Source organism: Vulpes vulpes, chromosome 5, assembly GCF_048418805.1.
Source record: "Vulpes vulpes isolate BD-2025 chromosome 5, VulVul3, whole genome shotgun sequence".
NCBI classification, from domain to species: domain Eukaryota; kingdom Metazoa; phylum Chordata; class Mammalia; order Carnivora; family Canidae; genus Vulpes; species Vulpes vulpes.
The window spans coordinates 24,653,819-24,797,997 of record NC_132784.1 but is presented as its reverse complement, the minus strand read 5'-3'; the positions used below and the strand labels follow the sequence as shown (position 1 = coordinate 24,797,997).

At 34.0% G+C, this 144,179-nt stretch overlaps 1 protein-coding gene and 1 non-coding gene across 2 annotated transcripts; one reads left to right on the top strand and one right to left on the bottom strand.

Annotated features, from left to right (window-relative positions):
• The first annotated feature begins 69,535 nt into the window (after positions 1–69,535).
• On the top strand, positions 69,536–121,271 carry LOC140598955 (ribosome production factor 2 homolog). Its single transcript, XM_072757411.1, has 4 exons — positions 69,536–69,595; positions 73,876–73,959; positions 116,953–116,976; positions 120,454–121,271. Exons 1-4 carry the CDS (start codon positions 69,536–69,538, stop codon positions 121,261–121,263), a joined length of 978 nt encoding a protein of 325 aa, XP_072613512.1. The 3' UTR covers positions 121,264–121,271.
• On the bottom strand, positions 79,425–79,528 carry LOC112926908 (U6 spliceosomal RNA). Its single transcript, XR_003236431.2, has one exon. It is a non-coding gene; the product is annotated as a U6 spliceosomal RNA (small nuclear RNA).
• Positions 121,272–144,179: the final 22,908 nt, after the last annotated feature.

Below are 144,179 nucleotides of genomic sequence, written 5' to 3'. Positions count from 1 at the left end.
ACTCCCGGCATGGAGCATGCTTCTCCCTCCTCCTGTGTCTCTGCCTTTTTCTTTCTTTCTTTCTTTCTTTCTTCCTTCCTTCCTTCCTTCTTTTCTTTCTTTCTTTCTTTCTTTCTTTCTTTCTTTCTTTCTTTCTTTCTTTCTCTCTCTCTCTATCATTCATAAATCAATCAATCAATCTTAAAATATCAGAAAAAAATATCTGAATAGACATTTCTCCAAAGCAGATATGCAAAAAACTCCAGGTTACACATGAAAAGATGTTCATCAGTAGCCACTACAGAAATGTATATCCTAACCACAGTGAGACATCCCTTCACACCTGAGAATGGTTATCATAAAAAATATATATATAACAAATGAGGGTAAAGATGTGAAGAAACTGGAATCCTCATAAATTGCTAGTAGGCATGTGAAATGCTGCAGCAATTTTGGAGAAAAGTTTGACATTTCTTCAAACATTAAGTATAGAATTACCATATGACCCAGCGACTCCAGTCCTAGGTATATATCCAACAGAAATGACAACATATATCCATATAAACTTTTGTACACAAATGTTCGTAGCAGCATCAGTCATGATTACCAAAAAGTATAATAAACAACCAAATTGTTTACCAACTGATTAATATATAAGCACAATGTGATATATCTATATAAGTGAATACCATTTCTAAAAGGAAGAAGAAATACTGATATGTACCATAACATGTATAACATTGAAAACATGTTACATGAAGGAAGTGAGTCAAAAAATGAAAGACTGTTTCATGGTTTCATTTATATGGATTGTCCAGAACAGAAAAATCTATAGAAGCAAAGAAGATTAGTGGTTGCCCAGGAGAAGGAAGGTTGAGACAAGAGTGGGAAATGAATGCAAAAGGATATCATTTTTTGTTGGAGTAATGAAATGTTCTAAAATTGTGATTTTAGTGATTTATACTTTATTTCTTTTAAAGATTTTATTTATTTATTCATTCAGAGAGAGCAAGAGAGAGGCAGAGACACAGGCAGAGGGAGAAGCAGGCTCCACACAGGACACCTGATGTGGGACCCGATCCCGGGTCTCCAGGATCACACCCCAGGCAGCAGGCAGCTCTAAACCGCTGCGCCACCAGGGCTGCCCGTGATTTATACTTTAAATGGATGAATTGGGTGATAATTGAATTATATCTCAATACAGTTGTTTTAAAAACAATGAGTGGATTTGAATAATAATATTTCAGAGGTAAAATTGGTAGAATTTAGTAATTCATGAACTTAGAATGTTGATGAATAAGATGGTCAATAAAATGCCATCCTCTGATTGATCTTCTGTGTGACTGTGCTGTGTGTGGCATTGCCACTATTTATAATTTTAAAAATCAGATGTAATAATGTGTTTGGGGAGAAAAAAGTCAATTTCATTTCAGGCATGTTGAACTGAGGTATTTTCTTAAGTTTTTCTTTGTGTTTCATGACATTGATAATTTTGTAGAGGACAGGATAGTTATTTTGTAGAATATTACTATTCTGTTATGCATGTTTTTCAGGAATAGTATAGAAGCAATACTTTGTTCTTGGTGCATCACCTCAAGATGCACACTGTGTGGATTTGTCATATTACTGATAAAGTTAATTTTAATCAATCACTTGGTTAAAATGGTTTGTTGGGCTACTCTACTGTAAAGTTTTTATTTCTTCCTTTGTAGTCAGTATATAATGGAAAGATGCTTCCACTGAATTGATATGATTTCTTCCTTATATGTTTGGTTGAACTCTTTAGTAAAGCCATTTGACGTGGAGTTGTTATTGTTTTGGGGAGAGAAGTCAGAAATCAGAAATGATTAATGATAAGTGCATTTCTTCTTGTGTAATCTTTGGTAGTTTGTGACTTTCTAAAAATGTCTATTTCATCTGAGACATCACATTTTTTTTGACATGAAATTTTTTATAACATTTCTCTATTGTCTTCTAAGTGTCTGTCTGATCTATAATGACATTCTCTTTCTATCTGACATTGATAATATTGGTATTCTCTCTCTCTCTCTCTCTCTTTCCTTTTTGGTCTAATCAGAGGCTTATCAAATTTGTTAGTTTTTTGTTGTTTTGTTTTGTTTTCAAATAATCTGTCTTTTGTTTCCTGAATTTCTCTATTGGTTTCCTGTTAATCTCATTGATTTTTGTTCCTATCTTACTTGTTTTATTCCCTCTGCTTGCTTTAGGTTTAGTTTGCACTTGTTTTTGTACTTTTTTAATGAAAATGCTTAGATTATTGATTTAAGATCTTTTTATTTTCTACCATAAGCATTTAGTACTACAAATTTCCCCTCAAAATTTAGCTTAGTCCTCAAATATTAATGTTTATATCATTTTCATTTGAATTATTTTCTAATTTTCCTTGTGATATATTATTTGATGCATGCATTAGGTAGAACTGGTTTTTATTTTTTACTTGAATTCCCTCAGTTGATTTTATGATTTATATATTTTTTATCTGTTTATTTTCTAATGCTCTAGAATTTGTGTATCATGGTGAACATTCCACATGCAGTTGAAAAGAATACATATCCAGTTCTTGGTGGGAAGAATTCTATAAATATCAGTTAGATGACAATGGTTGATAGTATTCAGGTTTTCTACATTTTTACTAAATTTCCATATGCTTTTGCTATTAACAAGGGTACTGATTTAGCCAACTGTAATTGTTGATTTGTCTATTTCTTATTTTACTCTATCAGTTTTGTTCCCCATATTCTGAAACTTTGTCTGTCTGATATGCATTTAGGATCCTAGGTCTTCTATATTGGATTAAATTCTATATCATATAATGCTCCTCTTTATACTTGATAATATTCCTTGTTGTAATTCTACTTTGAATATTATTATTATAAGCAGTCCACTCTGTTTTTAATTAATGCTTACATGGAACATATTTCACATTAAAAAAATTAACCAATCTGAGATGCCTTGGTGGCTCAGTGGTTGAGCCTCTCCTTTAGCTCAGGGTCGATCCCTGAGCTCAGGATTGAGTCCCACATCGGGCTCCCCGCATGAAGCCTGCTTCTCTTTCTGCCTAAGTCTCTGCCTCTCTCCTTCTGTGTCTCTCATGAATAAATAAAATATTTTTAAAATGTACCCAATTTGTATTGACATTTAAATTGAGTTTCATATAGCATATATTTGGGTCTTGCTCTTTTTTGCAATCTGAAAATCTCTGCCTTTAAGTAAAGGATGTTTAGAGCATTCGTATTTAATGTCAACTAATTGTATCTTGATGTAATTATTGTTGGATTTGAATCTACCATTTTATGAGATGTTTTCTATTTTTTTCCATCCATTCTCTATTCCTCTTGTTCTCTTTTCATGACTTCATTTTGGATTAATTGGGTATAACTTTTCATATTCTATTTTAGCACCATTATTGGTTTTCTTTTTTTTAAGATTTTATTTATTTATTTGACAGAGAGAGGGAGGGAGGAAGGGAGGGAGAGAGAAAGCACAGAAAAGGGAGGAGCAGCAGAAGAAGAGGGAGAAGTAGGTTCCCCTTGATCCCAGGACCCTGGGATCATGACCTGAGCCGAAGGCAGATGCTTAACCTACTGACCCACCCAGATACCCTGCCACTATTGGTTTTCTATATTTGTTACTTGAAAAAAAAATTTTGGATGATAATTCTTCAATAGCATTTTTCTCCTCACCACCAGAACATTTTTGAGTCAGACAATTCTCACTTTGTTGTAGGGGTCCATCGTCTGCACTCTAAGATGTATAACACATCTCTGGACTAAATCCAGTAGACACTGTAGCACATCTCAATTTCAATGACCAAAAACATCTTCAGATATTACTGAATGTACCCTATGTAAGCATGTGTGAGTATCTGTGTGTGTTAGGAGGTGGAGGGGTAATCATATTCATTTGAGAAAATCTTTTCTGGGGTTATCATAATGCAATTTTGAATAATATATTATTTCCACACAGTATTAGAATTTTAGAGTCATCCATTCCTGGTAGTTGTTAGTATGTGTTTTATTTTAACATGTGTATAAATCCCATAAAGATATTTATAGTATTTGTGTAGTTTATCAATTATTTATAGTATAAAGTAAAGAATACATTGATTATAATTGTTTATGTATTTCGCTTTTTCTAGCCCTTCTCATTTCTTTGCATATGTCTAATTAGCTTCCTTGATAATACTTCTGATTAACCTCTCTTATTAATTTCTTTATTTTTTTTTTTTAGTTTTTAAAATCTTTATTACTTTTAGAGCAGTTATAGGCTCACAGCATAATTGAAGTTTCAAAGATTCCGTATATGTTACCTGCATTCACAAATGCATAACCTCCCTTATTATCAACATCTCCTACTAGAGTGTTACATTAATTAGAGCTGATGAACCTATTTTGACATAGTCACCTAAAGTCAATAATCTGTATTATTTTCCCTCTTGGTGAATACATATTATGGATTTAGACAAATTTATAGTGACATGTATTCATCATTATGACATCATAGAGTGTTGACACTGCACTAAAAACCTTCTGTCCTCTGCCTATGCATCCCTCCCTCCACCTTTGACAAAACCCTTGGAAACTACTGATCTTTTTACTATCTCCATAGTTTTGCTTTTTCCAGAAAGTCATTTATTAGAATCATACAATATATATAATTTTCATATTGGTTTCCTTCATTTTGTAATATGCATTTAAGGTTTATCCATGTCTTTTCATGGTCTGATTACTTATTTCTTTTCAGTGCTGAATAACATTCCATTATCTGGATGTACCACAGTTCATTCATTCATTTACTGAAGGATATCTTGGCTGCTACCAAGTTTTGATGATTATGAAAACAAGATGCCATAAACATCTGTGTTCAAAGAAGGGCTTTTCTATTCTGTTGGTTCATTCTCCGTCTTAGACTGATCTTGTGTTCCTGGATCTTGGGGGTGGGGTTTTGTCTTTCTGCTTCTGTGAGTCTTTCTTTTAATGACACCCAACCCCCAACTTGTATCTGTTTTGAGTATTGAGCAAGAGATAGTTTCTTGACCTACTTCAAACACTGATAAACATCTAAGATTTCCTGAAGTTGAGAAGCAGGAGCCTTATTAGAGAGGACCTGAATTATTCAATTTATCACAGCTCCTTCCACTTACTTAACATCTACTCAGACACCAAATACTGGACATAGATTCGTTCACTTTATGTGTCCTACCCTTCATGGGCATTTCACTATGGAAACTCAAATATAAATAAATCTGTAACACTATAAAATTCCATTAGATGAAAATTTCCGTATCCAATACATTGCCATAATTAAAGAAGTTTATGTTGAGAGAGGAAGTCTGGCATAATAATACTGCTATTGTCTAGGATTAAAAAATAAACTCTAAAGCCTAGCTATATGTAAGTCTCTATTAGTCACTGGATAAATTATTTAACTCATTGGCACATACTTTCCTTATTTTCAATGAGATTAAAAAATCAGATACACTTGTGCAAATTACTTTATTAAGCTGAAGATGAAGAAAATGCAGTATTTATCCCAAATGAGTTTGCGCTCCAACCCACGTATTGTTTGATCGTCTCTCTATACTCAACAATTATGTCTCTAGATTCTTATGTACAAGAAAAAATGAACTTAGATAAAAATAAATAAAATCATTTAACCACACAAGAAAATATTTGAAGTTAATAATACAATATTGCTTAATTCACTCTGACAGAATCCTATTGATTTTAGTTTATATGAGGAATTTGATTTATGCTCCCTTTGTCTCTTTTGATTAATACAGTATCTCAGCTTATCCAAGGATTCAGTCATCCAAAATCCTCCTGTGTATTCCATTTCAAATAAATTGAAAGTTTTGTTCCAATGAAACTTGGTTTAATAAATAAAAGAACCTTTAAAAGTTAGTTGGAGCACAGAAACTCCGGATCGTAGATAGTAAGTACTTTTTCATATTATTAGATGTCTTTCACAGAAATTTTCATTATCTCAGGTCTCATTGTAGTTGGAAAGAAAATAAAAAGTGCTACGGATAGTCATGATCTACTACTATATATATATATATATATATATATAGTTGTTGTTGTTGTTCATGAGAGAGAGAGGCAGAGACACAGGCAGAGGGAGAAGTAGGCTCCATGCAGGGAAACCGTCGTGGGACTCGATCCTGGGACTCCAGGATCACGCCCTGGGCAGCGCTGAACCGCTGAGCCACCCAGGGATCCCAGATCTACTACTTTTTGCGACAACTTTTAGTGAGATATTTTCTTAGTATAGTTTGTTCAAGATATTATACTTATAAGACACTAAAATGACTCTTCATGTTATCTTGAAACATAATAATTGATGTTAATTATGTATATTAATAACATGACATCCTATTCCATTAAAGAAAGCTATGCATTGACAATGAAAAAAATTTGTTTTGCAACGATCTCAAAGTATTTGTGTGTGTAAATGTGTTTAAAGAAAGAGTAGATGTATATGTGTGTATCCCTCTATATATAAAATATCTTAACTATCTGGGGAGTGAGAGAGGTTATGATTACATTTTCTTATTTTTCGACTCTCTAAGAGCTTTCTTTTTCTTCCTGACACTAACACTGATTCTAATGACAACCGAGTGTCCTACACTTTAATTCAATTCTGACACTAACTACCTGGAATTAGAGTCAGACTTCATAGGTTTAAGGGCTCCATCCCACAAAACTGACCCCTGCCTCAGATACCAGAAGTATAAACCATCATAATTCCAACTGGCTATAATTTGGAGGTTCTCACAACTACCTCCTCCAGTTTGATGACAAAAAGTACTTTGCTTACATTTACCGGTTATTGTAAAGGGTACAAATGAACAGTGAAATGAGGAGGTATATAGGGCAAAGTCTGAAAGGATTCCAAGCATAGGGATTTTTATTTCTCTGAAGTTGCATGGTCCTAACATGCGAATGTATTTGACAAACTCTCTGTATCCAATCACTAAAGGTTTTAATTAAGGTTTCATTATATAACAATGATTGATTAAATTATTGGCAATTGGTGACCAACCCAACCTCCAGCTTCTCTTTCCTTCCTGAAGATTGAGTCTAAAAGTTCCAAAATTCTAATCAAGACTTGGTCTTTATGGCATCATCCACCATCCTGAAGCTATAGGAGTTAATCAAGGGAACCGCGTCAGAGCAAAAGATCGTATCGGCCTTATCACTCAGGAAACTCCAGAGGTTTTAGGAGCTCTGTGCTAAGAATGAAGGACAAAGACCAAGTATTTTTCTATGATATCATACTCTATATAGTTTTTTTTAACGTAGTGTATATATATATATATATATATATATATATATATATATACATTTATATGTAACTTTTATAAAAAAATAATCGAACATATAAAATTTACTCTTTAGCAAAATATAGTCTTCATATGAAACATTTGTATAATAAATGTAGAGTTTACAAATATTTGGTTCACGCAATGAATATCTCTGAACTAAATCATTTCTAGAGAGATGTTTAAGTATCTCAGAAGGCTTTTAGGGTGAGTTAAACCAGGTTTACATAGTCACTTATGTGGTATGATTTGAGGGTCACAAAACCATCCCTTCCTCATTTCTACCATTGCCACTGGCCTTGCTACAGAAGTTATCACGTAATAAACATTTTATTTAGGTTTCCTGCATGAGACAGCACACAAAAGGAACACCAACAATGAAAATAAATTTAAGAACTTAACTCATCTTCTAGTCACAAGTTTCTACCCTTTAATAACATCTCCTCAGTAGCCCCCTCCTTCACTCCTATTCTGTTTTTCAGGTTTCACATTTTAGTGACATTGTATGGTATTTATCCTTCTGTATAACTTATCTCACATAATGCCCTCAAGTTCTATCCATGTTATTCCAATATGTTTAAATAACAATAACACACATTCATAAAACTTTTGAAATAGAAGTAATTTGATACATTTTAAGGTACCTAGTACACTTTCTGAGTGTTTGATTTCCTCTAGACTGTAAGTTGGCACCTGATTGTCCTTGGGTCAAATCTGGTTCACCTTCTCTTTTTATAAATAAAGTTTTATTGAAACACACACACACACACACACACAACCTTGAAAGGAATGTAATTCTTGACTTAAATCTCACAAAACTGAAGGATTCCACTCTGGTTTGTTGTTGTTGTTATTGCTTTTAATCTTCTAAACTCCACATAACATCTCTTCAAAAATCAGAATTTTCTGGCTTTCATATAGTAAGCCTATACTCCAGATCCCATAATTAACTCTTATCTATTTGATAGCTTCAGATCTTGCCAGTGAAAATGTAGCCCATTCCAGGTCTTTGCAGTTATGGCTCTAATCAATCTAGTCAACGGAAAAACAAAATAAAATTTGGAGTCCTAAGCAACAAAACATTTTTCGCTCTTAGAAGGCAGAGAAGGGGGCAGCCCTGGTGGCGCAGCGGTTTGGCACCGCCTGCAGCCCAGGGCGCGATCCTGGAGACCCTGGATCGAGTCCCACGTCAGGCTCTCTGTGTGATGCCTGCTATTCCCTCTGCCTGCTTCTCTCCCTGCCTGCGTCTCTGCCTCTCTCTCTATCTCTCTGTGTCTCTCATGAATGAATAAACAAAATCTTTAAAAAAAATAAAAAAAATAAAAAAATAGAAGGCAGAGAAGGGGCTAAAGTTGTTACTATTCATAATTATTTTTTTAAAATTTCTTTTTTATTGTTATTTTAATGCTAAAGTTTGATTCAGGAGAGCACAAGCCCTAGTGAACTTCAGATTTCAATTCACGTTAGAATTTACATTTACCAAGCATATAATTGCTTAATTTTGCTGACAGAAATATATAGATAAGACATAATTTTGCCCTCAAGAAACTCACAATCTGGTAAATGGCAAAAGAGCACATACATAATTTTAATACAGAGAGAATAAATGTCATTAACTATCATGCATCAATTTCATAGTTTATGAGGTAAATTTATAGGTTTATTTGGCCTTGTACTAAATAAACCATTTATGGGATAAAACAAAAGACATTATATTTTGCCTTCTAGGAGAGGCTGGGCAAAGATTCAAAGCAGATGTTTTCCGAGAGGACAAAAACAGGTTAGAAATTTAAAAAAATACACCAGACTCTTTGGATTCTTTGTGTAGAAACTCAGTGAAGGAAAGGGATAAAGGAAGAAGTGTCAGTGAGATCTTAGATTCCAGGATGATGTGCCCAAGATTGAAGTTGATGTTTACATTCTCTTGGCTACTGTCAAAGTTACTTAGAGGCAGTTGAGGGCTGGAATAGAGTTACTTAAAAATGCTCAGATGTTCAGCTTCACTTGGTCACTGGAAATGTTAGACCAGTTAGCTTCACATTCTCAAACTTTTTTAAAAATAGCTTTATCAAAGTATAATTGATATTTAATGTATGCAATTTGATGATTTTGGACATATACTCATGAAATCATCACCTCAATCAAGATAATAAATATATCAATCATTTCCAAAAGTTTCCTCATGCCTCACTGTGTGTGTGCATGTTTGTGTGGTAAGAATAATTAATATAATACTCTTAACAAAATTTTAAGTGAACTACAGAGTATTGTTGATCATAGGTACTGATCCCTACAACTATTCATAATTGCATAACTGATACTTTATGCTTGTTTTAAAACAATTCTTCATTGCCTCCTCCCCTCAGCTCTTGGCAACCACCATTTTACTCTCTTGATAATTTTAGAAATGTCATAAAAGTGGAATCATGCAGTATTTGTCTTTCCATGACTGGCATATTTTACTTAGCATGAGATCTTCCAGTTCATCCATGTCATTGCTTATGAGCATTTCCTTTTTTGAAGCTGAATAATATCCTACATTATATGTATACACCACGTTTTCTTTATCCATTCAATCTATCAAGTTTGATTGTTTCCACATCTTGGCTATTGTGAATAATGCCACAATGAACTGAGAGTACAAATATATTTTTGAAATCCTGATTTCAATTCTTTTGCATATCCCCAGAAATGGGATTATTAGATCATATGGTCATTCTATTTTTAATTTTTTTAAACTCCATATTGTGTTCATAGGTACCTGTACCATCTTACATTTCCACCACCAGTGTACTAGGGTTCCAGTTTCTCCACTTCCTCACCAATTGTTATATATATATATATTTAAAGTAATTATCATCTTAACAGATGTGAGGTGCTATTTCATTGTAGTTTGATTCACATTTTCCTAACAATTAAGTGGTGGTGAACTCCTTTTCATATATTGACCTTTCTTTAAGAAGTTGGTGAGTTGGTTTAAATATTTCCACAACACTAAATAAAACACAGCCAATAAAAAAAAAAAAAACAGACAAAAAAATAACAAAATTGCCTTGTAATTTTCACAAAAACTGCCTGTCAGTGGATTATGACAATATTCACCTGAAATCTGGGACAACATCACCAAGACTTCTGAGAGGAAAATTCCAACTCCAAAATCTGGAACAGCCAGCACAGCTGTGAAGCCAAGTTTATGGGGCTTACTAGGGCAGCAGCTGGGCATGGTCTGAACAAAGAGGATAATTCCAGTGCTTTGGAGTAGAGTGCAATGAAAAGCACAGCTTAATCTCCTCTTGGTGAAGCAAGAAAATCATAATTTAAAAAAAAAATCACTAAGTGATCAGCACTTTAAATAACAATGTCATTTTTAAGGCACTCTGAAAAGTTCATGTTCTTCTTCTCCCCCACACTCATTACTGTCATTCACAAATCATTGCCAAGTCAAATTTTCATCTCCCTTTGATTTTAAACTGGGCATTGGAGTAACTTAAATAATATTTCAATTTGTTGAGAAAATTCAATTTAAAATGGGAAAAGCAAATGAGGCTCAAGTTAAGGGCATAACCTTTGGGGAAGAGGGATTAGAGGATATATCATTTCCTGTGTGTCCCTAACACTGGATGTTAGGCCAAAATGCTGAAAATAGACTCTGCAAGGAGGAAGTAGAACATCTGATAAAGATGTGTTAAGGTTTACCTTGGTTAAATTATCTCTTCAATTGTTCTTTTACAAGATATTTCAGCCTGATGCGAATTATCAGAAGAGTCTTAAAAAAAATTAAAGTATTGCCACGTGATATTAAAAATAAATCAGATTGGGATCCCTGGGTGGCGCAGTGGTTTGGTGCCTGCCTTTGGCCCAGGGCGCGATCCTGGAGACCCGGGATCGAATCCCACATCAGGCTCCCGGTGCATGGAGCCTGCTTCTCCCTCCGCCTGTGTCTCTGCCTCTCTCTCTCTCTCTGTGACTATCATAAATAAAAAAAAAAAAATATATATATATATATATATATAAATAAATAAATAAATCAGATTATGAATGAATAAAACCAGGGAATATATGGTTTAAGAGCAGGAGTGGTCTATTTAATCCTGTAGAGCAAACAAAGTTGCATAATTGTCTCACACCTCTTTTTTTTTAAATCCTGACTATAGGTCTCCTATGATACTATCTCCTCACCTGTAATTATCAGGATCCTTATGCTAACTTAAAAGATAATCAATTAAAATTTAATTTAATTTTTTAAAAAGAAGTAATATAATTCAAAATAGATTTGTATTGTGGAAATAGATTCATCCATTTTTGTTGAGATGTGTAAACAGTCTCATTATTTTTATAAGAATCTAATGTTTGTGTGTATGTGGAATGATGATTGCATGCCTCATCTGAGCATGACAAAACTTCTGAATATTAGCTGATAGACAATGGTAAAAACCCACCCTGACTAGAGTAATAGAAGAGGAGACTCATCCAGGACCTAGGATGTTCTCCTGTCCTAAATGTCAGATATGTAGAAGCTACTAGGCAAACTATTTCCACAAGTATTACTGAATGCCGGGAAATTATATTTATATATTACAAGATATATTGATCAATGTTTATATCCATGATAGAGGAGATGTCTCTAGGGATTGAATTTGTGGAATGTCAATACAATATTGTCCAACATTTGGAATTGGACAAAAGAGAACGATGGACATCTTTTAAGTGAAGTTAGTCTTGTCTGCTGGAGAAATATCTCATTTAATAGGGGTATACATTTTTTATTGACTTTCTCTGGGTAGACTATTCTACAACTCTGTTGAACTAAAAGTTAACTTATGGAAAAATAACAGTAATGCAAATGTTCATTGCCCATATTAGGGCTTATATGTATTAGTAAATGTAACACTTGCTAAGTCTGCCATAACAAAGGAGACTGAGTTGCTTAAACAGATTTATTTTTCCTGGTTCTGGAGGCTAGAATTCTGAGATCAAAGTGTTGCCAGGGTTGGTTTCTTCTGAATCCTCTCTTCTTGGCTTAAGGATGGCCATCTTCTCCCTATGTATTCACATGGTGTTTCCTATATGTGTGGCTGTGCACTATTCTCTTATGAGGAAAGATTGGATTAGGTCAGATTGGACTAGGGCCTAGCCTAATGATCTCATTTCAATTTAAATTACCTCTTTTAAAATGCTCTCTCCAAATATAGTCACATTCTGCGGTGCTGGGCATTATTAGGACTTCAACATATGAATTTTTAGGTTGGGGAGTACAATTCAGCCCATAATATCATATTACTTAACGAATTGAAGAAAATTTCTAAAAGGGACTCATTTACAGTTGCATGATATCATTAAAGTTTTTCTTTTTTGAAAATGTTGATTTGTCAGGAGAGAGATGAGGGATATGCTGGAGCTTGTTAAATCAGATCCTATCTTTTGATAATAGAAAAACAAGGTCCTACCTTAGTAGAAAAGTCATGTGATTTGAAAATGTTTTGCTTATTGCTTATGTTTGTGTCTAACATCTATCGTTAATATTAATTTTCTTCATCACACTGGTCAGGTTTGGATGGAATCTCAGAGCAACCAAAAATCTTCATAAAGATTATGAAATTGTTGTTTCAACAACTATATGGAAAACAAATCCTCATGATGAAAAGAAAATCCTGACCCAGAAATTACAAATCACCTTCAGTTCTTTCTCTTCTTAACTATGAGAGGAAAAGGAAAGCATTATAAGGGCAGGGGGAATTGATGTGTGTTTTGATAACAGACTAGCTCTCTGTAGAATTCTATAGTTGTCACTTTATGTTATCTTCTTTTATTAAAGCTTGCTTTATTAAGGCCTGCTGGGACCAATATTGGTTGGACTGGCTGATAACCTTCTCCAGGAAATGAAGCTGATTCTAGAGGGATAATGGTATAGTAGAGAGAGAAGTGAGAACAGTAAGTATAGATATTGAGTGTACCAGGCTCAGGTCCTTGCCTGGAAGATAAAGTGAGCTTCAATTCTAATGACTCATAACTTGACAGAAATCTATACTCCTTATTATATAGAGATTATCTTCAAGTTAAGAAAATGAGATATAGTTCTACTCATCTTAAAAATCAGTCATTTGAAATTGTTATGCTTAATTATTTATTGAGTAAATGTATCATAAAAGGCAAAATTTCGGAAATGTCCTATGAGTATGTAGATCAAAAATTTTAATGTCAATAAAAAAAGCACAAAATAAAACACTGTGGTAAACCACCATAAAGAATCTTTTCTAGTTTTAATTAGAAATTGTTACAATTTTCTAATGTCTTAAAGTTCCCAATGACAGCATAAGAAGTTGCTGTCAAGATGATCTACACCAAAGAACCTAAAACAGTTTAGAGTCTTAAAGAGGACCCATTTTATCTATAAATTTGAGCAGGATGTTCTTCCAAAAAATAATCTTGATGTGATCTGCAATCTATCAATCAAGTGGTTCCTAAGAGTGCCTTTACTCTGCAACAGACCACATAAGTCACTTTCAGTATTATTTACTTTCCCCAAGCCTCCATTTCTTCATATGTAAAGCAAGAACAGTGACCAAACCCAATATACAAGGTTATTATCAATAGCTGATATACTATCTTTGCCCACGAGAAGTGCTCAATAAATGGCATTTGTTATATAAATAAATATATGCAATTAATTGTGGATATCCAATGATGATATAAGTAGAGGAGTATCATATTAAATGTTTGTTTTATTAAGATGTCTAAGGCATCAGTTTGCATGATCAGGGTTGATTAATGATTGATAGCAGCCACAGAAATGTGTTAAGACTATTGTAATGATCCAGATAAAAATTATGAAGCCCTAATTTTAGGAAGTAAAGATTGAGAAAAACAAGAAATTATACCTATGAGAGATATTAAGAATCTAAAATTGCCAAAGCTTGATCAGAGACAGTAGAACAAGTGAAGGGAATAGAGAAGTCAAACATACTCAGATTTCTGAAGTGGAAAATGGAAAATGTTAAGAGGGAAAATCTAAATACTTTACAGGTTCTTAATGATCTGCTTCTTCCCTGCCTCTCTGACCTCCTTTAACAGCATAAATAGTAGAACAAAGAGAATTTTTAAAAATATAAACCAAAGCACATCACTAATCTACTTAAATCACTCCAATGAGTTACACTGCTTTTAAGATAAAGTCCAAAATTTCCGTATGGTCTAACATTGCCATTACTGAGTTCCTGTGCTTATATCTCTGAGATTATTTTATGTCTCATCCCTCTTTAATTTCTATGTGTCTCCATTTGGAGAACACAGCAACTCAGATTTTTCCACTTGCTGTCCATCTGCCCTGAAGCCACTCTTCACATGCCTGGACAATTCTCCATCTGGCTTCAACCTAAATATAAAAAAAAAAAAAAAAAAAAAAACCTCTCCTTAGCTACCCAGGTTTTTTTTTCTTTTTTAATTGAAAGTTAATTTTTTTATTATAGCATTGTATTTATTTTTCTGAAAGGTATTGCTTACAATATGTTAAATATATTTATTTATTTGTTTAATTGTTTATTATCTAGCATTTCCAAAGATTTTCAACTGCATGAATGCAAGGACCATGTCACTTTACATTAGCTATGTGTACCTGTCACTTATCATGGCACCTGGCATGTATTAGCCAGATAATATATATATATCTCCATGAAAGGATAAATCTCCAGTAGGGAATATAGATATTTGTGGCTTGAAAAAGGTTTCTAAATGGAAATATGGAACATAATCATTGCCGTACAGAGAGTAATTAAAAATCTCTGGATAAAATGTAATGACTAGAGGAAAACAAATAGAAGATGTGAACTAGGATTAATCCTGGGGCAGGCCAATACTTTCATTAAAAGCTTTTTTTTTTTTTAGATGTCTGGTGACTGCCTTCAGCTCAGGGTGTGATCCTAGAGTTCTGGGATCGAGTTCCACATTGGACTCCCCATGGGGAGCCTGCTTCTCCCTCTGCCTATGTCCCTGGCTCTCACTCTCTCTGTGTCTCTCATGAATAATAAAATATTAAAAAAAAAAACTTTTTTTGATTCCTAAGTGATACATGTTTGTTGGAAAAATAAAGTTTCCACTATTCACTACCTCAACTAGTCTTAGGGTAACCACTGTTAATCATTTTGTAAATATCTCTGAATATATATTTTAAGAATATACAAACCTGTAGTTGAAAGAAGAAAGAAGAAAGAAAGAAAGAAAGAAAGAAAGAAAGAAAGAAAGAAAGAAAGAAAGAAAGAAAACAGCACTCACCAGAGTTTCAGGTGATTATGGTATTTGGTCTGGAAAATATCTTTCACTAGACACTTACTATGGGAGGTAAGACTCTCTAGCAGACTGAAAGAACTAAAGTATGGGCAAAATGAAGGACTTTCAGTAAAGAAGAGGAATAATTTGTGTTTATGTCTGACGAGATAAGAAATGTGTTAAAAATTGAGGTGAAAACAAAAGTGATAGCCAAAATTTCTGGGACCCTGGCATTTCTCTTCCATCTCCTTTCAAACTTTAATAGTTTAAAAAAAAAAAAAAAAGAGAGACTTCAGGGTGTGTGGGTGTAAGTTTGTGCTCCAAATCTATCTTCATGCTTGGGCAGAGATAAGAAAGCATGAGTAATAGAAAATGTGGAGAGAACACTTGTGTCCCAGATAATGGAATTAGCTCATGGCTGAATTTTATAAAATTTCCTAGTAATAACTGGATAATTTACATAGACTTTTTTTTGTTTACTTTCATAAAAGGATACTCTAACTGTTCAACAACAACAACAAAAACCAATAGCTAAGCCTTATCCCATACAAATTAAATCAGAATCTCTGGAGTAGGGCTCCAAAATTCATATATTTTGGAAGCTTGCCAAGAAATTTTAGTGTGTAGCCAAAATTGAGATCCACAGGCAAAAAGATAAAAATTATTGAATGCCTTCGGAAAACTTTGGCTTTTGGGGCATGGGGGTGGCTGTCAGTTATGCATCTGACTGTTGGTTTCAGCTGGGGTTGTGGTCTTAGGGTTGTGAGATAGAGCCCAGCATCAGGCTCTGTGCTTAGCACCAAATCTGCTTAGAGTTTCTCTCTCCTTCTTCCTTTACCACTGCCTCTGTTCGCTCTCATTCTCTCAAGTTAATAAATAAAAATTTTAAAAAGAAAACTGGCTTTTACCTTCAGAAAGATAGGAAATCACTGAAGGGTTCTGAGGAAAGGAGAGATGTGATCTGACTTTTATTTTGAGATGATCTCTCTGTCTCCTGTGTTTAGAATAGAGTGTGCTAGAAGGTGGATAAGAAGAGACAAAGCAAGAAAACCAGTTAAGAGACAATTGGCACCAACATGCCCAAGATGATAGTGAAAATGAAAAGTGAAAGAGATAGAAGTAGTGAGCTTCTAAGTGTATTTTAAAGGCAGAATTGACCTAATTTGCTGCTGAGCTGTCTGTGAAACATCAGAGAGAGGACTCAAGAGTATCTATCTGCAAGGCTTTTGATCAAGGCAAATAGGAAAACAGAACTCCTAAAATTCCTGAAATGAGGAGCACTAGAAGAGCTGCAAATTTGAGGATAGAGTGGGATTTTATGTTCAATTTAATGCCCATTTTAGGCTTCTTAACTTACTTCTTTATTGAAACATCCATTTAAGTTTGAGGTGCCGCTTAGACTTCAAGTGAAGATTTCTAATAGGCAATTTTTAAAAAAGATTGTATTTATTTATTCATGAGAGATACAGAGAGAGGGAGAAGCAGAGACACAGGCAGAGGGAGAAGCAGGCTCTATGCAGGGAACCCGATGTGGGACTCCATCCTGGGACTCCAGGATCACGCCCTGGGCCGAAGGTAGGTGCTAAACATTTGAGCCACCCAGGGATCCCCTCTAACAGGCAATTTTATGTGCAAATGTGAAATTGAGAATTGTTGACCACAGACGTAACTCATGAAGTCTTCAGAATACAAGTAATATGCAATTACCTGAGCTATGATGGAAAAATCTAGGAAGTGGAGGTCCACAAGTAAGCAGAGATACCTGAGGACTGAGCTCTAGGATTCACCAAAGGTGAGAAATCCTAGAGTTAAAGACAAGCCGGGAAAGAGAATGTGTATGTGTGGGGGATGGGGGTGAGGGGGTGTCACATGGGAAGAGGAGAACCTGCAGAAAGTGCTATCCTAGGAGAAAAATGAAGACTCTTTAAAGAAAGAAGAGTGAATAACTATGTCAAAGGCTGTCTTTAAGTTACAAACAATGAGGACCTCAAAGCCTCATTAGATTTAGCAAGATAGAAGGCATTGACCACCTTGATGGGAGCTCAGTGGTCTAGTGCTATGGGCAAAAGAAATGGCAGAAAAAGAATTGGAGACTGCAAAATAGGCAACTATACATTTACTGTAAAGGCAAGAAGAGAAATGCCCTGACAATGGTACAAGAGCTATGAGGTCATGGAAAGGAGATATATATATATATGTATATATATATATATATATATATATATACATATATATATATATTTTTTTTTTTACATGACAGATGTTGCAGCATGACTGACAGAAAAGATAGATTTAAAGACTTACTCATTTGACATCAATTCTGCAAATATTATTCTTGGTGTTTGTCTTTTGATATTGTTGCTGAGAGTACTGATTATTTAAAGGGTAGGATAAGAAGATGAATTAAACAAAATCTGAGAATTCATCAGCCACTACATAAAATAAGACAGGAAACTGCTGAAATCAAGCATCAGGAATGTATATTTTTGTTTTATAAAAGAAAAAAGAATGTAGACTAGTTTAGGAAGTCAAGTCAAGGCATGGCCGAAGGATAGAAGCTACAAGAAATTTATACTAATTCTAGAGGGATTTCAGGAGGCTAGTAGAATTCTTACTTAAATCTCTTCTCCCAGGCTATTTGGATCTTCAGGGTAGGGTGTGTGTGTGTGTGTGTGTGTTTGTGTGTGTGTGTGAGAGAGAGAGAGAGAGTATGTGATGTATATAAACTGAAGAGGAAACAGAAAAAGAACCTTTCTGCTTGAAACTGGTAATGTTTAATCTTTCTCTCTACAAGTGACCTTTAATGCTCTTGGACCAGTTGAAGAAGACATCAACATGTGTATCTCTTTGAAGACCGATGTATATATTTTGAAGACCTGATATATAAAATTGGTAAATCTTTAAAACCATTCTGCAATGTCAGCATACAGATAACATGTATATTTCTAAAAATAAAACAAAACCTAGGTTATAGAAGTCCTTAGCCAGAAGTTTGAAGGCATTTACATATGCATTTTAATATAAAAAACGTAGTCACTTAAATGCATACTGTACCCATCACAACTCAGAACCCTCTTAAACTACATAATTGCAACAACTCTTGTATTGCCATCTGCCACAAAGACGGTATTCACTGAAAAAGAACCAGATGTGGTAAACAAATTAACACGTGCACCATTGTCAAATGCTGCTGTTCTAAAGTATATAAGTGACATGGCAATTAATGCCTGTGAACAGCTGGTTTTAAAGAGTATGAAAAGTGATTACTTTGCCCCATAAATGGACAAATCCACAGATGTTTCAGGTTGTGCTCAGTTGTTGGCATTTGTAAGATATATTTTGGAAAACACTGTGAATGAAAGCATGCTGTTTTGTAAAACTTTGCTGGATGGCATAATAGAAGAAAACTTTCTTAAATATTTCAAGTCACAGTACGGATTTTAGGGTAAGTGAGATGCAGTATGCAGTGTTTAATATGGACTCCAGAAAATCAAAAATCGGGGGGAAAATAGCCTTTCTTCCTCACCACAATCATCTAAATGATCATGTCTTTGGAGAGATGAGAATAAATGCCATCACTTGTCGAATCTCTTCTACTTGCAGATCTTCAATGGCAATGATGGAAGAATTTAAAATTGGCTAATTAAAATGTGCACAAGTGTTACCTTCTTTCTTGATCAAAAATTAAACTTGGCAGACTAATTAATAATCCATTTAGTTTTACAAGGTCAGCTTCCTGGAATATCCTTTCTGTCTCACCTTTTGAATGATATAAACATTTTTGAGACAAAGAGAAATATATCCTTATCATTGCTGACAAAATTGAAGCTGCCATAGAAATTAGTCAATAAAATTAGAAGGCAATTTTAGTTTATCTTCCATGAAAAAATATATAACCACCCACCAGATTTATTATTCAATAATCACTTATGAACCAAATTGGAAAATATTGATAAGAAAATAGTTTCTCAAAATAATTATATTTTTTTTTTCCAGAATCGCTTTATAAATATGAGGTTATTTTCCATGTTTATCCTTAAATATGAGTTCTTTGTTGTTTATCACAATAGAATTTCACTCTTACTATTAGCCGGCATCACAAAACCATTTGATTATTGACTATATTTCAAATGCATCAGAAAATATATTGAGATTATATATGGCATTAATTTGAGGAAAAAACTATTTGAATCAACTGCTTCATATGTTAAGGAATTATAATTGTGATAGTTTAGTAGCATAAGTTCACACCCATGATTGCAAATTAAAGAAAGAAGATTCCAGCATTAAAATCAAAAAGGAATGTGGGTTATTTTCTACTTCACCAAAACAATCAGAGTTCATAGATATAAAATCAGTCACTTTCATTCAAATATTCTTAATCCATACAGATAGAGATAGTGATGCATGAAGAAGCAGATTTAAAACTACCCAAAACAAACCAGAGTCCTATCTTTCTATTCTCACGCATGGACAACACCTGCACAATCCTGGCCACCCTGCAACTTCAGCTGCTTTCTGTTTAAATCTGGTTTAGAAAAAAGTCACAATGAGTCCCTTTGTATTTTATGTGTCTAAAACAAGAAATAGACATCAATTTGTTGTGCCCAAGATTGCGAATCCGAGAAACCACCAAGGAGCCGACACCAGTGCAAACACACGAGGGTTTATTAGCGAGTTGGAGCTTGGGTCCAAGTATACCCAACACAGAGGAGCAGGGACTTGGACCCCGAAGTGCGTTACGGCTGAGTTTTTTATAGGCTGGTCTAGGGGATTTTCAGAAGGGGTGGAGAAATTTCTCAAGTTCTGTTTACATTCTAATATGGGGCTTTCAAGGGCACTGAGCTCTGTTCTCATTCTAATATGGGACTTTCTACCATGGGCGTGGGCTCTGTTTTCTTTCTGATATGGGATTCCCTGCCAAGGACATTGAGGACATTATACAGCTTTTCCCATAAAGTTCAGCTCTTATTCACAGGGGCCTAAGATGGCTGTACTTGTGCTAATGCTAAACTTTAGGTGGGATGGCCTTAATTTTTCTTGGTCTCCACAAATTGATTGAAAGAAAATGTAAAAGAAATGGATCGGTGGTCAAATACATCTAAACATTAGTATGAAAAGAAGAACTAAAATCTCTGTATATCTGATATCTTTTCTTATGACAATAGAATAACATAAATAAGATTTACTGTTCTACTTTAAAAAGTTAAAAAAACAAAATCTATAAAATGATGGACACCAGACCACAGGAATAGCAGATGATAATCTTGGAGAGAAGGAAAACAAAAAGAAGTGAGCTCTTTGATGACTCCAGGATACTATGTAGACATGATATTTAGAAATGCAAGTTGAGAGGCATAGTTTAGATTTCAAGGAGGCCAAGTCAAGTAGAATTGCAACACAGAGTGTCATACAGGGCCGGACTGAAGATGGATGGAAAAGGAGAGGGAGAGAGAGCTGGAGATATGCAAATGTTTTTCCTTGAGGCTTCACCTGAATATAATCAGCACATGGTAGGAAAAGAACCACTGAAAAAGAACTTACAGAACATCCTCAGAGTTTACAGAGGGATAGAAACAGTTGTTCTCGTTAGACAATAGTTTGGTATTACTAGAAAGTCCTTCAAATGATGTGATGTTTAGTAGAATCTTAGAAAGACGTTTAAGTAATAAGATCATATTAAAACAATACTGCTCTAGATCCACCTAGCATAGCAAACTTCAAAAAAAATCAAATTGCTTCCAACTAACTTAACTTCATGCAGAATAAGATTTTATTTTTTCCAGAATAAGATTTTAAAATATATAAAGGCATATAAAATTATAGCACACCAATCACAAAATTCATAACTGACAAAACAGAGGGAAAGAAAGAGGAAAGGAAAGAAGAAAGGAAAGGAAAGGAAAGGAAAGGAAAGGAAAGGAAAGGAAAGGAAAGGAAAGGAAAGGAAAGGAAAAGAAAGGAAAAGAAAGGAAAAGAAAGGAAAAGAAAGGAAAGGAGGAGGGAAGGAGGGAGGGCTAGTGGGAGGAAGGAAGGAAGGAAGGAATTACCAGACATATGAAGAGGTCAAGCAAATACAATTCATAATGAGAAGAAAAATTAACCAACAGTAGCAGAACAAAAGAAAAAAAAAAGAGGAGAGAGACACAAATAGAATAGTAGACAAGGAAATTAAAACCACTATTATAAACATGCTCCATACACACAAAAATATATAGAAGTAGGTATGAATATTAAAAGGAGAGGCATGTAAGATATAAAAATGGCCAAAATGAACTTCAAGTCATAAAAGAAAATGTCTGGAATGAAAAATGCTTTGGATGGGATTATAGTAGATTATATTCTGCAAAGAAAAGATAAAGGAAGTTAAATACACAATAGGAATACACAAGTTGAAAAACATACAGAAAACATAATTTACAAAGGCACCATACTAACAATGTAAGATGTTAATAAGAGGGAAAGCTGGTTATAGGGTATATAAGAATTCTCTGTACTATCTTCACAACTTTTCTGTAAATTGAAAACTATTCTAAACTGTAAATTGCATTTAAAAAATTGAATGGAGAATAGTGAGCTGAGGGACAGAATCAAGTGGCCTATATTTATGTAATTAGAGTTCCAGCATAGGAGAAAGAACTGGCAGAGCCAGGAAAAAATATTTGAAGAAATAATAGTTAAAATCTTTCTAAATTTGATGTAGCTATAAACCTACATATTCAAAAAGCTCACTGAAACCCAAGTAAAGAAACATGAAGGAAACCATTCCAAGAGGCATCATAACCAAATTGCTTAGTCCATGATCTATGTGATAAGAAGAATGATGTTAAATCCTTTTTGTTTTCTGTACATTCATTCATAAAATGACCTCTGAGTTCCTCTCCAGAGTCATATTTTGCCACAACAACCTATACTACTGTCTAGATTTTTTATACAACTACAATTTTCAGGAAAACTTTATGGTCTCATGTATCCAATTCTGCATTAAATGCATTTAATGATGTTCCTGTTTTTACGTAATCCAGGACCACGTATTTGTTTCCAAACATTATGTTCAAATGTCATTTCTTAAATGTCTTCCCCAAGCTTCTTCTACGACCTCTGTAGGTACTCAGAAAATGCTTGCTGAATGAATGAGAAGATGGATGGAAAAATGAGTTCCTTAAGCCTTAAGGCAAGGAAAAAAGACATGGCAATTGAGAGCAAGGTAGATTATAAATCTAAGTCAGTATATTAGTACAAATATCCTGGTAATTCCTTTGAGGAATGGGCACCACTGGACTAGTGGGTGGTTATTCTAGTTTAACAGGAAAAGATGAATTCTTATGGGGAATGCTTTCCCAGGCTTCTCTCATTCAGTTTCATTTTATCTCATGATGGGTGAGAATGGGGACACTATCTTAACAGCTCCGTTGGTTTCTGCAGGGGAATCCACACGCACACACGGATGTGTGCATAGGTTTCAGCAGCCATGAAGACAATGATGTCAGTGTGCAGCCGGGTCTCATGATACGGTTTTGAAAATCTAGATTTCATGGAATAATAACAACAGTAACAAACACAATTTTTTAACCAAGCTTATTCTCAGGCCCAAGGCTAAGACTAGAATGACAAAATGAGGTTACTTGTCACAGCACAAAATTTAAGGAGGCACCTCAAATCCCAGTAATCAAGACATATTTTATAGAAACATTTTTTTTTATAAAAGAAAGACCAATACAAAAAAATCTATGAAGGACCATTATATCAAAATTAAAACCAACAACAACAACACAGAAACAGTACTACCATTTTTTTCTTTTTCCTTGGTCCTTAATATGTCTCAGAATGATGCTTTCACTGATTCTGGTTAAGAATTATGATTTGAGGGACACCTGGGTGGCTCAGAGGTTGAGCGGCTGCCTTCAGCTCAGGGCATGATCCCAGGATTCGGGATCGAGTCCCGCATCAGGCTCCTGGCGAGGAGCCTGCTTCTCCCTCTGCCTATGTCTCTGCCCCTCTCTCTGTGTATCTGCCTTTCATGAATAAATATATAAATCTTAAAAAAAAAAAAGAATTATGATTTGACTGAAAAAAAGAAAAAAGTAAGAAAACAAACAAACAAAAAAAACTATGCCAACAATCTGTAGTTGAAGGCCCATTTAAAATACTTGTTACTTAGCTGGGAGGGTTACCACTTCCTTTGACACACCCCTGCCCTTTGCAGCATCAAGTTGGAAACAAATGCCACATCAGAGTCAACGTTCACAGTAAGATTATAGTTAGACAGTCCAAACAAACACCTAAGACGATACAGACTCTTGTCTGACTCTGAGTTTCCTTAAGGAAATCAATTGTCTCTCTGGATTTTAATCTTTTAAATGGTTAGAAATAGTACTATGCAAACAAACAATCAAGAACTACAAACAAAAACTCCTTGTTTTTGTTTCACAGTTACCACACTGTGAAAGTAAAAAATATGTTTTTTGCCTGACCTTTATTGCCTTCAAATATAAGTGTTCTTAATTTCAAAGTTAAGATGGACTTTCCAGGAAAAAAGTTTTGACCCTAGCCAGTTCACGGATCTGAAAGCAAATACCTTTCAGAAATACAGAAATACAGCTCTGCTTGGCCGAGTGCCTGCACAAATATCTGACAGTAAGAGCGAGGCGGCTTTAGAGCAGGGCGCTCAATGGAACTGGAAGGAATACCACAGACTCAAACTTACAGCCCCGCCCTTGACCAGATGGCACAGCTGTGGAGTGTGATCTATGTCAGACCAACAGAAGAGGCAATGGAACCAGAACTGAATTGATGGACTTCAAACAAAAACACCAGGAACTTTGCAATACACTCTAAGGCTACAGGTTGAGCACAGCTCAGTCATGTCATTACCTAATAGCTGACTCTTCTATGCCACTTTAAAACCTACAAAATATTTTCACAAACCACCCCTTTGAGCCTCCTAATCACATGCTACATGAAGAAAAATGAGACCTGAAGTAGACTTGTTCAAGTTGAATCTAGTAAGATTTGGGGTAGTTCCTGGAGCTATCTGGTCCAAAACTCAGGATTTTAAAAATGTTATATCCTTCTTTGCATTAAACTGTCATACACAGAGTGGAAAGAATATCAAATTCCTTTTCCTTTTCTTACATCAATATATGTCAAAAATCCCTTGCCTTTATTTTTGTGAACTTTAATTCCGTATTATTTTGAAACAAACTCAAAGGTACAAAAAATTGAAAGAAGAGCACAAATAAATTATCTTCCCTTTATCATTTGAAAGAGTTATTTATATGATGTCCCCTCTCCCAAATGTGTAGTTTTAAACAAGAGCTTTTTTTTTTTACAGAGCACAATAGAATCAGCAAAATAGAGAAATTAACATTGACACATCACTACCATTTACTCAACAAAGTTGAATCCAAGCCACCATCTAAGTTTTACCTAGTGTTCCAGAAATGTTCTTAACTGCAAAATAATACAACTCAGAAGTCTGTGGGGTAGTCATATTTAATCTTCCCCTTCAAAATAAAACCTTTTCTGTGTCTTTCATTGGCTTTCATCATACTGCATCTTCACAGAAACAGGCCAGAAATCTGATAGACAATACTTCAATTTGAATTTGTCTGAGGTTTACTCACAGCTGGATTCTGATTGTGCATTTTAGGAATACCACAGAAGCAATATTGTGTTCCGATTGCATTTTATTAGATTGTCCAAGTTTTCAATTTGCTTTAGGCAATGTTAATTTTGGTCACTTGGTGAAAGTGGTGGTATCTACTGTGCTTCTCTACTATACAAACTTTGAATTTATTCATTTATTTTTGTGTATCACTGTGAGCCATGTTGCCTATATTATGCAGTGGGCTATAATCTAATATCATTATTTATTTTGATATTGATATTTATTTTGATAATTTTGTTATTTATTTTGATAATTTTTGATAATTTTGATATTTATTTTGATAATTTTGTCCCAGAATTAGCCAGTGGAAGTCCTTCAAGCTACCTTCTGTGTTCCTTTGGCAATCCTTTTCATTGTTTGAGACTTCTATTATTCCTGGTGTGTGATATTCTAGGCTCATGTTATCCTTTCCTGGCCTACTTCTGGAATGAGATTTTTATGCAAGGATTCCTAGTTATTTTGGGGGAGAACAGAATTTAGAAACCAACACCTGGGTTCAAGATGTGCTTATTCCTTTATGTGCTTGCTTCCAGGCTTTCCAAATGAAAAAAAAAATAGAAAGAACTAGAAAAAAAACATATATAAACACATATTCATTGACATATCTAGTTATTCCTGTATTTATTTCTATTTTGAAAATCACAGGTTCACACTAATGTCTTTAATTTCAATGTAATACTGCAGGGCTCATGTTAGTTTCCCCCCGTCCATATTCGTATTTTCCATCTCTGATGGTGAGAAATCCATTTCTCACTATCCCTACCTGACATTTTATTTATGTGATCAATCCCCCTCTATCTCATTGATCTCTCAATACTGCTGCCATCCCCTTCATGCACAAATTCCTCTCTTGTCCCCCTTTGCACCGCGCTGTACTGCTTCCCACCACTTATGAACATCCTTCTCTCCTCACTTTGCTCCAACTTCCTGGATGGTATTTACCTAATATATGGAAAATGTTCTCACTTCATCCTCATTACCCTACCTAGGGCCCAACCTCTTGATGATACAGTCTCCCAGGTGGAAATACTCTCTCCTAGCTACAGTTATGGTAGCCCTGTTGAACAGTCATATCATGCAGATACCTTTCTTAATCTCCTTGGGCTCACACACCTAGTGAAGAGATAACCCTTCTGGAGATATCTTCTTCATACTATTCATTATCTAACCCTTCATGTCAAGCTTCTCTCCCCCACCCACACACACACGTTGGAGTGTCCTCCTTAGGCCACTAAAAAACGCTGTACTAGATTAACCCATCCACACTCTCCTCAGGCTCCCACCCTGCTTGAACCCTGGAAACTCCCTACCATCCCCTACCATAGATACCCATTTCGTTCCCCCCCCCTTTTTTTACATCATCCCTTTTGAGATTCAACATCTCACATAGGACCAGCCTCTACCCACCACATGAACACCCTTCTACCCTACTTACTTCAGAACTCCTATAACTAGCCCATACCTTCATTTGGACATGCTTTCACCATGTTTTGGTTCTAACATCCTAGGTCAAGCTGCCCCCTCTTAGTGGGTATTCCTAAGCAGGGTTGGATTTTGATCCTTTTCATTGAACCACCTCTCCTTGGAACATACTCTTTACTCACATTGATTCCAACATCCCACACTAAGAACTGTGCTCCCACCCCTGGCATGGACTTCTATTGTCCTCAGACCCGTGGTTCAGGAGCTCATGGGAGCCCTCATCATTGGTAGACTGAATTTTTCAAGAGAGAACAGAAAATGGAAGGGGAAGAAGAAGAGTAAAGCGTTGTGTTGAAACATAGTTAGAATGACATTCTCTCACCATTGCCCTCTTTGTTTTTCAATAGGAATTTTTATTCACAAAACTGATTTCCATGTTCTTTCATCCTGATCACATGCCATAGTCTCAGGTTGCTTACTAAGTCACATCAGGAAATGATGTAAATAAACTAAGTGCAGGACCCATATTCATAATAAATCAACAAAATAAGCACTTGTAGAGGAATATTCTTTTAGAGGAATGTTTTTTAAAAGATAACTTGGAAAGAATTCTTTTTAATGACATCAAATGATTAGAAACCATTTTCCATGATCTTAATTCACTTGATAGAATAATTGCCAATTGACAGTAATTAATTAGAAAACTTTCATGGTAATTGGACAAGATTGTCTTTATAAATGAACAAAGCCAATTGATTTTTTTTTTGCTCTATCAGAAAAAAAGTATGAAAAACAATAGGAAAAAGCTTTAAAGCTGTAACATCAGCAGGGAATTATTTTGACAGCACACTTTATAAGGAAAAGTATGTTTGAAATATGCTGGCCTAGTTGTTCTTTTTCAGAACCTTATTTCATTTTTATTTTTAGACTCTTTCCTTACTGAGTATGCTTTTGGCCTTTGAAATATACTATATTGCTTTTGAAGGTGTGTGTATATGTATCTTACTTTAAAGAAGCTTTTTAGGTTGCAAAGTCTGATGTACTTGTATGGTTTGTAAGCCCAGATCAACTAAGATCATTTTTAGGATGATGCATGGCAGCTAAGCAGATTCGTATTACTAAGTCACCAAAACCAACATGCCTAACATGTTTCATTATCAAGTCACTTTTCATCCTCCAGGCAGCATACTGGAAAGAACAAGAAGGTCTGAACTGTGACATGTATTAGGACAGTCTCAGCATCACCTGTCCACACACTATTTTTTTCTCCCACATCAGCATCTTTAGATCAGGGCAAAGAAATTGGAAGAAAGGAGGCTGAGATATTTAAAGTACTGTATAGCTAGTTTTCCGAACAAAACAAAGGGTACAAAGCACTGCTGCCTTTACCAACAAACATAGAAAAGTACATTTGTACTAATGGTTACAAAGCAAATGCAAAATATCTATAGGCACAAAGGCAGAAAATGTTCCTAGAAATCAGGGCAGACCAGTGCTGTATTCATGCCACTACATATGGTGCCTAAGGTTTGCAGCAGAGGTGTCTGTAGCAAAACATGACACCTAAAAATAATTGCAAGTGGTATAAGCCCAATTCTGGTGTTCAAATCTCACATCAGAATCCCCATAGCACTCCATCTACATCCAACTGTGAAAGATTTAGAAAGGTCTAGGTGTGGAGATTCTAGTTAGGGACATATTGGAAATTTTCCACTTTATTCATGCTCTTAAGTTTATTGTTTACTGGTCACTTGTGCTCTAATTACATCAGACTTAAGTTATTGTGGCCCAAGAAATACTTTTTTATATATGACTACCCAGATTTACTCAAAACATAAATTTATGAGTTTATTCACCTGAAAATTGTTATATATACTATATATAAATATATACATATATATGGTTCTAAGTAATATACATTGTTATATGAATTGGTACACGTAAACATATATATAATATATTATATATGGTTCTCCTACCTAATGAATTTCCTTTTGGCATCTCACAGAAATCAGCATTCAAACTTTGACAGCAGTTATCTTCCACTATCTCTTCTTGCTTTGACTGCCATCTCGCCAGACTTCTCTAGATCTTAGGCAATTCTTTTGGCTTGCTTGACTTAAAAAGATCTGTCAGTTTCATCACAACTCATATCCTCCTGACCCATGCCTGGTGGGCCTTCCCCTCCAGGCTTTCCTTGAAAGACAAAGGAATAGAAACTTACAGTGCTGGCTATACATCTTATTAATGTCAAATGAAGCCAAGTAGGATTTTCTTTGTTTTCTGAAAGTGTGACCCAATCAGAGAAAAGTATATGATTAAGAACTAAAATGAGACAAGCTCTTGGAGAATGCTGTGAATGTTGTTGGAGAAAAGTGTTCCCCTTTCCAAAGCCAAAGGATCACTTCTTAAGATCGGGTACCCAAAAGAAAGGGAGATACTTTTCTTCCTCAACAGCTGTCTGCTTAGGCAGTGAACTCACCATGGTGCTCCTGTACTACACAGGCATAAAGAGAGAATTAAAAAGAAATGGTAAAACTAAGAAAGGGAGAACTGGATGGAGTTCCTTATCCTTCACCAATTGTCAGTGTCTGTTGTGAAGAGAGAGAAGGAACTTCATTGATAAGAGGCTCTGCAGTACCTTGATGCTGGTGGGAAACAAGTGGCATTGAAATAGGTCTAGCCAGAGCCTTATCTCTGATATTAAGAAATTGTGCTATATAGCACCACTTTGGAATGGAATCTTAACCTCTAACATAGATGTCCTTCCAAGAAAGCCAGCATTTACATAACTGCTACATAAAAAGCAAGAGTAACCAGTTTCAGTTATCTAGAGAAACAACCATAGCTGTTTAATCAACCTAGCCAGATTGCCAACAATCCCAGTTAAGTCAAGAACACTCCCATTTCCCCCTCACTATTCCTCCTTCTAACTAGCCCTAGGAAAGGAAGGAGGGGAGTGTGAAAATGGTGATCCTGTCAGATTTTTCCTCTTCCTGCTCCTCTTTCAAAACACTGAAGCCATAAGAGATTTTGCCTGGGATGGTGCACAAAAGAATAAAAGTTTGAATCTAATTTAATGTGAATGTTTCTTAACATTTAGCATACTAAATACTGAAATGAAACTCTTCTAATCACTGAGAAATGGCTGTAAATTTATTGAAAATTCCAAGATATTAACAGACTCACTGCATAGCACTATTTGGATAAATAAAATTGTTACATGTTTATATCATCAAAAGTTGATATTTCTTAATAAACTGGTTTACTAGTTAAATGATCCTGGCTATTCACTTATACTTTTTGAATTTTGAGGTTGAAAGCATGACTTTAAATTTGGACAGCTAAAGTTATGAGCAATGGAAATCCATGAAGTGTAGTAAAAAGCTGACAGAGTGGAAATATTTTTCCTTCTGCCTTTAGTCAGTAAGATGAAAAAGGGCTCTACTGCATGGATTTGAAGGTCAACGTTGTATGGTAAAAAGCTTTAATTGAATTTAGGACAGAAGGAGAACACTGAAGGAAGACCTATCTCAGGCATTAGGAGGTAGGAAATGACATTAAATGGCCAGACCTAGAATAAGACAGGTCGCAAACAAGGAAGGAGAGGGATATGACAAACCTAAAGCCAAATGTCAAAGCAGAATAAATTTTAGAAGTAAAAACAAATAAAAAAACCTAAAAAAAAATAGTTTTAGAGGCAGAAAGTTTTAGAGGTCCATAGATAATTACATTGAAATATTGTTGAGGCATGTTTTCATTTCATTGAGTAAGTATCAACGAGTATGAAACCCGCTACTTGATGGCACAAGAGTGAACATGATATAGTCATATCTTGCCCCCAAATTGCTTATAATCTAGAGAAACTGTAAGATCCTAATGTTTTCATTCTCACATTTCTTGCCAATTAAAATGTTTTATAAACTTTATTTTACTAAAATATTTCTGATTCTCTCAATATAATTTATTTTTAAAAAATTTCATTCCAAATTGAGTTATTAATCTTAATGGTTAAATTCTACCAAAATTCTTGTCACTAGGACAATGGTTTTTACAGGCAGTCAATCTAGATAGAATTAAGTCTAAGATTCACTTAGAAAGCTATAGCTATATGCAGAGGCTACTGATTTTGTCTCTCTGGACCACAGAATACTGGTCGCCACAAGCAGGCAGAGTTGGCTTAGCAGGGTTGTTAAATAAAAGGATGCTGTAGTCATTCATTAACTGGAGGGTTGTTCAATATGGACTATCTGTTGATAATTATATCTGCCTAGACTCTACGGATGGAAAAGGACTATAATCACTTCTCTTTGGATATACCCTTCAGTGAGGTTCTGTTTCGGATTTCTCTTTCAAAGTATATGACAAGAGCTCTAATTGGGGAGGAAGTCTAAGGGTTACATTTCTTTAAAGCTTTGGTTGGGCTACGCTTTCTCTCTGAAATGCTCAAGTCTATTATTTCTTTTCTGGCTTCCATGCTCTTCTATGTTGTCATGCATGAGGCTTATTATTACTTACAGACAACGTTTGGTTTTTATATTTGCATTTATTCACAATAACATTCTCTAAGTACAGAAATTTTGCTCTGTATCACAAACTTCAAAATTTTAGGTTTTTTTCTCTGCTTATTATTGGGAATGGCTGCACTTACTGTCCTCTAACTCTAGTTAAACATGCTATCTAATTGCTACATATTCACCTACCATCATCTCCATAAGATCTCTTCTGGTGAAGGGATTTTGAGACAGTCATTTGTAACTTAGAGTTCCTTGCTGAAAGCATTCCCCAATAAATATGTATATTACCACTGAACAAACTTCTTTATGTACTTAGCAATTGTAGTGCATCTTGCTGTATAACTCTTAGATCCTCCTTCAAGATGGAGACATTCATACCTCTGACAGTCATGAGCATAGACTGCAGATGGCTTATATTTGGTTCATTTTGGAAATTGCCCTCAGCCCGTGGAAGCTGCCTCTCCCAAGATCATGGTATTTGCTGGTGTAAGTGATGGTACATGCATGTCTCTGAAGTCTTGGCCCTGTTACTTTAACTTGGGACAGTTCTGAGGGGCAACTCATTCCATAGATGCCCATGGGGCTGGCTGAGTCTTTTGTTGCATCTGCATTACATTTCAACTTTTTCCTCTGTCCCATCCTGTACCCTACCCTTTCTTACAGCTGTTATCCCAGTATGTGTTCCCCAGTAGAGCCTCTGCATACAAATTCCTATCTTAGATATTGTTTCTGAAGGCTGTGACCTAAGCCAATTGGTGTCAAGAGTGATTTTAAAGAGTGGACTATAAAATAGGATATTAGAGCTAGGTGATCCACTGGCTGGCCACCATTGTGGATCCTATTACTGATAGTATAGGGGGTACTGATAAGCCCTGGTATGCTACAGCAATGCAATTATTAAATTTTAACAAGTAGTGAACAAATGAAAATAAATGCACTGAGTAATACAATATCTCAAGCATTTAAGAACAAAAAGAGAAGTCATTATAAGATATGGAATTAGGTGTTTCTTGCGGGGTACTATCAATGCATTGGAAATGGACAAAGAAAGACTCTGATCACTGTTTTAAGGCAATATTTGAAAATCACAATGCCTCCTTGGAAATACTTTTAAAAAAAATTTTTATTTACTGTTGCTAGAGAGCAGAAGTCTGGGCTTTGATAGGAAAGAGTAGAAGCCTGAGGTTAAGGGTATTGATATCTGGGTCAATGGTCCCTAGAACCTTGATGCTTCAAATAATCTTAAACTCTCTAGGCTTTCAGAAATGTTTCATTCCACCCTGTTCAAAGACCTTGATTTTATCCATACTTAATGATGATGCAGACACTTCTGCTTGTAGACAATACATTCCTCCCTCAGCCTATGCCTCCACTTCTGCTCCTTGCCAGAAGACTCTCAACTAGCATTAAATTACAGATTAAGTTGGCTGGGGAAGTGCTGGGTCTGCTAAAGGGAAAAACATCACTAAGTGCCAAGGAAACTGCAGGATCTAGCCAAGATTATAGACAGGACCCTGGGAAGAATATGTGGGATTAGATCTGAGGGTGCTAGATCAAGGATAACAGACTATACCATTATATAAGGGAGAGTTTCTTCATAAAAGAACAGTAAGAACAAAGAATTTAATCCTTTGACAAGGACATTGGGAGATGGTGCTAATCACTACTGGGTGGCTTATGAAAGACTGGAAAAAGTGATAGTCCTCACTAAATAAAGAGAAATGCAGAAACACCCTGGTAAACACTAGAGAAAAGATAAAATGCTCACAAACATGGGCAATTAGAGTTCATATAATACACAAATCTGTGGAACCATATGGGGATCTTGAGTGCAATTTGTTTAGCAAGTGACGAAGAAAAGTGTTAGTGAGGGGTATACCAGCATTGTGAATATCTGTGATGGCTATCCTCTGTAGGCTAGCTAGGAATGATTTTAAAAGATGATATTATCTGATTGAAAGAAAGGTGATGGAATGCCACATTAATGGAGGCCAGGTGGCAAGGCTTAATTGTCAGGAGAAAGATGAATGAAATTACTGAAATATGTGTCAAAGTCAGAGTGGAAGCCAGGGACTGAAACAACCATTGCTATGGTAACTGATAATAGAACACAATGCTTCTGGGAAAAAAGCTATATGGTAGCCAACAATGACATTGCTTGATTTATAAAATAAAACAAAGTAAAACAAACGTTATCCATACTGGTTGAAAAGGAAATCAAGAAAAGCAGCCCCAATAAAATCATGATATCGTGCCCAGTTTCTACATTCCAGTCAATTTATAGATCAAGAACTCAGGGTGAATGGTAGGCTGGGTCTCCAGCATCCTGTAACATCATAGGAAATATGTAATGATTTTCCCAGTTCTTCCTCAAAAGAATCAGTGAATATATTTTTAAAAAGATTTTGTGTATTTGAGAGAGACCAGAGCAAGAGAGTGAGAGAAAGAGAGATAGAGAGAGAGAGAACACTAAGTAGGAGGAGGGGCAGTTGGAGAGGGAGAAGCAGGCTCCCCATGGAGCAGGGAGCCAGGGAACATGACCTGAGCTGAAGGCAGACACTTAATTGACTGAGCCACCCAGGAGCCCCAGAATCTGTGAATATTAACTTAATAATCATTGCCTGGGAAAATATGGCAGAGAGACAATAAATGGATAATAAATGAACCTGGCCCAAGTTCACTTCACTCTGGTTTCATTTGTTCCACAGACACACAGCAGTTAGTAATTTTCCAACTCTTCAAACATATAATCAAAACATATATCTTATTTGTTAGTAAAACCCATGTTCTGGTTGCTATTGCATATAACAAATTATTCCATGTCTTAGTGGCTTAAAATAAACAATTTATTTCTCTCATGTTTGTGGATCCAGAATTCAGGAAGAATTCAGTTGGACAGTTCTTACTCAGGGTTTCTCGGGCTGGTGTGGTCAGAGGTTGTAGTCATCTGAAGACTCAGATGGATTAAATATCAAAGAGAACTCACTCACCTGGATACCATTTGATACTGTTGGTTAAGGGCTCAGGTGAGGATGTCATCTACAGTACTGCATGCTGAGTCTCTAAGGTGTTTGGGATTCTTACATGATAGCTGTTTTTTTTTTTTCCAAGCAAGCATTTCACGGGAAGTAGGTAGTGCATGGCCTTTTCTGACATAACCCTGAAAGACATTAGCATTACTTTCACTGCATCTAGTGATTAAATCAGTCATGGAAAAAATAAATAAATCAGTCACAGATTACCAAGATTTAAAGGATACAAAATAGGGACGCCTGAGTGGCTCAGCAGTTGAGCATCTGCCTTTGGCTCAGGGTGATCCCGAGGTCCCAAGATCGAGTCCCCATTGGGATCACTGCAGGGAGCCTGCTTCTTCTCCCTCTGCTTGTGTCTCTGTCTCTGTCTCTCTCATGAATAAATAAATAAAATATTAAAAAAAATAAAGGAGACAGAATAAGAAGAGTTTGAAAGAATTTTGAAGCAATGTCATTAAAATTGCCATGCCCTTCCATTGATTCCTATGAGGTAAGAATTATAATGGGAAAGGCCACAGCAAGTTCCTGGGACTGTCCCTTAAACAACTTGATCAGGATAATAAATTAAAACTTAAAGGGCATGGCAGAGATTAGTGTCATCCTTGTAGGGGTGCAGGAGTGATAATCTTTATCATGTTCTCGTTTTATTTACTAGGGTAGCCCCTATAAAAGCCAGAGGGATCCAAAGGTTTAATCATAGACTATCAAAAATTCAACTAAAAAGTAGCTCCAATTGCTGTTTTCCTGGTAATAAAGCATATTAACATAATTTTAGATATAAGATGTAGTCATTATCTGAAGAAAATACTTTTTTTTATCTCTACCAGAAAGATGAATCAGAGGCGGCTAACAATCACACAGAATGAAAAAAAGTATGTATTGTGATATTTATGTGAACTCACCTCCTCTCTATCAGACTATAGTCCAAAGGGACTAGGATATTATGGATATTCTGTAGAATATTGTAATATGGTTGGCGTTATGTTACTTGGAATGTAAAAAGTAGCATGTTGGCAACTTGGGTTTAAAAAAACTCCTCATGTAATCAAGAAATAGGAGTTTAAAATCTATGAAGATTTAGCGACTATCATATTAGGGTTTATAGTTCCAGTGAACTGGAATAATGCCAAAATATGCCATCCACAACAAAGGATAAATTATTGCAACTAGGATCTCCCATCACTAAGAAGGAAGCACAGCCCTTGTTCGGTTTCTTTGGGTTATGGACACAGCATACTCCACCCTTGGGAATATTGCCCTTACTCATTTAGTTGGTGACGCAGAAGCCAGCTTTGGATAAGGGAGTATAGTATGCAAGAAAGGACTTAGTAGCAGGTTCTAGCTACAGCATAAACTACAGTGCAAGAAAACTTGCTACTTTAGCCCCTGGATACAGCAGAGTCAAACTGTGACACTCAGGAAATATATTGCCAGCTTTCTTTTTTTTGCAAATAAACTTTTGTTGGAACACAGCGCTGCCTATATAGTTACATATTATCTACAGCTGCTTTCACACTGCAATGTCAGGATTGAATTCAGGCAGTCTTGCTTTCCATGGTTTTGATGTGCACAAATTTCAGTTATTAGAGTTTATTTAGATAACACCAATCTCCCAAGAATATGGTTCAAGTTTCAGCTACCATATTATATTAACTGTAATTCCATAAAGCACAAACTTTGTTGCTAGCTCTTCAGTCCCCAAATACTATGTAAATAACAGATGCATATCATATTCAATGACCAATCAGCAAATGACCCTTGAGCATTACCTATTCAGTTCACCTACAGACAGAAAAAGCATGTTGTTGGGTTACATACTACTTTCCTAGAGATCAACTCACGTGGTATTTTTGAAAAATAGATAATCAAGATAATCAAAACAATTGAGAGAGAGACTTAGCCAAAAATGATGAAAGTGTTTGAAGAAATAGAAAGTAATCATGCTTGATGTGAAACTTGAGTATAACGTAAGTAGAGTTAGAGAAGCAATAGCTGGCCATGAGAATGTTAACACTACTGGCATTAGAGAGACAGAGATACGCAGCCAGAGAGGAATTTGATGAAGGAGAATTTATCTACATAGTAAGTAAAGTGGTTGTGATGAAAAGAATGATGTCTCAGAGGAGGTGATGCTGGCAAAATCTTCACAATAAAAAAAAAATTGGAGATATTTAATTGAAATTGAAAGAGCAAAGGATACAAGACTGGAAGCTGATGCAAACTTAGAAAGAAGTATGGCAATTCACCAAGGCACAGAAAAGATGCCCATTCCGTGTATTTAATTACACAATAGGAAGAAAGTATTGTTCAAAATACTTCTACGTTTTTTTAAATCAATCTTTCTTTTCAGATAATTTTAACTTTATATGCAGTGCTAAGAAATAATCAGATCCCATGTGTCCTTTATCCAATGGTAAACATCTTCCAAAATTATAACACATGAACACAACCAGAATAGCAAATGTAAAAGTTTTAAAATTCTCCACATTATCAATGTTTAGTCACAGTGTACTAGATAAATACTAGTTTTACTGTTTTTAAAATTTTCCTGTGCACTTACAATAATCTGTGACCATTTAATGTTTTGACAGAAATTTTAAAGTCTATGGAGTAATCATAATTTTACCCATTAATTATTGAGATTGCCTTGCATGGTTTGAGATTGCAGTCATTTTTCCTGGACCTTCTCTATCTACCCTGCAAAACAAGGACTTTTGAAGGTCTAATAAGAATCTGTATGACCCATGAAGCCTAAAATATTTACTATCAGGCTCTGTGCAGAAAAAGTTTGTCAACCTCTGGTCTAGGCTATTAGTAGGCCCTTTATGTGCTCCCGAAATATTTCCATTTAGTGAAGTATGTCATCTGATAGAATCTTACATTTTTTATGAAAAATCATTAGGAACTGCCAAGAAATTCACTTCTTGAATATAAATAAGCAAGAACTTAACGTTAAGGTTATTTGAAGCTATAAAATGTCTAGCATTAGAGAACATTATAGCATTCATTAAAACAGGGTGGATTCTATTGAGTGGTTGAATGAATTGCATTTCGCCCACTCTGCACACCTCAACCAGAATATGTCTGGAATTATTTTGTTTTTGCCCTTCCTGTCATGTCTTTACAAAAAAAAAAAAATGTGGTAAGATAAGAATTTCATGGTGCTGAGATTTCAGGACAGTTCTTTTAAGATTATTTTTTGTTGATCTGTCTAGTTTAATAAAAGTGATTATATTTTACTTGTACAAATGTTCTAAGATGGAAAGGTTTGTTTTCCCCACTTTGCCTATACAATGTCTTTAAAAAGAAGTTCATCTTATTCACTTATAGTTAGATACTCTGACTAATTTTAAAAGTAGAAGAAAATTCACTTCGCAGAATAGATATTTTTATTAGCTCTTGCTTTTGAGTAGTTAGGGACAATTAATTAAATATGAATTTACATTATTATTTTGGAATTTTGAAGAATGCTGCAGGTGATGGATAATATTAAATAGTTTTACAAATTTTAAAAATGGAAATTGGAGCTGTGGTAGGACAGGAAAGATTTGAGTTCTGTCTGTGTTACCATCTGTGAGTTCCTCTCCATCCTTGATGACTTACTCTCACCATTAGAATGTCAGTGCTCAGGAAAGCATAGGATATAAATTAATCACCATAAGAAAGTGTTACTCAGGCAACTCATCTTGAGTAATATCAATATTGAGTTGAATCTGCATGAAAATGATGAAGACAAAGGGGAGAGACTCCAATATGCTTTTCATACCCCTAAGAGATCTACTGAGACTTTTACTTTCACTTATTTTTACCTTGCTGTGTGACTTTGGCCAATGGACTTAACACCTTTAATCATCAGTTTTCTCATCTGTAAAATAGAGGTAATAATAGTATTTACCTCAAATGTTATCTTGAAAAATAAAGGAAATATTGCTTGTGAAACGCTTAATACCAGGCGTAGAGAAAAGTGTTCTGGTAGTTATTGCAGCCTATGAATGAGCTCTGAGTTCAGCCAGCAGTCACTTAAAAAAAAAAAAGAAAAAAGCTAACTATAATGTAATATGATAAGTATTACAAAAACCATTTGATGTATTATATATATAGTCAGAAGCCACTTTACCTATTGACCATGATCTGCTTTTGGAGGGAGCCAAGTGAATAACCTCTCATCTTGTGCTTTTTAAAAAATCAAATTGGTGCTCACATATCATAATGATGTAAAAAATATCAGGGTCAAAATAATAGAGGAAAATTATAGATTGGGAAGTCATTAAGAAAAACAGCAAACACAGATAAAAGCCAAGGGAATAGTATACTCTCTGTGTGACAGCTTTCAGCACAGTGCCTAGCAAAGAAAGACCTAAAAATATATTTTTAAAAATAATTTTTAAAATGCAGTTTTAATAAGATTTAACAATTTTAATAAGATTATTTTTATACATTTTTAGAATAAGACCCCTTTCCCCATTCTAACAGAATGATCATCATTAGAGCAAAGAAATTTAGTTTGCAGTTGCTTTGCTCAATGTGTCCTTTTGCTTAAAGTCTGCAACATAGGAGATTGAAAAGATTCAATAAAAATTAGCCACACAGGCTTTAAGAGCATTATCAGCCTACAATGAGAAGAAAAGTAAATGGTATTGAAAAATATTCCACTAAGTAATTTTGGTACAAGGCGAAAAAGACAAGCATGATTTAGAATATTTTGTTATTAAAAAAGTAAGCATTTAAAATCACCTTTTTTTCCCTTTTCAATGTATTGAATTATTTTATCAAATAAGAGATGGAGGTGAGATGACACAATAGAATGCAGAAGGAAATGTGACTGAAGGAAAGTGAGCTGGATGAAATAAACTTATTTAAGGAAAATAAAAAGAATTAATATCTGCATTATAGCTAGGAAGGCAAAGATAAAACTCTACATAGTCAGACAAGTACTGTAGAGAATAAATCTGATATTTTTTTCCATAAAGGTAAATAATAGGCTAAAGACAATTCAATGATTAAAGGGAGAATAGAGGACTTCTATAAATCAGTAATAAAAATACAGACGTCCCAAAATCAAAATGGGCAAAATAAATGAATAGGCACTTTCTAAAAAAGATACATAAGGGTCAATATATGTTTGAAAAGATGCTCAATATCATCATTCATCAAGGAAATGCAGATTAAAATCACAAAGAGATATCACTACATACGTTTTGAAATGACTCAAAAAAGACTGGCCATACTAAATATTGGCAAGGATGTGAAGCAAGCGTAATTCTTATATATTGCTGGTGAGAATATAAAATAGTACCATTTTGTAAGACTATTTGACATTTTCTAATAAACATAAACAACACATATGACACATGCAAAGTCTATGACATAGCAATTCTACTACTAGGTATTAAGAAAAATATTTTTATACATACACAGAAAGCTTTGTATTAGAATATCATTGTGACTTTATTCATAATGGCTAAAGACTGAAACCATTCCAAATGTCTTCCAAGAAAAAAATGGACACCTAAATTGTATTCTTACAATGGAATACCACTTAGTAGTAAAAAAATAATTATCTACACAACACGAACGAGTCTTCCAATTATCATGTCAAATAAAATAAGACAGACACAAAAGAATAAATGATATAGGATTTCGTGTGTATATATATATATATACATATATATATAGTGGTCAAAAACAGGAAATACTAATCTATGGTGATGAAAAAAATAGTACTAACTTATGTGGGTATGTGTGGGATTGACTGGAAAGGTCATGGAGAAACTTTCAAGTATGATGGAAATATTTTATACTGTGACTTGGGTTTTATCTTATGCTGAGTATAATGCAATACAATAAAACTTACCAATATAAGCACATAATTTGGTAAGTTTTGAAAAATGTGCTAGATCCTATAACTATCATTACAATCATGACTTAGATCTTTCTGTTCTATATGGTGGTCAGCAGCTGCATGGGGTAGTGAGCACTTGATACTACAAATTGCTGTTAAGTGTAGAATACACTTTGGGTTTTAAAGATTTAGTACAAAAATGTAAAATACTCAGTAACTTTTACATTTGTTACATGTTGAAGTGATATTATTTTGTGTATATTGAGTTGCACAAAATATATTATTAAAATTAGTTAAATTCATTTCTTTTTTTTTTCTAATGTGGCTACTACAAAATTTACAATTCCATATGTGGCTTGCATTACAATTCTTTTTTTTTTTTTATTTTTAAAGATTTTATTTATTTATTTATGAGAGACACAGAGACCCAGGCAGAAGGAAAGCACATGCAGGGAGCACAATGTGGGAGGAGCACAATGCAGGGAGCACAATGTGGGATTCGATCCTGGAACTGCAGGATCACACCCTGAGCTCAACCACTGAGCCACCTAGACGTCCTTTGCATTACGATTCTAATGAGAAATGTTATAAGAACATTTAATGAAATTATTAAAATGGTTTGTTTTACCCATTATTTCCTATCTCTTACCCCCTGTATTATATGCGTGCCATGTATTTTACTTCTATATATGTTATAAACACTGCAATACATTGTTAATGTTTTTTTATATAAAGAGGTAGTTATATTTTATAGTGAATTTAAAAAATAAGCAATGTCTTTTGCAGCTAATTGCATAAGTCCTGGTTGGTTCCCCCAATATTTCTTCTGCCAAAAAAATTTTTAAACACATTTTGTGATACAGGTCTGCTGCTCCACACATTCTATTTGTCTAAAATGTCTTTATTTTGCTTTTACGTTTAAAAAATTACTTTTGCTGGCTATCAAATCTGAGTTTAACAGTTACTTATTTTAGCAGTTTAAATATATCACTTTGGGCACCTGGTTAGCTCAGTCAGTTAAGTCTCTGCCCTCAGCTCAGGTCATGATCTCAGGGTCCTGTGATGGAGCCCCACAACAGGGCTTCCCACTCAATAGGAAGCCTGTTTCTCCCTTTCCCTCTGCCTGCTTCTCCCCTGCTTCTGCTCTCTCTGTGTGTCAAATAAATAAATAAATAAATAAATAAATAAATAAATAAATATCACTTCATCATTTTAATTATTCCCTGTTCTTACCTTTTGTTCTCTGACTGCTTTTAGACTCTCTTTATCACTGGATAAAGTTTCATTTCAGTGTGCCTTTATGTGGTTTTATGTTTATTATGCTTTGGGTTCTTAGAGTTTCTAGGGTATTTGGTTTTATAGTTTCCATCAACTTCTTTTCATTTCTTTTTTTATTTCTTACTTTTCCTACGAGACTTTTCTTCTATTTCTTTTCTCTCTTCTCCTAAGAATTAAATTATGAATATATAGCACATTTAATATCATTTCTCAGGTCACTGATGGGCTAGTTGCTTTGTTTATATTCCTTTTCTATGTGCTTCATTTTGGGTAGTTTCTAAAGCCTGGTCTTTAAGTCTATTGATTTCTTTTTCAATATCTAACCATTGCTAATTTCATTGTTTTTTTTTTTTTCCTATTTCCAGCATTGAATTTTATCTTCCTAGAATTTCAATTTGTGTTTTTTTGTTTGTTTTTATTCACTTTACTCTCTTAACAGGTTTGTTTTCTCCTCACTTTTCTGAATATAGGGAACACATTCTATTTTTTTCTGGATCTGTTTTAAATAAAATTATAATCAGAAGTTACAATTTAAAAATTACTTAATCTTTATAATTTTTGCATTTGTTTGCATTGATTGAATTTTATCCTCATCATGGGTCATAATTTTCTACTTCCTACCAAGTCTGGAAATTTGGATGCTGAACAGTATAAATTTACATTTTTGGGTTCTTGGTATTACTGCATTCATATAAATAGTGTTGGCCTTTTTTGGCATGTAACTTAAGTTACTTGGAATTTGTTTAATACATCTGAGGTTTACTTTTAAGCTTTGCTGGTCCATGCAGAGCAGTCTTTAATCCAGAGCTAACTGAACTCTATTACTAAGGTGAATATTTTCTGAGAATTCTATCCAATGTCTTATTTATTGAGATTTTTCTGTTTTTGGCTGGTGGTAATACGAACTATTCCTAGCCATGTGGGAGATTTGGGAATTGTTCAGTTTTCTCTTCCCTGGAAGGTCTTCCCCTAACCTGTGTAACTTCCTTTAACACATGCATTGAGTAGTACTCAGCTGAAGAATTGAGGGATCTTCTTCAAGTCACTTTATCCTTCCCTCTGTGTATCAACTCCTCTCTATTATTGAGTCTGTCTCTCAAATTAAGACATCATGGCCTCCATAAATTTTGATCTATGTCTCCTCATGTTAATGACCACCATATTCTTTGTAGTTTTTCTCTCCCTCCATCGCAACCCCAAAAATGCTACCAGGAAGGAAGCTGAAGTGATCAGAGGGTTTACTTCATCTGTTTTCTGTTACTCAGGCATATGCTGCCTGTTGTCCAATATCTAAAAAATATGGTTTCTAATTTTTTTTAGGATTTTATTTCTTTATTTGACGGAGAGAGAGAGTACAAGCAGGGAGAGTTATGGGCAGAAGAGGTTGAGAAATAGGCTCCCCACTGAGCAGGGACCTGGATGCCAGGAGGGGCTCAATCTCAGAACCCTGGGATCATGACCTGAGCCCAAGGCAAATGTTTAATGCACTGAGGTACCCAGGTGCCCCTGAAAAATATGGTTTCTAATATTTTATCCAATTTTCCTGTTGTTTGAGGCAAAGACAGAGGATTTTTTACTTCATGCAGACCTAAAATTAAAATCAATAATTATCTTTTGATTGATTTGGTTCCATATTTATCAGATTATACACTCAGATACTATTTTTACAGATTTTATTCATTTATTCATGAGAGAGAAATAGATTGAGAGAGAGAGAGAGAGAGAGAGAGAGAAGGGGCGGGGAGGCAGGCTCCATGCAGGAAGCCGAATGTGGAACTCTATCCCAGGACTCCAGGATCACACCCTGGACCAAAGGTGGCACTAAACTGCTGAACCACCCAGGGATCCCAGGTACTATTTTTAAGAGACTCAGAAATTCTTATTAATTGATGCAGAGAATGCAGAAAAAATGTGCCCCGAAAACTTTGTAAACATTGAAGAGAGAACCATGAAAAGAAATAAAAACTTGAAAAATAAGCTGGTAAATATTTAAATATTTGCATGGATAATTTATCAGCTTGTCACTAGGCAAAATTTTGGATTCAATATTAGGAAGTGCCTTTTGAGAGTAGAGATTGTTAAGAGGTAATGTAGGTTACTAAGAAAAGTTGTTCTAATGTTATTTTTGCCTAGAAATAAGGAAGAAACTTTTCTTCCATAAATCTTTTAAATAAAGTTTTCTGGAAGAATAAGGCTGAACAAGATAAATGAATTTTGTTCAATTTCTCTATTTTTGTAACATGCGTTCTCTCAGTCATCTAAAAATGCTTAATCAGCTAATTTCTATTTTCACTGATTAGCTTTCACTGTGCCTGACTCACTAAATAATCCAGTCACCATCTACACATTGAGAATGATGAATCATGACACATACTCTTTCTACTCCTCTTCTTCTCCAAGATCTTGTTTTCATCAAAGTCTTCTGCATGAAAAAAATAACTTATTTATCAAGGTAGGACATTATATAAAATTCCAGTGAAAATGAATATTCTGTATGATTGAAACTTACGTCTGTTTATCCACACTCTAAAATGTTAAGCAGCTGCATTTTGCATCTTATTTTGTTTGATTCTTAAAGACAATGCTATTTGATATCCGTGGTATCAGAGTTACTCATCTGTGAACACAAAAAGCTGTATAATATTCTCACATACAGTGTGTGGAGCTCTTGATTCCTTTCCAGAGGGCTAAGATTATGGAAATTAGGTTTCTGGATGAATGTCTAATTACTGCTGAGGTGAATGCCTATGAAACTATATGCAGTGTTTCTATCAAGGAAACTAAGGATGATATTAAAAGTTATATTCATTAATTCATGTGTTCAATAAATATTTATTGCATACTTAGTATGCTTCAGAGACTGTACATCTGAGTATGTAATGATAAATATAAATACCAATTCTAAATAGTGAGGCTTGGTTAACATTAATATCCTTATTCTCTGCATTTAATTTTCCATAATGGGTCAGCTACAGTGTATTTGATATGTGGTAGTAAAACTGAATATTTCGTCAAGAACTCTTTACTACTCTAATTTACCATATTTGCTCTTCTAATCCTAGGTATAAATTATCGAAGGGCTTGCAGTTCTGGGTAGTTTTGAAATATAAATTTAAACAGTGATAGTTTACCCAATATGGCTTTAAAAATAAGCATGATTAATCTTAACTGCAGCACAAATGAAGCCTCACTTTTCATTTTCCTAAACCTCTAACTTTGCTTTTGTTCTTTGGATAGTATGATTGAGTCCTAACATCACTACTAGAGTAATACCAATGAGTGAAGGTGGTTGTTATGTCTACAATAAAAGGGAAGACTCCGAGAGAAGCTTATTTCAGCAAACCCCCTCCTACAGATGTGATCTGGTTTATGGTGGCTATCTGGCATTGCACATTTTTTACTACAAGTCTCAAGAAAACATCTTGATAGAGTATTTCTGTAAGTAGTTTCAAAGGATTATTTATGACTCTGCAAGGATGCCAGATTGCCTCATTTTCAGACAATTAAAACAGGACTTTAGGCAGCCATTATTTGCATCTCTAGGAGAAAAACCCATTAGCACAAGGCCGGGGGATCATCGGGGCCTGGAGAAGCTACCTTGAATAATAATCCTGGACCCCAGTACACTCAAACAAGCAGAGCCACTGATGCCTGTTAGAGCAGTCTGCATGTAGACGGGCACAGAAACAGAAGATGGGAGTCTTTTAGGATAATGACTAATATATTTTTTATGAGGCAGACTGAAATAAGGCTCCAGAGAGAGCGACAGAAGACTGATCAGAAAGAGTAAAACTGGTGACAAGAAGATTGGAAAGTGGAATTCATTGTAAAACATATAAATCATGGGGAAATCTGTGCAGAGAAACAGACTAAACTCCAGAAATCCAGATTTTGCTAGAGGTCAGCTTAATGAATTATCAATGTGAATACTTAAAATCTTTAATATTTTACCACATATGGGAGAAGACCAGTTGTTGACTAGAAAGAAAATATCATCTCTTTGTCAGGAGTTCAGCATCGTATTAGGAAATATCCCCTAGCAGATTTGAAATAAAGAAGATAGGAAGAATTCTTTCAAAAGAATACTTTAAAAAAATCAACAGTTCTTGGTCTCTGTGTTAGCAAATAACATACAAACTGATCCATTCTCACAGTTGATATTGACACCGATATTCCCACTTCTTGAGATAGATTTAACTAATGTTAGATGAAATGCAACCAAAGTTTTTTAAGAGTCAAGGGCTAGGTGTTCTAGTATGGATAGACATGGTGAGGAGGACAGATATACTGAGGAAACCATTTTTCTTCTTTTTAAAAAATGTCCCTGTTCTTGGCCTAGCCACCTCTTCTCACATGAAGTTCTACAAATAAACTATTCCCAAATCTGCTATGTTCAGGGACTATGCCAGGTACTGGAAAAACAAAAATATTAAAAATTTGGTCTTTTTCCTCAAAGAGCTCATAAATGAGGAAACAAAGAGTGGAAATTGTGTCTGATAAGTACAATGCATGTCTTAGGTTTCTATGCCAGCAATATATAGGTGAAATATGAGATAATTACATTAAATTTCCTTCTTCATGAGTTGGAATACTTGCCTGAAGAAACAGAATGCTAGAAAATTTCATCCGTTCAATCCCCCTAGCCCAAATACAAATGTAAAATTAAGCTTAAAAGACAAGTGTTGTTTATTTCTAACAAAATTTAGAGAAAATGTGACAACTTACAAAGCTATTTATTCTAAAGACTACATATACTTTTTAATTAGGAATACTCACCTAAATCCCATCTTCTATAACAGGTTCATTTCATGCTGTTCAAACTTCATTAAAAAAAAAAAAAAAAGGCAAAATGAACAAACCAACAAAACACTTGATTACTGCTGCAACATAGATCGAATAGGATTTTATAAATAGTTTTTAGGGTGTTTTCATGGACATTTAAAATTCTAATAACAAGCATCTCACTAGCAAAAGAGTATATATATTAGTTTTTCTATTCTGAAACAATGTAATATAAGCTATATGTATAGTATATGCACAATATATACTCATATCCAAATATGTATATCTTTATGCATACACATATATACACAGACATATTTATGAAATAGAAGGCTGACTTAGAAAACTAATGAAGTTATTGTTCTTACCTATCAAAATTCAAGGGACATACTTCATAGAACTAGAACAAATAATTCTAAAATTTGTATGGAACCACAAAAGATCCTGCAAGGCAGAAGTAATCTTGAGAAAAAACAAACATGGAGATATTGTGTTCTCTGAGTTCTCTTTTTTCTTAAGATTGTATTTATTTATTCATGAGAAACATAGGCAGAGACATAGGAAGAAGCAGGCTCCTCGAGGGGAGCCCGATGCAGGACTTGATCCCAGGACCCTGGGATCAGACCCTGAGCTGAAGGCAGATGCTCAACCACTGAACCACACAGGTGTCCCACGTTCCCTGATTTCAAACTACACAAGAAGGCTACAGTAATCAAAACAGTATGGTATTGGTACAAAAACAGACACGTAGATAAATAGAACAGAATTGAGAGCTCAGAGATAAACATATACATATAATCGGTTAATCTATGACAAGGGAGCCAAGAATATATAATAGAGAAAAAGCAATTTTTTTTAATAAGTGTTGGGAAAAGTGGACAGTTATATGCAAAAGAATAAAATTTGATTACAATCTTACAACATACACAAAAACTAACTGAAAATAGATAAAAGATTTGAATGTAAATCCTGAAACCATAAAAGTCCATGGGTGGTAAACTCCTTGACATCAGTCTTAGCAACATATTTGTGGATCTGTCTCCAAAATTAAGGGAAACAAAAGTAAAAGAAAATATATGAGACTACATCAAACTAAAAAAGCTTCTACATAGCAAAGGAAACCTTCATCATAACAAAAAGGTAATCTACTAATTGAGTGAAGATATTTGCAAGGCATAGATTCAATTATGGGTTAATATCTAAAATATATAAGAAATTCATACAATTCAACACATAAATAGACATTTTTCCACACAGATAGCCAACAGACACAATTAAAAGATGCTCAATATCACCAATCTTCAGGGAAATGCAAATCAAAACCACAACATGATATCACCTTATACCTATCAGAATGCCTCTTATAAAAAAGACAAGAAATAAGTGTTGAAAGGATGTGGAGAAAGAAGAACCCTTGTACTCTATGGGTGGGAATGTAAATTGGTACAGGCACAGTGCAAAACAATATGGAGGTTCCTCAAAAATTTAAGTAGAGGTATCATATGATCCAATAATTCCACTTCTAGGTATTTACCTGAAGAATACAAAAACATTAATTTGAAAGGATATATGCACCCCTATGTTTATTGCGTCATTATTCTCAATAGCCAAGATACAGAGACAACATAGTGTCCATTGATAGATGCATGGATAAGGAAGATGTGGTATTCATATACTCAGTGGAATACTATGCGGCCATAAAAGAGGATGGGATCTTGCCATTGAAGATGATGTGGAAGACCTAGAGGGTATTATGCTATGTGAAGTAAGTGAGACTGAGTAAGAGAAACACCATATGATGTCACTCATAGGTGGAATCTAAAAACAAAGCAAATCAATAAACAAAAAATGAGTAAAACAGAACAAAACAAATGAATAAACAATCAAACAAAAGGCAGAATCAGATTATAAATACAGAGAACAAACTGGTGTTTGCCAGAGGGGTGGTAGGTGGGGGAGATGAACAAAATGCTTGAGTTAAGTAGGAGATACAGGCTTCTAGTTATAGAATGAATAAGTAACAGGAATAAAAGACTCAGCACAGGGAACACAGTCAGTGATATTATAATGGAATTGTATGGTGACAGATGGTAACTACACTTGTGGTGAACATAGGATCAGGTGCAGAGAGGGTGAATCACTATGTTGTATGCCTGAAACCAGTGTAACATTACACATCAACTATACTCGAGAAAAAAAAATGAGAACAAAGTATATATAAAATGAGATGGCTTAAGCAGCTGGGTTTTTTTAACTGAACCCATAGACTGCAATTCTCCATGTTTTCCTATTCCTTTTTCAGTTTCTAACCTCAAACCCTTTAAAAAAACACACTTCTGCCTTTTTGATGTCAACCACTAAAACAAACCTGTTGAACTCTGTACAGCTTCTAGAAAAAATAGTACATTTTATTACTTAGAGGTAGTAATATAAATCCAAATATTTTGCCTCTAACATCAAGGCTCAGAAGATTTTATCAAGAGGACTGCTGATATCCTGATCTCCATTCTATACTAAGCAGGGCATATTGAATATGAATAGCACTAGGAGAGGGAACAGCAAAAGCCAGAGAATTAGATCCCAGTGGGAACTGCAGGCCCAGGCAAGCAAGATCCAGAATCAAAGAAAAAAAATAATGGAACAGACCTTAATCAGCTCGCATCATAGAGAAAAAGGAAACTTCTCTTTCAGACTTGTTTTATAGTCAAACTGTGCCTGAGTGGCAGGGCCTGTGTGCCTGTGGCTTAAGAGAATTCTAACAGGTGCCCTACAGGTGCTGCTGTTGTAACATAAAAGAGAACAGGTGTAGGTATTAGAGTCCGGTTTCTAATTTTACCACTTGTTCGCCATAAATTTAGAAAACCATTAATCACAATCAGCTTATTATTTTTCAACAGGCCAATATCGCACCAGATTGTCATGACAATCGAGGGGAATACTGAAAGTAAAATACGCTATGAGAGTTTAGTACATTCTTTGTCTTCTCTTCTAATAATATATAGAAGAGGATTGGGATTTTCAGGTGCCTCCTATATAGCCACTAGTTGCTGACTTATTGATGTGCTTAGAAACATTCAAAATGTTGTGTTAGAGAAAGAAAGGATGCCATAGGTACACAGAATCTGGTTACAAAGACGGAGCATCTGGGATGGATTGCTACATCATCCAGTATGATAATTCCTTATTTGTTCCCCAACTTTTGTGGATTTCACATTTGTGATTAAAGGGATAAGAAAGTGGTTTAGAAACAAGGAGAGCTGCTCAGCACAAGAATACTTGCCTCATCTTGCCACCAACTTGCTTGCACCCCTCATGCGATCTCTGTGGTTCTTGATCCTCCTTATATAATATACCTCAGTACCTCACCTTCTGCTGCTATAGGTAAGAAAAATAAATTTTTGTTTAAATGTCATCTTAAGTAAATTAGTGTGTATAAGCATGATCTGTATAATTACAGCAGTTAGTAATTAGTGTAAATAGAGATCATGTCACAACTAGCAAACATCATTAAGGCATTCAAGTGTAGAAAAGCCTGTATTTTTTGCAAGAAAATAAGGTGCCTTAGATGACTTCCCCAGTCGCCTTTTAGATCATACTTGACATCAAATATGTTGTATTTCATAGCTGGTAAAAATGATTGAACAAAATTTTTCTTAGGAGTATTTTTCTTCACAAATTTTATTTTATTTTTTTTTCTTCACAAATTTTAAATAATTTTTAAAATCCAGAAAAATAAAATGGTAAAGACATGAACTTTTCTTCTTTCTCTCTTCTTGTTTCCATGTGAAAAAACTGTCTATCACTTATACTGTCTCTTGGAGGGAAGTTTTATTATGGTTTGACCCTTCGTAAGGCCCTAATGGAAACTGACTTTTTGTGTTTATCATTCACTATCTTATATTGCTATTAAAATGTATGAATATGAAATGTTTCTACCTACCCTACAAGCTCTTTTGGATATGGAAACATTATACTTTTTCATTCCTTATGCTCACAGCCCCAAATCTGATAACTTTCAAGTATCTAGTAGTTGTTGAGTCAATTATAAAAGCTGAGTAAAATGTTTTTATACTAGTAGTAATTATTTAAATAAGTTTAACTTGTTTCAATAGATTAAATCTATATAATCAAAGAATAACAATTACTTATTCAGCATTTTAAAGTATAGAAAAATATTTTACACTAACCCTTTGTCTTTATGACTGCTTCTTGAGGAAATTATACAACTGAGGTAAAAACTCAGAGAAATTAGTCAATGTAAAATTATAGCATGTCATTCAGAATGCAACTGATGGAGGTACAAATTAAATTCAAGAACTTCAGCTATTGAATACCTAAAATTCTGATCTATTTAACTACACATTAACTATATTTAAAAAAAAACATGTGAAATAGGATTTATTTTTTAAAAAGTAAACCTAAGTAGCTTTGCGAACAATAAATACATCTTTGAAAGAACAGTTTTTCAGGAAAACATATATGTTTGGTTCTCATTATTCATTGTAGTTATGTTCTGTAAAGTTGCTGCCAACACTGAATTAACAAATACTGAATCATTGCTCCATGAAAAACTGCAGGGTTAGATGCCTACAAGCCATGGCCACAACATTTTTGCACACAGAACTGTTTTACATGTCTTTTGTTTAAAGACACCTTGTTTAATACATATTGTTGATTCATTAACATCGAACCCACAGTCAACAGCACTATAGGTCATGCCTGAACAAAGCTTGTCATACATACTCTCAGGCACATTACAACCTTTTGTAATTAGGAACAGTAGACAGCAAGCACTCAACACTCTGCTCGGTGGCCATCTCACACAGCAACATCAATAATAAAATATGAAAATATGAAAAATAACATGGCAATAAGCCCACAAAAGGTGCACTTATTTATAGTGTGAGGATCAAAGCAAGAAGGCAAACTATCTCCTGATTTGATCTTAGCTGGGAAAGCACATTTCCCAGTGATTCACATTTCTTACCTCTCTGGACTTAATCATATCTTAAAATCACTGTGAAAGTATCATAAGCATTGATTTGGGAGGTCACAAATAAATTTTAGTCTGTAGGCAGATTTGTAAACACAGAATCCATGAAATAATGAGAATCAACTGTATTAAATTCCCAAACAAGAAATATTGTGCTATGCATTAAAGAAGGTGAATAAGATATTACTGCTGATTTTGAAAGGTTCAATGTCTGTCTGGAGAGATGGAATATCAACAGGTAATGCCAGTTCAATGAGATTGTGTTCTTATCGCTGGAGAATCATGAAGGAGGAAACAAGTTGATCTTTAGTTTGCATGTGACTATGTCCTTCAATATTACAAATATGGAATATTACAAGTATTACAAATATGGTCAATTCCCACTGTAATTCTTACCCCCCCCTTTTTTTATTTATTCATGAGAGACACAGAGAGAGATAGAGTCATAGGCAGAGGGAGAAGCAGGCTCCCCGCAGGGAACTCCAGGATCATGCCAGGAGCAGAAGGCAGACGCTCAACCACTGAGCCATCCAGGCTTCCCTCATTACCACTTTTATTTAATTTATGAACTAGCTCTTCATTGTTGATAAGAAAGAAATCTCGAAAAGTACTGCTTTGTTTCTGTATCCCTTGGTGCTCAGTAAAGCAAATAAAGGCTTCATGGAAATTTGAATTTAGAAAAGTAAAACATCTCATATCTCTGAATTACATACCACCCCTATTCATTTATCCACTGAACTGGTTCTATAAGCATTATTAGAAAAAAAAAATGCCAATACCCTCTTTCTCTATGGAAGGCAGTGGTACACTAGTACAATATAATTACTTGCTTCTTCAGCGCATATCCAAATGAAGTCTATGTTCTTCTATAAAGCCTAAAATTTCTTACCTTTCTCAAGTTTGCACTTGATTATATTTCTTTGGTTAACATAGTGCTTTCTAAAAATAACTGTATTTTAATGATTCATATCTGAAATCTAATCTCATAAATTTTAATAGATTTTATACTTGTATACATGGAAATCTATAATTCCAATTTTGTTTCCCAATTTTCTGGCCTGGGGCTGTACCCTGAAAAATAAAGTGCAATTATTTTGTTATGCTGCATTTTTCCTGTGATATACTTATTTTACTCCAGGACCTCTTTTTTTCTTTCTTTTCTTTTCTTTTCTCTTCTTTTCTTTTCTTTTCTTTTCTTTTCTTTTCTTTTCTTTCTTTCTTTCTTTCTTTCTTTCTTTTCTTTCTTTCTTCTTTCTTTCTTCTTTCTTTCTTCTTTCCTTTTTCTTTCCTTCCTTTCTCCTTCCTTCCTTCAATTTTCTCAGAGAATTGTTTTTCCCTCCAATTCATCCTTTATATTCTCCACCCCATCTACAACAAAACAATCAACAACCTTCATAACTATATAAAACTCTGTTGTGTAAGTAAATAAGACTGGATCTTAATTATCTTCAGCAGAGCTCTGTCTTTTGTTAGGAACCTCTCATTCATTTAATCTTGCCCTTAACACCAGTGCCTTAGGTGGCAAAATATGGTTCAAGCTCATTGCTTCCTATTAATCATGTTTAAATTTCACAGTTAACCATGGACCCCTTTTGGTCTGTTCCAATTTTAAGTTGCTTCTCATATTACAATTGTGTAGATTTCCTTTTCTTACATTTTTCTATATCTAATAAATTAGCTCTTTATTTCCACTGCTCTGCAATAAAACCTCTCTGAGTTTGCAGTCTTTGAATTTGAAATTAACCTTCAGCTATTATTTGAAAAGTATTTATTTAGGTGAATTTGAAATACATCTTTACTTTCTGTACTAGAACACTGAACCTTCAAAGGAAACTATTTTACCCGAAGTCTGTATGTTACCTAAAGTACTTTGAACATGACACCCCTCATTAACCCAACAGTGCTGTCACTTGACCTCATTCACTTGTTGAAATGGGATTTATTTTGGTCAGAACTGAAGTTCTTTTAATTGATATTTACATAAATTTTCAATTCTATTTGATCTCCAGTGATCACTTCTGTGGCACAGAAAGAGATTATGTACTTTAGGGAAGTTTGTTCTGTAAAACCTCACAGATTATTTACTAGTGCTCTCTCATTTAGAAAATTGTTTGAGGATGTGTCGGTAGCAAAAAATATATTAATATTTTATAGTTTTGTATCATTAGAGGAAATAGAAGCTTTTAAAATATCATCTTATTAATCAGTTGATCTTTCCCCTCAATAATTAGCTTTTTCAATTTACTTCTAAAATTACTGGTTATGGTACTTTCAGGTAGTATAAAGTAAAATTCATTTATTAGAAAAATGACATTTGAAAATAATAGATTTTTTTCTTATACTGAATTCAATTCTCTCAACACCCTTGGTGGCTAATTCATTGCTACTATCATTTAAAACTTTGATCTTCTCATTTTTAATGTTTAAAATTGAGATAATTAGAAATTACATGATAATGACTAATTAGAATATGAACAGCACTATGCCTGAAGCACAAATAATGAGTAGGAATGTGTTGAATTTTTTTAATGTTTGGAATTATATTGGTATTTGAGAAATGCAATTATCATTTTCAATAACAATTCTGTTCATGCAAAGAAGTTTTAAAACAGAATTGCAGCTAGAGACCTCCAAATCTGTACAAATATGTTAAATTCTCACTTATGTCCTTTTAATTTTGATATATATAAACTGTGAATTTGAAGCTGAGATTTTTGTCTATTTATAAAAAGAACATTTGGGGTTACATTAAAATATGTATCACATCTCATTTTTAAAATATATTAGACACCAGGCTAATTCATTATGGGCCAGTTGGTTGGCACTGGTGTGGCTACTCAATGAATATTCTAAATATAACTTTAGCCCAAAGTCATTTGGTGAGAGTCAATTGTCAGAACTTCAATTTAGTTACCCTCTCACCAAACTTTGAACTAAGGTTGTATTTATAGCAGTTATATTACATATTTATGTGGAGAGGTATTTTGATAAAATTGTAATAGGAATATAGAAAGATTTTTGGATGAATTATTAGTTATTAATAAGGATGGCTTGGGTACTGCAGTTGGGTCATGATGATTTTGCTAATAACTTAAAGTTTAAGTAGGCAGATTTTTATTAGCTCTGGGTCAAGAGCAAACTCATTGGAAGAACTTTATAAAATTAATTGTACAAACACCTCAGTTATTTCTAATTTAGAATAGCTCAACTTTCTAGCTTTTTCATATGGTATCTTTTTTATCTTTCCAACTTCAGTTAAGGTCATAAAATACAACTGGAATTATTTTAGGAAAAAAAAGTGAGACTTTAAACTCCAGATAATTTGATGTACATAGAAAAGCTAGATAATTTATAAAATATCCATAATATATTGCAATAATCCATAAAAACATATACTAAGACTTGTGTAAAATATCTATATAAGCATTTGCAAATAAACTTTAATTATACAGAATGACGTAGCTTTAGTTTGTCTATATATGAATCTCAAAATTAAGAAGAGTATTTTCCATATTGGCCAGATGACATTGTTTCACAGCCCATTTCAATTGGAAAATTGGCCACATTGCCTAAGTCGTTTGAACATGAAGAATTATCATGAACCTAAAAACAATGAAACACAGAATGTGTGTGATAGAGCAAACTGAGGAAGAAATGATAACACCACCACTTTTGATTTCTCACTAAGTTTTGGCTGCAAGAAAGGAGAAAAAAGATGCCAAATGTAAGAGACTTACTATGCTATAATCATGGTCAGAGCTATTACAAGGCTCATTGGAAGTTACTACATTTTCTTGGAATTGTAAACATTTGGATTTCTATAACATATGCCTACTTAGTGTGAATTTTTGAAGACATGGCATGTCAATGATAACATACTGAACAAATTGTCTATTCAGCTTCACTGCTGTAATGAACAGAGGAAATCAGATTGATAACCTAGATAGCAGGTTTATCTCACACCCCAGACCAAGTCATTAAAACTATGGGTCTAAAAAGTAGCAATACCTTAGAGAAGTACTGGAAAACAAGGAAGGATCTACAAAAAAATATATAGATATCAATAGGGTCCCTGAATAAAATTAGTAATATCTAATGGAAAAATACAAATTATCTAAGTTTATTCATGAATCAAGAAAAAACATCTGTATAGCATAATAATCATGGGGGGAAAATATAGTTCATGTTTTATGCAATATATATACATTAGTCCCAAAAGGTTATGTGGCTGAGTTTTACAAAACTTTGAAGGGACAGAAAATTCATGTGTTATATAAACTCTTCCAGAAAAACAAGGGAATCTGCTCTATTGTAGGGCATATGAAACTTCAGCATGATGAGTCAAAACCAAATTACTGTCTCTCTATATACACTTTCATAATCAATTAATAAAAATTGTTATTTCATAGTTACCCACCAACACTTGGTATTATACTCGTTTATCAGCAGGAAAAAGACAAAAAATATATCTTGTTATTTAAATTTGTATTTGCCTAAATTCTAGACAGATTGAGAATCTATTCATGTTTATTAGTGATTACTTTTATAAATATGGATAAATCTTGAATACAACAGTATACTATAATATAGTTCATACACACATGTACTATATTGTTGAGTAGTTAAAAAACCTGTAGCAATGATAGTCACCAAATTCTGCATCATGACTACCTTCTGGGATGGCTTAAGCTAGAGTGAGCTTAAACTATAATTGAGTAGATTAGATTTTTCTTCCAAAAAATTTATTCCCTTATTCCCATGACATCTATGAAAAGAGTAAGTTCAGCCACCCTATTGATTTGGAGCTGATCTATGTGATTTGTTTTGAGCAGTAAAATATGGATTAAAGTGAAAGTATATTACCCCTGAGGAGAAATCCCGTATTTCCACTCACCTCTCTGGAAGCTTCCATTTCCTTCATGAAAAGTAACAGGTCCCAGTTTCTGCTGTCACTCAACCAAAGCCCAAAATTGGTACAAATGGAATGGACCCAAACTCAATGAAGCCTTTATGAGAGCTGACCAAACCATCCCTTGGACACATGAGTGAGAAATCCATATTATATAAACTGCAAATCAATGGGAAAAAACGACAAAGGATATAAACAAATATATTATGGAAGACAAATATAAATGAGCATCATAAGAAAGATGCTCAAATTTGTTAGGAAAATACAGAGAAAAAAACCAGAGAGGTTATAATTAAAGTGTCAAATAAAGCAGCACTTTTCTCTTACTAGATTGATAAAAATTAATAGGTTGCTCATATATAGTCTTAAGGTATGGAATATTGAGCATCACCCACCTTTGCTAGAAATGTTAATTATTATAGCATTTTTGGAACACAATTTAACAGTATCTATTAACTTAAAAATACATAAGTATAGAGCCTCAGATTTTCCACTTCTACAGATCTATTACAGAAATATTTTTTGCACATACAAGGAGAGTCATGCAAAACTCTATTTATTGCAGCAGTGCTGCTGAGAAGTTAAATATACCTTCCTGTCCCCATTGTTTAACAATATCCAGAATAGTTAAAATAACCTAGATCCTTGCTCCAGGAAATAAAACTAATAATTAATTATAATAATAATACTCATCAGGAATAACATTTCTTGTCAAAACTTGCTTCCAGTACCTCACTTCTCTGTTCCCATCAATCCAAAAGTGTTATACTATAAATGCTACTCAGTTCTTCACCATGTAAGTCATCCTGCCCAAACCTTACAATCATGATTCCCTTTTCCTGGACATCCCTAAGACCATGCAAACTTGATATTCTCTCTTATTGCAGTCGATCTAATTAACCTACCATTGCCTAGTTACAGATTTCCCTGGTGGTCTTTTGTGAGCTGAAAGCCAACATTTGAAATTGTAGTACCAAACTATACAAAATAGCAGTAAAGAGCACGGTTCTGGAGTCAGATTTCCTGAAGTTGAATCCTGAAACCACATCTTACTAGCAGTGTGACCTTGAGGAAATAATATTCCTGGTCCTTGCCTGTAAAGTAGGGACAATAACAGAAATTATTTATTGAATTCTTGTGGAAAATATATTATTTAATTTACTTAGAGCATTTAAGGTGAGGGCACAGAGTAAAGCCTCAAAAAGTGTTAAGTATATAAAAAAAAGTATCAGATATAAACAACAATAAGTAAATAAATCACCTAAATCAAGTAAATAAATGACCTAAATCTCTATCAATAGAATGACTAAAAAAATCTGTAATACATTTTTATGTACAGTTTTTTTTAAAAAGATTAATATCAAAATCTTGATATTGAGAATTCAAATTGTGACATGAAACATATGTGACTACTTAAGTAAAATTATAGGTACATAGTTTATATTTAATCAGTATATAAATTTGTTTTTGGAGGATGTCATCAAACCAATACTGTTCATTTCTGGGGAAAAGAATTGGATTGCAGATTATTAAAAAGGATTGTAGCCTTTTATTCCCCTCCCCAAAATATTCATGTATTAGTGATTTTTCTTACAAAGGAAATATGTGATGATGATGATTTTTAATGATGATTTTTTAATATTGTGGTGATAAAAAATTATAGGCATAGCATACAGAATTGTAAAAACATATATAAAATGCCTACCTTTTGCACTGAAACTTTCAAGTAATTTATAAATGAATATACGAAATACTTTCAAATACTGCTCTATTTACAATTTTTGAATAGTGACTTCAGGAAAGAGGCTAAGCAGATGTTTTTACTGAAGCATAAGCAACTTTGAATCATGAAGTGAGGAGTAATTCCTTAACCAATGAAAATGTCAAGAAGAGTTTAGGTAGGCAAATATCATCCTGCCCAGATGGTTAGATTGAATATTGCTTCATTTAATTTTTGGCAAATTGATCCATTTTGTTTTAGTGAATACATTTTTAGAAATCATAGGATATTTTACATTAGCTCAGAAGGAAATATTTCCCTCAATAAAACCAAGCAGCATATTTTATCTGGTCTTTACTCAGAACAAAAAGAAAGAAATTTCGATCACTGAGATTTAAGGATTAAAACAGAACTCCCTCCTATACAACTTTTACAAGTTATCAACCAAATATAGTTTAACACCATGTTGTGAATCACATCTATTCTCAAAGTCAGTTTAAATAGATTTCTTTACAATTTTGTTTTTAAAAGTGATAATTTATTGCTTCAGAGTGTACAAATCTCATTCAGAAATTTCTCTGACTGGAATGCCTGGGTGGCTCAGTTGGCTAAGTGCCCCACTCTTGAATTGGCTCAAATCACAAACTCCCAGTGATAGGATTGAGTCCCATGTCAGGCTCTGTGTTGAGTAGGGAGTCTGATTGGGATTCACTCTCCCTCTCCCTCTGCCCCTCCCTCCCAAGCTCTCTCTTTCTGAAAATAAATGGATAAATCTTAAGGGGGGGGAAAAAAAAAAGGAATTTGTCTGGCTGATAAATATAGGTGGATGGACAGCTCGGGTGGCTCAGTGGTTTAGAGCGCCTTCTGCCCAGGGCCTGATCCTACAGACCTGGGATCCAGTCCCACGTCAGGCTCCCTGCAGGGAGCCTGCTTCTCTCTCTGCCTCTGCCTGTGTCTCTGCCTCTCTCTCTCTCTCTCTCTCTGTGTCTCTCATGAATAAATAAAATGTTTAAAATAAATAAGTAAATAAGTAAATAAGTAAATAAATAAATAAATAAATAAATAAAATAAAATAAAAAATAGGTGTTACCACTAAAACACATTTACAAAGACAATGAATTTCAGAAAAAGAATACCGACCAGGGGACATTAAGTACTATATTTTATTCTGCTAATTATTAGCTCTAATATGTAATTCATGCTCTTTTCAGTAATTGGCACATAGGATTATATTAGTTTATGGAGTATAGCATAATGATTTGCTATATGTATATAACGTGAAATGATTAACACAGTAACTATAGTCACCATGCTGTACATTGCCTTTCCAAGACTTATTTATCTTAGAACTGGAAATTTGTACCTTTTGACAACCTTTACCCATTTCTCACGCAGGCCACCCTCCCAATTCTGACAACCATTGATCTGTTTTCTGTTTTATGAGTCGAGGTTCTACAAATAAGTGTGATCATACAGAATTAGTGTTTCTCTGTCTGACGTATTTCACTTAGCATATGCTCTTGAGGTTCATCCATGTTGTCAAAAATGGCAGTATTTCCTCCTTTTCACAGTGGAATAATAATCGTAATCATATTTTCTTATCCACTCATCCACTGATGAACACTTCGGTTGTTTCTATGTCTTGGCTATTATAAATAATGATTTGATGAACACAGGGGTACGGATATCTCTTCCAGATATGACTTTGTTTCCTTCAAATATACCCAGAAATGGAATCGCTAGATCATATGGTAGTTCTATTTTAATTTTTTGAGGAACTTCCATACTGTCTTCCATAGTGGATACACCAACTAACATCCCTACAACATGTTGTTCACAAAAGGTTTCCTTTTCTCAGCTTTCTCCACTTTTCTCCCTATCAACAGTTGTTATCTCTTCTTTTGATAACAGGTACTCACTGATATCTCACTGTAGTTTGATTTGCATTTCCATGATGACTAGTGATATTGGACACCTTTTTATGTCCTTATTGCCCGTTTTTATGTCTTCTTTGGGAAAATGAACATTCAGATCCTCTATTCATTTTCTAATCAAATACTAGTTTTTGTTATTGAATTATATGAGCTTTTTGTACATTTTAGATGTTAACTCCTTATCAGATAGATGATTTGCAAATATCTTCTCTCATTCTGTAGGTTGCCTTTTCATTTTGTTGACGGTTTACTTTATTGCACAGAATCTTTTAAGTTTGATGTGATCCCCCTCATTTTTATTTTTTGATATTTTTGGTTGTGGTCTCAAATCCAAAAACACCATTTACAAGACCAATGTCAAGGAGCTTACCACATTTTTTTCTTTTAGGTGTTTATGGTGTAGGTCTTTTATTCAAATCTTTAATCCATTTTGAGTTAATTTTATGTATGGTGTAAGATAGTGATCCAGTTTCATTCTTTGGCATGTGGCTCTCCATTTTTCCCACCTCCCCCATTTATTGAAGAGACTATCCTTTCTCCACTGTATAGCCTTGGTTCTTTGTCATAAATTAATCGATCATACATTAATGGGTTAATTAATGGGTTTGTTTCTGAGTTCTCTGTTCTGTTCCATTGATCTACATGCCTTTCTATCCTATACTACTAATCCAGTGTCTACTTTCATGCCAATGCCATACAGCTTTGATTACATAGCCTTGTAATACAGATTGAAATCAGAAAGTTTGATGCCTCTGGTTTGTTCTTCTTTCTTAAGATTGCTTTGGCTATATGAGGTCTTTTGTGGCTCCATACAAATTTTAGAATTGTTTGTCCATTTCTATAAAAAATGCTATTGGAATTTTGATAGAGATTGACTTGAGTAGTATAGACATTTTAACTCTTCCAAACCCTCAACCTGAAATGTCTTTCCATTTATTTGTGTCTTCCTCAATTCCTGTCATTGATGTGTTAGAGTTTTTAGTGTACAGATCTTTTACCTCCTCAGTTACACTAATTCCTAGGTATTTTATTCTTTTTGATGAAGTATAAATGGGATTACTTAATTACTTTAATTTTTCTTTCTGATAGTTTGCCCTTAGTGTATAGAAACACAATGGATTTTTTGTATATTGATTTTGTATCTTACAACTTTACTGAATTCAGTTATTAGTTCTATAGTTTTTTATGGAGTTTTGGGGTTTTTTTAATAAATGATAATATTGTCATTCCTTAAACAGAGACAGTTTCACTTCTTTACAGTTTGGATGTCTTTTATTCATTTTTATGTCTAATTGTTCTGGTTAGGACTTCTTCTTAAGATTTATTTATTTATTATTTGAGAGGAAAAGAAAGAAATAGAGACAGAAAAATCTCAAGCAGACTCCCTGCTGAGCATGGAGCCTGATGCAGGGTTTGATCTCACGACCCTGAGATATGACCTGAGCTAAAATCAAGAGTCAGGCACTTACCCAGCACCCCCTGGTTAGAACTTCTAATACCATGTTGAATAAAAGTGGCAAGAGGGGCATCATTGTCTTATTCTTGATCTTAGAGAAAAAGCTTTCAACTTTTCTCCACTGAGTATGATATTAGCTGTGGGCTTGCCATATATAGCCTTTATCATGCTAACATAGTTTCTTCTGCATACTTAGTTTGCTGAAAGTTAATATCATGAAGGGATGTTTAAATTTTGTCAATTTTTTTTGTATCTATTGAGATAATCACGTAATTTTTAACCTTCATTTAGTTCATGTGGTGTATCACATTGATTTGTGTTTCTCGAACCTTGCTTATATCCCTACAATAGTTCCCAATTCTTGCTTGATCCTTTCAATGTGTTATTGAATTCAGTCTGCTAATATTTGGCTTAGGACTTTTGCTTCCATGTTTATCAAGGATGTTGGTCTATACTTTTTTCTTCTTATAATATCCTTATCTGGTTTTGATAAGAGGATAATGATCATCATAAAATCAGCTTAAGAGTGTTTTCCCCTCCTCTATTTTTTGGAAGCATTTGAGAAGAATTGGTGTTAATTCTTCTTTAAATGTTTGAATTTACCAGTAAAACCATCTGTTCCTGGTCTTTTCTTTGTTGGAGGCTTTTGATTATGGAATCAATCTTCTTAGTAGTTAATTGTTCTGTTCAAACTTTATATGTTATGATGCAGATTTAGTGGGTTTATGTTCCTAGGAATTTGTCCTTGGTTGTCCAATTGATGGCATATAATTGTTAACAGTAGACTCTTATGATCATTGTATTTGTATGATAAAGGTTATACTGTCTCCTCTTTCATTTCTAATTTTGAGTCATCTCTATTTTTTTTTCTTGGTGTGTCTGTCAATTTTATGTTTTCAAAAGTCCAGATGTTAGTTTCATTAATCTTTTTTATCGTCTTTTTAGTCTCTATTTATTTCTGCTCTAATCTTTGTTATTTCCTTTCTTCTACTAACTTTGGGCTTCACTTGTTCTTCCTTTTATGTTTGCCTATGGTATAATGTTGTTTATCGAGCTCTTTCTTTTTCCTTTTTTCTATTTTATTTATTTATTTATTTATTTTTATTTTTTTATTTATTTTTTTTTCTTTTTTGTGAGAGAGCATGAGAGGGTGGAGGGACAGAGGGAATGGGAGAGAGAGAATCTTAAGCAGGTTCCACATCGTGCACAGAGCCTGATGCAGTACTTGATCTCACAGCTCTGAGATCATAACCTGAGCCAAAATCAAGAGTTGTATGTATAACTGACTGAGCCACTCAGGTGCTCTGACTTTCCTTAATGTAGGCATTTATCAATATAAACTCCCCTCTTGAAACTCCTTTTGCTGCATCCCATAAGTTTTCTTATGTTGTGTTTCCATTTTCATTTTTCTCCAGATATTTTTCTGTTTTGATTTTTCTTTGACTCATTTATTATTTAGTAGCTCATTGTTTAATCTCCACATTTTTGTGAATTTTCCAATTTTCTTCTTATAATTGATGTCTGGTTCCATAACTTTGTGGTTGGAAAAGATGCTTGATAAGATTTCAGTCTTCTTGAATTTATTAATACTTGTTTTGTAGCCTAATGTGATCAGTCCTGGTAAATGTTCTACGGGCACGTGGAGATGCTCAGTATCTGTAAAATTCATCTGGTCTAATGTGTAGTTTAAGTACAGTGTTTACTCACTGATTTTCCATTTGGATAATCTATCCATTATTGAAAATGGGGTGTTGAAATTCTCTATTTTTATTGTATTCCTGTGCATTTCTCCCTTCAGATCTGTTAATATTTGCTTTATATATGTAGGTGTTCCTATGTTGGGTAAATAAATATTTATAGTTGTTATATCTTCTTGGATTGACCTCTTTGTTATATAACAACTTTCTTGTCTCATTTCTTTCTTTGGCTTAAATCTATTTTGTCTGATATAAGAACAGCATTAGGTTGAGAAGGGTGTTGATGGGGAATTTTCTGAGACCATAATACAGACTAAATGAAGACTAAAACAATGACTTAAGATGAGGCTGAAGAGATATATTATAGCTAGAGTATGATGGATTTTATGCACTAGGAAAATAGTTTGAACTTGTGAACAAACAAGTCACCAGAAACCTATGAGAAGATCACATGACTTTTTTCCTCTTAGGGAATATCCCAGAAACAGAATGGATGAATGCAAATGAAACCTAATGAAGACAGATAGCAAAGAAACTGAGACGTATGAAATGAGCTCATGGGATACACAGTTAATCATATGCCTAAAATTTGAATTAAAAAGTTGTATTACATGTAGATTTTAGACATTTTGAAAAATACAGAAAAATACAAGGAATAAATATATCTTTAATCTCACAACATAGAAATTGGTGCTTAATATTTCAGTATATTCATTTCTAGATTGTTTCCTCTACATACATACACATTTTAAAACAAAACTCATGACATTGATGTGAAATACTTTGTAGGTTCTGAGTCATCAAATAATAAACATTATTTATGTGATAAACCATCAGTTCCTCCTATTATTAGAAATGTAGAGATTTTAAGATTTTAAAAAGCATTGTGGTAAATGTGCTTGTGCTTGCATATCTGTGCCCTTGTCTGATTACTTAGAAAAAGCTATTAGATGCAGAAGTTTTGGGTAAAATATAATATACATTTAAAGGTTTTTAAAAATATCTATTCAAAATTCACTTTAAGAAAGCAATTGATATTCCTACCAGCAGCGTCTTTTCCCTGAAGCTTTTAAAACAATGAATATTTTTATTTTTTCCTGACAATAGGCAAATATGATATCTCACTGTTTAATTTGCATTCCTTTGATTACTTATGAAGTTAAATCCTTTCATGTTTATTGTAACTTGCCTGTTCTGTCAATTTTTCTATTGGGGTGTTTGTAGTTTTATGTTTGATTTAAAAAGGCTCAAGGACCTATCTGGTTAGGCAAAATACAGCATAAGAATTGGAATTCATTATTCAGCCATAGAGAAGCTGTAAAAGCATTTCAAAAATTCAAAATGTGTGAAAAATAGGAGCACAGCAAGGCTTCAGGTAAACAAAAATGTGTGTAAATATTTGGTAGGAAAGTCATAGTTATGCAAACTTAACCAAATGCCTGCCATAATGAAGTTAAGGCAGAAGAATTGGCTCTTTTCAAGGTGCCAGAAGAATGAAGCAATGGAATGGAGACCCTTTGTCCATGTGGATGCAAAGAAATCCCCTTGGGTTTTAGAGAAGAAGGCTACATTGAGGAATGATAGCTGCTAGTTAGCAATGCCAGTTTTTTTTTTTTTTTTAGTGTGTATGAAAGTAAAAAAATGCCAAATTACAATAACCTTGAAAACTATCAGAAGGTATCAGCAACTTATTAAAACTTCAAAGGAGATAGAGGAAAACTAGTCAAAGAAAAATTGTACAAGACTAATTCACATACAATCTGAACATCAGTCCTTTAAATGTAAGCACTCTGCTCCACAGAAAGTGAAGAGCCTATCCTGAAATTTATAGGAACAATTTTCCTGACATTACTAGGAAAATATAATAAAATATAATGTTACCTGTGTAATCACTATCACGATGAGGATTTAAAATATTTTCATCACACCAAAAGCTCTTTCATTTCTCTCTTTTCTCTGATTATGGGTAAATTAACCTTTTTCTAAAATTTCATATAAAAGGAATTACAAAGGATTACTTTTGGTATCTACTTTTCCTCAATACTGTGCTCTTTGAGATTCATCCATGTTGCTACATACATCAGTGGTATGCAGCAGTAATGTTCTTCTTCATTGCCATATGGTATTCTATGTGAAATGTTATTTCATGTGGCTATACCACATATTATCAATCCATTATTTTAATAAGTATGTGAGTTGTTTGCAGCTTGGGGCTATTATGAAAGATTTTGCTATGTATAAGTCATTATAGTGTGGATATAGGTTTTTTTTTTATTTTTCTTGAGTATTTACCTAGAAGTGTAAGACTAGGTCCTGTGATAGATATAGGTTTCACTGTTCCAAAATATGCTGGCTTTAATGACAACAACAACAACAACAACAACATAAAGAACAAAATAGGTAGTCTTTTTAATTACATTCTAATAGATGTATAGTAGTGTTTCATTGTGGCTTCAATTTTTCATTTCCCTGATGATTAATGGTGTTGAAAATCTTTGCTGTATGAGTTGGTCATCTCTACATCTCTTCACTTAATTTTTTAAAAAGATTTTATTTATTTATTCATGAGAGACACAGAGAGAGATACAGAGTCATAGGCAGAGGGAGAAGTAGGCTCCTTGCAGGGAGGCTGATGTGGAACTCGATCCAGGACCCCGGGATCATGCCCTGAGCCAAAGGCAGACACTCAACCACTGAGCCATCCAGGTGTCCTTATATTTCTTCACTTATAAGTGAATATGATATTCACTTAATACATTTTAAACAATTTGCTCACTTCTTTATTTTTAGTTTGTTTAGTATTCACATGAGTTCTTTATAAAATCTGGAAATAAGTGTTTCATCAGGTGTATATATTGCAAATATTTTCTCTCAGTTTGTGGCTTGCTTTTATTTGTTGTTTTTTTTTTTCATTTTTGTAATGGTGTCTCTCACAGAGGAAAATTTAGTTTTGATAACATCAATTTTATCAATCTTTTATACTGTTTGCTTTTGCGTTGAATCGAAGAAAACTTTCACTTATGTAAGAGTTTGATAGTTTTAGAACTTTACTTGTAGATCTATAATCAATTTTTAGTTATTTTTGACATATGGTGGTAGTTGAAGTTCAGTATTTGTTTTTATTTTTATTTTTGGAATATCCAAGGCTTTAAGCACAATTTTTTTCAAAAAGACTATCATTTTTTTTGCATTGCAGAGCTTAGTGTTTTTTTTTTAAATTAAATTGATTAGTTATATGTAACTCTATTTCTGAAACCTCTATTCTATTCCATTGATATATATCCTTATTGCAGCACAATACTGTCTTGATTATTATAGCTTTATAATGATCATAAAGTTAGGTAGCATAAATCTTCCAACTTTGTTCTTTCATTTTTAATTTGTTGGACTATTTCAGGTCTTTCCTATTTGTATATAAATTTTAGGATCTTGTCAATTTCTAGGGGGTAAAAATGTCACAGTTGGATGTTGAATCAGATTCACTGAATTTATACATAAATTGGATGAATACTCTTAACAATTTAAGTTTTTAATTCAGAAACCTAGCATATTGCTCCATTTATTTTGTTGTCTTTAATTACCCTAGACAATACTTTCTTTATACACAGATTTTTTTAAGTTCATTCCTTAATATTTAGTAATTTTAAAGTGTATTTTCTAGTTGTTATCTAGAAATAAAATTGGATCCTTCTTCTTAAACTTCACTACAGTCTAGAAAGTGCTTGTAGAAAGTTAGCCTAGGTGATCCTTCTGCTTACCTCTTTTGTATTCCTTTTCCCAGGGATAGAAACAATGGGCTATTAAACAATGTAAAGACAGCTGTTTTATCATTTATTTTAGTGTTCTACTTGTTCATTGTTTAGACCCAGTTCCTGCATCACAGCCAGAAGTAGAATTCTTTAATATATTTATTTTTAATGTGAGGCATTTTTCAGAAATGGGCACCCATACTCTTTGCATTTAAGAATGTGAAGACTATGGTAAGAAAACGCAGAAACTGGCAGATTCAGAAGAGTAGTGTAGTCTGAAAAGGATGTACTTTTTCATATATTTTTCCTGATAAGATAAAAACTACAAAACTCTACAAATTACTAAATGATAAATTATCTCCACATAGTTAAGTACAGACTGCTACAAGATTTCATCTTTTAGCAACTATAAAACCTTGAGACTTTACTAAAGGTTTTTCTCTTCAACTCTACATCAGTGTAAGAGCTAAAAGATGTGAGTAAATGAGGTGAAGGGAGCAAAGGAAATATACCAAAGTATCTGGCTTTGCTAGAATTTTCTGTATTTAGTAATTAAAAAACAAAACCAAATCTCTTAGGAAACAATGAATAAATATTACAGTATAGGGAACCTTAGTATTACATCATGGATAGAGGAAAAGAATACCATTGAGCATATTTTTATTTGAGAAAACAAAAATAATTTAATATTTCTTTAATTTTTAAAATAAAATTTTAAAATTCTTGACTATAAAACAAAGTGAGATACAACAAAAATTTAAGAAAGTTTTAATAGATGAATGAGATATAATAAAATATAAATTTAAAGAAACAAGGATCCTTGCAAAAATAAAAGCAAGTCCAGGAGAAAATTTTGAGTGGTTTGCACAACATTTAGAAGAAAGAGGTTAAGATATTAAGACAAAGAAAAGATAAACAGTGTGGAAGATAAATATATACTTTATTTATAAGTAGAGTACCTAAAGAAAAAAAAATAGTTATAACAGGTATATGACAAAAGAATAGAATTGGTATACTTATGACAACCAAAGAGAAGTAATAATTAGAATTTGGAAAAGACAGCTTACTTAGGTTGAAGAATAATTAGAATTTCTGGGTTTATTAGTTTAAGTATACCAATACCCAGAGAGTCTGGTGAATTTTTTAAAGTGCATGGATTAAACAGAACTCCAAAGGAGGTTCAAGCAGAAACAAATACAGTTTACATACAAAGGAATAATATGTTTGACCTTAAACTCTTTGTATATCAAGAACTCTAGAAGACATTGAAATATTAAGAGAGTTTTGAGGGGAACTGTTACCACCAAGAACTCTGTAACTGTGTTATATTTGAAGGAAAAAATAGAACATTCTCAGATGCGCACAGGATAGCAGTGTAATTTTCACTCTTATAAGATGGAAAAAACCTTAACAGACCTATTCTTGTTTGAAATATGCCATAATTTGAAAGCTGAATCAAAATAAAGAAGTTTAGAATACTTATAAGAAAATTCTCTTGGTCAGCATGAAGTCAAGTAAGCACTGTTAACATAACAAATGGTTAAACAAACTGAACACAAATGCCATATTTGGACAAAGAAACACAATTTAAAAATAAAGTAAATCTGAAGTAAAAAAGTATTAAATTATATTAAAACTGGAAAACAACTATGAGTAAAAAAGCAAAATAAACTTGCTAAATTTTTCTGATTTGAGAACTTGCTAATAAACTTTCTTCTTTGAGAAGAATCAATATATAATCAGTATATATATATATATAGTCAACAAAATCTAGCTTTGTTATTTAAAAAGATTAAAGTAATCTCTAGTAGGGCAAAGATTTTTTTATAGCTATCAAATAAGTGAGGAAAGAAAAACAGAGAATTACACCTTACAATCAAAAGAGAAAATAATAATAAAAACACTTAACATACTGAAACAATATTATAAGAGTAAGTATATAACATTGATAATGCAAATATACTAAATTCCCTTTATGAACTAAAAAAAAAAAAAGATTCTCATTTTTGTGTGCAAAATTCAAACATATTCTGATGCAGTTTCCTAAGATTTGCAGTTATTTACATTTACTTAAAATTTAAGAATTTTTTGCTATAGACTCAAAGTAAAGGTTTTAACAAGAAGCCTACAATACAGTGTCCAGATGTCCTTTGTCACCTATTAGCTATTTACAATAAGCAAGTTAGAATACTTTCTGTGCTATGGTTTCTTTATCTGTAAAATGAAAATAATAGTAGTATCTACCCCACAAGATGTTCTAAGGATCACTTGAGTTAAAGTATATAAAGTGCTCAGAATATTGTCTATTTTTAGGAAGTGTTACATTAATATTTTTACGTACAGAAATCCAGCAGGAGAAAAACTGGAAAGAGGAAAATACTCTCAGGTGTGAAAATATTATAACTTTGCTTGAGTTGGAGCTGATGGGATGTACAGTTTTGACTTGCTGCTAAGGGTTACAGCTACAGATGCTCCCTAGGGAGGCACCTAAGGCTCTGATAAGATTTCCCCAAGCTTGTTGGATATATACCTCAAATACATCCAAAATTCAAGGGTCCAGAAAGGGGAGACATGAAGTTAGGAGGCATCATTTAGTATCATCGTTAAATCTTGATTATACCTGGTGCCGCTAGTCCATTCCACTGAAGGGCAGAAGCAGTCAACTTTCAAGGACAAAAATATAGCTGTTCAATTGACTGATGAGGAATCTAATTTTTTTCTAAAGGGAAACAGAGAATGGCTATTTATTATTTTTGAAAGAGCAAATAATTACATTCTTCTTAAGAAAGACAAAGTTTTGTTGAATGATGTTGCAGATGCTGTTTGCAGTGTAAAAGATATCCCCCATCTGAGAGAGTGGGTGGGGAGAGAAATAAAAGCCATTATGGGAGTGAGGTTAAGCTACCCATTTAACTTCTCTGATTATGGATGGAATGCTCCCTCTCCGGGAAATGCATTCCCCACTGGAAAGCAATATAGTGCAAGATGAAAAAGAGAAAGTAATAAACCAGGTATGTTCATCGTAGAGGCCTCTGTGCTGACAATTCTCTAACTAATTAAGAAAAAGAGAGGAGAAAATATTTAAAATATATAAAAAATCATGCCAGAGAATTTTGAACGAGAGTCAACAGAAGAAACTGCAAAGTCAAATATTTGGTACAGAAACTCGATAGTCACAAGATTTATTAAAGTTGAAGACAGAGCAGTAAAAATACTTGTCATACATGTTGATAGGAAAGGTCTACCAGATAAATTTGGAAAAGAAAAGCATGCTGAGCTTTTTAAAATTGTTGTACTACCTGTGGTTGATACACACAAGTATTAATCGTCTTGAATATTAGTTACAGTTACAGATGATGAGTATCAACCCCATGCAGAGTCCTTCAGACTCTCCCTTCTGGAACAGCAGGAGAAATTTAGGTGAGGTGCAGCTTACGTGCCTGACATCTAAGGTGCAGTGTGTGTGTGCCTGACGCTGCTGGTACAGGGAAGTGTGCCTGACACCAAAGGTATGAGGTTAGGCAGTACCAACAGACATATGTTACAGTTGATTACTTTTCCCATTAAACATTTAAAAGGAAGATAATATTGGCTAAAGGGTAAGTATCTCATTCTCGCTACTCATGTTGAGCCTCTGGTGAAGGGAGTACTCTGCTGAAGGCAAATGCAAGGAAGCACAGATTTTAAAAACAGTTTTGTAAGGATGAGAAAGTACTAGTGAAAGGAAGAAGTAGGCACCATTTTCATATTGGTGGCGATTAGGAAAGAATCCTATGAGGAAGCAAAACTTCAAAACTCATCTAAGAGGAAGAAGGAAATCCAAACTGAAACCAGGCTTCTTAAAATCCTGCTAAAGTTTGGGTTTAAAGAAAATGTATAAACTTGAGAGAAAGATTGCAGGGAGTGGGTGAGAGAGGGGATAAGGTGATTGCCTCTGAATGTGGTAGCACATAAGATGTTAGGCCTAGTTACTTTAATAGAAAAGAACAAATAAACTGCACTGAGAAAGGACAAGTATTTAAGAAGGAAAATAAGAATATGCTAATTCAACTTGAGAATAAATACTCTGAGTAGCATATACATGCAATAAAATGTCTAGAGACAAACGTTCCAGAAATAAATTAATTGATTAACTAATAAAACAGAACAGGAGAATAAAGAAAAGGGAAAGGGAAACAAACTTTTGGCATATAGCTATTCAGGTTTAAGTAATTGGTATTCAATTTCTGTAGAAACTTTGTTGGTCTGACTCATGGGAATTGGATTGTAAATATGTATAATATGTAAATAACTTTTAATATACTTGAAGGATTTAAAAAGAGGGATAATAGATATGAAAGTGCTCTACAATGAATATCATTACAGACACTGGGAATGTTGAAAGGAATACCCAAAGAACATTTCCAATTCTTGTCTCATATCTGCTTATATGTATTTGATTTCCTGCATAGGGTCACTTACAAAGTATAAGCCCTTCCTTATTGAATTTGTTTTCTTTCAACTTATCTTCTTTCAAGGCACTGCCTCTCAGAGTTTCTATAATAGTACAGATTCATTTGTTGACTTTTCTGTATTTATTGTTTTTGTCATCCATTTTAGGCCGAAAGATTCTCAAAGGCAGGAAACAGCCATTTACTTTGTCTGGTCCGGAAAGAGTAAATATTATATGATAATGCTTTTCAGAGATTAATTCACTAGGCGTTATTTAAGACAATTCCATTTTGGAAAATAAATTCAATTTCAACTTTCTTACATAGAGCTTATATCTTCTACTAAAATTCATGGTAAAACTGGGTAAGTCTTTTTAATACACAGTCGACTTTCAATTACTAGGCAAATCTTGTTTGCAAATACTGAATGCTTTTTGAAAAATATCACTTTCATCATATTTCAAGAATCTTAGTTCCGAGTCACATACTATGAATGCAGGCTTTAAAAAATGCCACCCAATATCACCATAGTATAAACATCAAACTCCTTTTTTGGTTCTGCTTTGGTTAAATTTTGCAAGAAGTACTTATCACAAGTTTTCTTCACTCAGTCTGAAGTGCTTCCTCATTTTTGCATGCTAACGTTTTTGTTTGTTTGTTTTTTGTTTTAAGATTTTATTTATTTATTTATTACTCTCTTTAACAACTTTCATATATATCATTTATACTCTGTATTATATACCATATAGCAATGGTAACTATAGTCATTACGTTCCACATTAAAGCCCTAGTGTTTACTTAACAGAATTTTAAGTGTATAATATAGTATTATTAACTAGTGTATAATATAATATTTTTAACTATAGGTACAGTATTGTACAGCAGGTTTCTAGAATTTATTTATCTTGCATTACTGAAATTTTACACCCTTTGAACAGCATATTCTCATATCTTTCTGCTCCTAGTCCCACAACAATCATAGTACTCTATGTTTTTTAGATTGACTATTTTTAATACCTCATATAAAGTAGAATCACGTAGTATTTGTTCTTTTTTGATTGGCTTATTTCACTTAGCCTAATGTTCTTGAGGTTCATCCATGGTGTTGCGTAGGGCAGGATTCCCTTCTTTTTTTAAGACTCTGTAGTATCTGATCATATGTATGTACCACATTTTATCTATTCATCTGTTGATGGAAATTTGGGTTGTCTTTACATATTTGCTATTGTGAACAATTATGCAATGAACATGGGAATGGAAATATTTCTTTGAGATCTTAATTTCAACTCTTTTGCATAAATAGCTAGAAGTAAGATTCCTGGATCACATGGTAGCTCTAGTTTTAATTTTTTGAGGAAACTTGATAGTGTTATTTATAGCACCTGCATCATTTTACATTTCCACCAACAGTGTACAAGGGTTCCAATATCTCCATGTACAGACCAATACTTTTTTTTAATGATAGCTATCCTAAGAGATTGTGAGGTGATACCTCATTGTGATTTTGATTTGCATTTCCCAGTTGATAGTGATGTGGAGCATCTTTTCATATATCTGTTTCCCAGTTGATAGTGATGTGGAGCATCTTTTCATATATCTGTTAGCCATTTTTTTAAAGATTTATTTCTTTATTCATGAGAGACACAGTAAGACAAGCAGAGACATAGGCAGAACTCTCCTCACAGGGATTAGGTTGTGGGACTTGATCCAGATTCTAGAATCATGCCCTGAACCACCCAGGTGCCCCATCTGTTAGTCATTTGTATGTCTTTTCTGGAGAGATGTCTGTTCAAGTCCCTTTCTCACTTTTTAATAGTTATTCATTGTTTTGTTTGCTATTGAGTTTAGGAGCTCCTTATATACTTTGGATAATAAAACCTTATCAGAAATATGGATTGCAAATATTTTTTTCTCATTTTGTGGGTCACTTTTCTACTCAAAAAATTGTTTCTTTTACTATGCAAAAGTTTTTTTAGTTTGCTGTTGTCCACTTGTTTATTTTTACTTTTGTTTCCTGTCTTTTGTTGTCATAACCAAGAAATCATTACCAAGATCTATGCCATGAAGCTTTCCTTTTAGGTTTTCTTCTAGCAGTTTTAGAATTTGAGTTCTTATGTTTAAGTTTCTAATTTTGAGTTGGCTTTTTTGTATGGTGTAATAGATACATTTTTATTCTTCTGCATGTGGATATCCAGTGTCCCCAACACCACTTGTTTAAGACACAGTCTTCACTAATGCACTGTATCCTTTGTTAAAATCACCTGACAATATATGTGTGGGTTTATTTCCAGGTTCTTTGTCCTGACTCATTCATCTACATGTCTGCCATTATGACAGTACCAAACTGAGATTTTAAAAAATTATTTATTTATTTGCAGTGAAGGAGAGACAGAATGAGGGAGAGAATCCTGAAGCAGACTCCGCTGAGTGCTGAAACCAATGCTGGGTTCAATCCCAGGACTCTGAGATCATGACCTGAGCTGAAATAAGAAATCAGTGGCTCAATCCACTGAGCCATCCAGACACCCCAAGACAGATTTTTAAATCTGTTTTTATAGCAATAAACCTGTACAGGAGTAACTTCTTAAGACATAATATTAATATTTTACTTTATAATCTGCAACAACCTAGCCCTTTCAAGTAATGAAATCATAGGAAAAGAGAGTTATACAATATTTGCCCAATGCTATTCAGTTAGTTGATGATAAAGCAGGAATAAGAACCCTGATGTTGTGAGACTTTGCCCAGTGTTCTTATAGCACATGAGGGACCACTCTTTCATATGATTATGAAAAACTTACTGTGGTTGTAGGATATTGCAAAATTTTCCACTTTTATGTACCTAATTTCATAATTTAAAGTGTAAAAATAAGAGCAGCAGATGGGAGAAAGAATGGAGACAGCGTATTTCAGCAGCATTCCTTGGACAGCTGGACGAGCAGATTGTAAGAACTGGAAAACAGTGATCAAATTGCTAATCCTGAAGTTACCAATCAGTCATAATCAATTGACTGTCAAACCACAGTCTTGTTCAAATTTCTCATACAACTCATTCCCTTTCTTATATTTGTGACTGAGATACACAAAAGTCAAAGTTTTTGAGTAAAACAGACTGTAAGTCAAAGTTTAGAAATTCCTTTTTACCTCAATATTTCCTGGTGTCTTCAACCTCTTGTCTTTACACTTTACATCATTTGTGCCTAAAAAAAGTCAAATATTTAGTTTGGAGAATATGCACTCCTTCCTAACTGTACAGCTTATACAATATGAATAAATTCTAAGTGTCCTATTTGAATGTAATTTAAGATTCATACATTACTGTGGTAAAGGAGAAAATTATTTTACTTAAAGAAGTCTACAAAAATTTGGATAATATATAAAAGAATAAAAGGTAACAATGCAAGTTGCCTGTTCCTAAGACTTGTAGAAACAAGTTCTTTTAAATACATATTTTTAAATATGTTCACTTATTTACTTACAATTTCTAAAATCCTTAATACACACATTCAGCAAGGTATGCTTCTAGACTCACACAACCAAACCTAAACTAACAAGCAAAAGGCTGAAAGAACCAAAACAATTTACAATAGCTTTGAATGAATTGCTAAACTCAAATAGGATTCCTATCGTTAAACTAAGTGTGGCTACGGGCATGTAAGAACACGGAGACTCCTCGAGACAAGTTGGTGATGAAATGGCAGGAATGGTAGATCTGACAAGAGGCATGCTAGCCTGAGAAGTATGAGAGCAGGGTAAACAGCAAACCAATATATGTACACATTATATGTTAAGGGAAGTTCATGGATGAATAGGCATTGTCAAAGAATTAGGGGACACTGGAATAAGTGCACTTCCTACACTAGATACTAACAATGATAATAATAGTAATGATTAAAATATCAGCTACTATGTATTATTTTTTACTTAAACTTCATAATAACTTGGTGAGTTAGCATGATTCCCCAATTTTATCAGTGAAGAAATATATAGTTTTTGTGGTCAAGCCACATGCCCAAAATTGTAGACTGAATAAATCACAGAGTTCAAAACCATCTCAAAGTCTTTTCATTTAATATATATTTCATGCTTGGAGACATATAGTCATATTTTTGAGATTGCTAAAGAACCAGGTTAAGTTTATGGTGTATGAATAGAAATGCGGCAGACAGATACTAGGGCAGATTAATAAATATCAAAATGGGAGAAAGACAGAGAGTAGAACCAGAAAGCAAGACTCAAGCCATCATGTTTGTGAATTTCTATTTTTTATAGTTGAACAGAAGATTAGATATCTTCTCAAAAAAAAAAGTTTGCTTCCTTGTATGGTAAGATTACTTTTAATGCATAAGCAACACTACTAGGTTTCTTTTTCAAAATTTACAATCCCTGAACTGCCCTTTGGCCTCCTTTCTTGGCAACAAGTTCTTCATTAGTGTTCTCTATAATGCAAAGGTCATGAGAAATAATTTACGTGAGGTATACCATATCAAACACATGCAACTCTATTTTTTTTATTCAGAATACTAAAAATTCTATTTGCTTATAGTGATCTAGATAATATACAACAAAATAAAAGCTTTCCCTTGGATAATTAGATGTTTTTATTCAATTATCTGATTTAGCTGTCTAATCACTTAGGGAAAAAATCCTTCCCTAAGGAAGGATTCCCTAGAATAGATGTCTCAAAAATAGCTAATGAATAAATCAATAGTTGAACAAATGTATTTTAAAAAGGAAGCACTTACTTGGTTAACCTCTCAGAGCAAACTTGAGATAATGCATGCTTTCCTTGATTAATCACAGTCTTTGTATTACAAAACAATTATTACTCCTTTAAAAATTGTATTATTTTATGGCCAATATGTATGTATGAATCAATAAAAATTATGAATGCCAAAAAAAGAAAAAGGCTATTGCAATCATAGGATGAATTAATACAAGCATCATGGAATCTAGAAAAGGAGGATATAATTCCAGTATTTTCTTTGTATCAATCAGACAGAGGTATAGAGGGATACATAATATGTGGATTAAAATTTGATTATCATTAGAATTTTTTAGCTACTGTAAAAAAAGACACAGAGAAAAAGGTAAAAGAGGGGAAGGTTTCTCTTGAAATTACATTACAAAAGATAGAAGGTGGTATTTGCAACAGACATCTTAATGGAAAATCTATTCATTCTGACTTACACTCTGGAGGAAAGGCAAGAGTTAAGAAGAAAGTAAATTGTAGGAATATTGGAAGCATATTTTACAAATTAAAAAAAAACACTATGTTTTCAAGTGGAGAAATGCATAAATGCTTTGTATTTAGAAGAGCATACTGGTTTACAGATGCTTTATTTTAAGAAGGGAGCCTTAAAAAGTGGAGAATGTGAACATTGAAACAATCGTGGGTCTTCAAAATCTTTTCATGCAAGGGTACATTTAAAGGACTGCAGGCCCTACGGTGAGGAGAAGAGATGAAATGGGAAGCCACTCCAGTTTCTACTCATTTTGATTATTGAAATGGGAGAGATACTGGATTGAGCTATATCAATTCCTTGAAAGCATGAATTATTCTGAGTTTTACATTGATATCTTTCATCAAATTAATTTTAAATATTAATAGCTCAAAAAAAAATAAATATTAATAGCTCAATAATCACTGGATGGATAGATAGAAGTATGTGTTTAGAATAGATGGATTCTAAGTAAACAATGAGTAAAAGCCTATTCTCTACCTCGAAAGGTAGAAACTAGTTTGTGAACAAATTTCTACTGAGCTAAAAAAGTTTTTAAGGCTGGTTCTCAAGTATATTTTGATAAGTAAACAATTGTGTTCATTGAATTGTAGGCAGAATTATATGACTAAAATTAATTTGCAAGGTAGCAGTTTTGTGTTGTTTAGTTTCAAAACATAATTTCTGTTGCTGAAATTTACTCAGAGGATTAAAGTGAGAAAACTTTATAGAATCCAAAGTAGCTTCATAACATGTGAAAAAGATGTCACCAGAGTTTTCCTAAATGTTGAGTATTATTCATTTATTTACTTAGTCAACAAAGTTTATATGAATTTATTTACACTAGCCTCTATTCATACAACAATTTAAAAAAACCTATTGTCTTCTAGGTACATTTCATTTTAAAGTGATTTTGTAACTGAATAATTATGAAACTGGGATTTGCTGGGATAAAATTTGGAATGAAGGACACATCAGGGGCAGCCCCGGTGGTGCAGCGGTTTGGCGCCGCTTGCAGCCTGGGGTGTGATCCTGGAGACCCTGGATCGAGTCCCACGTCAGGCTCTCTGCATGGTGCCTGCTTCTCCCTCTGCCTGTGTCTCTGCCTCTCATTCTCTCTCTGTGTCTCTATAAATAAATAAACAAAATCTTTTTAAAAAAAAAAAAAAAAAGAAGGACACATCAGAGTTTGCTAGGACAGGTCAGCCAATGTTTCCCCGAGGAAAGACAACATTTGAATGAAGACCTTGACCACAAGGAGTTGGTGTTCACCAGACAGACGATTGAAAATAAGAATTCCAGCCAGGAGTGCGGGTAAGGAGTAATTGTTACTTTCTCACTGTGATGGAAATGCCATGATTCCTGGGAACTGACAAGAAATTTGAGCTTTCAGGAACACAAGACCAATGGAGAAGAGGAAAACAAGGGTCCAAATGCAGTAAAAAGCTAAATGAACAGATTGTGGAAGGCTTCGCTCAGGAGTTTTATTTATGCTAGAAAAAAGGCAATGAATGATTTTATTTATGAGAGTAAATAAAAGTAACATGGTCAGATCTCTGCTTCGGAAAGATAAAACAGTGCAAGAGTAGTGTCAGATCATATGAGCAAAGAATCTTTTCAGAGAGCTCTTAAAACAGTACACATGAAGAATGCTGAGGCTGAATCAAGGCAGGATAAACATGTTTATTTCAATTGCTCTTGTTCTCAATAAAAATGAGAAGTTAGGGGAGATATGAAAGCTTTTGCATTGTGTCTCTCCTAAGTAGGCAAAGTATGACATTCACACTAAAGAATAATTAAACCAGGGATCTCTGGGTGGCTCAGCGGTTTAGCACCTGCCTTCAGCTCAGGGCGTGATCCTGGAGTCCTCAGATTGAGTCCCACATCGGGCTCCCTGCATGGAGCCTGCTTCTCCCTCTGCCTGTGTCTCTGCCTCTCTCTCTCTCTCTCTCTCTCTTTCTCTCTGGTCTCTCATGAGTGAATAAATAAAATCTTTAAAAAAAAAAGAATAATTAGACTACGGTCTTTCATTTTAATTATGCCAATGTGGAAGCCAGGTTCTTCTACTATATTAGTGATATTGGGCCCCAGATATATCTCTATTTTACAAAAGAATGAACATCAGCAATTCAACTTTTCTAAAGGTGATGTGCTCAATGCCCTTATTATGGGAGAGTGGGGCACCTAATTACATTGATCAAAACAGATACAGTTTCTCTCCTCAGAGATCAGTTGGTACACCTTGACGAGGTAATAATACCTTTTTGTTCCTATTGCCTTTTTCCTCACTAGGTTGGGTTCCTTTATTTCTGCCAATTCCAAGTGCTCATTCCATGTAGCTCAGCATTGGTCTTATTTCTCAAAGTGTTTCCAAAGTTTCTGAACAATCTTTAAAGTTTTTGTAATTCTTAATCTTCCCTATCCATCCCCAAATATTCTAATTTTCATGATTATCCGTAATTCAGGATATTTCTTTCTTTGCACAGATTTTACAAGACATAAAAGAGTTGTCTAAACACTTACTAATAATGTGTTTCCTTGGCTTAGTCAACAAGTATTTGCGCTGCCCCTCATTCCTTGGTAAAATATCATTTTTGATGTTTAGCATTTATGGACTGCCCATAAAACTTATCAGGAAGGGAAGAATCTCTGAATTTATTGCCCATTCTTACTTTAAAATTGCTATCAATGAAATGAAGTCTTAACTACTAGATTCAGTGCTACCTAATTACCCATTTCTTCATTTTATAACTTTACTACATGTAATTTTATTAATGGAAATTCAAGATATCCTAATTATAATACAACATGTAGAAATGACTATTTTTATATGAAGTAAGCTGAGAATTATAAAAGCATATCAATATATATATTAGTTAACACCCTGCTTATTGTGACTACCGTAGTAGATGATGGGCATTTACAGATTTATATACATTTTTTATACTTTTTTTTATTCTATGCAGATAATCCACAAATTCCTCCATAATTAACATTTTCCAAAAATTCTTTGTTTGCTCAATATTTACTTCTATAATCACACTGAGTCAGTGACCCTCAGCATGGAAATATGGTTTCAAATATATGATATCATCTTATTACTTTCTCATTATTATTTTTTAACTAAAGGATAGTTGACACAATGTTACATTAGTTTCAGGTATACAACACAGTAATTGGAAAGTCTAAAAAATTTGGAACACTTCACAAATTTGCATGTCATCCTTGGGCAGGGGCCATGCTAATCTCTGTATCATTCCAATTTTAGAACATGTACTGCCGAACTGAGCACTACTTTCTCATTATTTACTATAAATATGGTGACGGATTTTCTACATGGAAAGTATTCCAAGAAAAGAGAACATGTTATCTGATGTTGAAAGACCCTGAAATAACAAAGACATAAAATGATATACCACAATGAATTGGACAATCAAAATGGGAAATAATGGCAGAAAAGGAAACAAGTGTGCAAGTAGAAGAGAAGACAGGACTAGAAGAATTATCAGGTAATATATATTTTCTGAGGCCCTGGCAACAGCATTTACTACCACTTTATAAGCTAGTTTTTCATTATAGCAAAGATTTTCTGAAAAACCTTATTGCTTCTTTAGAAAAGCATTAAAAATATTTAAATAATAGATATTTCATTGGTTAATGTCCAATATTTCCATATAAATACAAAAATATATATGTATATTTTAAAGATTTATTTATTCATGAGAGACAAATAATAGATATTTCATTGGTTAATGTCCAAAATTTCCATATAAATACAAAAAATATATGTAGATTTTAAAGGTTTATTTATTCATGAGAGACAAAGACTGAGAGAAAGAGTCAGAGACAAAGGCAGAGAGGGAGAAGCAGGCGCCTCGCAGGGAGCCTGATGCGGGATTTCATCCCAGATCCCAGGATCACGACCTGAGCCCAAGACAGGCACCCAACCGCTGAGCCACCCAGGCGTCCCCCAAAAATATTTTTAAACTTAATTGCTTCATCTATAAATATTTTGCTTCTAACAGTTGTAGTAACCCAAATACCTACTATTTGAATGTTAAAGATCATATAAGAATTAACATTTTATTTATTTTCCTGGGTATTTAAATATAGTCTAAATAATTTAAGTTAAAAGACATATATTTCCCTTTATTGTGTAAATGTTTTCTTTATTAAAATTTTAAATTTTTGTATAAACTAGATCTTTTCTGAAATATACATTTTTCATCCATTGTTTTATCTTTGTACCATTTCCATATTGTTTAAGCTAATGTATGAGCTGAATTCCCAGAAAGACAAGCCACTCTTTCTTAAATACTTTTTTGAAATATTATTCTCAACATTTAACAAAATTCCTTCTACAAACCTCTCATCACTGCAAATGCTGTCAGCGTTTGAATTGGCCTAGAGTTTTATGTGATATATATCATATATATATAAATATATAATTTTGCAATTTTAAAGACTATGAATATCTGTGAAAAATGTGGTACACATGAGTTTTAAACATGTTTTCGTATATAAAGTGATTGTAATTGCCCTTTGACTTCTTTCTATCTCTGATTGTACCAGTGTCACAATGAACTTAACCTCAAGAGTATATGTAACAGGAACTGCTATTTTCTTAAACCTAATTTCCTACAATACATAAGTGATTTCAAAAAATACAAGCATATTTCTTCAATTTTTCAAATACTTAGCTATTATAATTATGAATTTTAAGTGTAGGACATATATATTTTCTGAGATAAACTTTTTCTATTCTGAATCAATGAATATACTAGAATGTCTCCTAAGTGGTAACTCCCCAAACTTGGCATCTTTATTAGTTTGCATATTTCTAGGCTAAGCTAGCAACTACTTTTTTTTTTTTTTTTTGCATTGCTTTGGCACTTTCCAATATGTGGTTTAGAGCATATTTTTTACAGCATTTCTTTTAAAAAATTGTATTTGTTTATTTGAGAAAGAGAGTGCACGGTAGGTGGAGATAGAGTGGGAAAGAGAGATGGAGGGAGAATGGGGAGAGAAAGAGGGAAAAGAATCCCAAGACGACTCTGTGATAAGCATGGAGCCCAGCATGGCTCAATCTCGAGTCTAAGATCATGACCTAAGCCAAAACCAGTCAGCGGCTTAACCAATTGAGCCACCCTGGTGCCCTTATTTGTATAGCATTTTTGTTTCACGAATCACTCTTAGACATGCTTTCTACAAACAGACTCAGTTCTCTGAAAGAACATTTTTGTGGTTTGGTGGGAGGGGAGTTGTTCTGGATGGCAGTCTAATCCAGGGTGAGCTTTTTTGCTGGAATGTGTTTTGTTGTGAATATCTACTTATTTTTGAAAAAGCCTCAGACTGAAGTCTGTTTACTTGCTCATTTATTTGTTTTTTAAAAAAGGTTTGGGGGATCATAACTTCCGCACAGCAAAGTCATGGTTCACCACAAAACAGTATCAATACATTGTATTAACCATTTAAAAGGAGTAATCAGGGATGCCTGTGGCTCAGCGGTTGTGTCTGCCTTTGTCTCAGGTCGCGGTGCCAGGGTCCTGGAGTCCTGCATCCAGCTCCCTGCGTGGAGCCTGCTTCTCCCTCTGCCTGTGTCTCTGCCTCTCCCTCTGTGTTTCTCATTAATAAATAAAATATTTTTAAAAAATAAAAAAATAAAAGAAGCAATCAGTAAATTAGTCTTTTTATTTGGAAGTTTGATTGAAACATTTGTCATATCCCAAGCCAGAAATTTACACATGAGCCCTCAAATGCTAGTTAGTTAGTAACAATTCAATAAACTCAAACATCTGAGGTTGAGTTTAGCATAGTTAAGACCATAGATTCTGGAGTCAAACAGACCCGCCTTTCAGTTGTAATCTTGCCATTTACATGCCTATAACTGTGAACGACTTACTTCAAATCTGTTATTCTTAATTCTGTTTTCTTTAAAATGTGGGTAACAACAGCATTTACTGAACTAAATTATTGGAGTAATAAATGACATAGTTTGTGTGAAGCAGTTTGAACAATGCCTGATGTAGAGTAGTAGTTAAAAACAAGATGAAATAAAGTTGTATAATTTCCCATAGTTAAAATTTCAACACAAAAAAAACATAAATTTGTGTTAAGTATTCTATATTTAAACTAAGTACAAAATAGTTTAAGTAGAAAATGTCCACACAATGCTATCACATTCACCAAAAGTAATTTTTTTTCAACAATCAAAAACAGTAACAAATCAAAAACCAAACAAATAAAAAACACATACCATAAGTTAAATATGTTCTTGCGATTTAAATTTCAATAAGCATTTTAGAGTTATATGCTACTGTTCATCTGATTGAAGGAAAAGGTAGTTTAATTTCTCTACGCTTTAACTCAATTTTTAAGAGTGGCTGTTCTTATGCTTTGGTGAGTTGAAGGAGCTTTGAAAGTTAAGGATAAAGCACAAATATTTAAGACAAAGAAAAAATTTGCAGGTAATTGCAGACTCTATTAAAGCCTTAATTAAAGGACACTAGGAAAGCGAAGTAGCACATCTGAGATTTTAATCAAACTGCTATTTCAACCAATTTATTAATTGACTCCAGGATTAGACTGTAATGTGCACTGTTAAGATTATGTTCGTGATCTGAAAACCCTACGACTATAGCTCACTATTTTTATCTAAGGAATAACCAAGCTGAAATGTGCATTTAAAAGGGATCTCCTAGTTTTATGGAGATACTAGTAAATGTTGTAAAGGGTATTGATCATTCTATGCCTACAATGGCTAAACCTAAAACAAAATTAATGTTAATGTGGAATTCAGCAAACACTTGTTGAGTGGCTGAATGCTTATAGATATTTTGATTCACCTAAAGACAAAAATCACATTCTTGATTAAAATATAGTTCAAACAAGAGTTAAAGCAAATTGTCTATTGTATAACATAGGGCTTATAGTTAACAATACAATATGGTAAACTTAAAAATTTGTTAAGAGATAAGATTTCATGTTAACTTTTCTTACCAGAAAAAAAAAAAAAATAGCAAAGCGACACAAGGAAACTTCTGGAAGGGATGGATATGTTTATTACCTTAACTGTGATTATGGTATCATGGGTGTATTCATATGTCCAAACTCATCAAATTATATCCATTAAATATGTGCAGATTTTTTGTGTGTATATCAATCATACCACAACAATACTATTAAAAAAATTAAAAAGGCTGTCTTTTTGCATTCTTGGTGGAATAAAAAAATTATTAGATAAAAATAAAATTCATTTTTTAAAAAGATTATTTATTTATTTATTTATTTATTTGAGAGAGAGCTCTCTAGTGAGCATGGGGGATGGGCAGAAGGAGAGAGAGAAGTGGACTCCCTGCTAAGCAGGGAATCAGACTTGGGGCTCAACCCAGGACCCTGAGATCATGAATGAGCCTAAAGCAGATGCTTAACCAACTGAGGCACCCAGGCACCCCCTTAAAAATAAAATTCACCTTAAAAATCTTAAAGATAATTGTAGTAAAACCAAAAGGTATTTTCAAACTATATAGAACATTTCTATAAATTCCAAACTCAGTATTGTGTATAGGACCTTGTCATAGTCTTTTGGGGCTATTATGACAAAATACAATAGATTGAATGGTTGATAAACAGTAAACATTTATTTCTCAGTGTTCTGTAGCCTGCAAAGTCCAAGATCAAGGCACTGACAGATTCAGTGTCTGGTGAGGGCTCCTTCCTCTCTGTCCCTCTTTTAGTGATGGCCTCATGTGGCAGAAAGGGTGAAGAATCTTGCTGGGACCTCTTTTATAAAGGCTTAATCCCATTCATCATCATGAAGACTCTGCCCTCATGACTAATCACCTTTCAAAAGTGCCATCTCAGGGTACCATTACTTCGATGATCAGGTCTCAACATAGAATTTTGAGAGGACACAAACATTCCACCTATAGTGGGCTTATCCTGAAGTCTTCAGTCAATAGGCTACCCTTCCGTATTTTTGGTCATAAAGTAGAGAAATACCATCTCACATAGTCTTCTATATGTATGTGTATTATAATAAAGTTACTACCTGCTTCAGAGTAAAATGGATTCCCTCCTGCTGTAAAGAGTTATATGTTATTCTGCTTGTAGAAATGTAGCAAACTGAATTCCTTATAAATTTTTTTCTCCCATGTGATTTTTAACACCAGCTTATGTTCTTATCTCAGTAGGTAAATAAGAAAAGAAATGCTCCTATACCTTAAATATAGTTTTTGTTTGTTTTTCTTTTCTTTGAATTCATGACATGTTTTCAAGTCTTTGGAAACCACAAGCAAAAGGCAATTATAAGTTTTCTAGTGGCTAGGCTTTTTTAGCTTTAACAATAAGAGTAGTGCCAGCTCAGAAGTCTAGTTGTCTGGGCACATGGGTGGTTCAGTACTTGAGCATCTGTCTTTGGCTCAGGTTTGATCCCCGGGGTCCTGGGATGGAGTCCCACAATGGGCTCCCTACAGGGAGCCTGTTTGTTCCTTTGCTTGTGTCTCTGCCTCTCACCTCTCACTCTGTGTCTCTCATGAATAAATCAAATCTTCAAAAAAAAAAAAAACAAAAAAACACCAGAAGTCTAGTTGTCAATGAGATTAACCAAGGGGGCCTGTTGCAAGAACAAATTTAGGTGTTTTTTTTTTTTTCTTTTTTTCCATTTTGGGGTGAGTAAATATAAAGACTTTAACATTGACAAGCATATTAATCATGCCTCTTTATTTTATTTTTGTGTGTATTTCTGAGGCTTTGCCATCTGGGACCCAGAGAGACTACTCCCAGAGCTAGCCAAAGTCTAGAGATAATAAAGGACTCAAGGGTATCTTTCATATGCAAACCAACCAATCCTGAGCCCACACTCCAACACCTCTTTTATCACTTTCTAGTGCTCTTAAACTCCAGGCTACTATATTCCCTACTATTCACTCAGGACCAGGTACTGAACAATTAGAGAGAGCTGTTACACTCTAGAGCCCACTGAAGTTATTCAAACTAGCTAATCGTAAACCTGTTTAACTGCCTTGTCCTTTCCTTCACATGGAAGCCACAGTAAAGGTTCTTGCCCATGCTTTGCTCCTGCTCCCTGTGCCTCCTTACTAACCCTGGGGCTTCTTCATGTGACACCTGTATGAGTGCTATGCCTCCTCCCCTTAGAAACTGGGAGTAAAAAACTATCTTTTCAATGGCATTGTCTCCTGATCTGTTGGCCTCACCACACCCGATTAATACAAACATCTAAATTTTAAAACGATGAGCACAAAATACTTATACTATTAAGGAAACATATATATCTTCCCATTTCCAGGCATGGTGTGACTTTCTAATCATGCTTAAGAGTGAAGTAAAAAAAAAATGTCAGTTTAAGTAAATATTTTAATAGCTTCATGCTTTCCATCAATCCATCAAACAGCTAGAAGGCCTGCTACCAATATAGTTAGTTTACGCATGCAGCAACAGTTCAGGTCACACCTGGCTAGAAGCAGTCTACCTCAATGTCCCATAATAACCAATCTTTTTCAGGCTCTTATCTTAAGAATTAAAGGTTCAGGTGCCTGGGTAGATTAGCTGGTTGGACTTCTGCCTTGGGCTTAGGTCAGGATCCTGGAGCCCCAGGATGGAGCCCCATATCAGGCTTCCAGCTCGGTGGGGAGTCTGCTTCTCTGCCCCTCGCCCTACTCATGTTCTTTCTCTCTATTGCTTTTTCTCTCTCTCTCTCTCAAATAAATAAATAAAACCTTTGAAAAAAAATTAAAACCATATTCAGGTACAGATTTCTAATAGAATGCACAAGCAAAAAACGATTTTCTCACCTTTCATTGTGCCATCACACAGCAGCATGACAAAACAGATAATTAGACTTAATATAGGAGACATTATGGGGTAGACTATTTTATCTATTATCTTTTCAATAGGTTTAAGTTCAAGACGGGATTGACACTGGACAGTGGCTGACATCAACGGATATAAAAACTACCTATGGATTATTTTAAGTACTTTTACAGCCACCATTTCTCTTCATCATTAACTACTCTCTGCATGGCCATCCACTTCTATATAGTCAGTTAAATAAAGAAAACTGCATGTGGTTGAGTAGATCAATATTATTGACTTATCAAATAAGATTGATATGTCCATAATGAGTTTAAAAATGTTTTAAGACTAATGTATTATGAAAATAATTACCTATCATCATTACTTCGGCTAAATAGCACAATAATCATCAAGCAACCACCTATTGATAGTGATGTGATAATTGCTCCTTCACTTTGACCGTTTTTATCTTAACGATTAATCAATTGTCTTAATTCAACTTTCTCAATTTCTCTTGTTCTAATCCTTCCCCTTCTATCTTTGTGTTCCTCTGAACTGCTGCAATGGCTTTCTAGCTAGTCACTCTACCTGCATTCTCATCTCTTAATAAAACATTCTTCAGAGTGCTGCCAGAGAAATAGGGCTAACATGTTGTGAGGAACAACTTTTTCCCATGCTCAATATTCTTCAGTGATTGCTGTTATTTAAAGGGGAAAAGTAGCAACTTCCTAACATGGCATAAGTGGCCTTTCAGAATCTACTATTTTCACACATTTTATACAATATGGTCCAACAATACTAGACTATTGCAATTTGCAAACATGGCATGCTCACTTACATCTCTCGCATATTCGGTCGATCCTTGAACAAATCTGAACTGCAAGGGTCGATTAATACATAGATTTTTTTTTTTTTTTTAACAAATACAGTAGAGTACTCCAAATGTGTTTTCTCTTCCTTATGATTTTCTCAACATTTTCTTTTCTCAAATTTACTTTATTGTAAGAAAATAGCATGTAATACATATTAGATACGAAGTGTGTGTTAATCAACTCTTTATGTTATCTGTAAGACTTCCAGTAGTAGAGTTTTGGGAGGGTCAAAAGTTTTAAGTGAATTTTCATTTGTGTTGGGGGTGTTAGTGCCCCTAATCCCTGAAATATTCAAGGATCAACTGAATTATTTTTTTTTCCTTTTCAAATGCCTTTTTACTAACTTATCACTGATGCAACAAAGCCTTCAATATTTTTCATGGTTTGTCTAGGCACACATAGGCATCCTCTATACCTTCCTTGCTACCTGTGCATTCTGAATTTCAAGTATTAGTGTCATTTTTTCTTAATTTTTTTTAATTTTTTTTTATGATAGTAACAGAGAGAGAGAGAGAGAGAGAGGCAGAGGCACAGGCAGAGGGAGAAGCAGGCTCCATGCAACGGGAGCCCGATGTGGGATTCGATCCCAGGTCTCCTAGGCCAAAGGCAGGCGCCAAACCGCTGCGCCACCCAGGGATCCCGTCATTTTTTCTTATAATTGTGTGCATGTTTGCCTCTCTAGTGGGCTACAATTTCTTTGAGTACAGAAAATATAAATTATCGTATATATGTCTTAGATAGAGCTCTATACATACAATTTACACAGTCATCTATTTCAAGTAGTTGAATGAATGAGTGGATATGGAGTCTCTGAGAGTCATAGTACAAGTACAATATTGGAAAAAATTTTCCATCACTTTAAATCTGATAAACTGCCATCTAGACAATGTTAAGATACCACATGTTTTTAACATCCAAGTTCCTTAAAGGCAGAAACAATGGGTGAACAGTTTACTCCCCTGAAACACCACCAGACAAACCAATTGTTTCAGGAAAGCTATGTTTAGATTTGTGATACTTAATGCAGTAAGGGAAAACACCACCTTGACTGGGTCTTATACTATCTTAGAACAGAAGGTCAGGGAAGGATATTTATCATATTTTAGCTCCTCGGCTAGCTGGTTGAGTTTAGGTGTGTCTTGCAAGATGTGGAACTCATTGGAATTGGGCAGAGATTATGGCACAATAACTTTGTACGGATAGGCACACAGAAACGAGGGTCTTCAAGTACTTCTTGATGAGGAACTTGTTTGTTTATAAGTAATTTGGTGAGTTGTTTTACAGTCTTAATCTTCCGGAAGCAATTTTATGGTGGAGAAAGAACTAGGTTATTTTTGCTTAGGCACAATGTTACTTCATATACATATAGCAGTTTATGTTCAGCCTCACAACACTGTTTAACTGATGACATTGGTTTCAGTTTTTAATTACTTCCTATAATTTGTATCCTTAGTGTCTATCACAGTACCTGGCTCTCGGAAAGATTTAAATATTCTACATGCTTAAACTTCTTCTAACTTGAAGAGTACAAGGCACAGGAATTTTCACTGAATTACAAAGTTCCTTTTATGGAAGCAGGATTGGCTAATTCAGAGGTTAAAAATGAAAGGACATTGTCCATAAAACCCATCAATTTCCCTGTTTAGTGTGCTCCTACACCTCTTACTTATCCCAATAACACCTTTCCCATTTATCTTTTTCCTAACTATGTACTATGCTCCAAACTCACCTATCACTTGTGTCTGCACACTATTCACCTTATAATAAGATCAGTCTCTACTCTAGTTGAATATTTTCATTGTAAAAACTCCAGAAATTTAGAAAAGTATAATATGAAGTTGCTAGAACTTTCTTTTCACTGTTCACCTATTAATGTGCACCTTCCTAGAATTTGTTTTATGCATGTAACAAAGACAGGTCCTTGACTGCTTGGACCAGTATGAAATATCCATATGTCAGCTTTCACAAGAAATCTTAGAGATTTTGTAATGTTCATTTTGATTACCTAACTGTCACTTTGTGTAATACATTTTCAAACATGAAAACAGAATCCAATTAAACTGAACAAGAATTATTGTGCATCATCCATGTGAAAGACAATTTGTTATATTCCAGGGGTTAACATAAATAAAATATTTATTTCTTTCAAAGGTTAATAAAACATGCAAGGCCTTACCATCTAGCAGAGATGGCATCTATTTATATAATTAAAAGAAATGTTAAATAGAATAAAATAGATACTAAATTGTTGTATGAGGTATTTGTTGTAACAGATTAGAGGAGAGAGAATGTACTTCTGGGTGGAGTCTACTTCAGAATATAATCTGAACACCATTTCTAATTTCAACCTCATTTTCCTTCACCTTTTCATTTCTTCTTATAAATTGATATGCATATATATCTATGCATAGATGAGGTTTTCCTTTCTGAATGTACTTTAAAGCTCTTATATTCTATCTCTTTCCCTTTGACAGGGGACCAAAACTAGAGAAATATTTCTAAATTTTAGCTCTAAAAGACACTTGGGAAGTTGATCTCAGAAAATAAAGAATTGTCATGCATATCCAAAGCTGGCATGTAATCTTCCCTTATGGCTCCTCCTTAGCCAGCTGGATAACTTTTAAGTCTAACCAGTGACGACTTTGAATTGGTCATTCCAGTTGAGTCTGGCCAGTCATCCTTTTTGCTGCCATGGCACCCAGATCAAGCTCTCTTTTCCCTAAATGAAAATCAGCCAAATATCTAGCTCACTACTTGTTCCCCCAAGTGCTTACTGGTAACTGCAGCCAGTATGTCATACATACCAAATAGCTATTTAAAGATGGGGCTAAGTTTGTGTTTATGTTGAGGTAGAGGTTTGAAGTTATACACATTTTGAATGGCAACCATTTAGTTTTACAAGACTTAGAAAATGACACCAAAGATATTGATGACTTGTCAAGGTTAACAAGAGTAAGGCAAGATCCATTTGCATTGAACTTAGTAGAATACAAGCCTCTGATTGCTTTTTTCCTAGGTGTATCCAGAGGTGGTATTACGTAACTATGATTACTGCATAGCAGTGACTTAAAAAAATGTCAATTCACTAAAATCAAAGTTTGCAGAAGGAGAAATAAAAAACAAAACAAAACACCAAACCATCAAAAATAATAAAGGCACCAAAAATAATAAAATACCTAGTAATAAAACTAACCAAAGAGGTGAAAGACCTATATTCCAAAAACTATAAAACACTGTTGAAAGAAATGGAACGAAGGTGACAGATGCAAATGGAAGCATATCTCATGCTCATGGATTAGAAGAATTAATATTGTTAAAATATTCATATTACCCAAAGCAATCTACAGATTCAGTGTAATCCCTTTCAAAATACCAATGACATTTTTCACAAAACTAGAACAGGTAATACTAAACTTTGTATGGAACCACAGAAGACCCTGAATACCCATGGCAATTCTGAGAACCAAAAACAAACCTGGAGGTATCATAACCCAAAGATTCAGATGCAATGAAACATCGGGACACCTGCACCCCGATGTTTCTATCAGCAATGGCCACAATAGCCAAACTGTGGAAGGAGCCTCGGTGTCCATCGAAAGATGAATGGATAAAGAAGATGTGGTTTATGTATACAATGGAATATTACTCAGCAATTAGAAACGACAAATACACACCATTTGCTTCAACGTGGATGGAACTGGAGGGTATTATGCTGAGTGAAATAAGTCAATCGGAGAAGGACAAACAGTGTATGTTCTCATTCATTTGGGGAATATAAATAATAGTGAAAGGGAATATAAAGGAAGGGAAAAGAAATGTTGGGAAATATCAGGAAGGGAGACAGAACATAAAGACTCCTAACTCTGGGAAACTAACTAGGGGTGGTGGAAGGGGAGGAGGGCAGGTGTTAGAGGGGAATGGGTGACGGGCACTGAGGTGGACACTTGACGGGATGAGCACTGGGTGTTTTTCTGTATGTTGGTAAATTGAACACCAATAAAAATTAATAAAAAAAATTTTTGAAGATATATCATAAAGCTGTAATAATCAAAACAGTATGATACTGGCACAAAAAAAAGACACACAGATCTAGAATAGAGACTCCAGAAATAAACCACAACTATATGATCAATTAACCTGTGATAAAGGAGGAACGAATATAAGACGGGAAAAAAGACTGAAATCTTGCCATTTGTAGCAGTATGGATGGATCTAAAGAGTATAATGCTTAGTGAAATAAGTCATAGAAAAACAAGTGCCATATGATTTCACTCATGTGGAATTTAAGAAGCAAAACAAAGGAAAAAAAGAGACAAAGAAAAAACCAGACACTTAACTACGAAAAACAAACATAATTATCATAAGGGAGGTGGATAAGGGGATGGGTGAAGTAGGTGAAAAGGAATTAAGAGTATACTTATAATCCATAATAAGCATTGAGTAATGTATCGGATTGTTGAATCTCTATATTGTATACCTGGGACTGATATAACACTGTATGGTAAGTATATTGAATTAAAATTAATAAAAAGAGAATATATAATGGGGAAAAGACATCCTTGTCAATAAATGGTACTGGGAAAATTGGACAGCTACATGTAAAAGAATGGATTATTTTTTAACACCATACAAAAAAAATAAACTCCAAATGAATTAAAGATTGAAACATGAGACCTGAAACCATAGAAAATCCTAGAAATCCTAGAAGAGAAAACAGGCAGTAATTTCTCTGATGTTAGCTATAGCAACATTTTTCTAGATACGTCTCCTAAGGCAAGGGAAATAACAGCAAAAATAAACTATTGGGACTATATCAAAATGAAAAGCATTCACATACCAAAAGAAAACAACAAAATAAGAGGACAACCTACCGGCCAGGAGAAGATATTTGCAAATGATAATAAGAGATTAATATCTAAAATATATAAATGTAGGCAACTCAACAGCATAAAACATAGAATTCTATTAAAGAAATGGGCAGAGGACCTGAATGGACTTTTTTTTTCCAAAGAAGACACACAAATAGCCAACAGACATAGAGAAAGATGTTCAACACCATTAATCTTCAGGGAAATGCAAATCAAAACTGAGTTATTACCCTACACCTGTTAGAATGGCTAAAATAAAAAAGACAAGAAAGGACAAGTGTTGGTGAGGATGTAGTAAAAAAGGAACCCTTATACACTATTGGTAGAAATGTGGAAAACAGTATGGAGGTTCCTAAAAAAGTTAACAATAGAAATACCATATATCCAACAATTCCACTATTGGGTATTTACCCAGAGAAAACAAAAACACTAATTTAAAAATATATATACACTTCTATGTTTATTGCAGCATTATTTACAATAGCCAATACAGGGAAGCAATCTAACTGTCTTTCAACAGAAGAACAAAGGAAAAAAATACACACACACACACACACACACACACACAGGAATATTACACAGCCATAAAAAGGATAGATAGTGCCATTTGAGACAACTTGGATGGACCTAGATGGTACTATGCTAAGTGAAATAATTCAGACTGAGAAAGACAAATACCATATGATTCCACTTATAAATAGAATCTTAAAAAAAGAGAATAACCAAACAAAAAGTAGAATCAGATCTATAAATACAGAGAACAAACTGATGATTGCCAGAAGGAAGGTCAGTAAGGGGTTAGGCAAAATTGGTGAAGGGGATAGGGACTCTGCTGTTATAGAATGAGCAAGACTTGTGAATAAAAGGCAGAGCATAAAGGAACACAGTCAATGATATTGTAAATAGCCATGTAATAGGACAGATGGTAGCTACACTCATGAACATAGCATAATGTATAAATTTGTCAAAGTACTAAGTTGTACACCTGAAACTAATGTAACATTGTGTGTCAATTACAGTCCGATAAAAAAAAAAAAAGGAAAAAAAGAAAAAGAAGCCAAAAGGGCAAAATTCACAGTCAAATAAATAAATAAATAAATAATTAATGAGATGTTTGTTGATAGAACAAACAGAACTGAATTATCTTCTCATGCTGTACATGGCATTCATATTATGTGTTAAATTTTCTGTTTAGTTATAGTAGAGGTAGCTAAATATTTATAACCCAAGACAGTTCAATTTGTCTCATATATTTATCATTTCTGTAAATTTATAAAAAATCATTGAACTTTTCATGTCTTATTTTTATGGCCTAGGAAAAGGAATTGTTACCTCATGGTGTTATTATAAGAACTAAAGAAAGGGTATATTGCATGTAGTAAAGGTTTACTGAATGGGATCCAGTATCACAGTTCAAACTGAAGAGTTTGTGATTTGGTAATTTGGAAAGCTGTTACTTTTATTTTATTTTATTTTATTTTATTTTATTTTATTTTAATAATTTTACTTATTTGTAAAGCAGCCAAGAGTTAAGCAGCCAACTCTTGATTTTGACTCAGGTCATGATCTTGGGGCCCTGGGATTGTGTGGGGCTCCCCGCTCACTGAGGAGTCAGCTTGAGGATTCTCTCTCTCCCTTTGTTCCTCCCTGTGTCCATGATCTCCCTCTCTCAAATAAATGATTTTTATAAAAATCATGTAGCCTTTGCCTGCATCTTTTGGACTGTCATTTTCTAGACACTCTCTGATCCCAGCTGCTATGTTATGAGAAGCCCAAGTCCATGAGAAAATGACAAGTATAGGTGTTCCATTTGAAAGTTTCAGCTAAACCCAGGCTTTGAGTTATGACAGGCACCAGTCACGTGGCGGCAGGGGGCGGGGGTGGTAACCTTCCAAATAATTCCAGCCCTAGAGCTTCAAGCTACCTTCAGGTATTAGGGATTCCTTGCTGAGGCCCTTGACATCCTTGAGCAAAAAGTCATGCCTGCTGTGCCCCACCTACTTCCTGGCTCATGAAGTCCAAGAGCAGAATAATATGGTTGTTGTTTAGGTCACTAATTTTGGAATAATACTGTTTAATAAGTAGCAGTAGATAACTAGGAAAAAATTTATTAAATCATGAAGGAAATTTGAGTTTGTTCATCAGGGAGACAAAAACAAACAACAACAAAAAAGAAATATTTATATGGAAATAATTAATAACATACCAGGAAAGGAAAATAGTAAGGCTACCAGATAGTAAGGCTAGCGTCTACCAGAATAGTGGGAAAGAATGAGAAGAGAAAAAGTTGGCAGTCAGGTCTCTCAAATTCTACAGATGGCTGCCAGAAGAAATTCAGGACAAATCTGTGACCATCAAGAATGGAAAAATTATGCACAGCAAGTACTTCCTGAGTACCTACTATGTTCCACATACAAATTACATCACACACACAATTTCAAATTTGTCACCCACCTCGATATTCTTTATTGTCATGTTCTAACACTTTCTTGACAATCCTGTGCACATTTGAAAAATCTTTTCAAAAGAGAGCTTTTATAATATTTTGTAATTGCTATTCAAGACATTGCTACATTTGATTTTTTTTTTTTAAATTATAGCTAATGATATCTGATTGTGTCATCTACTCATTGCTTCTGTCTCATAGAATTAAATCTGGCTGCTGGTAGTTTACAAAGAATTTTTGAGAAATGTGGCAAAATCATGCAGTCAACCGTCTATTTGGGGAACTGTGTCTTTCCATAGAAAACATAGAACTTATTAACAACTGACACTTGTGATTTCTTACCAGGGGAAACTTAGAAGTGTTCAGCAAGATACAACCATTTGCACATGCATTCTCAAAGTCAATGAATAAAACATGGTTGAGGTGACAATTTAAAATATCTTCTAAAAATTAAATTCATATTCTACTTTTCTTTGTATGTGCTTCAATAAAGCCATGAAAATAAACTTTTCTGTGTACCTAATAATATAAATGAACAATTAAATCTTCTAGGTCTTTGTTTTCATATTGTCTTCTTGTAGCAGATAGTAACATAAGAAATTGCAATAAATATCTTCAGGTGTTGAGATGAAAAATTATATATATTGAGCACTATATTCAATACAAGAAGCACATTTAGCAACAATACATATTTTTGAGATCATAAAATGAAAAAAATGTACATTACACAAAGAAAAGTGCAAGATAATTTATACCCTTCCTTTTTTATGTTATCATCTCAGTCTGTTATCATGTCTTTTATTGCATAAAATTTAAATCCCTCCCTTGGTGGATACTAAGGCTCTTTTTTTTTTTTAATTTTTATTTTATTTTATTTATGACAGTCATGTACACACAGAGAGAGAGAGAGACAGAGACAGAGACACAGGCAGAGGGAGAAGCAGGCTCCATGCACCGGGAGCCCGATGTGGGATTCGATCCCAGGTCTCCAGGATCGCGCCCTGGGCCAAAGGCAGGCGCCAAACCGCTGCGCCACCCAGGGATCCCCCTAAGGCTCTTTTTGTTCCTTTACCATTTCATTCCCTCTGAGTAATGTTCTTCTTCTTCTTCTTCTTCTTCTTCTTCTTCTTCTTCTTCTTCTTCTTCTTTTTCATTTTTTCATTCCTGGCAACCTCACTATATGAGATCAGTTTTCTTTTATTTGACTTTTTAAATATAAAAGTTATTTGAGGATCTTTTCTTAGACTTCTCTCTTTAAAATTATTCTTTTGAAAATCTCTATCCTGTCCCACAATTTTGATTGTGGTTATCTTCAACTAATGCTTGAAAAGGTTGGTACAGTATTCCAGACTTACACCCAGCAGTCTGTATACTGATGTGGGTGACAGTCATAGTTAAAAATTGTTACTTAATTTTATTTAGTTTCTTTATCAACAATTTAAAAAGGGAAACCATCTACATTTCTAGCCTCTCTTAGAAAAGCAGGGTCTACAATTGCAAGGGCAGTGATCTCCTGTAATATAAGGGCAGCTACTTCCTTTGGAAGGGCATATTTTTCCAGTGTGCTCTTCCCCACATCTTTATTGTTTTGAAAATAGCCTGTCACTTCAGTAGTCCCTGTAAGCATCTGAGTTTGCAAGCCCTCTTGTAATCCATATCTTAAAAGCAAAAGATCTAAGCCTGCATTTCCAGCTGGCAATTGCCCAGCTTCATTCCAAACAGCTGCATTGATCCTTATACATAAAACTTTCCTAACTTGGTCTGGTAAAAATCCTTTCAGATACCAAGACCGGAAGCTATGTACTTTTCTCTTTTCATTTCTTTGTTCTTTCCCATTAGCACTGATTAATAGTGAAGACAGGTCTTATGGATTCAGCTTTTATAATATATTCCCTCTGCCAGTCCCTCATTACCGCTTACCTAGGAACATTACAGACTTTACATAATCTTCCCACAAAAAAAGTATCCTCACTAGGTTAATCATCCAAATGTATAACTTTAATCATGCTACTATGTTGCTCAGAAAACTTTGAGAAATTTTAAGTTGCCAACAAATTTTTTAAAAAATCCTCAACTTAGCATTCTAGGCCACTCAAAATGGGAACCAATGTATTCTTAGATCAGAGCATTTTAGAATAGGCATGACCTTAATGATTTCTAGTTCAATTCCCTGTGTGTGTGTGTGTGTGTGTGTGTGTGTGTGTGTGTAGCTGAGAAAACTAGGTCTCAAAGGGCTAAGTGACTCATCCATAATTCAATAGATAGTTAGCTGAGCAAAGATCAAAACTTAACTCTCCAGAATGAGTTCTTAGGGCTACTTCTACACTCATCAGCCAAACTACTTGTTCTAGCCAAGGATTGGTTCCCATTCATCACTACCAACATCTGACCCAGTGCTGTTGGGACTATCTTAAAGGTAATTCTGTCTTTAAAGGTTTTGCTCAACTCTTCCCCTTGCTCACAGAGTGAGACCTCTCTATATTTTTAAAGTATATTATAAATTGTAATTTTGTGCAAGCATTTACCATGTTCTCCTTTACATTCCAGCACTCTGCCCCATCTACTCTCTTGCAAGCACACTGAAGGGAGACACCATGCTCCTGTAGAAGCCGGCACAATGTCTTGAACCTAACAATTTGAGTTGTCATTGAATTCCCAACCCAGCCTCCTTTCTCCCTTTCAACTTTATTTTCCTGTGAGAATGTCTGCTATGATCTACTAATTAGAGATTTCTTCCCCAACTCAGGATGCTTCTCCTCTGAATGATTCTCATAGATTTGTTTCTTACACATTTGCAAATGGTAGAGGTCATACTGTTGTTTTTGTTTATTTTTAGCATATAACTGATTTTTTTTAATTTTAGAGAGAGTGAGAAAGAGACAGAGGGAGCATGCAGGGAGGGGCATTGGAAGAGGGAGAGAAGCAGGCTGCCCATTGAGTGCAGAAACCCAACTCAAGGCTCCATCTCAGAAACCTGAGATCATAACCTGAGATGAAACCAAAAGCCAGGCTTAACTTGACTGAGCCACCCAGGCACCCCCACGGAACTGAATAACTGATTTAAGTACAACTTTCCTCCCTTTAGCCTTTACAAATGGAGATCAGGAACATTTGCTGTTTGTGTTTTCAGTATCATCAGTGATCAGCAGAGCATTATCACATGTCTATAGCCAAAATAAATTGAGACCAAGAATTGTTCACCCACATGGCCCCAAACCTCTGAAAGTCTACCAGGGTTGTGTTTGTGGAAAATCTATACTGCCTCTGGCATCTGCTATTACACCTTAAGAAATAAGAAATTTAATAGTTATTTAGCTTAATAACTATTACTAAGTAATTTTAATTTCATCAAACTGTTCATTCCAGTTATAACTCCATGCTGTGTTGTGAAATTTAATCAAATATTAATTTGAATTCAGGTCATAACACTTCTAGTTATCTTCTCATAATTAAAAAAATTTAATTAATTGAAGAAAGAAAAAATGTACTTATGTCTAGAATTGCCTGTCTGCTACTTCTTTGTTTTGCTGAAAAATAAAATAGTTAATGCTAAATACAATAATGATCTGTCATATTTTTAGATATACAAATACGGTGGAGGGTATTTTATTTGAGATGACGGAGGCTGATACAAATTAATCTTCTTTTAACTTTAACCTATTCTATCTTCTTGCTCTATGTATATGCGAAGCCTTATTTAATCATTATATTTAAAATTAAAATTGTCATAACTACCCATTCACTTAACATTTCGAAATACTTAACTGCGGACTCATTTCATAAGTCAAGGTAAATATTGTAAAATATTTAAATGATTGCTTATTTTCTTCTTGGTTTCTGAACCATTTTTTGTATTGCCTGCCAATATTAGGCCTTTTTAAATATACTTTCTTATATTTGAGAAGCGGAGTTTCACTCCCTATCAGCTTTCTTACAAGTACACTAAAGACAAAGACAAGGACTAGATTCATTTAGCAATGAGTACAATGCTTTGAAGCTAACAGGTGCTCAAGGAATATTTATTGAATTTCTATTGAACCCTAAGCTCTATCTTTCCTTTATTTCAATTTCATCTTCCTCTGCATTTTTCTATTATCTTAGAAATATATTCTTTCCCAAGCACATATGAAATTGATTTTTTAAATTAAGAACAATAATAAATGTATAATTTTAGATTTTAGGAATGTCATAATTGTGATATATAGACTAATCAAAATGTATTGGATCATGTTAGTATCTACATGGCCTTAATTCAGTAGACACCTATAGTGTGTTTACATGGTGACAATAGCTATAGACCTAAAGGATCCAAAGATGGGTCAGACATGGTCCTAATCCATGATCTACAAGACAGATTTTAAAAGAATGCTAACCCATGTGGAAGGTGAGAAAACTGGGAAGATGTGTAGTGTTTCTGTGCTTTAGATTAGGAACAACAATAACAAAAATAGACATGTATGAAAACATTCAAAAACAACTCCGATTATTCTTTTTCTATCCAGAGGTTTCTCTACCTGTATATAAAAACTTTCTCCAAATAATCGCTAATATTTTCAATAGGTAGTACACATCCAATAACCATATGCTGGTAAGTGAATGGACTCTGAGTGATAAGTAAATGAGTTAAGTGTTACTATAGGGAATATATTTACACCTACCTCCATATGGAGATATTTGTTTTGATACTTCCCAATTATGCTAATAAGCACACTTATTATGCTAATAAGTACAGTCCATTTAATACCGCTGTCTGCCAATAGTATGTAATGCCCAGCATCCCTCTTTCTCTTTGTGATTATATTAATAATTGATACTGTGGTTTCTTAATTCTACGATTCTTACTTCTTAAAATGACCAGTGGTTCATGTTCTTCTGTCTAATGTGATTAAGCTAGAGAAAATGGAGTCCACTTTTGGTATGAAACCGTCGTATTGTCCATTTAGTGTAGACATCAAAAAAAGTGTATTCGCTCAGTGTCTACATGGCACTTCCTATTTAACACCATTAACACCATCTCCAGGAAATAGTAACTCCAGATGGCAAATAAAAGAATCACTGATTTGGCAGAGAATATGATATCAAACAAAACGTGTAAGAATGATCCACATTTTAAATATGTGCATGTGGACTTTAATAGCTTTAAAAATCATTGTTAGTTTCTTAATGTTCACTGCATCATTGAAAAGAAATATATCAAGCTTTTAATGTTCAATATTTAGATAGCGATTCAACAATAGTGCTTCTTGCAAAGACAGTGGTAAGAGACAGAAGGCAGGTTTTCTCTCTTGAAGTTACTTACATGTAGTCAGGAAGCAGTTTAATATATGTATTTGAACACTAATTAGTAATATTTTTTTAAATTTTACTATTAAATAATTTGATATTAATTCAAAATAACATTATACACACACACACACACACACACACAGAGAAATACTTAGTCTCAGCTCTCTGGAAATTGCCCGTGGCCAGAGAGAACTGCCTTTCCAAAGAAACTCTTCCTTCTCAGAAGCAGCTAAAGCTAGTGACTGATAGGAACTCAAACCCCTCTATGCACCACGGTAAAACTGAAGGACTATTCAGAATTCAAGGCTCCCTGTGGCTTTGGCTATGACCTATTTTGCAACTGCATTGTCATCAACTCCCTTCTCTAATATTCCTTCCTTCCTTTCCTTCATTCAAGTGTTGACCCTAATAACTTATAGTTGATAAATTATCTTGATGAAGATTCTGATTATTTACCTTCAATCCATGACAACACATAAAATGGGGCATGAATTAAGTCTACTATGATGAACAACCATTGAAGAGTGGGAACCTTGGTTCTTCATCTATTATTTCAAAGAACCGAAAGCAATTTTAGGGTGAACCATATATATTTTAAATATGATGATATGAGGACATAGATACTATTTGTACTTTATATACATAGATACTTTATTCATTCACTAAAAACTTATTCAAATCTATCACATTCAGCATGTCTGCTGGGTCCTGAGATTAAAAAAAAAAATAACAAATGGCCCTTTGTTTCTTTTTCTTTTTTTTTAATATTTTATTTTTAAGTAATCTCTGCACCCAGTGCGGGGCTCAAACTTACAACCCAAGATCAAGAGTCTCATGCTGTACCAACTGAGCCAAGCATGTGACCCTCAAATGGCCCTTTCATAAAAGAACATGCTATCTACAAGACTCAGCTTATTTTATAGGAATTTTAAAATAATAAGCTGAGTATCATAATTTAAAGCACTTAGACTCTCCAAGTGTGGTCCCAGACCAGCAGTATCAGCATCAGCTGGTAACTTGCTGGTGCAAATTCTCAGGCTCCACCCTAGACCTCAGAGACTCTCCTGAGGAGCCCAGCAATCTGTATTTGACTAAGATGTTAAGTGATTCTGAAGCTCGCTAATGTTTGGGAACAAACATTTTTTATTACTTTATTTTGTTGTATTTTATTTTAATCAATTAATTTATATTTTTAAATTATTTTTAAGATTTTATTTATTTACACATGAGAGACAGAGAGAGAGAGAGAGAGGCAGAAAAATAGGCAGAGGGAGAAGCAGGCTCCCTGCTAGGAGCCTGATGCAGAACTCAATCCCAGGACCCCAGGATCATGCCCTGAGGTAAAGGCAGATGCTCAACCACTCAGCCACCCGGAGAATCCCTTATTTTATTTATTTTTATTAAGTAAGCTCTATGCCCAACATGGGGTTTAAGCTTACAACCCCACGATAAAGAATCTCATGCTTTACCACCTGATCCAGCCAGATTGCCCCAGGAACCAATCTTTTAAAAAATAACAACAAAAGAAGTTTTGAGAGAAGTAATTTAGTTGTAATTTTTCTCTATTGAAGGCAACACTAATTTGGATTAATTCCATCCTATATCAATGCAGTATATAACTAGGTTCTTAAAGGAAATTAGATAAAATACAAAATTGAATCACTTAATAAAATACTCAAGCTTTAAAGGTACTTTGTGAAATATTTAATGAACTATAAATTTAGAAAGCAAAGAGCAAATCAAACCAAACAATCCTCCTTCATTTGCTGATATCATCCTAACCCAATTTTTATTATCATAAGGCTCTTCCCACTTCCATAATACAAGTAGATATAAAAAAAAACATATATTACTCTATGCCTATTATTCTGAGATAGATACTTTTAAAATACTATCACTATTGAGCTAACCAGTGTATTTAGACTGAATTTACAAGGCATGGGTTCCCTGACTTCAATTACAGGGTCTGGATTAAGCTTGGTCCAACTTGATCGGTATTTAGAAATAACAATTTTATGGTATGGATGACCAAAGATTAAGCCTTCCAAATGTATTTTGTGACTTTTATTTTTTTGGTAAGTCTTAATTAAAATGATTGAGGAAAGTAAAAAACTCTGCTATATTAGATTTATTGCCTATTTTACTAAATACTGTGGCATTTGTGGTTATAAGGAATCCAGTATGGTACAGATTATAGAGTGTCCCAAGCATTCTGTGTGATTCCATGTATATCCTACTTTCCGTTATAGTTAAATCGGTACTATGGATTAGTTCTAGATAATGGCCTGTGGGAGGAAGCCAAGTGTATCTCTTAGGTCTTAGGTACCAGAATGAATCTTCCACATTGTTTATTCCCTTTCCCCAGCAAATCTTTAGTGCCCAATAATGATGGCATCAAAACATTGAAGGCATCTGAATTCTTGAGTAGCCACATGGATATTTAACCTAGATTGTTACCTAACTCACAAAAGATTACAAGTGAGAACCACATCTTTGCTAGGTTAAGCCACTGAGCTTTAGAGTCCCTTTGTTTCTACAGCACAGCCAAAATATCCTATTTATCCTGAGTATCTTTCGGTAGCCATTTTCTCAATAATAACTAATAGGAAATAGAGCTTGGCTCTCCCTTCCAACGCTTTTATACAGTTTTGTTTTGTTTTTTAACTTTTTGAATAGGTAACATATTCATACGGTTCACAAACTAAAAATAGATTTTCCTTAAAAGTCTGGTCATTTGGGCTATATTAAACATGAGTGCATTCTCCTCTGTACCTGTGCTGGAGCTTGCTATAAGGATACCTTATTGGGTCTCATACTGGGAAAAGCCCTCATGTCAGAGTTTTTAGGTTGTCTAAATACCATAGAAGAGACTACTATAGTCGCCTGTACAAACAATGGGAGCTAGATTAGGGAAGTAGATAAACATTTATTTTAACTCTTGTTTTCACCAATGAATATATTATGGGCTGAATTGAGTACTCCCAAAATTCATAGGTTGAAGCCCTGACCCTCAATGTGACAGGATTTAGACATACAGCCTTTAAAGCAATAATAAGAGTTGAGTCATAAGGGTAAGGCCTTAAGCTGGTAAGATTGATATCCTCATAAGAAAAGAAAGAGACATCAGAGATCTCGCTCCCTATCACTGTGCACAGAGGAATTTTGTCTGATAATCATTTTGTTACAGAGATCTGCTTTAGGTCATATATATATATATAGTATCTGTACATATTTTTTTCAATATGTTGGCTTTGAGGGTGGTAAAATATGATAACAACTCACCTATAGTTCTTTTTTCACAGATTACTTCAATCCCTTTGAGGCAATTTGAAAACCATTGTTTGAAATAGATACTAACCTAGAATCTTTGTATTCCCAGTACCTGAAGCAGGGCTCTGATTGTGCAGTGGATTTCTGATGCACTTTGAGAATACATGGAACACTCTGAGACATTTTGAGGTCCCAACACAATCAGTATATTTTTTTCCTGAAATGATCCATCTTGAAAATGCAATTTGGAGACTTATCTGAGGCACCTCCACATTTTTCATAGACAAGAAAGTTCTTGTGTAGTTTTGTTTATATATATATTTTAAAGATGTTATTTATTTTTTTGACAGAAAGAGTGTGCACAAGCTGGGGGAGCAGCAGAGGGAGAAGCAGGCTCCCTGCTAAACAGGGAGCCTAAAAAAAAAACCCTCTCTCCTGTTTAGCATCCCTGCTAAACAGGGAGCCTGCTAAACAGGGAGCCTGATGTGGAAGACCCTGAGATCATGGCCTGAGTTGAAGGCAGACACTTAACCTAATGAGCAACCCAGGTCTCCCCGTGTAGTTTTGTTTTCATCAAAAGAACTCTTGCACGCAATACTTGTACTTTGATCATGATATTATGATTACTATTTGTTACATCAAAAAAAATTTATTGGGATGCCTGGGTTGAGCATCTGCATTTGGCTCAGGGCATGATCCCAGGGACACCAGATGGAGTCTCATATTGGCCTTCTTGCATGGAACCTGCTTCTCCCTCTGTCTATGTCTCTGCCTCTCTCTCTCTCTCTGTTTCTCATGGATAAATAAATAAAATCTTAAAATAATATTCATTGAACACCTATAATATATCTGAGAAAGACAGCAGTAAAAGAAATAGGCAAACATTCTGATTCTAAGGACTCAGACTTTAGTTGAGAGAGATCAGCAGCAAAAAACCCCACAAAATATGCACACATCAGGTAGTGGTCAAATCTATAAATAAGATGACATATCATCCCCTTCATAAAAATATAGTGCTATCTGCAATTATTTAAAGGCAAAATACCAAAGAAATTAATAGATTCCTAATATTTAGCAGAATAAATAAAATGGCCAATGTAATTCTAAATCATTAACAGTCTTCTAAAAGAGACTTTTTTGAGTGTGTTAACTTGTAAATACATTACCCAATATACGCTCCCCTGCTGAGTTTATGAGATCTCATCTCCTGTACTGAGGCTCATGATGTCTCCTCTTCCTTAGCTAAGGATCACGAGGGCCCTTCATCCTGGGAAATCACCAATCAATTCTTGGAAGCTTTAATTGCTGTTAACTGTGTTAGGAGGGAAAAAAAAAAGTTCCTTACCTCCTTTTGTGTGTTCTCTCCTTCCTACGTTTAATGCAGTTTTTATAAAGGGTAAAGACTTGCTTCTAAGTTTGAAATCTATGTTTCTTGTTTTTGTTTTTCCTAATACAAGTGAAAGCGACATAGCAAAGTAATTCCTCCACATAATGATCCTTTCTGACCAGATTACTCAACTGACAGCTTTTGGGAATGCTGTGAAATTATCAGGTGGTATCTTTATTGGCCATTTCTCCCTTAACCATATAAAGGTCCAAATGAAGAAACTCTTATCCCATATACTTAAAGGCAAGATTTAAACAGTATGAGGAGGTATGCCACAGGAGACTTTGACCATCAACACCTGCAGCAAAGGGCCAAAATATAAGGTGTAAAGGGACTAAACAAATATGATGTAGCATCATTATTTTCCCTCTTTCCTTCTATGCCCCCCACCCAATGTGCACCTGCACGTGTGTATGTGCATGCAAACACACATGCACACACACATTTTCTTTTTCTTTCCACTATCTCTCCTCCCTACCTCAGGAACCTTCACTACCTCATAAACTGCAGGCCAGCAAAAGTAATACCATGCCAATACTGTTCTGATGGTTATTGTAACCCCAAGCAAAAGGCATGACCCCCAAACATGAGTTCCCTTAAAGTCAAAAATTGCTGCCTAAATCAAAACCATGAGGGCAGCTACTCAACTGTCCCCTGTCCTATCAAAATGCTGACTCTGTTTCGATTAGGAAGCTACTTCATCTTCAGATGCTCAATTTCACATCAGCTGAATAAATCCTTTAACCTCTATTTGAGTCACTTACATTTCTTTTGAAAATTTAAGATCAGAGAGTTCAGGGCATAGGCACTAAAATTTTCACTTGGGCTTAAGGGAAAATGATAGATAAAGCATAAGACTTCACTGAATTATGTTATGCAATAATTTAATTTAATATGTATTTGTATTCTTAGAAAAATTCCCTAAATTGGCTTAGGATCAAGACAAATTACAAAGGCATAGCTCTGATATAGAAGTATTTGTGGAATTCAGATTCCTGATTGGAGTAGGAATCTTCTATTGTTTTATTCATGCCTTTATAGTAGATATTATGGTAACTGATTTCCTCAAAGACATAATATGCCTTGTTGATCAGTACTGACAGCTCCAACACTCCAGGAAAATGTATCAATGTTATGAAATAAAGGTCTATCTTTATTGCAGAAAAATGATATAACCATCGAGATGATAAACCAGGAAGAGTTTTTCACTGCTTTTAAGTCCAATATTATTGGAAGATCTTTTTCTAGAAGGCGATGTAATGGATCAACTGTGAAACAAATTTATTCATTTATTTAAGTTTTAAATATTTTATTTATTTATTAAGAGCGAGAGAGATAACAAGCAGAGAGGGAGAGGGAGAAGCAGCCGCCCTGCTGAGTAGGGAGCCCAATGTGGGGCTCAATCCCAGGACCCCAAGATCATGACCTGAGTCAAAAGGCAGACACTTAACTGACTGAACCACCCAGACACCCTGGAACAAATTTATGACAGATAATGAATATTTCAGGAAGATTTAGACATTATAAATATCTTCACTTCAGTTACAATTATCTTAGAAACAATGTTGGAATGTCCAATTGAACATTTCCTGGTGTGTATGGTTGTATGTGCTGAAACATTTGTCCGATGTACTGAACTGACTCTAAGTCCATCTCTGGCTTAAAATATCCGATTTTGAATGTGTGAAGAGGTCACCAGAACATAATGAATAGTGACATCTCTACGTACTTAAAAGAGGCAATTCTATACCGTTTAGAACTACAAATGTGTTTTTTTGTAGTTTATTTTCTATAGAGAAAGATACATGGAAAAGAGGAGGGAAAGGAGGCACAAGGAAAGAGGGAAGAACTGAAAGGAAAAAAGAAGAAAGAAAAGAACAGGAAAAACTTCTGAAGAGAGAGAGTGAATCTAACCAAAGGTCTGATGATCCAATTATATATTTCAGGTGGGCTGAACTTTTCACTTCTAAATCCTAATAGAAATGAGACCACTCTGTAAGAGCTACAAACTGTAGACTACTAGAGTTTTACAGCCCTGCAATGTATTTTATTTGGCCATTTTGTGATGTCTTCACAGAGTTTTAAAATCAATGAGATTAGGTATGTACTCAGCTTGCCATGACACAAGCATCTTAGGAAATGCATACATATGTACAGAACATTTAAGATTCAGCACTAAACAGAGTCCATAACCAGTGGCTATCAGACGTTCATTGATTTTAACATTAGGTCAATTTGAAAATCCTAGAATCCCAAAAACCAGTGTCTTCTTAAAGAATTGCACAGAAAGTGAGAAAAAGTCTGTGCTGGGCCTAAATTGGTCCAAATTGAAGACATTAACCTAGCAGAAATAGTCTGTGCTTAGACTCAAGCTATGTTAATTTAGGAGAATAGGGTTAAAAGAAAAAAAAAAGACAGAATATTTGTAAATTTTTTTGAAAACTATTACAAAATCTTTTATTACAAGAGTGTAATGATTGTACAAACATTTCCAAATTGTCTTAAGATTAATTTAAAAAATAGGAGCGACTTCATGCAAAATGAATGAGATAAGACTGTTCAAGCTTGACTTAGAGTTACACTCTCAGTGTGAAGTACTGCAAACGACAGCTAAATATATTCAGGTTAGAGAAAAAAAAATCAGCAGCTAGTATTATTTCTTTGGGGGGAGTAGGTGATGGAGATAGAATGGCCATCTGGGAGCCAAATCTCTGTAAAGGGACATTTATCAGTGGAACAGAAGGACTTTAGCTCTGCAATCTGCTTGCTATGTTTGTAGGAAAAAGCACCATTTAAAAATTTAGAAAGCTTTTCTATTTCATGGGTCTTTTTTGCATAAGAAAAATAACTCTGGTTAATATCTTACTCTAAAAAATTGTTTCCTATGTGTCTTATGTTCATCTACACTATGAACTTGCTAGGTAAGACGTCAATAGATTAGCACTGGAGAGACAAGATATCAAGGGAATAAAATATTTTACCACGGTACTATTTCTCTTTTTGTCCATATTGCACACACTAAATTACACCCACTTTCTTTTCTCACAACGCCCCACAATGGCTACTTTCCTCCTCTTCCCTTCCCCCTACCATATGGTCCTAGCATTGCTTGCAAATGTTTTCAATATGTTCCTGCTCATCTTCTGAAGTAAAGGATGGTTCGTCTTGGTCCAGCTTTACTCAGTACATTTTGGGAACACAGGTTAACCTTAACAACTAATTTTCACATAAGGAAATCAGGCATAGGGAAACTAAATCAGCAAACATTATTCAGGAAAGCTTCAATAAGTTAAACTTTTGGGGTTTTAATCCAAATTAAAAGGGTTAAAAGTGTGTATTTTGTTTTACTATAAATATACACTAATCAAGGCCATGTTGTATTGATGAGAAAATATAGACAATGGATCAACAGAATAGAGGTCAGAAACAGACCCACATAAATGTCATCACTTGATGTTCTTTTTTTTTCCCCCCCAAAGGTCAAAGGCAATTCAACAGTGAAAGGAATATGTTTTTCAACCAATGATGCTGTAACAACGGAATGTGCATTTGCAAAATAAAAATCAAACAAATCTGGGTCTGTTAGGTCATCTTCATTATTTCCTTCCCATATAAACTTTTGCATATGAAGTTCCTAATAACATAAACTAACTGATACAAATCTGGGAATATTTGATTATATATTTCTAGATCTACTCTGCATTAATCTATAAGTTTCTATCTTATGTAGCTTTAAAGGTATTTTAAAAAGATATATTTATTTGAGAGAGAGAGAGAGAGAGAGAGCATATGCAAGCAGGGAGAGGGGTAGAGGAAGAGCAAGAGAAAATCTCAAGCAGACTCCCTGCAGGGCTCAATCTCACAACTCTGAGCTCATGACCTGAGCCAAAATCAAGAATCAGACACTGAGCCATTCAGGCAACCTCCTCCACCCGCCGATTTTTTAAAGATTTTTTTTTTTTTGACATAAACTTTAAGAGACAATTTATCTTTGTGAATTCTGGAGGAGTGTAGACAAAATGCATAGAGGGGCATTTAATGGCGTAGAAGCAAGAGTGGTGTAAAAGTTGTTAGCTTAAAGTAACCATGTAGAAGAATCTAAGGGCAAGTTTTTAAATTTCGCAGATTTAATTCATTTTGTGCAAGGGAAAATTTAAATATGCAATGTTATCTGAAATTATTTTAGAAGCTTCTTCATACAAATGGATAAAAACGGACATCAGTAGAGGTTTGTTCCCTTTTTGTTTTAAATGAACAATTTATATTGAAAGTTTCCTGAAGTGGCTACAGATAATTTTTAATTATCTTTGGTAAAATTTTGTCATTAAAAAAAAATGGAAATTAAAGTTAAAATGTGAATATATATATATATATATATATATATATATATATATATATATATTTTTTTTTTTTTTTTTTAACAGCTGGAATCTGACCTGGAAGAGAAACAAACTTTAAAAGGAAATATGAAAGGATCACAATGGTTGATTGAATACATTGTTGCTGCACCTCATGACTCAGGCTCTCCCTCTAATGGTGGGCTGTCTGCAACTGCAGATCCAACAAATCTAGTGGATGGAAGCTTTGGAAATAGGATCCACCCCAGAATCACACTCAGGGACCAGCACCATCCTTTCCCCTAAAAAATAAAAAAATAAAAATAAAAATAATCTAAAAAATCCAGAGGAAAATTATCATACATTTTAAATGGAAGACCTATTCTAAAGTTTGTCCTATAGGGACTGCCTACTGGGGCAAGGCAGTTAACATTACACTGAAAAAGTGTTAGTAGTTTCTAAGAATAGGGCATTCAGTGGATAGTATTTACAGGGCTTGGTGGGGGGGGGCTGTTCTAGAATGTTTAGGATGGATCTTTCTAGGCATGGTGTTAACTGAATGGAGTAAAATCTGTGATATGACTGTTTAATATTGGAATACACAGTGTCCAGAGTCTTGAAGTGAGACTAATAAATTGGTGTGTGAAAAGTGAGTTGTTTGACCAGGTGAGCAATATATTGTCCTGATAGGAGAGATTTTTGCCCAGAAGCAAACAATTTTCCCAGATAATTTGGTTTACAGTAATTTCCCGAAGTAAACAATTAAACCATGTCAATAAAGATAGCCTCAATTCTCAGTCCTAATAGTTAAACTTTGTGAACAAGGGAATTTCAATTTTCAAATTTAAGGGGAATAAAGCAAAAACAAAGAAAAACACATACTTTGAAGTCTCAGTTCACATTCCAGTTTTTCTTCTTCCTCAGTGTCTAACCATCAACAGATTCATTAATATTCTGAGACCATATGTATATTGCATATTACAACTTGCATTTTCTTTTTTTATCTATATCAATTTAATAATGCATGGAAAGCATCTAAACCAGTACTAATTATATAGAAGATACACACTTAAAGTAACTTTCTTCCACCTTGAGAGGATTAAAACAATAAAGCCAATAGTGAAAATAATATTTTAAGTTCTTGAATGTAAGGAATCACACGATACATTTTTTTTTATGTTTGCAAGGCAAACTTCTTTACATATATATTTGTGATGTGCATTAAATTGTGTTGATTGTTGCCATTTGAGAGAATTTATTAGTTATAAAAACTTAGAATGTTTGAGGAACACATTAATGGACAGCTTTATTGAGTTAAATCTTAGTTACATATCATAAAATTTACATGCTATAAATTTATAGTTAGATGAGCTTCAGAAAATGCATATAGTTTTCCAGTCAATACTGTAAGTGAGCTTTAGAATACTTTAGTGATTCCAAAATATCGTTCTTGTCATTTTGCAATCCACCCCACTTCCACTGTGAAAACAGGCAATGATTTGTTTTCCTAATGTACGAATTTTGCTTTTTCTAGAAATTTCCTGTAAACGACATTATACATTTGATAGTAGTTTATGTCTGTCTGGTTCTACTTAACATGGTATTTTTGTAAATTATCCATGCTGTTGCATGTTAAGTCAGAATTTGCTTCTTTTTATTGCCTTGGTAATATTCCCTTCTATGGATATAGCACACTGCATTTATCTACTACATGATGATTGATATTTTGGTTGTTTTTAAGTTTTGACTCTTAGAAATAATGCTATTGTAGACAGTCACACAAAAGTCTCTGTGGATATAGGTTTCCTATCTTGAGTATATACCTAGAGATTAAATTCCTGCATCATATGATAAAGATTAAGTTCATTATTTAAAGAAGCTACCAATCTTTTTTTGAAAGCGATTGTATAATTTTATATTCCCACCAGCGATGTAGGAAGACTCCAGTTCCTCCACATTTAAAAAAAATTGTTTATTTATTCATGAGAGACAGACAGAGAGAGAGGCAGAGGGAGAAGCAGGCCCCATGCAGGGATCCTGACATGGGACTGGATCCTGGGTCTCCAGGATCACGCCCTGGGCTGCAGGTGGCGCTAAACCATTGAGCCACCCGGGCTGCCCTAGTTCATCCACATTCTTAACAATACCTAGTATTGTTATTATTTCTGATTTTAGATAATGAGCTTGTAGTGTTAATTCAGTGGAGTTTTATTTCACATTTTCCGAATGACCAGTAGTGCTGAACATCTTTTCATAAACTTATTGCCCACTTTCATAACCTATTTTGTGAAATGTCTGTTCAACTCCTTTGTCCATCTTTAAGTGGATTGTCTTCTCTTTATTCCATTGAGTGCTTAATATATTGTAAATCCAAATCTATTCAACTTTGTTATACAATTAATTTTACTCAATCTGTGATCTATTTGTATTCTAAATGTTTCTTTCAAACAACAAAAGTTCTAAATTTGACATTGTCCAATTTGTTTATTTTTTAAATAGTTTAAGTTTTTTGTGTTCTATGTAAGAAATCTTTGTATAACACAAACTTACATATATTTTCTCCAGTTTCCTCTAGAAGTTTTATACTTAAACTCTTACTTTTAGGTCTGTGATACATTTTGAGGTAAATTCTGTGTGTAAGAGGAGGAGATGGTGAAGATTCATTATTTTCCATGCCAGTTAGTTATTTTATCACCATTTACAGGCATGCTTTGCTTTATTACACTTCATTTTATTGTGCTTCACAGGTACTACATTTTTATAAATTGAAAGTTTGTGGAAACCCTGCATTGAGTAAGACTACTGGTGTCATTTTTCCAACAGCATTTGCTCAGTTCATGTCTCTGTGTCACATTTTGGCAATTCTTGCAATATTTTAAACTTTTAAATTATTAGTTTGTTATTGTGATCTGTCTTTAGTAATCTTTAATGTTCCTATTCTAATTGTTTTTGAGGTGCCTAGAAATGCATCCATATAAGGTGGCAAACTTAATGGGTAAATGTTATGTGTTTTCCGACCTTTTCACCAACTGGCCATTACCCCATCTCTCTCCTTCTCTTTAGGACTCCCTATTTCCTACGATATAACAATATTGAAATTAGGCCAATTAGTATTCTATAATGGCCTCTAAGTATTCAGTGAAAATAAGAGTCACACATCTCTCACTTTGAATCAAAAGCTAAAAATGGCTAAGCATAGTGAGGAAGGCATGTTGAAAGCTGAGTTAGGCCAAAAACTAGGTCTTAGGTTGTGGATGTAAGGAAATATTTTTTAAGGAAATAAAGAATGCTCCTCCAGTGCTCCTCCTCCTCTTATCAAATGATAAGAAATCAAAACAGCCTAATTGCCAATATGGAGAAAGTTTGGTGATCTGGATAGAAGATCAAACCAGCCATAGTATTCTCTTAAGCCAAAAACTAATCCAGAGCAAGGCCCTCATTCTCTTCAATTCTATGATGGCTGAGAGAGGTAAGGAAGCTGCAGAAGAAAAGTTTTAAGCTAGCATAGGTTGGTTCATGAGGTTTAAGGAAAGATGCCTTCTCCATAACACAAAAGTATAAGGTGAAGCTGCAGATGCTGATGTAGAAGCTGCAGTAAGTGATCCAAAGATCTAGCTAAGATAATGAGTGAAGGTGGCTACCATAAAACAACAAATTTTCAATGTAGATAAAATAGTTTTCTATTAGAAGATGTCATCTAGGATGTTCATAGCCAAAGAGGGAAAGTCAGTACCTAGATTCAAAGGTTCAAAGAACAGACCTGACTCTCTTGTTAGGGCTAATGTGGTTGGGGACTTAATGACGAAGCTGAAGTCAATGTCATTTACCATTCCCAAAATCCTAGGGCCCTTACGAATTATGTTAAATCTACTCTATAGAGAGACTCTGCTCTATAAATGGAACTGCAAAGGCTAGATGACAGCACACCTGTTTACAACATGGTTTATAGAATATATTAGGCTCACAGGTGTGACCTAATTTTCAGAAAAATTGATTCCTTTCAAAATATTACTGTTCACAGATAATGCAACTGATCACACTAGGGCTCTGATGTAGATTTACATTGAGATTAATGTCATTTTCATGCCTGCTAATACAGCATTCATTCTGCAGCCCATGGATCAAGGAGTAATTTTGGCTTTCAAGTCTTATTATTAACTAAATACATTTCCTAAGGCTATAGCTACCATAGATAGTGATTCCTCTGATTTGAACCAGGGAAAAGTAAATCGAAAATCTTCTGGGAAGAATTCAACATTCTAGATGCTATTAAGAACATTTGTGATCCAAAATATCAATGGGAACTACAGTTTGAAAGAAGTTGATTCCAACTCTCCGGGATGACTTTGAGGGGTTCAAGACTTTAGTGGAGGAAGTAACTGTGGATGTGGTGGAAACAGCACGAGATCTAGAATTAGAAGTGAAACCTGAAGATATGACTGAATTGTTGTGACCTCATGATAAAACTGGAACAGATAAGGAGTTGATTCTTATGGATGAGCAAAGAAAGTGGTTTCTTGAGATGAAATCTACTGATGAAGATGCTATAAAGATTGTTGAAATGGACAAGTGATTTAGAATATTACACTTAGTTGACAAAGCAGAGGCAGAAGAGAGCATTGACTGCAATTTTGAAAAAAAAAATTCTACTCTGGGTGAAATGCTATCAAACAGCATTGCATGCTACAGAGAAATGGTTCATGAAAGGAAGATTCAATCAAAGAAGCAAACTTCACTGTTATCTTAAGAAATTGCCACAACTGCCCCAAATTTCAGTCTGATCAGTCAGCAACCATCAACATTGAGACAAGATGCTCCATCAGCAAAAAGATTACAACTCACTGAAAGCTCAAATGATGATTAGGGGTTTTTTAGCAATATTTTTAAATTAAGGTATTTACACTGTTTTCCTTGCACATAATGCTATTGCACACTTAATGGGCTGTAGTATAAACATAACTTTTATATGCACTGGGAAACCAAAATATTCATTTGGCTCAGTTTATTGTGATATTCGCTTGATTGCACATCTTCATGTCCAAAGTAGTTTTTACCTTTTGTAATAAATAATACATGGAATGCTACTTTGAAATCTTGTGAATAATCTCCTCCACAACTACCTGTATCCAATGATTTAGCATCCATTGTTGGTCTTTGCCTGAATGAGATATATTAATGTCTTTAGTGATTTTCTAGGTATGTCAGTCTTTCTTCCTTTTTTTCTACTTCTCTTCCTTCTTTGTTCCAAATTTCCTTCTTTCCTTTCTCCCTTTCATTCTTTCTTCACTCATTCCTTTCTCTCTGCCTTCTTCTCTCCCCACCCATCTTCCCTCTTTCCTCACTTTCTTTCTTTTGAAATGACATTATGCATTCATGGAGTTTCATTTTTCTTTATGAATTTATCTAGTGGAAAGCCCTTAAGTCTAGATCTAAATGTGCTTATTTTTCTTGGTGGCTTATGGTTCTAGTCCCTTTCAGTGAACAAAACTAGAAAGTATATATATCCATGTGTGAATACATGATATTGCATACATTGTAACTATACTGTTGTATGTAAAAATATTGTATGTATATGAATACATAAGTTTGCTGAGCATTGCTTAATGAATTCTATAAAAGGTGTTCTATTATGAATTCCATAAGCAAAAAATAAAATATAATATTGCCTCAAAGACTTTCCAACAGTGTTCAGATGCTTTTTTTTAATATATGAGAGATAAATTAATATTTGGGATAGTTTTAATTTTATTTCATTATATGTGAAATTGAATACTTTTTATATGTTTAAGCACCATTTATGTAGGCACACTTAAAAAAATAGCTGTTCATAGTTTTTCTTTCCCCATTTTTCTATCAGATGTTTGGTCATCTGCATTTTTAGAGTTCTTTCAAACTTTAAGGAGATTAGCCTTTTACCTTTTATACATAATACACATATTTTCTTCTAACTTGTGATTTGTCTTTTGTTTTTTTCCATGTTGTCATTGTATATATAAGGAAATAGTTTTTTCCCTTTCAAAATGTATTTATTATTTTGTTGTTGTTTGAGTAAATAGTTTTTTTCTTTTAGTACAAATGGATTTAAGTCACAATTAGAGGTTTTCTTCTGCTTTCTTAAGGTTCTTGTATGGGTGTTTTTGTTTTTGTTTTTGTTTTGGTACATCTTGATCTCTGATTCCTTTGGAGCTTTTGCAGGTGAGTGATTTGAATTATGGTTCCCTGCTTATGTTTTTCCAAACTGCTGTTCAATTGTCCCAACACTTGTCCTTAGTGCTTCTCCCCTCACCCCTAGTGATGTAAGATGTGACCTTCTTTATATCACTAAATTTTATTATATACTGGAATCTATTTCTGATTTTTCTTGTATTTCTTACTTGTCTGACTATTCATGTTCAGTTTCATATTATGATTTTTGAGGCTCTAAACTATGTTGTATATTCAGCAGGCTTAGTTTCCCCTAACTGATAACCTCTTTAGGTTCTTTCTAACTTTTCCTGTATGTTCATCTCATACATATTTTGGTATCATTTATGTATCTCCAAAAATCATTACTTTTATTGAATTTTTATATTAACTTTGAGATAATTGCCATTTTATAATGTGCTGTTGTCATGTAAGAACATGAGATATTTAAATTGCTTTTGTGTCTTTTTCTGGTGTTTTCAAATATTTTCTTTTGTAAATTGCTATACTATCTTACTAAGTTTATTTACAAGTATTTAGTCTTTATTTAGTCTTTATTTTGTCCTATGACAGAGTTTTCTTTTCCATTACACTGTACATTCTACTAAATTTTATTGCAGGTATAGATTTAAGTAGCCATCATCACATTCAACATACAGAATCATTCCATCATTACATAGACACTTCATTGTGTTACTCCTTGATAGTTACAGCCTTCCCTTTAATCTTGGCCTGGCAGCAGTTTATCTGTTCTCATTACTATAATCTTGTTCTAGAAATGGGATCATATAACATGTAACCTTTTGTTTTGCATGCCTCTCTCAACTCAGTTTGTTCAGTGCTTCTTCATGATTAGATTCCCGCATTTTTAGCGAGATACTAAAGATTTGATATTTTTTCCCTGTCAATTATTCTTTTATGGAGCCACATGATGTTGGGTTTGGCTGATCGTAATGTTAACCCTATTTATTTGTTTAATGTAACTTTTTCCAGGTTTCTCTACTTTACAGGTATTATTTTTCCCTATTAATTAAAAAAAATCTTGAATTTAAAAAAAATTAATAGCAAAATTCAATTCCAAAAAATGAAACTAAACTACATACATATTATATACTTTAACTATATATCTTATACCTCATCAAATTTTCACTCATTAATTTTGCATTCACAAATTTCTAATATGTGAATTAAGCACATTTATGCTTACTATTTAATTGGAATTTTTATCCTTAATTCTGTCTTATTATCTTTTCATATTTTTCTGTTTATTGTTATTATTTCTCTTTGTGTTTTTTTTAATTAAAATTTTTTTTAATATTTTCAAGGCCTTGTACCTATGTTTGGGTAATTATCATTATAATACCGTCTTTTATAATGCAGTTAATACCCTTAGGTATCTGTCATTTGACTGAATAGCTTTAAATAATAGTCTTCCATGTCACCCTATTGTGTTGTACATACTTTTACAAAATTAGGTTATTCTATGTAAGTTTCTCTGGTATTTGAAGCCATTTGTTTGGTTTTATTATTTCTTCTTCTCCCGGCAGGTAAGATTTACATCCTATTCTGTCTTCTACCCCACCTTTGCTATCATCTTATCTCACTCTTAACTCATCTCACTAAACTCATTGCAGTGAATTTTCCTATCATCCCTGGTTGGATGATGTGCTTCCTCTAGAAGTGCAGTGCGTGAGTACAGCGTTCCCTGAATTCCTACATGTTTAAATTGCTTTACTATAAGCTGTATCCTTAAATAGCAGTTAAAATGGATATATTTTGGCTTTTAAGACAAATTTTTGTTGCATCTGAAAATGGGAGTCAAAATATAAGTCTTGAGACTGGAGATGGTGGAATAGAATTGATTTCAAACACCTGGACCTTTACATAGATAAAAGGAGCTTCCTAGTTATAGAATTAGGGAGAAATTTTATTTAAAAAGGGGAAAAGATACACATTTTACAGATTATTTATTTATTTATTTATTTATTTATTTACTCATGAGAGACACAGACAGGGAGAAGCAGGCTCCATGCAGGGAGCCCGATGAGGAACTTGATCTCAGGACTCCAGGATCATGCCCTGAGCCAAAGGCAGACACTAAACCACTGAGCCACCCAGGCGTCCCAAGATACCTATTTTAAAAAAAGACTTTGATATAGTATGAAAAGGTACTCAGGAATCAGATGTTATTAACATATATTATTGAAAGAGAATGTTTTTAAAATTAATTTTCAGTGTTTTTATTTCCATATAGAGGAAAATAGCAGAAAAGATGCAGGTAAGCATCTCATCTCTTGGATGGGATTTAAACTCAGCTGATCCAGAGAATATAGAAGATGAGAAATGAGAGGAGGGCTGGCTTACACACCAGGATCCATCACAATCATTCAGTAATCTAGCTTAGATTTTCCTTTAGCAGGGGGCTGAATTCCAAGAAATAGAAGTGGAAGCTGCCAATCCTCTTAAAGCCTGGGCTGCATAGCCCCAGAATTTTCATTTCTGTTGCTTTCTCTTTATGAAAACCAGGCAAGAATAAAAGGCAAGAGAAATAAAGTCCGTCTGTTGATGGTGAGAAATGGCATGGGTTTACTGGAGTGAAGTGACAGCTGTTTTGGGAAATAATTACACAGATATTTTCATTGTCCCTGGAAAACAGAGTTTAATTTTCTTGAAGGATGATATTTTGCTTTATTGTTCTTTATAGTCTTCACAGTACCTCACATAATATTAATAAATAATATTTGATTGTTGCTTGGGCTCTAATCTAAACGTGTTTAATTAAACTTTTTGTCTGAATATCATGATGAATTCTGGCAGTAACTACAGAACTCCAATAGATGACACATAATTTACTGATATATCTAGCCACTGTGACTTAATATAGATTCTGCTGTTTCAACATGGAGAGATATATGTCATTAGAAAGACAATGTCAACAGTATTGGATTTATTAACTTCCATTACAATAAGAGTCTTTAGTTAAGGTGAAGGTACTGGAATTTCTTTTTCACCCTATGCCCATATTGCATTTTATATGAAAAGTTTAAAAGAAAAGAAGAGGCCAAGAAAGAGAATTGAGAAGTTCAGACAATATGTTCTTTGCTTTAATAACCATTTTAATTCAATCATCAGAAAAAGGTACAATCAGAGAAAGCTATGCCCATGGTTAAAGATAAGGTCACCTACTTCCTTCTAAAAAATAATGTTTAATATGTACTGCTCTCTGATAAAAACTTTTTGCATACCAAATTGGCCTCCTAAGAAATTTTACTTCTACTGATGAATTTCAAACAATGCCATAACAATACAACTAATAATACCCGAGATTTGTTCAATTGTGCAAACAGTATTCATTGTGGCACAACTGAATGCTTCTTTAAGTTAAAATTTTTATTATATTTATCACCTTGTACCCTGCGTAACAGATGTCACAGGTCTTAGACATAACAGATACTCAATAAAATTCAATATTTGTTGACTATTAACTTTATTTATTTATTATCTATTTATTTATTTTTAAATTTAAAGGTTTTTTTTTGTTGTTGTTTTTTTTTTTTTTTGGTTATTCATGAAAGACACACACAGTGAGAGAGGCAAAGACATAGGCAGAGGGAGAAGCAGTCTTCCTGCAAGGAGCCCGATGTGGAACTCAATTCTGGACCCCATTCATACTCAGAGCCAAAGGCAGATGCTCAACCACTGAACCACCCAGGCTATCCTATTAACATTATTTAGTAAATTTGATTCCTTAAATAAAATCTTGGTAAACTAAAGCCAAATTTAATTAAACAGATATTATAAATCCTTAGTTCATTATGGATGAATTAATCCTTCTCAATCTTTTATAAAATTAATTCTTAATTTTGGTTCCTCCCTTTTTATAGAGGGGCTAAAATGTCATTTCATTTGTTGCATTTTCTTTAAAAAGAAGTTTATATATAAAAATCAATATATTCATAAATACCTGTAGTATCAACTATCTAAGGGAAGTGAATTATATAGTAGAAAGCATACTGATCCATAAAAAAGACAGACATTCAAATTATGATTCTTGATTCTGGATTTAACAGTTAAAAGATAGTAGATAATTTCTTTATCTTCCCTGAGTCTTAGTGTTCTCATTTTTTCAAGGAGCACAATGTGTTGTTGGTAGAATAAAACAAACATATGTAGAAATAATATGAACTTAGGTTTTAGTTTTAGCTTCTTGGCTGACTGATGATAATTTGTTCATCTTTATAATCACAGGACCCTACAGTATGACCTTATCAACAGCACACGATTCTTAAGGGTTTGATTATTGAATAAAATGATGTAAACTGAAGAAAGCATTATTTCTTAGTTTTGGAATTAGGGAGCACAACTGCAAACAGATTTCAGCATGACAACACATGTAGAACTTTTAGAAGACTTTTTCATGAGGATGTGTAATATGATCCTATTCCTCCTCTTCCAACGTGAAACAACTCAGTGATAGCTCTAACAAGTTGTGTTTTGCCAAGTCTCATATATTCTTAGATTCAATTTCTTCATTTTAAATAAGTTTATTAATATATCACCTACTGTTTCAAAGGTCAAAATAAATACAACAAAGAGAAACCTATTCTGTAAGATGAATTTAAAATATCAACCAAGAAATTATTTTAAGAGAGTAAAAGGTTTAGTCTGATTTCCTTTAATAGAGGAAAAGATTTTCATGCAATGATTGAGACAATAGTGGTTACCTAAGATTCAATTTCTCCCCCCCCCCCTTTTTTTTTGTAGCAATTAACCTTTTAGAAAACTATCATCTATTTGGATACAAAGTAGATTTCAAGTATACCATACCCTCCTCATGAAATAAAAAGATTCATACCCACAGTAATATCACAGAATATGCTTGGAATCTACTTAGAAAGGCCCACTTTTTGCCTTGCCATGATAGCATGTATATCTTAAAAGACTACTGAGATTGTGTTTGCCTTTGTCATATTTAGTTTGTCAACTTCATCTTATCTTCTGCTAGCTAAATGTAATGTTATAACTTCCTGTAAAAGCCTGGAAACAAAACATCTAGGTCATTCTTTCTTATGGTCAGTTTTTAAAGATATCTTACTCATTTACCCATTTAAAAGTTCCTCTGAAAATCAGGCCATGCAATGAAATATTATTTTGCCAAGTTGCCTCAATGGCTAGAAAGAATGTGAGGCCATGTGTCTCTGTAGGTATTAGTGAGAGATGACCTCATATAGTTTTAATAGCATACATAGGTGATTATTTGATTGATGGAATTTATATTACTACTTTCAGAGAGTCATTAACAATAGAAGACACATATGGCTGGAACATGTAAGCAGGTATGAGTACCATTTGTATCAGTTTGGTCAAAATTATTGTGCAGCTCCACACAAAGTGTAAGGCAAGAAGCTACATAAAGTTATTATTTTTCAAACACAGTGGTAATATGCTACTATATGTGATATACTTTATGCAAAATTACATGTCCAAAAACTATTATAAAGCAGATGGCTAAAAAAATAAAAAAAAATAAAGCAGATGGACATAAAACCAATTGTATTTCCATGGGACACCAGGGTGGTTCAGTCAGTCAAGCATCCAACTCAGGTCATGATCTCAAGGTCCTTCGATGGAGGCTTTCATTGGGCTCAGCACTGGCACTCAACATGGAGTCTGCTAGAGAATTTTTTCCCTCTCTTTCTCCCTGACCCTCTGCAGCACTCCCCACCCACACCCTTTCTCTTTAAAATAAATAAAGTTCAAAAAAAACCTCACAAGTACTACACAAGTACTTAGAGATGTGTATGCACTGAAAAAACCGTATGGTGTTCTGTATAAAAAGAAAAACATTACAAGACCATTTGAGGATCAGACATCATTGGAATTCTTTTCAAAGAAGTCAGATTGTTCTTTATTTATGTTTGGCTCCCATAATAAGAAGCGGCCAAATAATCTAGTAATAGGTCGTATGTATGATTACCATGTGCTGGATATGATTGAATTAGGTATCGAGAAGTTTGTCTCTCTAAAAGATGTTAAGAATAGTAAATGTCCCGAGGGAACAAAACCCATGTTAATATTTGCTGGTGATGATTTTGATGTAACAGAAGACTATAGAAGGCTGAAAAATCTTCTTATTGATTTCTTCAGAGGCCCCACAGTATCAAATATCCGTCTGGCTGGTTTAGAGTATGTTCTGCACTTCACTGCACTGAATGGGAAAATTTACTTCCGAAGCTATAAGTTGCTGCTGAAGAAATCCGGTTGTAGAACACCAAGGATTGAATTGGAAGAGATGGGGCCCTCGTTGGATCTGGTTCTGAGGAGGACACGTCTGGCTTCAGATGATCTTTATAAATTATCTATGAAAATGCCAAAAGCCCTCAAGCCAAAGAAGAAGAAAAATGTCTCCCATGATACTTTTGGTACAACTTATGGAAGGATTCATATGCAGAAGCAAGACCTAAGCAAACTACAAACCAGGAAAATGAAGGGGTTGAAGAAGCGACCTGCAGAAAGGATAACAGAAGACCAGGAGAAAAAATCAAAGAGAATTAAAAAAAATTGATAGAATTAGCCAATAATGTTAAAAAAAAAAAAAAAAAAAAAAACCAGAAGCAGTGTTATATGTATATGCTATGCTCTTTATCAAAAATTTGTTCTCATAGTAGCTATAAACAAATAATATGCTATAAAATCATAACACTACAATCTTAGAAATATATAATTATTTGGACAGAAGGTACATGCTCTCATAATCATAGTGTTTCAAAGCTACAGATATCCTAAAGATCAGAATCCAATCTTCTACTTTTAACATTAGGGAATTTAAATAGTTTAATTATTTGGTCAATATTAACTATTTAGTTGGTGATAAATATATGACTATATTTATAAATTATATTCCAGTTATTTTAGACCAACCTCCATTATAAAAATAAAAAAATTTGAAGTTATTTCTAAGTGATTTAGTTTATCTGAAGAGAAATCATATCTGGCAGCTGTTCTATTGGGTCTTGTACCTACACAGTCGTGATACTTTAGACGGATTTTATCTACAACTAGATTATGACACTTGTTTTGTAGGAAATATGTACCAATTACCAGATATAAGCAAGATTCCTCAGAGTTGAAATTTACCACTTTTATTCCAGATAGGAGGGGAAGACTAAGAGTTACATGTTCAATTCTCACTAGAGTAGATGTGATTAGGAATTTGCAAAACTGCTTTTCTCTTTTTTTTTAGCTTGCTTATTCAACCAACATTTATAGAACACACATATATGGCAGGACTTGTAATACTAGGGATAAATAACTAAAAATTCATAATGACTTCTTGAATGTTACTATGTTACTGTTTTCAGAAAGTAATCATTTGAAAAAAAATATAGTGAGTCCAACAGGAGCTACTTTTCATTCTTCAGTGTGGAAAATTTCTAGCTACCGTGGTCTTATACCTGCATCTTACTAAGTAGTCCTATAACATTCAAAAAAGAGACATACAAAGAAAGGATGTGCATTTCATGATAGTGGGAAATAGTTCTTCAAATACCATGGTCTTCAAAAATTGGATCCTTTTACCAAAGACCCTGAAGAGATATGAAATTATATATATTATTTTGTTATTAGTCTCTATGGAAGTACTTCAGTTACTTCTATCTGGTCCCTGGAGTGAAAACTTCTCAGGGTTAGTTGGTTGGTTAAAATGGGGTTTTGTTATCATCTCATAAGGTTAAAATGTTAAGGTTAATACTCTGAATACTATGATAGTTGGCTTCTCATGGCCAGAGACATCTTGAACCCAAAGTCTGAACATTAACAGTACTAGAGGAGACAGGGTAGTTTACTACAATTTTAAAGACTCAAGACATTAGACTTACTATTTATAAAAAATTAAATATTATAACACTGTACAAATGTACAGTATTATTATTTTTATTTTTGATAAAATATACTGTATGTAACCAACTAGTTTTCCCAGATTTATGCTACTAAATTAAATTCACAGGCTCTCCTAATTTGGTAACATTTGGATTTGTAGTAGTAGTAGGTTTTGCCTGTAAGATTAGATTATACAATGGTAAATATACTAGGTAAGAACATCATAAAGCAAAAGAGACTATGTGAGTTGACTTCTAGATACAAGTGTTTTAAGAGTGATAGATTTTAAGAATGAAAGTATAGCAAGTGTAACTTACAGTACAATGTTTTCAGACATATATGTAAACTCGACTTCATGTGAAAAAGAGGATGAATATTTTCATGGATTTTTGAGGACACAACTAAAAGGCGTTTCTAAATGCATTTATCATCACTCCCACAACAGATTAGCACTTAATACATGGTGGTTATTTTCTTTCCTTTCCCTCTAAAAAGGCTGCATGTGATTATTTGGTTATATGTATACACTGAGATCCATTGTTTGCCATTTTTTTCTCACAAGTGATCTTTGGAGTACATGATTTTTTTTTTTAATCAAGTAGGCTTACATAAGACCTTATTTCTAAGCCTTAAAGTGGTTACGTATTTTTTTCTCACAAGTGATCTTTGGAGTACATGATTTTTTTTTTTTAATCAAGTAGGCTTACATAAGACCTTATTTCTAAGCCTTAAAGTGGTTACGTATTCACATGAGGTAATATTAATCATCAAAATAGCCAGATACAGAAAATTATATACACGGATCAATCTATGAGAGATTTTAGAGGGCCAGAAGCTATTGGATTGTTTTGCAGCTTGACAGAGCTGGAGGTGATGGGAAGTTTGCATTTTTAATCTGAACTCTAGTAAGTCTTTCCAAAATGAAAGTCATAAAACTAATCCAGGTAATGCAGAATAAATCTCTGATAATGATTAGCTTGACTCTTTAAAAAGGCTTTCCTGAGTATTGGTCCAAGAAAAACAAATGGGTCAGGTTACCATCCAGGATATTTTAAAAAAAGATAATTTGGGAAAGCTCTGCCCTCAACTTTTTGATTAGTTAACAGTGTATGCAGCAAACTGGTATCTAAGGAAATGGGGAGTAGAGCCAGAATTCCAGAAACCATTTCCCACGGCTAACACTTTCTTATGGTATTACCTTCCTGTTCCTGTGTGTCCCATCTGCAAGATGGAGGTAATAAGAGTATCTATTTATTATAGCAATTGTAAGGATTGAATATGCTAATATTCAATGAAATTCCTAGAATAACCTCTCAATATATATTAGTCATTTTAATATTTAATATTACTTTATTATTATTATTATACAACCCTTTTTCAGTGTCTGATATTTTATAAATAACTAAAGTCTAGAAATGGAGGTGATTATATTTCTCTTAAAAGTAGTGCAGTTTGGGAGGGTTGAGGATATAGTTACATAAAACTACATTTTAGCAAATTAAGCTTAGGAGGCTAATCTTTTTTCTTTAAAAAATATATTAAAAAAATAAAAGTCTATAGTAATACAGAATTACTGAAATAATTTCATTAACAAAAACCAGAATTGTCTGGCCATCACCACTGTCATGCTTTATTTTAGATAATAGCCAAAATTAAAAAAAAAAAAAAAATATATATATATATATATGAGAGAAATAAGCATTCAGAAAGAAAATAAATGATATTAGCAAATATTTTTTTAAATGACAATAGAATAATTATTATATGAAGATTTAAGAATTTTCTTCAAGAAAATTCAAAAGAATCAGATAAAACCTGATTAAAACAACTGGAGAGTTAATTAGGAAGTTAGGTACAAAATTAATAAAATACTCAAACATTTATGTATATGTATCAGCCAGAGCAAGTAAAAGAATATAATAGAGGAAAAAATACCACTTAAAAGGATAAGAAAACTTGTTACAGATTTAATATAATACTAAACAGAAAATGTGTAAGTCTTTAGAGGAAAAAAATACTGCAAAATTTATCAAAGACATGAGAAGAGTTATAGAAGCCAAGTGCCAGAGAAATGTAACCGAATTTTAAATAACTAATAAATTTAATACAAACTTTATTTTAAAAGTTTAATAGTATCATTATAGAGCTTGAAAGTTTATCTTCATATCTACCTAAGTGCAATTTCATAACAATATTCAAGAAATTATGAAAAATTGATGACAAAATATAGATGACTCTTTTTTTTAAGGTTTATTTATTTTATTTTAGAGAATCCTAAGCAGATTCCCCACTGCTGTGAAGACCCCGATGCGGGGTTGGATCTCATGACTCTAAGATCATGACCCAAGCCAAAATCAAGAGTCAGACACTTAGCCAATTGAACTACGCAGGCACCCCTAGATAATTATTTTACGTAACATGAATGTAAGAATACATTCTATAAAGATGTGGCAACCAAACTTTTAACATGGGCTTAGAAACAGACAAATAGAACAGTGAAAACAAAATAAGTGGCCAGAAATAGATTTATAAAAAAAGTGGCTTTTCAAATATATGTGGAAATTATACATTATATTGACATACATTAACTAATCATCCTTTAGGGGAAGCCATTAGTTGTCCATTTTACATTATACATAAAAAACAAAAATTAACTCATAAGAACTAGAGAGCTAAACTTAAAAATTATTTATAAATTTCCAAATATGAAAGATTAGTTCTATAAAATTTTTGGAGGAGAAGAAATTTTCTAAGCAACACAACAAATCAACTAGAAAATGACAGACTTGACCACATGAAAATTAATATTTCTGTTGCACACATGAACCTAATACAATGGTATGTGTCAATTATATCTCAATAAAAAATAAGATTTCTGAAAAAAGTTTCATGAGGAAGTAAGAATAAGCAGAAAAAAACACAAAATAAGATATTGGGGATAAATATATATAACATAAAGATAATATATAATGACATAAAAAAAATCCTGTAAAATTTACTCGGAAGATATAAGCGACAATACATTGAGTAAAATGATCAGAGGTAGCCAAATGAAAAAATGGTGAACCTTCATATAAAAAATATGAAAAAAATCAATCTTGATTGTAATGTAAATAAAACCAAACAACGTACATAATGTTTTACTCATCCATTTGGGAATAATCTATAACCTCATCTTGACAAGATTTAAAAATGGAGGGAATGTAAATTGGTTTACCAAAATGACAATTTGGCAATATCTGGCAGTATTTGAAATTTGCCTACTCTTTATTTCGGAAAGTCCACTACTGAAGAAATACTCATATGTACCTTAAAAAATGTAGCTGCTACAATTTAATAATACTAAAGAATTGAATATATTTTTGAATAAATTGTATATAAATACTATAGCAAGATGCTGTATATGACACATACTAAGTTATATGTGAGCATTTACTGTAATTATAATAATTACCAGTACTGATATCTGTGTTGAATATTTTAAATTTTCCTTCTAGATCCCCTCTCCACCTATCTCCAGGCTGCTCTGGACCTGGGATGATAAATACTGTGGGCTACAACCACAGCCCTTCTGGCCTTTTGCTTTTGTTTGGGTCCCATCGGTAAATAATCAGAAAATGAAGACGGTTGGAATATTTGACTTCCTCCATGGCAAGTTGCTGGGGGTTAGATGCTTCTGTCTAATAAAAGCCACAGTTTCAGTAAGATACCACCCCCGGTTTCTAATAACCATTCCAACTGCTCACTTCTTCAGACCTAGACAGCGCAGCTCCCTGCTACCATGGACACAAGGTTCTGCAGTACACCTGTTTGTTTTCTTAAGCCCCATCACACCTTTATAAGTACTGCCTATAGTTAAATCTCTTCAAATCGCCCAGTTCAGTGAACCATGTATTATTGCCAGTACCCTTTCTCACAGTATTCTTGACAGCATTTCGTTTTTCTTCATTGCTGGCAGAGCTCTATTTTTTTGTTCCAGCCCTCCACATTCTTCCTACAGCCTTTTGGTCAATACCTTTCCTCAACAAAATGATCAATCCTGATTACTCTGAGTTAAACACAGTAATTCTATTCACTGTACCAGCAATCAGTTTAGGAGTAGCTGGGAAATGAAAAGAGAAGTCTAATGAGGGGATTCTAGGGAGGTTCTCATGAACCTCAAAAAAGAAGACACACAAGAAGAGGCACCCACAAGAAGTCTTCTGGTAGGCATTGTGAAGTTTGGAGTGATGCCTGGACCTGACTTGGGTGCTACACCATTGCACCACTGTGCTAAAATGGCACAGTAGGCAGATAAAAAGGGTATGAGTGAGCTGACAAATCTATCAGTCTTGGGATTGCCTTCCCTGTGGATCCTCTACTGTGACATAATACATTTTCTTCTTATTGTTTAATGAATTCTGAGTTGGTTTACTCTTACTTTCAGTTGAAGGCAGGCACTCTGACCTGAATACCATTGAATGCTGGAAAGCACTTAAAAAAAATAAAAACAGGAAAATTGGCTTTTATTGAGTTGCAACTATTTCCAAAAATAATTATAATCATCCACAAAAGAAAATAAAGTGAAGATATATATGTATGTAAGTAATGTTACATATGTATTTAATCTTATACACATTAGATTTAATAAAATATATTAGATAAATATTAGATTTATAAGTATCATATGATTAGATATTACTATATAAAATATTATTAGATTATACTATACTTTAATTAATGTATAATATATAATGATACCTATAATATTATATATGTATATAATATGATATAGTAGCTAATGATCTTCTGCCTCAAATACCCAAAGTAAAGGTATATGCATACTATCTATGTAAGTCGTTTACTGAATGCTCTGCAATCAATAGAACACACAAAAACATTGTAATTATACTTGACCCTACCTCTTTAAACCCACTTATCATCTTACAATCCTTCCCTTTGTAATTCTTGACAACCCAATAATCCTTCTGAATGACTCTAAGGAGTCATAAATAATCCGTATCTCTTATTAAGATACCTAGTCTTACCTAATGGCAAAGCTTCTATCTTTCATTAAATTTAAATATTTTTTTCAACCCAATTTGAGCATGCCTCAATTTTATAAGCCTACAATAAGAATGTTAAATCTTCAGGTCTTCACCTTTTCACTGCCTTGTACTTCTACTACCCTTACTCATGCTGCCCCTGTCTTCCTGTAGAAACTGAAAAGGGAGAAGAAGGGAGAGAAATTGTCTGAATTAATTTTAAGAGTACAGTCTGGCATGGGGGCTGTTTATGCATTATATTGACAAATGCTCACTTATTTTCTCAAGGGCTTTATTTATGTGTTTTGGGAGGTTTGCTCTAGTGAGAGATTCAGTCTGAACATCTCTAAAGGCAATGCGTCCTCTACCTAACCGTTAATCTATTTCCTCAGCCACAAAATTCCTGAGTTCCATCCCTCTGTATGGGGTATATGTAGAAGGATTTTGTTTAAGTATCCATATCTTCCTTCCTGCAGGGAGACACACATCTGGCAAATACATATCTTTGCCATGTCCTTGTGTATAGTAAACATACATATCTTTGGAGTCTCTCTCTCTCAAGAAATTCTAACCATGATTTATATTTTGAAATTTCAAATTCCTAATCAATCCTTATTCTCAAGTTCTAGAAGACAAAGTCCAAGTTCTGCAAGTGCTTATCTCAAGTTCTGCCAGAATTCACCTGTCATTTACCCATTAAAGATAACAGAATGCCAAGAATCCATTAGGTTGCTAAAGAAATAGAAAAATAAGAATTTCTTTACAGGAGGATTTGGTGTGTTGTGAAATGTTTCCTGTTCTCTTCTCTTGAGGAAAGGAGAAGAGACATAACCTATCACTTAACTGAAAACTAGTCAACAGTTTAGCTTGATATAGCTTTGGTGATTCCACACTGGTACACTGCAAAAGCTGGGTCCTAAGGATGGCATTATAGTTTTGTAATGTCCTGTGTAAATGTTTTTACTGATTTTTGAAAATAATAAACCAAAAACCTTGGTTCATTTATACATGCCTTTTGATACATGCTTGTACGTATCTAAAGATGATCCCCGGGATCCCTGGGTGGTGCAGTGGTTTAGCGCCTGCCTTTGGCCCAGGGTGCGATCCTGGAGACCCGGGATCGAATCCCAAGTCGGGCTCCCAGTGCATGGAGCCTGCATCTCCCTCTGCCTGTGTCTCTGCCCCTCTCTCTCTCTCTCTCTCTGTGACTATCATAAAATAAATAAATAAGTAAATAAATAAATAAATAAATAAATAAATAAATAAATAATAAAGATGATTCCCTTGGAATGGTCTAAGAGTTTAACTTGCAGTGTTTTGTTAATTGGTACCTTGTTGTCTTAGCTTTGAAACAACTGACACTGAGTCCTCAGTTAAAACTTTAAGACCCAGAAAAGTCCATTTTAACATTTTATCTCTAATAGTAGATATGTAAACACGTAGGGGGAAAAAAAACCTGGTAGGATATACCAAAATATTAATAGAGGTTGACTTTGGAGAAAGGAAGGATATGATATTGAAAGTAGTTCAGGGACGCCTGGGTGGCTCAGCAGTTGAGCATCTGCCTTCAGCTCAGGGTGTGATCCTGCAGTCCCGGGATCGAGTCTCACATCAGGCTCCTTGCATAGAGCCTGCTTCTCCCCCTGCCTCTCTCTCTGTGTCTCTCATGAATAAATAAATAAAATCTTAAAAAATTAAAAAAAAAGAAAGTAGTTCAAATTAGGAGGGAAAATTTAGTGTTTACAACTTACACTTCTCTTTGGTTTAGATTTTAAAAATTAGCATTCATTTATCACTTATGTACCTGTAAATAACAGCAAACCTTTAAAAAGTGAGAACTACACCCTAGAAACCAAAACTATTAGAAAATTCATTAGATCATGAAATGCTCAACAATGAGAAATATGCATTTTTTATCATTAAATCCTTGGATTTGATATCTTGATCTTGCTGCATGGGAAATATGTGCTGAAATAAATACGTGCTGAATGCAGAAACAGAAGTAAAAATGACATACTCCTAATCAAGGAGTTAGTGTATATCATGTTTTTTAAACTTTGAGAGCTACTGTAATACTCTATATCTCTGAGGTACTAGTATAGGGGAGGGGAACGTTTTTTCCCCTAACTTTATGAGATTTATGTGGAATTAAGGTTTATTCTCTTGAAAAATGAAGAGAAACATCTGGCCTTGTGCCTTTTGGTCACATTGAATACAGTATTGTGAAAGCCTACATATGTAATGAAACTGGTTCTCTGACAATGGATTTCTATAGTAAAAGGAAAAATCTGCTAAATCTCAGGGGCTGTGCAGGTGGATTAGCCTATAGTAGTATTAGCAAAGACTTTTCCAGCTCTGTTTGAAATCAACACAAAATACACTGAACAAAACCTTAATTATACAAGAAGACTCTATTTGTGAAAACATTAATATATTAAAAAATATATAACCTGAAATAAATTTAAACCATATAAAACTAACCTACTAATCACCAAAAACATTAAGCACAATATTGAATATATTTTTTGTTTGTTCTCTTAGAATACAGAAGGACTTACAGGAATATCCCAAAATTTGTTATTAAAAAAAAAGACTGGAGGGGATCCCTGGGTGGCTCAGCAGTTTAGCAGCTGCCTTAGGCCCAGGGCGCGATCCTTGGAGTCCCGGGATCGAGTCCCGCGTCGGGCTCCTGGCATGGAGCCTGCTTCTCCCTCTGCCTATGTCTCTGCCTCTCTCTCTCTCTCTCTCTATGTCTACCATAAATAGATAAATCTTTAAAAAAATAAAACAAATAAAACAAATCATGGAAAGTTCTTTAAAAAAATAATTAATTAATTAATTAATTAATTAATTAATTAATTAAAAAAAGACTGGAGGGGCATCTGAGTGGCTCAGTTAGTTAAAAATTTGACTCTTGATTTCCACTAAGGTCATGACCTCAGGGTTGTGAGATGGAGCTGAGCATGATGCTGGGCATGGAGTCTGCTTAAGATTTTCTCCTCCCTCCCTCTGCCCGCTGCCCCATCCCCACTTTCACACTGGCTATTTCTCTCTCTCTCTCTCTCTCAAAAAAAAAAAAAAAAGACTGGAAAAGATTGTGTTATTCTACAGCAAGCTGAGATATTCAAAATCAATCTTCTGCAAACTTATTTGAATAATAATCATGGTAGCAATCTAAATGTTTAAAGGCAATGCTAAAGGTTATAATTGCTATGTATTTGAGACAGCAGCTATCTCTTACCTTCTGTATCTTTTGATCATAACCTTTCCCTTCCCTTTCTCAAATATCCCCTTCCCAAGTTCAAGGGCCGAATGGGAAGGGAATAGTAGTTTGTGTTTCCTAAAAGACCACAAGCATGACCGGGACTGTCAAGTAAAGGCTGGAGAGGGGTCTTCATCCTGTGCTGTGGTGGAGAGTGGGGGAAAGATGGAGAGTGAGCTAATTGGCCTCAGGATTTTCACACCAGCTCTTGGAACCTTTCTCTTGATCATTGCTACAGGGTTGCTGACTGTGTGGGGCTGTGCTATAGAATCCAACATACAGTAAGAAAAGGCCTGAAAAGTGAAGAATGGCTGTTAATTAGATGGTGGTGAATGAGCTGAGCTGGGTAACACGGGACTGCCTTATCTTGAAGAGAAATTTAGCCCATGTAATAGCCTGCACGTTAGCGACAGCAAAAGATATCGACAAAGGATGGCTTTCTAAAGGTTGGGACTTTTTTCTAGCCTCAAAATTCCTTACATAGCAGAGGTTTATCATTCACATATCATTGTCAAAAAATAGCAGGAGCTTCCAGACTTTCTACTGAACTTTACAGATGTTTGCAAAGCATTTATGTGGGTCTTAAAGGTAAATGTGTTCCACCAGACTTACATAAATGCTATTAGGATGAATACACTGTCTAAGCCCTTTTTCTCTTTTCCCTGTCTTTGAGTTTGCAAATATTACCTTTGAGATGTAAATGGAACTTCCTTGTTCTCTTACTATGGCATGTACTCTCAACTCTAATATTGAAACAAAAATAGAATTATCATGCAATGAAGTTGAGGTCCCTCATTTGAGATCATATAATAAAGAATCCTTTGTGTGTTATAAATTTGACATCGAGTCTGAGAGGTATAAGGAACAATGCAGATTCATTTAATGTATACAATCCCCAGGCATATTTAATAGGATTTTTAAGCATAATGTCTTACATAACTGCAAAGAAACAGTAGTGCTTCAATTCTAGTCTTTTATCATCAGCAGGAAACTAGAAAATAGTGCTTCCTATGCTAAAGAAAAATTTGCTGGTGATTACACTTTTTATAGTTGAGCTCCTTATAAATGATTTTCTCCACTTGTAAAGAAAGTGGTAGTAACTATCTCATATTTTAACAGAAGTAGAAGGAAATAGATCCATTTGCATCACATTGCACTGTATTGGGTGTCAGAGAGAGACTCCTCAATCTTCAGAGCTCTTGTTTACAAAGATAGTTTCTATATACTTGGCAATAACTTCAGTAGCTCTATAGTTTATAAGCCTTCAAAAAATATGAGATTGATATTCAATGATGCAAGTACTCTAGAGAAAACCTTTCTTTTCTCCCTGCTCCTAATTTAAATGGATTGCTGGCCAATGGATATTTTTAAATGAATGAAGCTCTGATTATATATTAAAAGTTTAATAAAGTTTAATGGTAAGAGGAATAAGATTTTGCTAATGAAGTTTGGGCGGCCACAAAGCAATGCATTGCTTTCTTGGAAAATTCAGACATCCAAGAATTTCTAAACATCCTGCAAGAAATAGAGACTGAATCTATAAAACTTAATTTAGTTCTGTGACTTCCAAATGTAGAAAAATTATATTATTTGAAAATCTTGTCTTTGAGTGGAATGGGATCTATCCTAAATTGGGGAAATAATATAATTAGAAATATTCCTTTGATTAATAAAGGGAAGTGTTAACAGAAATGCACACATAAATTATTTTGAGGATGAATTCCACGTTTTATAGTAATGTTAGTAATAACAATATTGACCACTATTATAAAATATTGAGGGTTTATTATTCTCCAGATCTTGTAAGGGATTTATATATATATATACATCTCATTTATACTCAGACCAGTTTTATGAAGTACTTTTATTCTCAATTTAGATAATTAAGTAATAATTCTAAAATCACATATGGTTAGTAAGTGATAAAGTTGAAATGCAAATACCCCTCTGACTCCATAACCTCTGCTCTTGGCAATTGTTGTAACTGTATGATGCTGCATAGTACTCTCCGCAAACATAATGGTGTAAGCATTAATTGATCGTTCATGGATCTAGAGGTTGACTGGTCAAAAGAGAATGGTCTCTATGGGTCTCTCATACGACTGCACTCACACAGTGGCTAAGGCTGATGTTATCATAGAAGATTGCTTACAGGCCCAACTGTCGTCCAGGACATTTACACATGAGCACTATTTGCAGCTTGGGCTTTCTCAGAGCATGGCAGTAGAGTTCAAGGGTGAGTGTCTCCAAATGTAGAACCTGAAAAAAGCTTTATTTTTTTTTCTAAATCAGCCTTTAAACTCTTGCAGCATCATTTCTATAGCATGCTATATATTAGAAATCACTCAGTAATAACAGCATATTTTCAAATGGAGAAGGACTATGCTCCATTTCTTAAGAGGATTAATGTCAAAAATTTGTGAACATCTTTTCATTAATAGTGATTTTTAAAAATTGTGGTAAAACACATGTAATGTAAATTTGTCTTCTTACCCATTTTTTTAGTATAAAATTCAGTGGCATTAATGACTTTCACATTTTTGTGCAACTACTGCCACTATCCATCCACAGAAATCTTTTCTTCTTACAAAATGTAAATTCTTACTCCTTAAAAATAATTTCCCATCCCCTGTTCTGCCAGCTCCTAGCAACTACCATCCTACTTTCTGTCTCTATGATTTTGATGTAAGCAGATTCATACAGCATTTGTCCTTTTAGGACTGGCTTATTTCACTAGCATAATATCCTCAAGTTTCATCTATGTCGTATATAGCATGTGTCAGCATTTCCTTCATTTTTAAGACTAAATAATATTCCATTGTATGTATACACCACATTTTGTTTATGCATTCATCTGTCAACAGACACATAAATTCTTCCACCTTTTGGCTATTGTGAATAATTGTACTCTAAATGTGTAAGTATAAATTCCCTTTAAGGAGTGGAATTGTTAGGTCAAATGGTCATTTTTCTACCTTTTTTTTTAAACTGACATACTGTTTTCTTTCTTTCTTTCTTTCTTTCTTTCTTTCTTTCTTTCTTTCTTTCTTTATTTATTTTTTTGACATACTGTTTTCTAAAGCATACGCACCCCTTTATATTTGCAACAGGCACAAGTCTTCTAGTTTCTACTTATCCTCATCAGCACCCGCTATTTTCTGTTGTTTTTTGTTTTGTTGTTTTGTTTTGCTTTGTTTGTGAACGGGTACCTCATTGTAATTTGATTTGCATTTTCCTAAGAATTAGTGATATTGAGAATCTTTTCATACTTTTTGGTTACTTGTATGTCTTCTTTGGAGAAGTATCTATTCAGGTTCCTTGTCCATTTTCAAATCAGGTTGTTTGTCTTTTGTTGTTCCATTTTAGGAGTTTTTCTATATTCTGGATGTTTTCCATATCAGATATATGATTTGCAAATATTTTCTCCCATTTTATAGGCTGCCTTTTCATTCTTTTGATTGTGGCATTTGATTCATAGACATGTTAGATTTCAAAGTTGTTTATTTTTTTTCTTTTTTTGCCTGTGCTTTTAGTGTCATATCCAAGAAATCAGCGCAAATCCAATGTCATGAAAATTTTCCCCTATATTTTCTTGCAAGGGTTTCAGACTTATAGGTATCAGGTTATGTAAAGTTTTTTTATCAAATTTGAATTAATTTTTGTATCTGATGTAAGATCAGATTCCAATTACATTATTTTGCTTGTGAATAGCCAGTTTTCCCAGCATCATTTGATGAAAAGATTATCCTTTCCCCATTGAGAGGTCTTAGCACTGTATCAAAGATCATTTGCCCATTTATGCAAAGGTTTATTTCTGGGCTGTGTGTTCTGTCTTATTGGTATATATGTCTGTGTCTATACCAGTATGACATTATTTTTGATTACTCTAGCTTTGCAGTAAGTTTTGAAAGCAGGACGTGTGAAAGCAGGATTACTCTAGCTTTGCAGTAAGTTTTGAAAGCAGGACGTGTTTGTCCTTCTTTCTCAAAACTGTTTGGCTATATGGGGTCCCTTGAAATTCTATAAGAATTTTAGGATGTATATTTTATTTCTGCATGATATATCACTGGCCTTTTGACAGGGTTTGCATTGAGTCTGTAGATTCAATTAGAACTTCTTTTTCTTATTTTTTACAATGTAAATGAGATAATTTTAAACTTCCTTTTCAAATTGCTCCCTTTTTAATGTAAAGAAACACAATTGATTTTTGTGTGTTGATTTTGTATCCTGCAACTTTGCCGAATTCATTTATTAGTTCCAACTTTTTTTTTTTTTTGCTTATTTTTTTTTCTTTGGAATCTTTAGGATTTCCTGCAAATAAGAAAGATTATATCTCTGTGAACAGGAATAATTTTTCTACTTCTTTTCCAATTTGGATGTCTTTTATTTCATTTTTTCTAATTCTGGCTAAGACATCCAGTACTACATTGAATAGAAGTGGTGAAAGTTAGCATCCTGTCTTAGCCTTGATCTTGCAGGAAAGCTTTCAGTCTTTCACCATGAAGTATGTCAGCTGTTGTGAACTTCCTTTAAATCACCATAATAATATTTAATATTTTGTTTAATTAATATGTAATCTTCATTCTCAAACCCTGATTGTATTTATATTTAAGTGATAAGGCATCACTAACTATACCTCTTGTCCAATTACACAAGAATGAAAAGATAGGGCAGCCCCGGTGGCGCAGCGGTTTGGCGCCGCCTGCAGCCTGGGGTGTGATCCTGGAAGCCCGGGATCGAGTCCCACATCGGGCTCCCTGCAGGGAGCCTGCTTCTCCCTTTGCCTGTGTCTCTGCCTCTCTGTGTGTCTCTCATGAATGAATAAATAAAATCTTAGGAAAAAAAAAAGGATGAAAAGATAAAGAAACAGTTCAAAGCAATCCAGGGCTAATGAGAAAAGTGCTTGCCAGTTTATCCAAAATGGAAATATGAAGCTAAAGTCAACATTATTAGATTCAAGACTTATGGGCTTATTTGGCATTTTTAATACTGTAAAAATCAAAGCTACTACCTTTACAAATGAAGGCAGTTAGCAGTCTAAAGTTATTATTTAAAATATAATTTAAGAGCACCAGTGGTAATATTTCAAATAGGTGAAGAAAGGATAATGTTTAATAAACAGTATTGAGAAAATTAGATATTGACTTGGAAAAACCTGATTTCAATCTTTAGCTGCCACTGTTCCCAAATCCATCCCAGAAGGAATAAGGAATTAAGCAGGAACAATGAAGCCATCAAAGTACAAAAAGAATGTATCAAGACAGTTTTTATAATATTGGGGTGCAGAAGACCTTTCAAAGAATGACATAATAGCAAAGATTGACATACATGACAAAATAAAAGTTAAAACTTCTGAATGGAAATGACACAAAGTTGAAAGGCAAAATGGGGAAATTTGTCACATTTAAGTGACAAAGAGTTATTAAAAAGTGGATAGAGCGCATAAAGAAATTCTACCAAAAATTTTTAAAAGATTCCACAAACAACACTCCCTCTCAAATTCACAAACAATATAAGCAGACAATTCAGAAAAAAAGACCAATACTTGACCCATATACATTTAAAATTGCTTGACCCAATTATGAATTAAAGGAAAACTATTCATTTTCCTGCTGGAGTGGTAATATTCCAAGGCTTGCTGATATCTAGTATCTGAACTATACTGGCCAATAAAAGTCTATTTTTTTCTTAAGTCCATTCTTTGCTCTTTCTCTGCTTTGTTCTTCACTATAGGAGGGCTGACTCCTATAGGCTGCATTCCCCAGATATCCATGTCAGCAGCCTTCCAGCTGAATTTGCCAAAGGAAAGCACTGATAGGAAAATCAAAATTGGCTAGAAGAAATAAGTCAGGTTTACTTCCTTTCCAACTCTTTTTTTTTTTTTTTAGGGCAGTTCCTTTGGCTGAATGACACTGTCTCCATAGCTGTACTTCCAGCTGATAACTCCAGCTTCCTGATTCTGGTAACACCTCCTACTCTCATTATCCTTCTGCCAATGACACACCCAGCAGGCAAAGTAGTGGTAACAGTCCCCTGGATGTAAGCAATTAGGGGGTATATTGTGTGCAGAGAATTTCTAAACTATGTTGATACCAACCAAAAGTCAGTCTTTCTCGGTAGATAGATAGATGATAGAGAGATAGATAGATAGATAGATAGATAGATAGATAGATAGATGATAGATAGATAGATAGATAGATAGATAGATAGATAGACGAACATAAACCATGTGCTAGCAATTCCAAAGGATGTCAGTGACATTGAAGAAACACTCCTCCCATTAAGACCACTACTCCCAGTATATCCCTCCCCCTGCCTCCTACTTGGTATTCTAGCAATCCAGTCTGAGGAGCAATAGCAACAGCTTCCTGCTGTTACTAATCTCAGGGTTGTCTCACCATCCCATCTGGTTTCTCAATTCTTCCATTACTGTGTCAGAAATTTTCTGTTTTAGCCCTAGAGGTTCGTTTTTCTCTTTGAGTCCTGACTGATAGAAAAATTATGGAATCTGGCACTCATTTTTTTGTGGATGTTAATGAAATAGGATAAACTTTTAGATGGAAATTTAGTCTTATTTCTCCAGCTTTCAATGTGCATTTATTTATTGTGGAAGTGAGAATGAGAGATTAGAAGGGCTTTTATTTTCTAGCTTAAATTTGTTTGTATCAGTTACTTGGATTACTTTTACAAGTAAAAACTAATGCATTTCCAATTTGAAAAGTAAAAAGTAGTCCCATACTAGAAGCACATACTGTGTACTGTCAGCATGAGAGAGTAAATGTGTATCTCTGATTGTCAGGGTGTGTCTAGAGAAGAGAAATGTTAAAAACAAATACAAAAATCTTAGTTAAAGACAAGCATGACTGGAATAAATCACAATGTAGAGGGAGGAAAGTAATCAATGGTGAGGGATGGGCCTGCTGCTCGGATGCAATTAATTTCTAAGCAAAAGACTTAATGAACTGGGGAATTACAATATATGTTATGAAACCTGCTGTGATGAAACAGAAAATAGGAAGCATACTAGCTCAGAGGGACATATTCTGATTTTCTCAAAGGTTTAAGAACTAAGCAGGCTTTCAAGGGATCACTTTTACCAGGTTACAGGAAGCCAGTGAAGCGAGAGCCATGTACATTATTGTAAAGCTGGGATGGATAATTTATAGTCAGATAAAGCATGCAGTCCTCAGTGGTGAAAAACACCAGTGTTCAAACTATGTGACACAGGTACCTAGGGAATGCAGTCATTGTAAGATACTGCACAGGCAAGGTGTTTTAATCACAGATTTACTAAGTAATATGTCACATTACTACAAGACACAACATATTAATGCATTTGGAATCAGGCAGATCTGAGTTTGAATCCTTTTTCTCACTAGCAATGAAGCCCTGGACATATTACTCATACTCTAGTACTTTCTATTTTTTTATGTCCAAAATGTAGAAAAAACCCTTTAATATCATATATTTACTGTGTAAGGTAAATAAAAATTTCGTACAATTGCTCAATACTCTGGTGTTATCTAAAAACCCATATTTTGATGAATAAAATGAAGCTTTATTTATGTTTCTGTATTTGACATTGGTCTGTTGCCATTATGAAATCTTAATCAATTGCTGTAGAATGTATGACTATAGGATGTTGGGCTCCACAAAATGTTGCAACTCAGACAGATTGCAACCAACTAAATGTAAATATTATGAGTATATAAAGTGGTGACACTAAAGTTTTATTTAAAGTATCCTTATAGTATAATAAATAAAAGTTGTCATTTTAAATGTAATCAGTATGAGGAGAGAAAAATCCCCACAAAATAATAGTTTAGAGACATTAAAATGTCACCAATCTAAGAGATAATATGTGGGATTCTTATCCAAGTTCTATAAATAGTAATTAAAGTTTCATATAATAATTATTATACATTTTTAAAAGATTTTATTTATTTATTTTGAGAGAGAGAGAGAGAGAGAGAGCATGAGACCACACAAGGGGGAGGGGCAGAGGGAGAGGAGAAAGGGAATCTGTTTTTTTTTTTTTTAATTTATTCATGACAGACACAGAGAGAGAGGCCGAGACACAGGCAGAGGGAGAAGCAGGCTCCTTGTGAAGAGCCAGATATGGGAGACGATCCCAGGAGCCCAGGATCATGACCTGAACAAAGGCAGACACTCAACCACTAAGCCACCCAGGTGCCTCAAGAAAAAGAATCTTGAAGAGACTCCAGCTGAGCGCGGAGCCTGACTTGGTGTTCCATCTCCCGTCTGTGAGCTCACTACCTGAGAGGAAATCAAGAGTCTGATGCTTAACTGGCTGAGCCACCCAGGAAACCCTAATTATTCTATTTTTTAATAATAAATAACACACAAAGCACCTTGCTATATGCCAGGAATTAATTCAATTTATCCTACAAAAATTCCATGAAATGACAATAATGATGATGATGACAATAATGATGATGATTGTCATTTTAGAGATGAGAAAAAGGAAGTAGAGTATAGAGTATAGTAGAGTTTTCTTTCTGAAGTCAAGAAAACTAGTGGTATAAGTGTTTGTTAGTTGAATGGTTAGCTTAAGACTAAACTAACATAGTACACAAAGCGAAGCCATGAGACACAGTGAATGTATTTCAAGTGTTCTATCTCTACCATTAGTATTTGAATTCAAAATGATGTTACTATAGCAACTACTATGATGGTATTTCTGTTCCTGTGTTTTCTTAGACTCCTTTCATCAGAATGAGGAAGTTCCTATTAATTATTACTTTTCTGAGAGTTATTTTAATGCATTTTTCAAAAGGTTTTACTGCATCTATTAAATTGACTATAAGACTTTTATCTTTTATTCTATTATTATGATAAATTAAATTGATTGATTTTCAAAATTGGCCTAATATTTGCATTCCCTGGATAGATTTCACTTGGTTATTGCATATTAGCCTTTTTTTATATGCATATGCATTGCTGTATTTGATTTGTGACTACATTATCATGAATAGTTGTGTCTATGTTTATGAGGGATATTATGGGTCTGTAGATTTATTTACTTGCAAGGTCTTTGGTTTTAGTATTGTTCTTATAAAGTTAATTGAAAGAAAAATCTTTAGAAAAATATTTCTTGGCCTTTTAACTTTTTGTAATAGTTTCTGTAGAATTAGTATTATTTCCTCCTTAAATATTTAGTAGAATTTGCCAGTAAAATCATCTGAGTTTAGAGGCTTTGTTTGTTTTGGGGGTGGTGTTGTGTGTGGGGGTTAGTTTGAACTACATTTCTTTAGTAGACAGAGCTATTCAGGGTATCTGTGAAGGAATTTGTGTCATATAGGTTGTTAATTTGTTGACATAAAGTTGACATTCTCTTATGATCCTTTAGGGTCTTTGGTGATCCATAGTGGCAACCTCTAATTCATTTCTGACATCAGTGATTTGTGCTCTCTGATTTTTATTGATTGGTCCAGCTAGTTGTTTACCAATTGTATTGATTGTTTTCAAAGAACCAGCTTTTTAATTAGTGAATTTTCTTTATTGTTTGTTTTTATTTTAGTTGGTTTGTTTCTACTCTTTTTTTATTATTATTTTCTTTCTTCTATTTGTCTCAGACTTACTTTGCTTTTCTTTTTCTAACTGGTTGAGGTCCAATATTAGAATGCTGTTTTTTAGACTTTTCTTAAAGAGAAAACAACCTAAAATATTCCTTCTAAGTACTATTTTATCTGTATCCCACAAACTTTGATATACTATGTTTTTATTATCACTTATTTTGAAATATTTTCTACTTTCCTAAGTGATATCTTCTTTGACCAATAGATTATTTAGAATTGTATGGTTTAATTATCAAAAGTTTAATGATTTCCCAAACATTTTATTGTTATGCATTTCTAAGATAGTAATATTGTGATCTGAGAACACACTTTGTATGATTTCAATTATTTTAAATTAATTGAAACTTGTTATATGGGACAGCAATATGGTCTTAGTAAACTTTAAAGAAATGTGTATTCTATTGTTTTTGCATATGATGTTTTATAAATATCAATTAGGTCAAGTGTTTAAGAGTGTTATTCAAATGCTCTATGTCTTCATTTTGGGGCTAATTGTACTATCAACTACAGAGAGAGGCATTAAAATATTCTGTGATTTAGGAGTTGTTTATGTCTGTCCTTAATTTTGTCAAATTAAATTCATGTATTTTGAGGCTATTTGGGGAATAAAACATTATTATATTATTATTTTTTAGATTTCTTTTTTTTTAAGATTTTATTTATTTATTCATGAGACAGAGAGAAAGAGAGAGGCAGAGATACAGGTAGAGGGAGAAGCAGGCTCCATGCAGGGAGCCCAACATGGGACTCGATCCCGGGACCCCAGGATCACGCCCTGGGCTGAGGGTGGTGCTAAACCGCTGAGCTACCTGGGCTCCCCCAAAACATCATTGTTATGTCTTCCTGTTGAACTGTCCCACTTTTGTGATTCTGAAAGGTTCTTCTTTATCTCTGATAATACTCTTTATCCTAAATTCTATTTTATCTTCTGCTATTATTCCAGCCTTCTTCTCTTTACCAAATGCATGGCATTAGTTTTTTCTATCCATTTACTTTGAGTCTATCTGTTTTCTATATTTAAAGTGTGTCTCCCATAGACGACAGGACAGGTAAGGTCTTATAGTTACTTTCTTCTGATAATCTCTGACTTTGAAGGGTTTAGCAATATAATTATTGTTATGAGTCAAGTCTAAAAATTTGTTTTATGTGTGAGTTCTTAGTCAAAGCTGAAGTTTTCACAATTCCAGATTTCAAGTTATATTATAAAGCTGTATTAATCAAAATAGTATGGTACTGACACAAAAGCAGACACAGTTATAGAATAGAATAGAATAGAATAGAATAGAATAGAAAGTCCAGGGAGGTGAGTGGGGGGTTGAGGTGACTGGGTGATGGGCACTGAGGGGGGCACTTGGCGGGATGAGCACTGGGTGTTATGCTAAATGCTGGCAAATTGAACTCCAATAAAAAGAAATTTTTTAAAGTCCAGGAATAAGTCCATGGTAATATGAGCAATTAATCTTTGACAATGGAGGAAAGATTATGCAATGGGAAAAAGAAAGCTTCTTCAATAAACGGTGTTGGGAGAACTGGACAGTATATGCAAAAGAATGAAACTGGACTACTGGCTTACACCATATACAAAGATAATTCAAAATTGATTAAGAACCTAAATGTGAGAACTGAAACTATAAATATCCTAGAAGAGAGCACAGGTGGTAATTTCTCTGACATCCAAAGTAGCAACTTTTTCCTAGATATTTTCTTAGGCAAGGGAAACAAAAGAAAAAAAAAACACTATTAAGACTACATCAAAATAAAAAAGCAAAATAAATAAATAAATAAATAAATAAATAAATAAGCTTCTGCACAGTAAAGGAAACTACAAATAATCCAATAAAAAAATGGGCAGAAAACATGAACAAACATTTCTACAAAGAAGACATTCAGATGGCCAACAGACACATGAAAAGATGCTCAACATCATTCCTCCTCAGGGAAACGTAAATCAAAACCACAAGGAGAAATCACCTCACATTTGTCAGAATGGCTAAAATAAAAAAACAAAAAACAAGAGTTGAAGAGGATGTGGAGAAAACGGAATCCTTGTGCACTACTATGAGAGTGCAAATTGGTGTAGCCACTGTGGAAAACAGTATGGAGGTTGCTCAAAAAGTTAAAAATAGAACTACACTATGATCTAGTAATCAAACTACTGGGTATTTACCCCCAAAATATGTGATATGTGCACCCCTATATTTACTGCAGCATTATTTACAATGACCAAGTTATGGAAGCAGCCTGTGTCCATTGATAGATGAATGGATAGAGATGTGATATGTATATTAAATACAATATTACTCAGCCATAACAAAAAGAATGAAATCTTCCCATTCGTGACATCATGGATGGAGCTAGAGAGTATAATGCTAAGTGAAATAAGATAGAGAAAAATACCACATGATTGCACTCATATGTGCAATTTAAAAAAAAACAAAATAAACAAGAAAAGAAAAAAGAAAAGGAGAGAGAGAGAAACCAAGAAACAGACTTTTAACTGTAGAGAACAAACTGATGTTTACCAGAAGAGAGGTAGGTGGGGGATGGGTGAAATAGGTGATGGGGATTAAGGAGTGCACTTGTAAGGTGATGAGCACTGAGTAAGGTATGGAGTGGTTGAGTCACTACATTATACACCTGAAGCTAGTGTAACACTGCATGTTAACTATACTGGAATTAAAAGGAACAACTTAATACAAAATTTAATTTTATAGAAACATTAATTTTAGGAACTAGGAGCAAATATGATTTTATTTTCCCACAAATTCACTATTTCTAATACTCTTCATTCATTCTTGAATATCCAAGTGTCCTCTGCTATCATTTTCCTTCAATGTAAAGAATTTCTTTTAGCATTTATTTCAGGATGGGCCTGGTGCTGGCAAATTCCCTTACTTTATATTAAAAATATTTTTATTTTTGCCCTCATTCTTAGAGAATATTTCACCAGATTTAAAATTTTTTGTTGACCTTTGTTGTTTTAAAGAACCTTTCAGTTCTTCAAAGAGGTTTTCCAATGTATTCTAAGCTTCGTGCTTTTTATTACTGTCTAATGTTTTGAATTTCCTCCCCAAAATTAATATGCAGTTTTTCTTTAGGTACTTTAAGGACTTTGCTAAAATTTTGCCTTACCTTAGTTTTTAGCATTTGACTTTTATGTCTATAGGTATGAACTTCTTAAAATTTATCCCATTTGGGTTTCACTAAATTTAAGTCTGTAAATTTATGTGTTGCAGCAAATGTGTATAGTTTTTTTTGCCAGTGTTTCTTCAAATATCTTGTCGTCTCTATTGTCTCTCTCTTCTACCTTTTGATGGAGGAAAAATTTTTTTATATTAACATATAGGTCCTTGAAGCTTTGTGCATTTTTCAGTGTACTCTCTTATCTTCTCATTAGATGATTTGTATATGTCTGCCTCCAGTTTCAGGTTTCTTCTATTATATTCCTTCCACTATAAAATGCAGCTAGTGAGTTTCTTATGTTATAAGTGTTTTTCAGTTCCAAAATTTACTTTAGATTTTGCACTTTATCCTTTTTAAAATATTTTCTACTTCTTTTCTAATATTTCTTTTTTTTTTTTTTAACCTGAGCACTAACATAATTATATCAGCTTCTCTGATAATTCCAAACCCAGGTCATCCCAATTTTGACATCTGTTTACTCCCTATTCTTGAGACTGTTCATATGTTCCTGCTTCTCATATGTTAAAGATGACAA

What these genes read in the sequence shown, in the direction of transcription:
- LOC140598955 (XM_072757411.1), top strand. Translation starts at nt 69,536, where the DNA reads ATGCATTCCCCACTGGAAAGCAATATAGTGCAAGATGAAAAAGAGAAA. An exon ending in AAGAGAAAGTAATAAACCAG is followed by an intron (nt 69,596 to 73,875) that starts GTATGTTCATCG and finishes CATAATTTAAAG; the next exon opens with TGTAAAAATAAGAGCAGCAG. An exon ending in AAATAGCAGAAAAGATGCAG is followed by an intron (nt 116,977 to 120,453) that starts GTAAGCATCTCA and finishes AAATAAATAAAG; the next exon opens with TTCAAAAAAAACCTCACAAG.